The sequence below is a fragment of the Camelus dromedarius genome, chromosome 27 (genome assembly GCF_036321535.1).
Source record: "Camelus dromedarius isolate mCamDro1 chromosome 27, mCamDro1.pat, whole genome shotgun sequence".
Classification (NCBI taxonomy): Eukaryota; Metazoa; Chordata; class Mammalia; order Artiodactyla; family Camelidae; genus Camelus; species Camelus dromedarius.
Window position 1 is genome coordinate 26,019,808 of NC_087462.1, and position 115,825 is coordinate 26,135,632.

The 115,825-nt window shown below is 43.6% G+C and overlaps 1 protein-coding gene across 9 annotated transcripts; it reads left to right on the plus strand.

Moving 5' to 3' along the window:
• The first annotated feature begins 2,335 nt into the window (after positions 1-2,335).
• On the plus strand, positions 2,336-90,846 carry LOC116150816 (ankyrin repeat domain-containing protein 26). 9 transcript variants are annotated; one of them, XM_064480186.1, is made up of 33 exons: positions 2,341-2,571; positions 3,811-4,614; positions 11,044-11,180; positions 35,845-35,959; positions 36,122-36,295; positions 39,280-39,383; positions 40,687-40,824; positions 42,274-42,356; positions 44,435-44,587; positions 45,191-45,242; positions 45,623-45,692; positions 48,089-48,149; positions 48,237-48,424; positions 49,932-50,058; positions 50,471-50,532; positions 52,994-53,087; positions 55,537-55,565; positions 55,753-55,825; positions 59,434-59,507; positions 63,447-63,601; positions 64,094-64,264; positions 66,621-66,654; positions 66,936-67,077; positions 69,220-69,430; positions 70,625-70,805; positions 71,662-71,799; positions 73,238-73,750; positions 75,224-75,403; positions 81,707-82,069; positions 82,650-82,852; positions 84,443-84,674; positions 89,361-89,406; positions 90,564-90,846. In XM_064480186.1, exons 3-33 carry the CDS (start codon positions 11,065-11,067, stop codon positions 90,602-90,604), a joined length of 4,323 nt encoding a protein of 1,440 aa, XP_064336256.1. In that variant the 5' UTR covers positions 2,341-2,571; positions 3,811-4,614; positions 11,044-11,064; the 3' UTR covers positions 90,605-90,846. The 9 variants fall into 9 exon arrangements, 8 of the variants coding, with proteins under 8 accessions (XP_064336263.1, XP_064336258.1, XP_064336260.1 ...); XM_064480187.1 differs by having other exon boundaries at positions 59,437-59,507; XM_064480189.1 differs by having other exon boundaries at positions 2,342-2,571; positions 75,224-75,376.
• The last annotated feature ends 24,979 nt before the right edge of the window (positions 90,847-115,825 follow it).

Here is a 115,825-nt window from a genome sequence, read left to right on the forward strand (position 1 = left end):
AGGGCACTTGGGTTGCTCCCACCTTTTGACTCTTGTGAATAATGCTGCTATGAACATGAGTGTGCAAATATCTTTTTGAGTCCCTGCTTTCAGTTCTTCTGGGTATACACTGAGAAGTGGGATTGCTGGATTAAGTGGTAGTTCTATTTTTAATTTTTTAAGGAACCACCATATCATTTTCCATGATGGTATATCATTTTACATTCTCGCCAGCAGTGCACAAAGGGTTGCAAGGCTCTACGTCTTCACTGACACTTGTCATAGTCTGTTTTCTTGATAGTGCTCAGCCTAGTGGGTGTGCGGTAGCATCTCAGTGTAGTTTTGATAGGCATTTGCCTAATGATTAGTGATGCTGAGCATCTTTTCTTGGCCTTATTGGCCATCTGTATGTCTTCTTTGGAGAAGTGTCCATTAAAATCCTTTGCCCACTTTTGAATTGGATTGTTTTCCTATGACTTGATGTTTTCAAATAGCCCTCCTGAGGTTCAGAGAATCACTTGGTAGGTGATTTTTAGATTGTCTTACCCTTTTAACACACTGACACATTTCTTGGACTCCTTAGCCCACACATTTCTTCAAATACCTTTACCGTAATTCTGTGTAGATTATTTGTTTTTGGAACTTCCATAAATGCTTGGTTGGCTTTTTGATATTTAGTTCAGCTAAACCTTAATTACTATTTTTGTACTGTCAGTACGTGTTCAGCCAATTTGGCTGTTAGGTTTGTTGCATTTATTGCATTTTTATTTTTCAATTTATTGTTATGAAAGTAATTTCTGCAGACATTACATGAAAGATTGAGGGAAAAGTAGGAAGAATGCTTCCCCAAGATCACTGTAGTGATTTGTGGGTGATATATGTCTGGAGAAGTCAGTTCGTTGAATTCCAGTGAAGTTAAATTTCTCAGTAATAGTCTCGTAATTACCACTTAGTGTCAGATCCAATTCTGACTGTATACTTAGAGTTCTGGAGTATTTGCTAATTACAGGGCACTGTCCTAGTTCCTAAGGGTTACACGCAGATGGCTAAAACAGTCGTCACCCAAAGAACTGCAGTCTCTTGAAGGAGACAGATAATGTAAATTAAAACTTGTAATGCAGGTAGAATTGTGTTTTACAAAAGAGGTACAGTGAGAGTGGCAAAGGATGTGGGAAATTAGGGAATTATTTGTAACTGATGGATCAGAGGTACTTTCATGGAAGATGTGATGTTGAAACTAAGACTGGAATGATGAATAGGAATTTGAGAAGAAGCAGCAAGGGAAATGTCCTGTAGGTTGAGGGGGAACATGATCGTGAAAGCTCCTGGCTGGTCCCCTCGGGGAGCAGGAGATGACCCAGCGATACAGGAGTGGGAGGTGAGAAGGTGTAGCAGAATGTTTCCTGTGTTTACTTAGGGTCAGAGGTTGGCTGACATTCTGCTTTTAAAAAAATAGGCGTCTTCGATGGCTTTTGTGAGACCGATGTGTTTGGCTTTGTGTTGACGAGAGCTCTCGTGTTGGTATAAAAGGGAATGAGGAGGCAGGATTTGGACAGTGTAACGAAGGGGCGGCTGTGGGAGTGCAGTCGAGGTGTGGAAGGGCCCCCGGGGTGAAAGGAGTGGGCGTATGAGAACTCGGTGGTAGAAATAACAGCATGAACAGTTTGAATGTGCGGGTGAGGGGCAGACAGGAAGGCGTCACCGATGGCGGAGATTTATAAACGGGCTGACTTAAAGTGTTAACCTGTTAATATGTTATGTGTGCTTCTCTATTTTCTTAGTAGGAAAGTAGTATTCTACTTAATCTTTTCAGAGACTAATCGGGGATTTTTTAAAACTTCTGTTGTTTCTCTGTTGTTTCTTTCTATGACATTCTTTTCTGTACTACTTTTTTTTCTTTTATCATAGCTTAATTGGTATTTCTTCTTTACTCACTAGAAACTTTCAGTTTATGAATTTTTATTGAGGTTCCACAAGCTAATGTGTACTGGTGTCATTGTCATTTTGCTCTAAATATTTTGTGTATAGTTATACTTGTCAATTTCTGGTGTATACTATTATTGTTTATATGTTCATGTTACCTTTTGTGTCGTGGATACACATAATTCAGGTGCATAACAACTTTTAAAATAAAAAAGTGGAAAAAAATGAATGACCCTGGTTCAGTAGTGTCCCAAATGGGCCACTCCAAGACTGGAAAGTCAGATGTTTGCACATGATACTGTAAAGTAGCGTACTACTAGGGTTTGAATTCATTATTTGTTAAGTTTTTTTTCCCATCTTACTAGGATCTTCAGACGCCAGGAACAGGATTTGTGAAGGTTTATCTTTTATTTCCTAGATTACCTTAGAAGCATCAACTTTATGAAGTCACTGCCTTTCTATTAGAAAAGAAAGATGTTCATGGTGCCTTCTTAACCAGGAGGCCCCCCACGCCCAGCTCCTGCTGTGCCTAGAAGACCTGTCAGGAAGGACGCCAGGAGGGGGCTGCAGAACAGTGACCGACCTTGGGTCACTGCTGGGCCCAGGCAGCAAGAAGCAATGAGTCCCTGTGGGCAGGAGGCCGGCATGTGCACGGACAGCAGAGCAGAGGTGCTGGCACCAGGAGGCCGGGCGGGCACTGGGGTGCAGACTTCAGTCTCCCCTCTCCACCCAGTGGCCTAGCTCTCCGTGGGGCGATGGCCGGCCAGGGGCTTTAGGAAGAGTGGGAAAACTGAAGTTAGAGGCAGAAGGAACTTCCAGGGTTCACGTGGGGGCGAGTCCAGGGTGGGCGGTGCTGGCTTCCTGAGGCCAGGACAGCTCTGCTGCGTCCCCGCTCACCCGGGCCAGGAGCGCCCCCTCCCCCGGGTGTGAGCGGTTGGCACACGGCCAGCACCCTCTCCGTGAGCAGGGCAGGTCATCCCAGGGTCACGAGATTGGGGTCAGTCTGTGAGTTCAGGGGTGGGTACTCCCGCCTCCTCACTGTGACCCTGTCTGAGCCTCAGTTTCTTCACCTTGAAATGGGGGAAGGGTAACAGTGCCAGCCTGGCCAAGGCAGGAGGCAGTGGTGGGTCCAGGCTTTAGCTCCAGGAGAGTCTGGAGGGGTTAAGGGAGGAAGGGAGCTTCCTAGCAGGAGTGCAGGTGGGAGACTGAAGGGGCACCTGAGGGGCCATGTGACAGGCAGCGGGGTGGGTGGGGCAGAGAGGAGGCGGTTGGATGTCCAAGTTACAGCCAGAGACTGAGGTCTGACCCCACCCTCATCCTCCAAAGAATAGGTCACTCTTGATGTGAGGAGGCAGAGGTGGGAGGGGTCTCTGCACTGACATGGGCTCAGGTCCAGAGAGCGGGGCTGCAGGGAGGCTGGGAGATGCCTGGAATGACCTTTCTCCTCTGCCCCACTGTCCTGCATCCCCTCTGGCTGGGTTTGTAGATCATTCCCTGAAAGGTGGGGTTGGGGAGGGGTAAGGTCAGAGAGGCCACGGAGGCCCAGAATGGTAATGGCCACCATGGGGCTTGCAGGCAGGCCCAGAGCCCATGGGGCCGTGCCAGTCTGTCCATCCAGATGGACACAGCTGAGGCTACTGTTGCCTGTGGCCCAGGTCTGGGCTGCCCCACTGCTCCCACCCAGGCCTAGGTGGGAGAGGGCATGCCAGGCCCCTGGCTTCCTGTCACCCCCTGCCCTTGCAGGTGAACACACTGGCAGATGGCAGACAGGTGCACAGAGCAGGTGCTTGAGAGCAGGGCCAGAGCCTGTGTCAGGGCCCCAAGCTCGGGGTGGGCACTGCCCCCAGCATGCCCGAGTCCCAGCTTCCCCACGGGGCTCACAGTCCCCTCTTCTGGTTTCTCTTCCAGCCGCTGCTGGCAGCCCCAGGCCGGCGTCCGGGCCCCGGATATTAGGAGTCACTGCTGCCCCCTTGGTCATCTGAAGCCCTCTCCTCCTCCTGCCTCGGCTCAGAGTCTTTGGGACGTAGCCCCAGCCTTGCCTCTGCATCCTGGCATGCCAAGGCCTGGCCCGTGCCTTCCTGCCCAGCCCGCGGAACCCCGGCAGCCCCTCCAGCTAGGCGCGGCCCCGGGTGCCCTTTGGATTTTCCATCCACTGCTGTTGCTGCTTCTGGGGGCACCAGGCTTGTGTGTCCTCGGGGGGCAGACGTGGTTCCTGGGGCTGAGCCGTGTCCCATGCTGATGCAGGGCAGGTTCTTCAGGTACTTCTTAGAGGCTGCTGAGTTCCCTTCCAGCACCTCACGCTGCTCCTGGATGCTGCGCAACCCAGACCCGTGCCAGCACAAGCTCTACATGAGGGTGGCCAAGGCACCGCCTGCAGCAGCCCCGCCCGCATCCACACCTACCAGTTCGACTCCTTCCTGGAGTCCGTGCGCACCTACCTGGGCAGGGAGAGCTGTGATGAGGTGCTGAGGCTCTTTGACCCTTTGGGGCCCCTGGCCTTCCTGCAGGCCAGCAGGCAGTTCCTGCAGATGAAGGGACAGCAGCCTCCCCAAGACAGTGACTGCAGGCCCTAGAGTGTGGCCCTCCCACCCCAACAACGACCTCTCCGTGGAGCACCTGGTCACGGGCAACTGCAGCTGCAGCGACGTGGCTGGTGGCCCTGAGAACTGCCTCACCAGCCTGATCCAGGACCGGGGCGGGGATGCGCCCCAGGTGAGTGACCGGTGGGGAGAGGCCCAGGGGGCAGCCCTCTGGGCAGAGGGCAAGGGGGAGAGGGTGTCCTCTTCAGGCGTGCCCTGGCCACCCGTCCCTGAGGGCTCCCTCGGGGAAGCCAGTTGCACTGTGAGAATAGGGACCTGGGGTGTCTGCCTTAGGCCCCCAGGGCCAGGCATGGTGTGGCACACTGGGAGGTGCTTGCTGAGTGTGCAGGGAAGGATGGTCTGGTTTCTCCTGGGATAAGGGAGTGTTTCATTTCCGGCTGGGCGAAGGTCCCTCCTCTTCTGCAGGTAGGACGATTCTGATGGGCCAGCAGGCTGCCGTGGCCTGTGGCCAGGGTCTGCAGGGGCCTCCTGGGACTTGGGAGAAAAAATGAGAGTGGGCCGTCGGGAAGTGTGGTCAGGAGATGTCCTTTGGGGTTTGTACGTGTTGTGGCTGCACAAATCCTTACCGAGCAGCTAGTTCCTCAGTGCTTGCGAAGTGTTCTGGTGCCAGGGACGAGGTGCAGTGAAGGGGCGCAAGGAAAGCCCTTTGTGTCCTGGAGCTGCCTTCTGGGTCAGGGGAGGGGGAAGGTGTTAACAGCCAAACACAAGAAGCAGGGGTCAGGTGAAGGGTGGGAGTGTCCCTGCTGTGTGTCATCCGGAGTCAGTGGCTGTCTTGTTCAGGGGGCCGTGTTCAAGATGCTGGAAGAGGTGTGGGCAAGCCCTGTGGGTGTCGGAGGCAAAGGCGGGGGTACCTGTGTGCTGGGCGGGTCCCAGCAAGGAGGGGCTGGGGCACAGTCTGCCTTTTTAGCAGTTTGGTTTCCTTGGTGAGAAGGCCACCCCTACAGGAGGGCATGAGCAGTGGGCTGGGACCCCGGCCGGGCCTCCATGGCAGCAGGGCAGGTGGGGAGCCCCCCTTTGCAGAAAGCCCAGGATGTTGCAGGAGGCTGGAGCCTTAGCCAGGGCAGGGAGGGCAGCAGGTGCCAGGCTAGGCTTGGGCGTTCATGCTTACTGGCCGTCACAGGGCCAGGTGACATGGTCCAGGGCCCTTGGCCTCTCCTGAGCCAGTGGCACTGATGGGTTCCAAAGAATAGCCTCTGTAGAGGCACAGAATAAGCTAAGTGGGGTTACAAAGGAAGCTGGTTATCCTGGACCTGTTTCTATTGATGGCCCAGGCCGAGGACCCCCAGATTAGAAAGGTCTGTGAAGCAGCAAGGTGCCGGAGAGGATCAGGAGAGGAGGGAAGAGGTGGCCAGAGCCCTGGGAAGGGGGTGCAGGTGTGGCATCCAGGACACATCAGAAAATCCCCGTCTCCCGTCAGGGATCAGGGCCCCCAGGGCTGTTCAGGCTGGGCAAGGTGGAGGTCACTGTGACCTTGGCTGGGGCAGCTCCCCCTCCTTCCCCAAGGCTGGCGTGCTGGCGGGAGTGGTCCTCAGCGGGTAGGGAGGAGGTGAATGGAACAGACTATAGACGGCTCTTTCGAGGAGCAGAGATGCAGGGCAGTGGTTGGTTTTGGAGGTGGGAGGGTGCAGGAGGACCAGGTGGGCAGTGGCCTGGCTGTGCATCTTATGTGGCAACACTCCATTGGTCACCTGCTCCCTGAGGCTCGGTATCTTTGCCAGCAAAATGCCACCTGCTTTGTGGAGTGCTGGGTCACAGTGGACATGATGGCCCTGGGGCCTGGCCCACACTGGAGCTGGTCTGTGTTAGCATGAGGGCAGGGAGTGTGCTGAGGAGAGACCGGATAGACCCAGCGGTGCAGAGCTCTCTGGAGAAGATCAAGGAGGCAGGGCTGGTGTGATATGTGTGCTGTTGGTGCTGCAGAAAGCCGGCCCAGTCGGGAGGAAGGAGCAGGGTCTGAGGGGTAGGGGTGGAGCTGGTGAACTTGTGGATGCAAAGGATGTGAGTATGGAGGAAGGAGGTGGGTGGACCACTCCCAGATTCCTGGCTGGCACTGAGGTCGTCAGCCAAGGTGGTGAAGCAGTGGGAGGAATGTGCTGGGGAGGAAGATTCAGATGTCAGAGTGGGCTTGGATGTGAGAGGCCCATGGGTGGGAATGTCATTGGAGGACGGAACTCTGGGACCTAGTGCCCCAGGATAGGACCAGGTCAGGTTCAAATCCCCGCCTGACACACACACACAGTGAGTGTCCCTGGGCCCAACCCATCAGCTCCTCCATCCCCTCAGACCCCTCGTCTTTAAAACTGAGAGTAAAAACATCTTTTTCCTTGTTTGTCATGAGGAATGAGAACTGGGGTGAAAGTGTTTCTAAGCAATGTTACTGATGAAAAGTCACCTGTATCTTTGTATCTTTGTTCATTATCTGGTAGGGAATCTTGAGGGCTGGGGCAGGGAGAGGGAGGTTAGGAGATGGGGTTGGGTACCATGGCCGTGCGCAGAGATTCTGAGAATGGGAATGCTGGGGAGTGGTGCTGGAAGGGGGCGGGCAGAACTGCACCTGTGTGTGTGTGTGCACGTACTTGTGCTCCTGCATCCATGTGTGTGTACGTGCGCTGTGTGTTGTGCGAGCATGTCTGTCTTCGTGCATCCATGTTTACAAGTACTGTGTGTGCATGTACACGGCATGTGTGTGTGTATTCACATGTGCATTGCCAGCATATATCGTGTGTGCAAGGGGTGTGTTTGCGTGTGTGCAGTGCATGGGGCACGTGTGTGCACATGGTCATGCCTGCCCCCTTCCAGCATGTCGGTATGTGCACGTGTGCATTGGGTTCTTCTGTGCATGTGTGTGAGCGTGGGAGGTACTCGTGTCCACCGTGTATGAGTGTGTGTGTAGGCTGATTTCAGTAGTTGTGACAAAGCGCGTGTCAAAGCTGTGTGGCAGGGCTGGGGGTCTTGGGGGAAGATGGCTCGCAGGGCCCGAGGGCTGGGGCTGCCACAGTGTGAAGTGGGGAGCTCGGCTGCAGGACAGGACACGGTCACCCAGGCCCAGGGTCAGCTCAGACCCCCATGCGTGTGCCCGAGACTCCGAAGGCCTTGATGCTCTGAGACCTTGGGAATGAAAATCATCTCGGTGGTGGTGACAGCAGCCGTGTCTGTGTCTCCTTTGTGCAGGAAACACCACTTGTTAACCAGTTTACTCCTCCCAGCAGCCAGGTGGCCACCTGCGCAGGGCCTTTGCATGGGCTGTTCCCCACTCTGGAACACTCTTCCCCACGTGCCCACGGGGCCCCTTCCCTCAGCTTGCTCGTGCCTTGGCCGCCCTGAGCCCCTGACCATGCTGCTTCAAGTGGCAGCAGCCCCAGCCACACTCTCACTGTATCCCGTGTCTTTTTCTCTTCCCACATGGCATCGCCTGTGAATACTGGATAATTCCCGTGTCCTTCTTCTCTGTTCTTCCACGATGTACCCCCCAACAGGGCAGGGAAGTTTGCCCTGCTGGCTGATGAAACCTGGTACACAGCAGGCCCTGCATTAATACTTATGTAGTGCAATGAGGCACAGAGGTTAAACAGCAGTCAAGGTCACACAGCTTGTAAGGGGGAGACAGAGGTAAGAGTCAGCTCTTGTCAGCTGGTGGTCCCACCCACCTGGGGTGTCTCTTGCCCAGCACTCTACTGGGAGAGTATATGTGTGTGTGTGTGTGTGTGTGTGTGTGTGTGTGTGTGTGTGTGTGTACAAATGTGTGTCAGGGTGGGTTGGCATGCAGACTAGAGAGGTCCAGCAGTCATTCAGAAGACACACAGCTGAGCTAGGCAGGTGCTCGTCCCAGTTCTTGCTGTCTGATCCTGTGCCAGGGAGCTTCGCCCCTCACACTGCCGAGGGGAGGCTGTGTCACCTGTGTCCCTCCATCCCCAGCCAAGCTGGGAGTCAGCAAGAGGCCCAGGCCAACACGTGGCCTCTTTTTAGCCCTGCCACCACCCGGCCTGTCCAGATGCCACGTGGCCACATCACATATCTGTCTGGCAAGTGTTTCTCTGGCCAGAGCAACTGTCCCCTCTCCTCCACCTCCACCCCTACCTGGGGGCCCCTGTGCAGCTGCCCTCCTGCTCCCCCGGCGTCTCAGTTCTGCGTCCCTCTCCCTCTTATGGTAGTCTTTTGTGCATTTTCCTACCCCTGGCCAGATGGGCCAAGTCAGGACCCATGGGTGCTGGGGTGGGTGGGACTGGGGACTTGGTGGGGGAATTAAGAGAGCCGTCCTGTCACCTGTGGTCCTCATTTGGACATCCATGCAAGGGGCTGAGGAGGAACTCCCATGCCCCAGGACAAGCCATAACTTCAGAGGCCTTGGACCACGCCCTGGATGCCTGGGGAACCAGCCTGGTGGGCTAGGGCCGGGCAGGAATGGACAGGGGCTGACCCACTGCCTCTGCTGCCCCACCTGCTGGGCTGGGGAAGAGCTCTGCCCAGGGAGCAGGAAGGCCTAGCAGGATGCGGGTCTCTCCCAGGGCCCTCATCCCGGCCCACTGGGGCCACAGGGACCAGAGAGGCCACAGCCTCCATTCTGGGGCACCAGGGTGGAAGGAGGCTGGGAGCCCTCTCACAATGTGCCATCTCTCCTGGGTGGCCAAGGCTGCCTGGCCACCATTAATTGGCTCTATTCATCCTGTAATGAGATGGAAATGAGGCTTCCAGACAGAGGGGGCATTGAGCCAGCGAAGAATGGCTGCTTCCTTCTGGGCCTGGAGGGCAGCCCACCCCCAAGCCTTGCCCACTCCTCTCCTGCCCCGTCATAGCCCACCCAGCCCAGGAGCACTGTGCCCACTCAGCAACTCCCCCGGTTGTAGATGCATCGGTCTGAATAACATTTGTCGGGTCAACTGTGAGTGGGACACACGTTAATGACACAACGATAACAGAAATAGAAGCCACCACTCGCTGAATGCCCCTCCGTGTTGGGAGCGTGGCCAAGGTCAGGGGGCAATCTGTGACTTGGATCAGGGCTCAGTACGAGATGGGGAGCAGCCACCACTCGCTGAGTGTACCTCCGTGATAGAAGCGCAGCCAAGTTCGGGGTGCAGTCTGTGACCTGGATCAGGGCTTGTCTGTGATGGGAGCCAGGCACCCTGTGTCCAGTATCAAAAGTCAGTCTGTGATGCAGATCAAGGCTCAGTGTGTGACCAGGGTCATGTCTAGGCCTCGGGGTCAGTCTGTCCTCTGAGCTGGTGGCCCCCTGCCTGGCCTCTCCTGATCTGACTCCTCTCCATACACCGTTACAGTGGTTCCCGTTTATACTGAGGGCGATGGAGAGCGTACAGCAGACACTGGAAGGACATGGAAGTAAGAAGGCAGAAAGATTTAGTTTTTTCATGATGCGTTTTGCTTTTCAGTATAAAGGCCATATAGGCCTGTTAAAGAAAATTTGGGACATTAATAATGATGGAAGAAAAATGTAACGATTGCCCATAGTTTACCACCCAACCCTCATCAGTTAATATTTTAGTGTATGAAATAAAAAATGTATAGTGACATTCTTCTGAAATGATAACTTCAGGATTTATAAGTGTGTATACAGTTATCAGTATTCTCTGTCACTGACAGAAGTTCATGAGCTTTACTTTCTGCTTGATAAATTTGTGTGAAGCAGTATTTTGTCAGTGGCTTTCAGTGTCAGTTGTTGAAATCTATTGGTCACATTACCTGATAGCACATTTCTCTATTTGCTGGTGAAGTACTTTTTGGTGTTGAAAATCTGTGCTTTCATTTGCTGTTAACATGTTGAGAAACCAGTTCAGAGTGGTTTTATAGTTCTTTGCAGTATTGTTTAAAGGGTTTGGTGCATACCTCTAAATTTTTTTTGGCTTAAAAATACACGTGCTGATGGCTAAAAGAAAGCAATTGTGGATGACTTCTTTTGGCAAAAGATCAGTAGTCTAGAAAAGTGATGTTACTGGCTAAACTGGAGTTTGGGGTTAATACATGGATTTAATTTGCATGTCTTTCTAAGTCCCTATTTGGGTAGTTAATTGAGAACTGAGTGTATCTTTAATTTCTCCCTGTTTGCCTTTTCCTTTAATCAGACGACATTCAGTCTCTGTCTATTGAATGAGAAGAAATGAATGATTGAAACTGGCTAACCTAGCTGCCCGGATTAGATGGGCATCCTCGGTGTTGTCAGTTCTCATTTAGAGGTGGAGATGATAGAATCCTCTTGTCTCTCTCTCCATGACCTGTGCTGGAAAGCTGAAGCTTCTTTTCTGATTTCTTGCCCTTGTCCCTTGTCCTTTTATGGCCAACCCAGTACTGCTGCCTTTACTAGCTTGTTTTTATTGGCACCAACTTAGCTTCCTTAGAGACCAAGGCCCTAATTGGCTAAGTTTGGCTAAATTTGTATTTGGAGAGTTTTCATCTGTTTTGTGTGTAGATAATCCAAAGTTTAAGGAAGTCAGTATTTCTCCTACTACAGAGCAGAAGTTTGGGATAAGTGATAGCTTGACATGTGTAAATAGACATAAGAAATCTGTGTTGCCTTTTCTTTTCTCAGTGGTGAGAGGACTGGCCAGAAATGTCCAAGTGTACAATCCACCAAACAGCGGGCACGTTGGCTGGACCCCGCCCCTGGCCGGTGCGGCAGCGCCGCGTGTGTGCGCTCCCCTGGCTGGCACGAGGCCCCCGGAACCTGTAAGTACTGTTGTCGGCTCAGAGCTGGCAGAAGGATTTTGTAGATTTTACGGCACCTCCTGCTGTGGTTGTGGCGCAGGGCAGTAGATGAGTTGGTGTGGCCCTGGGTCACGTGCACCCTCATTTCCTGATGAACTTAGTCTCGTTTGTGTCGTGCTTGGCAGCCAGTGAGAACGCAGGCCACAAACATGCCCGTGTACAATGCTTAAGTGATTGCTTTTGATGAAGTAAATCATAAGGGTATGAACTGTAGGGTTAGTAAGCAAAAATGAATTTGGGGAAAATGTACATTAGCTGTATATGAGTTAAAAAAAACCCAGTAGTAAATCCAAATCATTCACAGACCTTGTCAATATGGGCTTTCATTGTAACACACACGTCTGTGTTAGGAACCTACCTGAAAGTTTGCCTTCATTGGCTCTTAACAGATTGCCAGTCTACCTTAGTACCATTCCATTTTCTAAGTAGATTAATAATACAGAGAGCAGAAATTACTGATTTGAGTAGGAAGAGTATCAGAACATCTGAGGGAAAGTAAACTTACAAGACTTTACAAAAAGAAGCAGGGACCATGAACAAAGATAAACACAACTTGAGCCTGTCCGAATGTTGATTTGCATCCTGTGTGTGGCAGGACGTGTTCAGACAACACCGCTCTTACCCACTGCCTGGAGTAGCTATTTTAATAGAGAAATCTCTCCCCGAGAAGTGTATCTTAGGTGTACATGGCGCTAACACTTGGGATGCTTTGGGGTCACTATCATAAGCCCTGGATGTTGTATGTGAGAACCTTCCCCAGGAACCTAAATGGGAGGTTGTTGAAGTTGCTAAGGGTCAGGTGTGAGCTCACCCTTAATGGAGAGGGAATTTATGAGGGTAAATTACATCTAACGCTGTGGCCTGGGTAGATCTCACGAGGTAGTGCAGAGGTTGACTTCTGCTGTGTCTGGGCTCAGCCCTTTACTATAAGCATTATAGTACTGGCTAATAAAAGGCTCGGTAAGCATTTGGGTTGTCGTCAGACAGAATTTGTCAGGTCCTCCCCTCTAGATTGTGGTGCCAGGAAACACCCACATGGGGCACTTGGAGCAGCTGATTTCAGACGCACCCTATTCCAGGGACATCATTGCCCTCCACTCAGATGGAAGGGGAGTCCCAGCCCCACCCAGGGCCAAACGCATGAGGCTGAAATCCTTTCCACCCAGTTCCCTTGTGACTCAGTGAGGAAGGCTGGACAGATGGGTGGTGAGGGAGGGGTGCTGAAAGCTGCCTCCACCTTGCGCAGGTGAGGGGAGGCCTGGCGCCTACTTATGCCCGGGTTCCCCATGTTCACATTCAGGTTGAAGGCCCTGTGGGCTGAGTGAGTGTCACTGGGCCATTTTCTCATCAGGAACCTTTCTTAAGGAAGTTTCTTCCCTTCTCCTGCCCTGTGGTGGGTCTTCTCACCAACTGGGCACTTTTGAAATGTGAGGACTTGGCCTCTCTGTTTCATTCAACAGGAAGTGGTCAGAGTAGCTGAAATCCCTTTCTCTCCCAGTCTGTACATTTAGTTTCAAACCTAGTCTCTGTCCCTGAAAGATCAGCATGTAACCAAAGCTCTGAATGGAGCACTTTTTTTTTAGCACTTTTTTTTTTGTTGAATTATGGTCAGTTTAAAACTTTGTGTCAATTTCCAGTGTAGAGCACAGTTTTTCACTTACACATGAACATACATATATTCATTGTCACATTGTTTTTTGTTCTGAGCTACCATAAGATTTTGTATATATTTCCCTGTGCTATACAGTATAATCTTGTTTATCTGTCCTGCATATGCCTGTCAGTATCTGCAAATTTAGAACTCCCAGTCAGTCCCTTCCCACCACCCACCCCCTTGGCAACGACAAGTTTGTATTCTATCTCTATGAGTCTGAGTCTGTTACTGTTTTGTATTTATATACATATAAATTTTTTTAAGATTCCACACACGAGTGATCTCATATGGTATTTTTCTTTCTCTTTCTGGCTTACTTCCCCAAGGGAGAGAAGGCAAGAAGAGAGGGGAGGCCCAGGAGAGGACAGGCCCAGGTGCAGGCAGGCCATGTGAGGGGAGGCCAAGGAGATAGTGGGCAGGACCAGGATAGGGAAGGACCAGGAGAGAGCAGGCCTGGGGTGGGCAGACAAACCCGAGGGCAGACCTAGGTGAGCGAAGGAACAGGAGAGGGGAGGCCCAGGTGAGGGCACACCCAGGAGAGAGCCAACCCAGGAGAAATCCTGTTCAACTTCCAAGAGATGACGTTGAGAGGAAACGGGTATTTGAGTCTGGAATACAGGAGGGAGGTCTGGATTGGAAATAGCAGGTTGGAAGGTTTCAACCTGTAGAGAATACATAAAGCCCTAAGGCTGATGGGGGCGGCAGCAGAAAGTGGGAGAGGCCAGGAGACTGAGCCTCAGGGGTGCTGTGTGCCAGCATTCAGGGGCTGGGGCTGAGAAGACCGGCCAGGGCCGTGGGAGGAAACCAGAGCAGCCTGAGAGCCGGGAAGCCCCGTGAGGAAAGGGCTTGAGGAAGTCGGGGAGAGCAGCGGTGGGAAGCGTGGCTGCCGGGCCGTGCGAGGAGAGGACTGAGAGCTCCCCGTGGAGTCAGCACCTGGTGGGTGGTGGGGGACCCTGTCGCGAGCAGTTGCAGTGAGTGGACACGCTTGCTTGGACGGAAGAGGAGAGGAATCGGAGGAAGCGAATGGGAAGAGCTCCTTTGCAGGGGCAGGAGGCGTGTGTGCCGGAGAGCAGAGAGATGGGGCCGCAGCTGGAGGGTGAACGCACCTTTCTTTTTTAAGATGAGGGAAATGACAGTGTACGCTAATAGAGAAGATAGGTTAAAAGGGTGAGTTAGTAACGCCACATTCACTTAGGCCGGGGGAGTTGCAGGTGTGGGCCCAGAAGTGCCCCTGAGAGAGTCAGCTTCAAAACACTTTGCCAGGTCCAGTCCACTCAAGACCAGCTCCCAGGAGTGTCAGCCACTTAGGAACTCTACCGCCCCCTGCAGTTTTGATCCTGGCAGGGCCAGAAGCCATAATTAGCCAGCTGAGGGAGGAAGGATGGAGGTAGGCAGGAAGGAGAGGCCTGTCCTGCCTTCCACCCCTCCTGCAAGTCGTCAGCCAGCAGCCTGGCCTCGCTGAGTAACTGACGTGGTGTTACACGTTATCCATAGTTACGTGATTAAAACGTTCTCAAATGTTATAGCATGCTCCCAAATAGATCTTTGATTGATTAAAGATTTACTTGGTGGAAATAAAAGCAAACAGTAAAATCAAGCGAGGAAAGCACGTAAACGTAAGGCTGAGCCACAGAGCAGGGTCAGCAGACATGCGGAAACCCGTTTTCATTTCACCTGGAGAGCGTGTATTGGTCTCTCAAGTTTGTGCTTAATGATACGTATTGCCACAGTCTCTGAAACCGTGAAAGCCGCTTTCTGCTGTTTGCATCCGCTGAATTCCCTGGAGACTGGCTGGGGCCCAGAGGGATGTGGAAGGGAATGAACTGAGGGATAAGGCGATGTAGAGATTCTTGGTGGGGAGCTCTGTGCGGGACTAGGCCTTCAGCATCCTGTGGTTCCACCCCACTGTAACCACAGTTGCATACAAACGTGACTTTGCCAGGGGCAGGCCTCACTTCAGGAAATGTCCTGAAACACTTAGCCACCTAGCACCAGCATTTGAAGGGAACCCAAGATGGCCCACAAGCAACTGCAGAGGTTTGAAACGCCTTAGGCTCCCATGTGCTCACTGGGCACACTGGGCCTCCGGGCCTCTGTGTGCACTCACAGGGACACCGGCTCTGGAGGGACAGTTGAGGGACAGTTGAGGGTCCGAGCTGTTGCTAGGCTACGACTGTTCCGAACCAAACATTCCGCGCCGCTGAGCTTCGCAGCCAAGGTGTGGCAGCGAGACCTCTGTGGCTCTTCTGTAGCGCCAGCGCTGAGATCGGGAGGCGGCAAGAGGCCAGGAGGGAAGTGAGCGGTGTCGGAAGGCGATAAGCCAGATGAAGAAGGGACTCGTTAAGTTAGCGAGATGGGTGGGCTTCACCACCCATCAGAGGGAGCCCAGGGATCGTGAGAACCCCGTGCCTGGGTATTACGTCCACAGCGGTGAGCTGAAGGAGTTCCACAGAGCCGCGTATTTAGGTTACAGGCATAAAGTGCAGGAGTTGCTGTCACGCAAGAAAAATGTCGTAGACAGCAGAGACAGGAGGAACAGGTAACAGGGGCGGGGCGGGGCGGGGCGGGGCCTGGGAGGAGCCGCCAACTATGGTTGTAAGACGTGAATTTTAAATTGCCTTCCCACGGCAGAGATGTTGAAGTGTGAGACAGTGAGCGTGTTAGAATCATTGAAGTACAGTGTTCTCTCTCGTCCTTGCAGCCACAAAGCAGATAGACTATCATTTTACTTAATTGAAATGTTGTCTTTGGAAAAGAGTAACGGTAACAATAATAATATTACCTAACAATTACTGAGCTGTTAGTTTGTGCAAGGAACTGCCAGACACTTTGCATAGCTTTTCATTTAAGCATCACAGTGGCGTCCTGTAAGATAACTACTACTACTTCATGCCCATTTTGTTGATGAGGAAATTGAGGCAAGGCAGAGGGGAGGCCCAGGGGAGGGCAGGCCCAGGAAAAGGCAGGACCAGGTGAGCGCGGGAACAGGAGAGGGCAGGCCCAGGAGAGGGCCGGCCCAGGAGAAGTCCTATTCAACTTCCAGGAGATGACGTTGAGAGGAAACGGGTATTTGAGTCTGGAATACAGGAGGGAGGTCTGGATTGGAAATAGCAGGTTGGAAGGTTTCAACCTGTAGAGAATACATAAAGCCCTAAGGCTGATGGGGGCGGCAGCAGAAAGTGGGAGAGGCCAGGAGACTGAGCCTCAGGGGTGCTGTGTGCCAGCATTCAGGGGCTGGGGCTGAGAAGACCGGCCAGGGCCGTGGGAGGAAACCAGAGCAGCCTGAGAGCCGGGAAGCCCCGTGAGGAAAGGGCTTGAGGAAGTCGGGGAGAGCAGCGGTGGGAAGCGTGGCTGCCGGGCCGTGCGAGGAGAGGACTGAGAGCTCCCCGTGGAGTCAGCGCCTGGTGGGTGGTGGGGGACCCTGTCGTGAGCAGTTGCAGTGAGTGGACACGCTTGCTTGGACGGAAGAGGAGAGGAATCGGAGGAAGCGAATGGGAAGAGCTCCTTTGCAGGGGCAGGAGGCGTGTGTGCCGGAGAGCAGAGAGATGGGGCCGCAGCTGGAGGGTGAACGCACCTTTCTTTTTTAAGATGAGGGAAATGACAGTGTACGCTAATAGAGAAGATAGGTTAAAAGGGTGAGTTAGTAACGCCACATTCACTTAGGCCGGGGGAGTTGCAGGTGTGGGCCCAGAAGTGCCCCTGAGAGAGTCAGCTTCAAAACACTTTGCCAGGTCCAGTCCACTCAAGACCAGCTCCCAGGAGTGTCAGCCACTTAGGAACTCTACCGCCCCCTGCAGTTTTGATCCTGGCAGGGCCAGAAGCCATAATTAGCCAGCTGAGGGAGGAAGGATGGAGGTAGGCAGGAAGAAGAGGCCTGTCCTGCCTTCCACCCCTCCTGCAGGTCGTCAGCCAGCAGCCTGGCCTCGCTGAGTAACTGACGTGGTGTTACACGTTATCCATAGTTACGTGATTAAAACGTTCTCAAATGTTATAGCATGCTCCCAAATAGATCTTTGATTGATTAAAGATTTACTTGGTGGAAATAAAAGCAAACAGTAAAATCAAGCGAGGAAAGCACGTAAACGTAAGGCTGAGCCACAGAGCAGGGTCAGCAGACATGCGGAAACCCGTTTTCATTTCACCTGGAGAGCGTGTATTGGTCTCTCAAGTTTGTGCTTAATGATACGTATTGCCACAGTCTCTGAAACCGTGAAAGCCGCTTTCTGCTGTTTGCATCCGCTGAATTCCCTGGAGACTGGCTGGGGCCCAGAGGGATGTGGAAGGGAATGAACTGAGGGATAAGGCGATGTAGAGATTCTTGGTGGGGAGCTCTGTGCGGGACTAGGCCTTCAGCATCCTGTGGTTCCACCCCACTGTAACCACAGTTGCATACAAACGTGACTTTGCCAGGGGCAGGCCTCACTTCAGGAAATGTCCTGAAACACTTAGCCACCTAGCCACCAGCATTTGAAGGGAACCCAAGATGGCCCACAAGCAACTGCAGAGATTTGAAACGCCTTAGGCTCCCATGTGCTCACTGGGCACACTGGGCCTCCGGGCCTCTGTGTGCACTCACAGGGACACCGGCTCTGGAGGGACAGTTGAGGGACAGTTGAGGGTCCGAGCTGTTGCTAGGCTACGACTGTTCCGAACCAAACATTCCGCGCCGCTGCTGAGCTTCGCAGCCAAGGTGTGGCAGCGAGACCTCTGTGGCTCTTCTGTAGCGCCAGCGCTGAGATCGGGAGGCGGCAAGAGGCCAGGAGGGAAGTGAGCGGTGTCGGAAGGCGATAAGCCAGATGAAGAAGGGACTCGTTAAGTTAGCGAGATGGGTGGGCTTCACCACCCATCAGAGGGAGCCCAGGGATCGTGAGAACCCCGTGCCTGGGTATTACGTCCACAGCGGTGAGCTGAAGGAGTTCCACAGAGCCGCGTATTTAGGTTACAGGCATAAAGTGCAGGAGTTGCTGTCACGCAAGAAAAATGTCGTAGACAGCAGAGACAGGAGGAACAGGTAACAGGGGCGGGGCGGGGCGGGGCGGGGCCTGGGAGGAGCCGCCAACTATGGTTGTAAGACGTGAATTTTAAATTGCCTTCCCACGGCAGAGATGTTGAAGTGTGAGACAGTGAGCGTGTTAGAATCATTGAAGTACAGTGTTCTCTCTCGTCCTTGCAGCCACAAAGCAGATAGACTATCATTTTACTTAATTGAAATGTTGTCTTTGGAAAAGAGTAACGGTAACAATAATAATATTACCTAACAATTACTGAGCTGTTAGTTTGTGCAAGGAACTGCCAGACACTTTGCATAGCTTTTCATTTAAGCATCACAGTGGCGTCCTGTAAGATAACTACTACTACTTCATGCCCATTTTGTTGATGAGGAAATTGAGGCAAGGCAGAGGGGAGGCCCAGGGGAGGGCAGGCCCAGGAAAAGGCAGGACCAGGTGAGCGCGGGAACAGGAGAGGGCAGGCCCAGGAGAGGGCCGGCCCAGGAGAAGTCCTATTCAACTTCCAGGAGATGACGTTGAGAGGAAACGGGTATTTGAGTCTGGAATACAGGAGGGAGGTCTGGATTGGAAATAGCAGGTTGGAAGGTTTCAACCTGTAGAGAATACATAAAGCCCTAAGGCTGATGGGGGCGGCAGCAGAAAGTGGGAGAGGCCAGGAGACTGAGCCTCAGGGGTGCTGTGTGCCAGCATTCAGGGGCTGGGGCTGAGAAGACCGGCCAGGGCCGTGGGAGGAAACCAGAGCAGCCTGAGAGCCGGGAAGCCCCGTGAGGAAAGGGCTTGAGGAAGTCGGGGAGAGCAGCGGTGGGAAGCGTGGCTGCCGGGCCGTGCGAGGAGAGGACTGAGAGCTCCCCGTGGAGTCAGCGCCTGGTGGGTGGTGGGGGACCCTGTCGTGAGCAGTTGCAGTGAGTGGACACGCTTGCTTGGACGGAAGAGGAGAGGAATCGGAGGAAGCGAATGGGAAGAGCTCCTTTGCAGGGGCAGGAGGCGTGTGTGCCGGAGAGCAGAGAGATGGGGCCGCAGCTGGAGGGTGAACGCACCTTTCTTTTTTAAGATGAGGGAAATGACAGTGTACGCTAATAGAGAAGATAGGTTAAAAGGGTGAGTTAGTAACGCCACATTCACTTAGGCCGGGGGAGTTGCAGGTGTGGGCCCAGAAGTGCCCCTGAGAGAGTCAGCTTCAAAACACTTTGCCAGGTCCAGTCCACTCAAGACCAGCTCCCAGGAGTGTCAGCCACTTAGGAACTCTACCGCCCCCTGCAGTTTTGATCCTGGCAGGGCCAGAAGCCATAATTAGCCAGCTGAGGGAGGAAGGATGGAGGTAGGCAGGAAGAAGAGGCCTGTCCTGCCTTCCACCCCTCCTGCAGGTCGTCAGCCAGCAGCCTGGCCTCGCTGAGTAACTGACGTGGTGTTACACGTTATCCATAGTTACGTGATTAAAACGTTCTCAAATGTTATAGCATGCTCCCAAATAGATCTTTGATTGATTAAAGATTTACTTGGTGGAAATAAAAGCAAACAGTAAAATCAAGCGAGGAAAGCACGTAAACGTAAGGCTGAGCCACAGAGCAGGGTCAGCAGACATGCGGAAACCCGTTTTCATTTCACCTGGAGAGCGTGTATTGGTCTCTCAAGTTTGTGCTTAATGATACGTATTGCCACAGTCTCTGAAACCGTGAAAGCCGCTTTCTGCTGTTTGCATCCGCTGAATTCCCTGGAGACTGGCTGGGGCCCAGAGGGATGTGGAAGGGAATGAACTGAGGGATAAGGCGATGTAGAGATTCTTGGTGGGGAGCTCTGTGCGGGACTAGGCCTTCAGCATCCTGTGGTTCCACCCCACTGTAACCACAGTTGCATACAAACGTGACTTTGCCAGGGGCAGGCCTCACTTCAGGAAATGTCCTGAAACACTTAGCCACCTAGCCACCAGCATTTGAAGGGAACCCAAGATGGCCCACAAGCAACTGCAGAGATTTGAAACGCCTTAGGCTCCCATGTGCTCACTGGGCACACTGGGCCTCCGGGCCTCTGTGTGCACTCACAGGGACACCGGCTCTGGAGGGACAGTTGAGGGACAGTTGAGGGTCCGAGCTGTTGCTAGGCTACGACTGTTCCGAACCAAACATTCCGCGCCGCTGCTGAGCTTCGCAGCCAAGGTGTGGCAGCGAGACCTCTGTGGCTCTTCTGTAGCGCCAGCGCTGAGATCGGGAGGCGGCAAGAGGCCAGGAGGGAAGTGAGCGGTGTCGGAAGGCGATAAGCCAGATGAAGAAGGGACTCGTTAAGTTAGCGAGATGGGTGGGCTTCACCACCCATCAGAGGGAGCCCAGGGATCGTGAGAACCCCGTGCCTGGGTATTACGTCCACAGCGGTGAGCTGAAGGAGTTCCACAGAGCCGCGTATTTAGGTTACAGGCATAAAGTGCAGGAGTTGCTGTCACGCAAGAAAAATGTCGTAGACAGCAGAGACAGGAGGAACAGGTAACAGGGGCGGGGCGGGGCGGGGCGGGGCCTGGGAGGAGCCGCCAACTATGGTTGTAAGACGTGAATTTTAAATTGCCTTCCCACGGCAGAGATGTTGAAGTGTGAGACAGTGAGCGTGTTAGAATCATTGAAGTACAGTGTTCTCTCTCGTCCTTGCAGCCACAAAGCAGATAGACTATCATTTTACTTAATTGAAATGTTGTCTTTGGAAAAGAGTAACGGTAACAATAATAATATTACCTAACAATTACTGAGCTGTTAGTTTGTGCAAGGAACTGCCAGACACTTTGCATAGCTTTTCATTTAAGCATCACAGTGGCGTCCTGTAAGATAACTACTACTACTTCATGCCCATTTTGTTGATGAGGAAATTGAGGCAAGGCAGAGGGGAGGCCCAGGGGAGGGCAGGCCCAGGAAAAGGCAGGACCAGGTGAGCGCGGGAACAGGAGAGGGCAGGCCCAGGAGAGGGCCGGCCCAGGAGAAGTCCTATTCAACTTCCAGGAGATGACGTTGAGAGGAAACGGGTATTTGAGTCTGGAATACAGGAGGGAGGTCTGGATTGGAAATAGCAGGTTGGAAGGTTTCAACCTGTAGAGAATACATAAAGCCCTAAGGCTGATGGGGGCGGCAGCAGAAAGTGGGAGAGGCCAGGAGACTGAGCCTCAGGGGTGCTGTGTGCCAGCATTCAGGGGCTGGGGCTGAGAAGACCGGCCAGGGCCGTGGGAGGAAACCAGAGCAGCCTGAGAGCCGGGAAGCCCCGTGAGGAAAGGGCTTGAGGAAGTCGGGGAGAGCAGCGGTGGGAAGCGTGGCTGCCGGGCCGTGCGAGGAGAGGACTGAGAGCTCCCCGTGGAGTCAGCGCCTGGTGGGTGGTGGGGGACCCTGTCGTGAGCAGTTGCAGTGAGTGGACACGCTTGCTTGGACGGAAGAGGAGAGGAATCGGAGGAAGCGAATGGGAAGAGCTCCTTTGCAGGGGCAGGAGGCGTGTGTGCCGGAGAGCAGAGAGATGGGGCCGCAGCTGGAGGGTGAACGCACCTTTCTTTTTTAAGATGAGGGAAATGACAGTGTACGCTAATAGAGAAGATAGGTTAAAAGGGTGAGTTAGTAACGCCACATTCACTTAGGCCGGGGGAGTTGCAGGTGTGGGCCCAGAAGTGCCCCTGAGAGAGTCAGCTTCAAAACACTTTGCCAGGTCCAGTCCACTCAAGACCAGCTCCCAGGAGTGTCAGCCACTTAGGAACTCTACCGCCCCCTGCAGTTTTGATCCTGGCAGGGCCAGAAGCCATAATTAGCCAGCTGAGGGAGGAAGGATGGAGGTAGGCAGGAAGAAGAGGCCTGTCCTGCCTTCCACCCCTCCTGCAGGTCGTCAGCCAGCAGCCTGGCCTCGCTGAGTAACTGACGTGGTGTTACACGTTATCCATAGTTACGTGATTAAAACGTTCTCAAATGTTATAGCATGCTCCCAAATAGATCTTTGATTGATTAAAGATTTACTTGGTGGAAATAAAAGCAAACAGTAAAATCAAGCGAGGAAAGCACGTAAACGTAAGGCTGAGCCACAGAGCAGGGTCAGCAGACATGCGGAAACCCGTTTTCATTTCACCTGGAGAGCGTGTATTGGTCTCTCAAGTTTGTGCTTAATGATACGTATTGCCACAGTCTCTGAAACCGTGAAAGCCGCTTTCTGCTGTTTGCATCCGCTGAATTCCCTGGAGACTGGCTGGGGCCCAGAGGGATGTGGAAGGGAATGAACTGAGGGATAAGGCGATGTAGAGATTCTTGGTGGGGAGCTCTGTGCGGGACTAGGCCTTCAGCATCCTGTGGTTCCACCCCACTGTAACCACAGTTGCATACAAACGTGACTTTGCCAGGGGCAGGCCTCACTTCAGGAAATGTCCTGAAACACTTAGCCACCTAGCCACCAGCATTTGAAGGGAACCCAAGATGGCCCACAAGCAACTGCAGAGATTTGAAACGCCTTAGGCTCCCATGTGCTCACTGGGCACACTGGGCCTCCGGGCCTCTGTGTGCACTCACAGGGACACCGGCTCTGGAGGGACAGTTGAGGGACAGTTGAGGGTCCGAGCTGTTGCTAGGCTACGACTGTTCCGAACCAAACATTCCGCGCCGCTGCTGAGCTTCGCAGCCAAGGTGTGGCAGCGAGACCTCTGTGGCTCTTCTGTAGCGCCAGCGCTGAGATCGGGAGGCGGCAAGAGGCCAGGAGGGAAGTGAGCGGTGTCGGAAGGCGATAAGCCAGATGAAGAAGGGACTCGTTAAGTTAGCGAGATGGGTGGGCTTCACCACCCATCAGAGGGAGCCCAGGGATCGTGAGAACCCCGTGCCTGGGTATTACGTCCACAGCGGTGAGCTGAAGGAGTTCCACAGAGCCGCGTATTTAGGTTACAGGCATAAAGTGCAGGAGTTGCTGTCACGCAAGAAAAATGTCGTAGACAGCAGAGACAGGAGGAACAGGTAACAGGGGCGGGGCGGGGCGGGGCGGGGCCTGGGAGGAGCCGCCAACTATGGTTGTAAGACGTGAATTTTAAATTGCCTTCCCACGGCAGAGATGTTGAAGTGTGAGACAGTGAGCGTGTTAGAATCATTGAAGTACAGTGTTCTCTCTCGTCCTTGCAGCCACAAAGCAGATAGACTATCATTTTACTTAATTGAAATGTTGTCTTTGGAAAAGAGTAACGGTAACAATAATAATATTACCTAACAATTACTGAGCTGTTAGTTTGTGCAAGGAACTGCCAGACACTTTGCATAGCTTTTCATTTAAGCATCACAGTGGCGTCCTGTAAGATAACTACTACTACTTCATGCCCATTTTGTTGATGAGGAAATTGAGGCAAGGCAGAGGGGAGGCCCAGGGGAGGGCAGGCCCAGGAAAAGGCAGGACCAGGTGAGCGCGGGAACAGGAGAGGGCAGGCCCAGGAGAGGGCCGGCCCAGGAGAAGTCCTATTCAACTTCCAGGAGATGACGTTGAGAGGAAACGGGTATTTGAGTCTGGAATACAGGAGGGAGGTCTGGATTGGAAATAGCAGGTTGGAAGGTTTCAACCTGTAGAGAATACATAAAGCCCTAAGGCTGATGGGGGCGGCAGCAGAAAGTGGGAGAGGCCAGGAGACTGAGCCTCAGGGGTGCTGTGTGCCAGCATTCAGGGGCTGGGGCTGAGAAGACCGGCCAGGGCCGTGGGAGGAAACCAGAGCAGCCTGAGAGCCGGGAAGCCCCGTGAGGAAAGGGCTTGAGGAAGTCGGGGAGAGCAGCGGTGGGAAGCGTGGCTGCCGGGCCGTGCGAGGAGAGGACTGAGAGCTCCCCGTGGAGTCAGCGCCTGGTGGGTGGTGGGGGACCCTGTCGCGAGCAGTTGCAGTGAGTGGACACGCTTGCTTGGACGGAAGAGGAGAGGAATCGGAGGAAGCGAATGGGAAGAGCTCCTTTGCAGGGGCAGGAGGCGTGTGTGCCGGAGAGCAGAGAGATGGGGCCGCAGCTGGAGGGTGAACGCACCTTTCTTTTTTAAGATGAGGGAAATGACAGTGTACGCTAATAGAGAAGATAGGTTAAAAGGGTGAGTTAGTAACGCCACATTCACTTAGGCCGGGGGAGTTGCAGGTGTGGGCCCAGAAGTGCCCCTGAGAGAGTCAGCTTCAAAACACTTTGCCAGGTCCAGTCCACTCAAGACCAGCTCCCAGGAGTGTCAGCCACTTAGGAACTCTACCGCCCCCTGCAGTTTTGATCCTGGCAGGGCCAGAAGCCATAATTAGCCAGCTGAGGGAGGAAGGATGGAGGTAGGCAGGAAGGAGAGGCCTGTCCTGCCTTCCACCCCTCCTGCAAGTCGTCAGCCAGCAGCCTGGCCTCGCTGAGTAACTGACGTGGTGTTACACGTTATCCATAGTTACGTGATTAAAACGTTCTCAAATGTTATAGCATGCTCCCAAATAGATCTTTGATTGATTAAAGATTTACTTGGTGGAAATAAAAGCAAACAGTAAAATCAAGCGAGGAAAGCACGTAAACGTAAGGCTGAGCCACAGAGCAGGGTCAGCAGACATGCGGAAACCCGTTTTCATTTCACCTGGAGAGCGTGTATTGGTCTCTCAAGTTTGTGCTTAATGATACGTATTGCCACAGTCTCTGAAACCGTGAAAGCCGCTTTCTGCTGTTTGCATCCGCTGAATTCCCTGGAGACTGGCTGGGGCCCAGAGGGATGTGGAAGGGAATGAACTGAGGGATAAGGCGATGTAGAGATTCTTGGTGGGGAGCTCTGTGCGGGACTAGGCCTTCAGCATCCTGTGGTTCCACCCCACTGTAACCACAGTTGCATACAAACGTGACTTTGCCAGGGGCAGGCCTCACTTCAGGAAATGTCCTGAAACACTTAGCCACCTAGCACCAGCATTTGAAGGGAACCCAAGATGGCCCACAAGCAACTGCAGAGGTTTGAAACGCCTTAGGCTCCCATGTGCTCACTGGGCACACTGGGCCTCCGGGCCTCTGTGTGCACTCACAGGGACACCGGCTCTGGAGGGACAGTTGAGGGACAGTTGAGGGTCCGAGCTGTTGCTAGGCTACGACTGTTCCGAACCAAACATTCCGCGCCGCTGAGCTTCGCAGCCAAGGTGTGGCAGCGAGACCTCTGTGGCTCTTCTGTAGCGCCAGCGCTGAGATCGGGAGGCGGCAAGAGGCCAGGAGGGAAGTGAGCGGTGTCGGAAGGCGATAAGCCAGATGAAGAAGGGACTCGTTAAGTTAGCGAGATGGGTGGGCTTCACCACCCATCAGAGGGAGCCCAGGGATCGTGAGAACCCCGTGCCTGGGTATTACGTCCACAGCGGTGAGCTGAAGGAGTTCCACAGAGCCGCGTATTTAGGTTACAGGCATAAAGTGCAGGAGTTGCTGTCACGCAAGAAAAATGTCGTAGACAGCAGAGACAGGAGGAACAGGTAACAGGGGCGGGGCGGGGCGGGGCGGGGCCTGGGAGGAGCCGCCAACTATGGTTGTAAGACGTGAATTTTAAATTGCCTTCCCACGGCAGAGATGTTGAAGTGTGAGACAGTGAGCGTGTTAGAATCATTGAAGTACAGTGTTCTCTCTCGTCCTTGCAGCCACAAAGCAGATAGACTATCATTTTACTTAATTGAAATGTTGTCTTTGGAAAAGAGTAACGGTAACAATAATAATATTACCTAACAATTACTGAGCTGTTAGTTTGTGCAAGGAACTGCCAGACACTTTGCATAGCTTTTCATTTAAGCATCACAGTGGCGTCCTGTAAGATAACTACTACTACTTCATGCCCATTTTGTTGATGAGGAAATTGAGGCAAGGCAGAGGGGAGGCCCAGGGGAGGGCAGGCCCAGGAAAAGGCAGGACCAGGTGAGCGCGGGAACAGGAGAGGGCAGGCCCAGGAGAGGGCCGGCCCAGGAGAAGTCCTATTCAACTTCCAGGAGATGACGTTGAGAGGAAACGGGTATTTGAGTCTGGAATACAGGAGGGAGGTCTGGATTGGAAATAGCAGGTTGGAAGGTTTCAACCTGTAGAGAATACATAAAGCCCTAAGGCTGATGGGGGCGGCAGCAGAAAGTGGGAGAGGCCAGGAGACTGAGCCTCAGGGGTGCTGTGTGCCAGCATTCAGGGGCTGGGGCTGAGAAGACCGGCCAGGGCCGTGGGAGGAAACCAGAGCAGCCTGAGAGCCGGGAAGCCCCGTGAGGAAAGGGCTTGAGGAAGTCGGGGAGAGCAGCGGTGGGAAGCGTGGCTGCCGGGCCGTGCGAGGAGAGGACTGAGAGCTCCCCGTGGAGTCAGCGCCTGGTGGGTGGTGGGGGACCCTGTCGTGAGCAGTTGCAGTGAGTGGACACGCTTGCTTGGACGGAAGAGGAGAGGAATCGGAGGAAGCGAATGGGAAGAGCTCCTTTGCAGGGGCAGGAGGCGTGTGTGCCGGAGAGCAGAGAGATGGGGCCGCAGCTGGAGGGTGAACGCACCTTTCTTTTTTAAGATGAGGGAAATGACAGTGTACGCTAATAGAGAAGATAGGTTAAAAGGGTGAGTTAGTAACGCCACATTCACTTAGGCCGGGGGAGTTGCAGGTGTGGGCCCAGAAGTGCCCCTGAGAGAGTCAGCTTCAAAACACTTTGCCAGGTCCAGTCCACTCAAGACCAGCTCCCAGGAGTGTCAGCCACTTAGGAACTCTACCGCCCCCTGCAGTTTTGATCCTGGCAGGGCCAGAAGCCATAATTAGCCAGCTGAGGGAGGAAGGATGGAGGTAGGCAGGAAGAAGAGGCCTGTCCTGCCTTCCACCCCTCCTGCAGGTCGTCAGCCAGCAGCCTGGCCTCGCTGAGTAACTGACGTGGTGTTACACGTTATCCATAGTTACGTGATTAAAACGTTCTCAAATGTTATAGCATGCTCCCAAATAGATCTTTGATTGATTAAAGATTTACTTGGTGGAAATAAAAGCAAACAGTAAAATCAAGCGAGGAAAGCACGTAAACGTAAGGCTGAGCCACAGAGCAGGGTCAGCAGACATGCGGAAACCCGTTTTCATTTCACCTGGAGAGCGTGTATTGGTCTCTCAAGTTTGTGCTTAATGATACGTATTGCCACAGTCTCTGAAACCGTGAAAGCCGCTTTCTGCTGTTTGCATCCGCTGAATTCCCTGGAGACTGGCTGGGGCCCAGAGGGATGTGGAAGGGAATGAACTGAGGGATAAGGCGATGTAGAGATTCTTGGTGGGGAGCTCTGTGCGGGACTAGGCCTTCAGCATCCTGTGGTTCCACCCCACTGTAACCACAGTTGCATACAAACGTGACTTTGCCAGGGGCAGGCCTCACTTCAGGAAATGTCCTGAAACACTTAGCCACCTAGCCACCAGCATTTGAAGGGAACCCAAGATGGCCCACAAGCAACTGCAGAGATTTGAAACGCCTTAGGCTCCCATGTGCTCACTGGGCACACTGGGCCTCCGGGCCTCTGTGTGCACTCACAGGGACACCGGCTCTGGAGGGACAGTTGAGGGACAGTTGAGGGTCCGAGCTGTTGCTAGGCTACGACTGTTCCGAACCAAACATTCCGCGCCGCTGCTGAGCTTCGCAGCCAAGGTGTGGCAGCGAGACCTCTGTGGCTCTTCTGTAGCGCCAGCGCTGAGATCGGGAGGCGGCAAGAGGCCAGGAGGGAAGTGAGCGGTGTCGGAAGGCGATAAGCCAGATGAAGAAGGGACTCGTTAAGTTAGCGAGATGGGTGGGCTTCACCACCCATCAGAGGGAGCCCAGGGATCGTGAGAACCCCGTGCCTGGGTATTACGTCCACAGCGGTGAGCTGAAGGAGTTCCACAGAGCCGCGTATTTAGGTTACAGGCATAAAGTGCAGGAGTTGCTGTCACGCAAGAAAAATGTCGTAGACAGCAGAGACAGGAGGAACAGGTAACAGGGGCGGGGCGGGGCGGGGCCTGGGAGGAGCCGCCAACTATGGTTGTAAGACGTGAATTTTAAATTGCCTTCCCACGGCAGAGATGTTGAAGTGTGAGACAGTGAGCGTGTTAGAATCATTGAAGTACAGTGTTCTCTCTCGTCCTTGCAGCCACAAAGCAGATAGACTATCATTTTACTTAATTGAAATGTTGTCTTTGGAAAAGAGTAACGGTAACAATAATAATATTACCTAACAATTACTGAGCTGTTAGTTTGTGCAAGGAACTGCCAGACACTTTGCATAGCTTTTCATTTAAGCATCACAGTGGCGTCCTGTAAGATAACTACTACTACTTCATGCCCATTTTGTTGATGAGGAAATTGAGGCAAGGCAGAGGGGAGGCCCAGGGGAGGGCAGGCCCAGGAAAAGGCAGGACCAGGTGAGCGCGGGAACAGGAGAGGGCAGGCCCAGGAGAGGGCCGGCCCAGGAGAAGTCCTATTCAACTTCCAGGAGATGACGTTGAGAGGAAACGGGTATTTGAGTCTGGAATACAGGAGGGAGGTCTGGATTGGAAATAGCAGGTTGGAAGGTTTCAACCTGTAGAGAATACATAAAGCCCTAAGGCTGATGGGGGCGGCAGCAGAAAGTGGGAGAGGCCAGGAGACTGAGCCTCAGGGGTGCTGTGTGCCAGCATTCAGGGGCTGGGGCTGAGAAGACCGGCCAGGGCCGTGGGAGGAAACCAGAGCAGCCTGAGAGCCGGGAAGCCCCGTGAGGAAAGGGCTTGAGGAAGTCGGGGAGAGCAGCGGTGGGAAGCGTGGCTGCCGGGCCGTGCGAGGAGAGGACTGAGAGCTCCCCGTGGAGTCAGCGCCTGGTGGGTGGTGGGGGACCCTGTCGTGAGCAGTTGCAGTGAGTGGACACGCTTGCTTGGACGGAAGAGGAGAGGAATCGGAGGAAGCGAATGGGAAGAGCTCCTTTGCAGGGGCAGGAGGCGTGTGTGCCGGAGAGCAGAGAGATGGGGCCGCAGCTGGAGGGTGAACGCACCTTTCTTTTTTAAGATGAGGGAAATGACAGTGTACGCTAATAGAGAAGATAGGTTAAAAGGGTGAGTTAGTAACGCCACATTCACTTAGGCCGGGGGAGTTGCAGGTGTGGGCCCAGAAGTGCCCCTGAGAGAGTCAGCTTCAAAACACTTTGCCAGGTCCAGTCCACTCAAGACCAGCTCCCAGGAGTGTCAGCCACTTAGGAACTCTACCGCCCCCTGCAGTTTTGATCCTGGCAGGGCCAGAAGCCATAATTAGCCAGCTGAGGGAGGAAGGATGGAGGTAGGCAGGAAGAAGAGGCCTGTCCTGCCTTCCACCCCTCCTGCAGGTCGTCAGCCAGCAGCCTGGCCTCGCTGAGTAACTGACGTGGTGTTACACGTTATCCATAGTTACGTGATTAAAACGTTCTCAAATGTTATAGCATGCTCCCAAATAGATCTTTGATTGATTAAAGATTTACTTGGTGGAAATAAAAGCAAACAGTAAAATCAAGCGAGGAAAGCACGTAAACGTAAGGCTGAGCCACAGAGCAGGGTCAGCAGACATGCGGAAACCCGTTTTCATTTCACCTGGAGAGCGTGTATTGGTCTCTCAAGTTTGTGCTTAATGATACGTATTGCCACAGTCTCTGAAACCGTGAAAGCCGCTTTCTGCTGTTTGCATCCGCTGAATTCCCTGGAGACTGGCTGGGGCCCAGAGGGATGTGGAAGGGAATGAACTGAGGGATAAGGCGATGTAGAGATTCTTGGTGGGGAGCTCTGTGCGGGACTAGGCCTTCAGCATCCTGTGGTTCCACCCCACTGTAACCACAGTTGCATACAAACGTGACTTTGCCAGGGGCAGGCCTCACTTCAGGAAATGTCCTGAAACACTTAGCCACCTAGCCACCAGCATTTGAAGGGAACCCAAGATGGCCCACAAGCAACTGCAGAGATTTGAAACGCCTTAGGCTCCCATGTGCTCACTGGGCACACTGGGCCTCCGGGCCTCTGTGTGCACTCACAGGGACACCGGCTCTGGAGGGACAGTTGAGGGACAGTTGAGGGTCCGAGCTGTTGCTAGGCTACGACTGTTCCGAACCAAACATTCCGCGCCGCTGCTGAGCTTCGCAGCCAAGGTGTGGCAGCGAGACCTCTGTGGCTCTTCTGTAGCGCCAGCGCTGAGATCGGGAGGCGGCAAGAGGCCAGGAGGGAAGTGAGCGGTGTCGGAAGGCGATAAGCCAGATGAAGAAGGGACTCGTTAAGTTAGCGAGATGGGTGGGCTTCACCACCCATCAGAGGGAGCCCAGGGATCGTGAGAACCCCGTGCCTGGGTATTACGTCCACAGCGGTGAGCTGAAGGAGTTCCACAGAGCCGCGTATTTAGGTTACAGGCATAAAGTGCAGGAGTTGCTGTCACGCAAGAAAAATGTCGTAGACAGCAGAGACAGGAGGAACAGGTAACAGGGGCGGGGCGGGGCGGGGCCTGGGAGGAGCCGCCAACTATGGTTGTAAGACGTGAATTTTAAATTGCCTTCCCACGGCAGAGATGTTGAAGTGTGAGACAGTGAGCGTGTTAGAATCATTGAAGTACAGTGTTCTCTCTCGTCCTTGCAGCCACAAAGCAGATAGACTATCATTTTACTTAATTGAAATGTTGTCTTTGGAAAAGAGTAACGGTAACAATAATAATATTACCTAACAATTACTGAGCTGTTAGTTTGTGCAAGGAACTGCCAGACACTTTGCATAGCTTTTCATTTAAGCATCACAGTGGCGTCCTGTAAGATAACTACTACTACTTCATGCCCATTTTGTTGATGAGGAAATTGAGGCAAGGCAGAGGGGAGGCCCAGGGGAGGGCAGGCCCAGGAAAAGGCAGGACCAGGTGAGCGCGGGAACAGGAGAGGGCAGGCCCAGGAGAGGGCCGGCCCAGGAGAAGTCCTATTCAACTTCCAGGAGATGACGTTGAGAGGAAACGGGTATTTGAGTCTGGAATACAGGAGGGAGGTCTGGATTGGAAATAGCAGGTTGGAAGGTTTCAACCTGTAGAGAATACATAAAGCCCTAAGGCTGATGGGGGCGGCAGCAGAAAGTGGGAGAGGCCAGGAGACTGAGCCTCAGGGGTGCTGTGTGCCAGCATTCAGGGGCTGGGGCTGAGAAGACCGGCCAGGGCCGTGGGAGGAAACCAGAGCAGCCTGAGAGCCGGGAAGCCCCGTGAGGAAAGGGCTTGAGGAAGTCGGGGAGAGCAGCGGTGGGAAGCGTGGCTGCCGGGCCGTGCGAGGAGAGGACTGAGAGCTCCCCGTGGAGTCAGCGCCTGGTGGGTGGTGGGGGACCCTGTCGTGAGCAGTTGCAGTGAGTGGACACGCTTGCTTGGACGGAAGAGGAGAGGAATCGGAGGAAGCGAATGGGAAGAGCTCCTTTGCAGGGGCAGGAGGCGTGTGTGCCGGAGAGCAGAGAGATGGGGCCGCAGCTGGAGGGTGAACGCACCTTTCTTTTTTAAGATGAGGGAAATGACAGTGTACGCTAATAGAGAAGATAGGTTAAAAGGGTGAGTTAGTAACGCCACATTCACTTAGGCCGGGGGAGTTGCAGGTGTGGGCCCAGAAGTGCCCCTGAGAGAGTCAGCTTCAAAACACTTTGCCAGGTCCAGTCCACTCAAGACCAGCTCCCAGGAGTGTCAGCCACTTAGGAACTCTACCGCCCCCTGCAGTTTTGATCCTGGCAGGGCCAGAAGCCATAATTAGCCAGCTGAGGGAGGAAGGATGGAGGTAGGCAGGAAGAAGAGGCCTGTCCTGCCTTCCACCCCTCCTGCAGGTCGTCAGCCAGCAGCCTGGCCTCGCTGAGTAACTGACGTGGTGTTACACGTTATCCATAGTTACGTGATTAAAACGTTCTCAAATGTTATAGCATGCTCCCAAATAGATCTTTGATTGATTAAAGATTTACTTGGTGGAAATAAAAGCAAACAGTAAAATCAAGCGAGGAAAGCACGTAAACGTAAGGCTGAGCCACAGAGCAGGGTCAGCAGACATGCGGAAACCCGTTTTCATTTCACCTGGAGAGCGTGTATTGGTCTCTCAAGTTTGTGCTTAATGATACGTATTGCCACAGTCTCTGAAACCGTGAAAGCCGCTTTCTGCTGTTTGCATCCGCTGAATTCCCTGGAGACTGGCTGGGGCCCAGAGGGATGTGGAAGGGAATGAACTGAGGGATAAGGCGATGTAGAGATTCTTGGTGGGGAGCTCTGTGCGGGACTAGGCCTTCAGCATCCTGTGGTTCCACCCCACTGTAACCACAGTTGCATACAAACGTGACTTTGCCAGGGGCAGGCCTCACTTCAGGAAATGTCCTGAAACACTTAGCCACCTAGCCACCAGCATTTGAAGGGAACCCAAGATGGCCCACAAGCAACTGCAGAGATTTGAAACGCCTTAGGCTCCCATGTGCTCACTGGGCACACTGGGCCTCCGGGCCTCTGTGTGCACTCACAGGGACACCGGCTCTGGAGGGACAGTTGAGGGACAGTTGAGGGTCCGAGCTGTTGCTAGGCTACGACTGTTCCGAACCAAACATTCCGCGCCGCTGCTGAGCTTCGCAGCCAAGGTGTGGCAGCGAGACCTCTGTGGCTCTTCTGTAGCGCCAGCGCTGAGATCGGGAGGCGGCAAGAGGCCAGGAGGGAAGTGAGCGGTGTCGGAAGGCGATAAGCCAGATGAAGAAGGGACTCGTTAAGTTAGCGAGATGGGTGGGCTTCACCACCCATCAGAGGGAGCCCAGGGATCGTGAGAACCCCGTGCCTGGGTATTACGTCCACAGCGGTGAGCTGAAGGAGTTCCACAGAGCCGCGTATTTAGGTTACAGGCATAAAGTGCAGGAGTTGCTGTCACGCAAGAAAAATGTCGTAGACAGCAGAGACAGGAGGAACAGGTAACAGGGGCGGGGCGGGGCGGGGCCTGGGAGGAGCCGCCAACTATGGTTGTAAGACGTGAATTTTAAATTGCCTTCCCACGGCAGAGATGTTGAAGTGTGAGACAGTGAGCGTGTTAGAATCATTGAAGTACAGTGTTCTCTCTCGTCCTTGCAGCCACAAAGCAGATAGACTATCATTTTACTTAATTGAAATGTTGTCTTTGGAAAAGAGTAACGGTAACAATAATAATATTACCTAACAATTACTGAGCTGTTAGTTTGTGCAAGGAACTGCCAGACACTTTGCATAGCTTTTCATTTAAGCATCACAGTGGCGTCCTGTAAGATAACTACTACTACTTCATGCCCATTTTGTTGATGAGGAAATTGAGGCAAGGCAGAGGGGAGGCCCAGGGGAGGGCAGGCCCAGGAAAAGGCAGGACCAGGTGAGCGCGGGAACAGGAGAGGGCAGGCCCAGGAGAGGGCCGGCCCAGGAGAAGTCCTATTCAACTTCCAGGAGATGACGTTGAGAGGAAACGGGTATTTGAGTCTGGAATACAGGAGGGAGGTCTGGATTGGAAATAGCAGGTTGGAAGGTTTCAACCTGTAGAGAATACATAAAGCCCTAAGGCTGATGGGGGCGGCAGCAGAAAGTGGGAGAGGCCAGGAGACTGAGCCTCAGGGGTGCTGTGTGCCAGCATTCAGGGGCTGGGGCTGAGAAGACCGGCCAGGGCCGTGGGAGGAAACCAGAGCAGCCTGAGAGCCGGGAAGCCCCGTGAGGAAAGGGCTTGAGGAAGTCGGGGAGAGCAGCGGTGGGAAGCGTGGCTGCCGGGCCGTGCGAGGAGAGGACTGAGAGCTCCCCGTGGAGTCAGCGCCTGGTGGGTGGTGGGGGACCCTGTCGTGAGCAGTTGCAGTGAGTGGACACGCTTGCTTGGACGGAAGAGGAGAGGAATCGGAGGAAGCGAATGGGAAGAGCTCCTTTGCAGGGGCAGGAGGCGTGTGTGCCGGAGAGCAGAGAGATGGGGCCGCAGCTGGAGGGTGAACGCACCTTTCTTTTTTAAGATGAGGGAAATGACAGTGTACGCTAATAGAGAAGATAGGTTAAAAGGGTGAGTTAGTAACGCCACATTCACTTAGGCCGGGGGAGTTGCAGGTGTGGGCCCAGAAGTGCCCCTGAGAGAGTCAGCTTCAAAACACTTTGCCAGGTCCAGTCCACTCAAGACCAGCTCCCAGGAGTGTCAGCCACTTAGGAACTCTACCGCCCCCTGCAGTTTTGATCCTGGCAGGGCCAGAAGCCATAATTAGCCAGCTGAGGGAGGAAGGATGGAGGTAGGCAGGAAGAAGAGGCCTGTCCTGCCTTCCACCCCTCCTGCAGGTCGTCAGCCAGCAGCCTGGCCTCGCTGAGTAACTGACGTGGTGTTACACGTTATCCATAGTTACGTGATTAAAACGTTCTCAAATGTTATAGCATGCTCCCAAATAGATCTTTGATTGATTAAAGATTTACTTGGTGGAAATAAAAGCAAACAGTAAAATCAAGCGAGGAAAGCACGTAAACGTAAGGCTGAGCCACAGAGCAGGGTCAGCAGACATGCGGAAACCCGTTTTCATTTCACCTGGAGAGCGTGTATTGGTCTCTCAAGTTTGTGCTTAATGATACGTATTGCCACAGTCTCTGAAACCGTGAAAGCCGCTTTCTGCTGTTTGCATCCGCTGAATTCCCTGGAGACTGGCTGGGGCCCAGAGGGATGTGGAAGGGAATGAACTGAGGGATAAGGCGATGTAGAGATTCTTGGTGGGGAGCTCTGTGCGGGACTAGGCCTTCAGCATCCTGTGGTTCCACCCCACTGTAACCACAGTTGCATACAAACGTGACTTTGCCAGGGGCAGGCCTCACTTCAGGAAATGTCCTGAAACACTTAGCCACCTAGCCACCAGCATTTGAAGGGAACCCAAGATGGCCCACAAGCAACTGCAGAGATTTGAAACGCCTTAGGCTCCCATGTGCTCACTGGGCACACTGGGCCTCCGGGCCTCTGTGTGCACTCACAGGGACACCGGCTCTGGAGGGACAGTTGAGGGACAGTTGAGGGTCCGAGCTGTTGCTAGGCTACGACTGTTCCGAACCAAACATTCCGCGCCGCTGCTGAGCTTCGCAGCCAAGGTGTGGCAGCGAGACCTCTGTGGCTCTTCTGTAGCGCCAGCGCTGAGATCGGGAGGCGGCAAGAGGCCAGGAGGGAAGTGAGCGGTGTCGGAAGGCGATAAGCCAGATGAAGAAGGGACTCGTTAAGTTAGCGAGATGGGTGGGCTTCACCACCCATCAGAGGGAGCCCAGGGATCGTGAGAACCCCGTGCCTGGGTATTACGTCCACAGCGGTGAGCTGAAGGAGTTCCACAGAGCCGCGTATTTAGGTTACAGGCATAAAGTGCAGGAGTTGCTGTCACGCAAGAAAAATGTCGTAGACAGCAGAGACAGGAGGAACAGGTAACAGGGGCGGGGCGGGGCGGGGCCTGGGAGGAGCCGCCAACTATGGTTGTAAGACGTGAATTTTAAATTGCCTTCCCACGGCAGAGATGTTGAAGTGTGAGACAGTGAGCGTGTTAGAATCATTGAAGTACAGTGTTCTCTCTCGTCCTTGCAGCCACAAAGCAGATAGACTATCATTTTACTTAATTGAAATGTTGTCTTTGGAAAAGAGTAACGGTAACAATAATAATATTACCTAACAATTACTGAGCTGTTAGTTTGTGCAAGGAACTGCCAGACACTTTGCATAGCTTTTCATTTAAGCATCACAGTGGCGTCCTGTAAGATAACTACTACTACTTCATGCCCATTTTGTTGATGAGGAAATTGAGACACAGACAGGGTAAGTGAGAGCTAATAAGTGACTGTTAAAGTGAAAGTCAGACCCAAGTTGAGCTTCATCTCAACAGCATGCCCTTTCTATTCAGACAGGTAGTTCTTCCATTAATGTGGTGAGTAACAAGGGATAAAAAATGGTGTTCTTTCCCCATAGAAAGAACTAAGATAAGAAGACTAAGTGTTAGTTTTAAAGGTATAGGAATCGCATGCTGTTGAATGTTTAGCATTACGTGAGTAACTGTACCTTTGAACTAGTACGCTCTAATTTCCTAAAACGTCCTCTCATGTTCTCAGGACTGCCCTACACTTAGCCTGCAGCAGCGGCAAGTCATCAGTGGTGACTCTCCTCATAGAGTGGAAGTGTGATCTGAATGCTCGTGATGAGGAAGGCAAGACAGCTCTCATGAAGGTGTGTAGCAGCCAACCATGTCCACATGAGATGGATTCGATGTATTTACTTAGAATAAAAATGAATTTAATTGTTTTAAATATAACGAACTGCTGGGACTTGAGAAATGTTAACTTGGAATGCCGAGCACTTACAGTCTGTTTCTTGGCTTGATACCAACAGGCTGTAGAATGCCAGGAAGAAGTATGTGTCACTATCATGCTGAAACGCGGTGCTGACCCAAATCTTAAGGACAACTGTCAAAACACTGCTCTGCATTACGCTGTCTTGGCTGAAAATACATCAATTGCAACAAAGCTGCTCCGCTATAATGCAGATATTGAGGCGATAAACAAGGTATAGCTCAACTGACTTTATTTACAAGATATTTGAAATATAGGGTCTTTTCTAGCTACAGGTGTTTTATTTATAGTAATATGTATACTGATTACATCAGGCCCTGTTATCATGGAAACAACTCCAAAACCAAGGCCAGGGGCTAGATGTAGTGCCCACAGAAAGGGCAGAGCTCTGTCTCCCAGCTGCACTTCTACCCCAGAAGGAACAACTTCCCATTAGGAAGTGTCTGGGAGTGGGTGGTAGGCTCAGAGCCTACAGAAGGTGAAGGCTTGCGGGGAGTGAAGTGATGGCAAGGGCTGGCTGCCTGCCTGGGGATGGGTGGGAGGAGGAAGGAACCCAGTACCCAGCAGGGGGAGCTGGGTGACTGCACCTGGGCGGGGGAGGCGGCAAACCGCAGGCCCTGAGCACCCCAGGATCCCAGGTTCTAGAATCTGGACAAGTGAGGGCAGGTCATGTTTGACAGCCAGCAGGGGCATTCACTTGTGCTGGTGGCCACATGGCCCTCCATGTACACCTTCACCTTGGGGTCTTCCATGTTCAGCCTGGTGTGGCTCCCCTGCGGGGCTGTGGCTGTAGGTGGGGAGCAAGTGATGACAAAGCTGGTCCTCCTGCTTTTTCTCCTGGCTCTCCCCTGAAGATTTTGATTGAATAAATCTACTCAGGTCTGGACACAAGTGTTTAGAAATACTTCCCTGAGATTCTGATACAACCCTTGGTTAAGGACTGTTGAATGGATACGTGTAATACGTGTAAATTCACAGATCTCAAAAATAAGACATTACTGGAAGCGCAGGGGTTTGATAGATGCTGCTTCTTTCAGTGCTCTCTTTTCCAGTCGTGTTAGCCTGACTTTTATCCGTCTTTCCCTCTGTGATTGAGGAGTTTACTGACAATATTACTGGCAATATCTATTGCCTTGAAGAATAGCTCCTTTTCCCTTCTAACCGCTGATCATTCAGTGGCACTCAGACAGTCTTAGAAACTTTGTTGTGGTGAGGGATTCAATAAGTAGAGTCGGACCCTTCAAAGATTTTGCACCTTTTGTTCCCATGCAGGTCATTAGGTCAACAGGGTTTTTCTGATTGCAGTAATAGGAAATCATGAACCTTCTTTTGGTTAAAGCTGTGTGACAGACTCTTGCAATACATCTGTTAGATTCACTGAGCCCTAGCATAATCAAGATGACAGTTTTTTTAAAATTAACGTCTAGTTGATTTACAGTGTTGTGACAGTTTCTGGTGTACAGCAAAGTGATTCTATTATATATATATATATATCCAGTTATATATATGTATATTCTTATTTAGTTATATATATTCTTACTCAGTCATATATATATACATATATATATTCATATTTTTTCCATTATGGTTTATTACAGGATATTGAGTATAGTTCCTTGTAGTATATACAGTAGGACCTTGTTCATCTATTTTATATATAGTAGTTTCTTTCTGCTAGTCCAAAACTGCTAATTTATTCTTCTCCCACCCCCTTTCCCCTTTGGTAACCATCAGTTTGTTTTCTATGTCTGTGAGTCTATTTCTGTTTTATAAATAAGTTCATTTGTATCATATTTTAGAGTCCACATATCAAGTGATATCCTGTGGGATCTGTCTTTCACTTTCTGACTTACCTCACTCAGTATGATAATCTCTAGTTCCTTCCATGTTGCTGCAAATGGCATTATTCCTTTTTTATGGCTGAGTTGTTTTCCATTATATATAAGTATACCATGGAAGATGGCAGTTTTAAACATCAAGACCCATGACATTAGTAACAAATTGGAATTGTTTTAATAATTTAGTTTTGGCCGTCTTATGAACTAATTATCCACTTGATTAACAATCAGGGAGAATTAGATACAGGTAGATTGTAGTTTTAGTAGGCATTGGAAAAATTCTTGAAGTGGGCCTTATGAGTGTTAATCACAATTTTTAGTACATGTTGGGGCCAAGTGTTTTTGTGTGTAAGACATATGATTCTAAAGAAAGGCAAGGTTTTACATACAAATACTTGATTTATACCCAACTGTTTGGAAACACAGCAAACATAAAAACACAAGTGGGCTATAGACTAAACGTGGCCCTGGTTATGTTCAGTTTGCCTCCACACACTGAGTCAACATTTAAAATTTAGGAGACTTGTGCCAAAATCTGCACTTCAGAACTTCTCCTAAAGAATCAAATCTGGTCCCCCTTGAGCCCAGGCTCCTGTGCGGTCTGCCCTGCAGAGGTGGCCCCTTCTCGGTGGGGCGTGTGTTCTCCGGTTTGCTGTCCTCACCTGGGACCTTCACTTACTCGGGCCACCTATGTTGCCTCTGTAAGCATTTGAATTTACAATTCCTGTTGTATATTTTGATAAATATTTCAAGATTTTAAAAGCAGTCTATATTAATTTATAGTCCACTTCATATTTTATAATAATCCCTTAAGAGTGAGATGGAATTTTTCAAATTAGAATTTATAAGTTGGTTTAAGAAAAACTTTTTCTTTACATGCAAATAATCATATACCTATTGGAATGTCTGCAAGCTTTATGAGATTAGTCATAGTTGTAACTGGATAGGTTATGCATGTTGCAAACAGTATGGTATCTTTCTCCTCAGCGTGGCTCCTTAGAAGTGTAGTTGATTCAGTAGCTGAATGTCTCTCTCTGGAGCAGTGTTTAGAGTGTCGGGAGTAAGTAGTTGAGCAGTAAGGTAACTAGAGAATGCCTGACACATGCTGCAATAGAAGCGCAGGTTCTTGGAACCAGCAAATGTCTGAAGTGAGTTTCAGAGAGTGACTTCACAGGGAAGCTTTCGAGGAAGTCAAGGAGGAACCTTTTAAAGAGAAGGGGCACAGAGGGGCAAGGAGGAAGGGGCTACTTGTTATTTACTTTATAGTATATGTTTAAGTTCAGAGACTTAAGTTTTTAAATTCAGTTTTGAAATTTATATGTAATTTTGTACATTATCAACTATTTTTACTATTTTACAGTATAACTTCACACCATTTTTACTCGCCATCAGGGAGAACAAAGAAATGGTCAGATTTTTGATTGAGAACGGGGCAAATATACATGCAGTTGACAAGGCGGAAAGGTACAATAGTGTGTTCTCTCTCTCTCTGTCTTTTTTTTTTTAAATCTTAATTCTTAAGTAGTAACAGCCAATCAGAAAGATTAACTTAATAAGAAGAGGATTAACTTGGAATCAACACATCATCAGTTAGGTAGAAAAGCAATTATTCTGCCTGGGTGTCACAAAGAATGGTATGTAGCAGGATTCATCTTCCTTTATGATAGTGACTGATGTCATTTGCATCCTGATTTTTTTGGTCATATGATCTTACAATAGTTCAGGGATTTCATTTTAGTTTTATTAGTATGGACTCTAATTTTAATTTAACTTATGAGACAGTGTTGAATTTCTTCACTCTTTTATAATTTTTTTAACCTCTAGTTGGTATATATTTGTTTCTTAAAAGATGCATATTAAACAGAGAGGAGTTTGTTTTGTCTTTTGGATGATTCTGCTTTAAATTACTTCCTTTGAAGGATACTGATGTTATTAGGTTATCACTAAGTGAGTATCACTAAGAGTAACTATGACCAGATACTGTGGGCTCATCAGTTTTTATCCTTTTTCACTTCTAGTACATTTTGATGTTTTTCTTTTTAATTGATAATGGTAGAAGGAAGAAAAATAGCTCTAATTATTGAATAAACATTCCCTTTAAAGAAGACAATTCATTGGTGGATGATAAAGAGGAAGGAGCTGGGCTTTAGAGTCAGATGAGGTTGAATTCCCAGCTCTCCTGCTGGTCAGGTGTGTTACCTGGGGGACATGATTTATTATCAACAAATATACTTCCTGACACGTAAAGGAGGGTCGTAGTACATCCTTCAAGGGCGGTTGTGCTTAAGAAAGACCATGCGTAGACTGTTCAGGTTAGTGCCGGGCACATGCTTCTCAGCGTGGTTAACTGCAGCCGTGACTATTTTTATTGCCGTTTTTATTCATGTTACTGTTTTCGGCCTGCAAACAGCTTCTCCTTACCTGACCTCTAGCTGATTTTAAAGTATTATATTTTAGACTAGGGAAGAAAAGGGGAATCCTTTATTTAAATCTTTACCTGCTGCAGATAAGTGACCTCAGCATCCTTTCTTGTCCATCAGAGGACTTGAATTTAGCCACTTCTACTGTGTGCTACCCAAGTAGGACAGGAGGCTTCTTTTTTGTCCCTCCGTTTTGGCCTTGGAGGTGATTTGCAAAGATGAGCACTCGAGCATGTAAATGGTCAGTTCTCCAGGGGTGGGCAGGATATTAACTTGGTAAAACAGATCAGATTAACTGTTTAAGTTAAGCTAACTAAGTTCCTAAGGGTGAAGCTGTCTCTTTTTAGATCAGCGCTCATGCTTGCTGTGTTTCATGACTCACCGGACATAGTCAGGCTGCTTCTTCAGAAGCGTGTTAATGCCGATTCTCGAGATTTACACGGAATGTCTGCTGAAAGATATGCTTGTCGTAATGGTTTTAAACAGTAAGTGTTTACATTAAAATGCCAGTTATCTCTAAACTGAGGTTGAAAATGACCTAACTGTTCCTTGTTACGTGACAGGTGAGAGTTCCTAGTTGGGAGCAGGCACTTTGGGGATGGCAGTGAGACCCTCCCCATCACCAGCTGGAAACCAGCAAAAGGCCAGACTAGTGAGATGGAGCAGTGGGCACAGGGTTCTTTATCTCAGGGTTTGTAAGACCTTTATCCTTAGGGTCCTACTGGTCTCCATTTCATCCCAGTGTAACCCCTATGCATGGGGTACAAATAATGTCACATATCTGATTTTTCTAACTAGTTATTTGGGTCTTGAAATGTTTAGTAGAGCAGAAAATCCTGTATTTTCCTTTGGGGACTTTCTTCTATAATCTTCCTCTTGAATTTTCCAAGAACCGAAGGGATTCCCTAAGAGCACAGTGACAATCCTCTCCCACAAGGCATTGGGGCAGGGCGAGGGCATTCTAATCGTTCTCTTGTTTCCCTTGATTCTGTTGCTGCAGTGTTGGTACTAAAACTGGTTTTAACAGGATCTCCTCGGCAGCTGGGTCTGGGGTCTGGATGTTGCTCTCTAAAGACCTTTAATAAAATTGTAAGAGAAGAAAAGGAAAAAGAAACTGGTCCTGCAGTCGGGTCATGACTGACCTCTGCTCCCGGGATGCCTGTGCTGATCCAGTTTCTGCGGTCTTCGTGGCGATGGACACGTAAACTTCAGCGTGACAGCTTGTTTAGTTCTCATACATATGCTTGTATGAGGTCATATATTTATAAATAAATGTAGCTACAAGTTATATAGTAGCTGAGGTGCCCTGAATTATAAAGCACGAAGGACAGCTAATCACTGTAATTTGTAACATTTTCTGAAAACTGCCGCATTTAAATGTTACACCTATGAAAAAAACACACATTGGGTTTTATTTGGGATTCTCAAATAGTTCCAGCATTAAAGTTCAAGAACAAATTATTCCATTCTTCCTCTATTTCTCTGAGCATCTGGGGGATACATTATCTCACTAAATCTTCATAATACTCTTATGAGTATTAATAACTAACTGCCTGACAGTAAGATCCCAGTTTTATAAAGGAAGCTTTGAGCTGAAGAGAAGCACTTTTTCCAGGAACAAATAGCTGTTGGTTATAGAGCTGGGACTTCTGAGTTCGAGATACTTTCCGTATGTCAGGCTTGCTCTAGTTAACTTACTGAGCTGTACTGCCCTCAGTTTATGACTACTTCACCTTACCTTTTTTTCCTTTTTAACTATACATCCTAAATTTAAAAGTGTAGATTGTACAAATTTGAAGTATATGGGACAATTGAAGTTTTGATATTACCTCTGATACTGTCTGAAATGATCTAAGAATTTAATATACTTGGCAATTGTTTTTCATATTAGTATTCAAGTAGTAATATTTATTTATCACATTTTTTATACATAGCCTTTACCAACTGATTGTCGACTACAGAGACGGAAAGATACCAACTACTCCCCCTCAAAACAGCGACCTAGGACAGAGTTCTGGTAATAAGTTACTCTTGTTGGGCCCACCATAGATACGGAAGTAAGAGTGAGGAAGTTTTGATAATGAAAGAGCAGTGAAAAAAGCCAGTGTGTAAATTTCATGTGTGTTTTTATTTTTTTCATTAATTTTTTCTTAATGGCTAGTATTCAGAATTACTTAAGAAGTTAATTGTAGGTAATTAAAATCTGAGACAGTATTGTCTGAAAAGAAATTCATTTATTTAATCATGGCCCCTGAAATCCCATATCTTTGTGTAAATAAGAAAAATAGGTTTTTAACTTTGTTGTACGTTTCCTGTAACATTATAACAAGTTGGCCTTGTTACAGAACTGGATCTTTAATTTTTACAGCAAATGGATCACAGCAGGTAAATGAATGCTAGTTATTGAATAGTGATTAGCCTCACTAAAAAGTGATTGTCTTTAAAACTGGGAGCTCAGCAATACCTTCCTGGTGCTGTAAACAAATGGCCAACAATTAGAGCTGCACAGCTGGGCCAGTGTGCAGCATACTAATAAGAGATTGTTTTTTAAAGATACCTAGTGATAGGGCAGAAGTCAGAAAAGCAGTGCCTTGTTGAGAAGCACTGGTTACTTTTCACATCATTACACCACCAAGGTCTCTCTCTCTCACCAATTTCATTCCTCAGAAGTGCAAACAGAATGAGATATGTTGACTTCATGAGTCAGATGTTTTCTTCTTTTTGGGGGATACTTGTCATGAAACTGTATTTTGTTAGAACAAGATTTTCTATTGCCATTAGTTAAAGGATTGTTATATACATACTCAAATAGCACAACTCAGGACTCAACAAATTGTAAAAAAGAGCACAGAAGTGCTTCACATAAAAAAAAAAAAAAAAAAAAAAAAAGACTGTGTTGCCTAGATGTGACCCCTAGCGTGCTGTTCAGTATGAACTGTATGAGGGCACCTTTAACTTTGTAGACCTTGATCAAGCAAAGAACTTCTGCTGTAAGAAATACAAAGATGGAAAAGAAAGAGTTTTGGTCTTCAAGGTGCTCATAACACAGTAGAGTTGTCCAATGGTTAATGCCTGTATATTTTTTAAACAGGATTTTCAAAGAAAACATTCTTATCTGTTAATTCACCCACTCAACAGATGACTATCAAGTGTCTTTTAGGTACTAAGCACCACTCTGACGTTGCAGAATGCAAACAGATCAAAAGCACAGCTCCTGGCCTCCGGGAGCTTGTTACTGTCATCCTCATTTTTATGATTTACTCTACTTTATTCTGTGCTTACTGTGTCCCAGAGCCCATGAGGACTTTGTAACTGTCTTTACGTATTTTTTATTGGTATTTGATATGTACCAAATACTTTTAAGTCGATGTTGAGGAAAGAAGTTTTTTAAAAGTGGGTAGGATGTCAGGTTAGCCACGCAGAGTGAGTAGAAGTTTGCCAGGGAAGGAGGCAGAAGGGCAGTGTTTGGTGGGTGGAACATCTTTGAAGATTACATTTGGCAGAGAGGACAGCGGTGCAAAGGCTAAGATGTGCCAGTGAACTTTGCAGGATCTATGAGTTTCATTTTGTTGGTGCAGGAAGGATGCTGTAGGAATGGTTGGGAACGAGGTGACTACCTAGCTCAGGCGCGCTTCTGAAAGCCTTTCTAGTACTATAGAAAGGAGTAGGTCTGCTGTAGACCTTGGGAAATCTGTCAGAATGCTTTTAACTGCAAATAATAATAGGAGACCTAAGTAACAGTGGCTACAGCAACAGGAGTCAGGATTGTTTAGAAGGTTCGGTGATGTCATCAGGATCCCAGATGATGTCCCTCTTTCAGCTGTGAGGCTGCCGGTGTTTGATGTCGCCTTTCCTGGTCTGCTGATTAGCAGCAGCTCCAAGCATCATAGTCTCACATGACCGTATCCGCAGGCGAGGAGGGCTGCTTCTCTGCATGTTTTCTGTTAACTAGTAAGAAAACAGAGAAGCTTCCAGTAGACTTCCCCTAGCATCTTATTGGCTGGGCTACATCGCATGCTCATTCCTAAAGCAGCCACTGGGAAAGGAAATGCAGTTACTGTGATGACTGTAGAATAATCATTTCTCTTTTTGCAGCTAAGGAGAGCTTACCTTCTTCGCATGCTGGGGCAGAAAATATCCAAGAAAAGTTGCAATTGTCCAGCAAGGACAACGAAGAAGAAACGGTTGTCAAGTTGGGAACCAGAAATGGCAGCTACATGGATTCACTGAAGAATGTTGAGCAGAAGAGTAAGATTTGATTTGAGTCTTAGGGTTTCCTGTTATGGCATAAAGCAGGGATGCACAAGCTTTTTCTACAAAGGGCCAGAGAGTCAGTATTTTAGGCCATGTGTCTGTCATGTCTACTCGTGTCTGCCATTGCAGTGTGAAAGCAGCCCTAGACCATATGTGAGCGAATAGGGATGACTGTGCTCAGATAACAGGAGGTTGACAAAGCCAAATGGCAGGGTGGGTTTGTCCAGTGGGTATCGTGCAGAAATACCATGCTGTGTGAGCTGGACGTTGTCAGTTTATGATACTGATTCTACTAACGATTATCATTCTTTTGTGAGTCTCATAAAGTTTGGTTGGGATTTTGGTCCTTGTAAACAGCAGTTCACTTGAAGATCTCAAATTTGGATAAACACCCTTTTTTTGATAAATATAAAGGAGGGGAAGTGGTTTTTATGCATTAATTACCTACCAGGAGTATACTCAGTATTCACTCAAGTGTGTAGTCTCCAGGTGTGGTCCCAAAGGAATGCTTTTTAACAGAACATTGGTCTTATGCTTTTAATATTCTGTATTTTCCTATTGCTGATATAAACTCTATTTTACTTTCTTCTTTAATAGAGATTTTAGTGACTAAGTTTGCACCGAGGTTTGAAGACATCTCTGTAAGCCGGTAGGATTTTATGGATTTTTAAAAATTACATGTTGACTAAGGGAACACAGAGAAAAGAAACAAGGCTTGTTGAGTGTCCTCCTTCTCTGGGTTAGACACCATATTATATACTTCACATTTGTTACCTCATACAGTCACCACAACAGCTTTGCAGAGTAGCTGTGCTGTTATAGCTTACTTCTACTTAATTAGGCAACTAGTTTAAGGAGGTTGACTAGTTGACCCATGATTCCATGGTTAACAAGTAGTTGATCTGTGACTTAACCATCAGGCAGCCTGGCTCCCAAATCTGCTTTCTCATCCCTCAGCATAGACTTGTGTGACTTGTTTGTTTAAAGAAATGAACTCACTCATTTTTGATGTGTATTTTTGCTCCAAAGTATTTCACCCAAACATGATGTTGATGATTCACGGCCTCCATCAGATGGTAACTTAGATCTTGCTCCCAAGGTAAAGTGTTTTCTTGTGAAATTAATTTTTCTGCTCTGAATTTAGTTTTGTGTAGTATTTACTCTTAAAATTTAGCAGTGTTCTGCCTATCATTGTTTTATGTTTGTATTAGAAAGTTGGTCAGAGTACTTACTGTGATCATCATGGACTCTTCCTGGGGCCTTTCAGTTACGAAACTACATAGCATGTATCTTTTTTTTTTCCCCTTGGACACTTTTTATTTTGGTATCAGAGAGTTGTGAGGAAAGAGGTGTTTTGTTTGTTTGTTTGTTTTTACTTTATTTCTATCTCTGGTTCTGCATTAAGACTAAAATAATAGTTGGAATTATAGAAGTTTAGAAATTAAAATTCTGTTCCTCAAAATCCATATTATAAAGAGATTCCTCTGTGTTTTCTAAACTATCCCATTACGAGTATATTCATAACTCTGCATCTAATTGAAGAATACATGTTTTCCCTAAAATAACAGCCAGCCAGCCAGCTCTAAAAGTAGACTCTTAATAACAACCATGTGGTGAAACCTACTTCAGAACTCTTTTGTATTATAGTTTTAAAAAGTATATCCAGTCCTCGTGTCCCATTCTAAAATTTCAAGTTTCAGACATTTTGTAGTATAGTTATTTACATATTCACTTTATAGCCCCTGCATCAGTATACACCGCTGGAGATTAGGGAACGTAATTGTGCATTTCCTGGAGCACCTAGAATAAGGTCTTAAATGTAAGAAGCATTTTAGTATTTTTTGAATGTGAATGCATGAAGAGACATGGAATTCTGCATCATGCTGCAGGTAATATAACATGCACACTCTATCATAATGAAATCTATTTGATGATACAGGTAATATAATATGCATACTATGTCATAGTGAAATCTATTTGAATTCTAAAAACATGACTTAAATTTCTATTCCCTTTGTTTAGGTTGTAAATTCAGTTGTTATGAGAGGAAATATGTCATAAATGCCGAGGAAATAGATAAGAAGTATATGATAAATAGGAAAAGGTTACAGTCTGTTTTTCAGTATCCACCAACTGTGAGCTTAGAATTTGAGATGAAAACTTTTTAACCTTCTTTTAGCCCCCTCTCATGTTCCATTAAATATATCTTTTCAAGCTATATATTATTCTTAGAATCCTGATTACCAGTTCTTTGTCTAGGTGGAAAGCTGATGTGTTAGGAACTTTCTAAAATCTATTTTTCTCTCTCTCTAGTAATAATTTGCAGCGTTCAGGTAGTGAGAGACGACCATGTTCAACTGAGTGGCTTAGAGTGACAAGATTTAACTCTTACTTATAGTGGTATTTACAAACAGTTGTAGAGTAATACAGGTCAGCGTTATTGGGGATACACTATGAACAAAGGCCTTTGTTTTATATATCATATATTTTGATATTTTTATAAAATTTGCTGAAGAATAATATATATATACTTGCATATATAACTTACATATTTTTATATGTATAATAAAAAGGTAAAACAGAGGCTTTCACTCATCGTATGTCCCTAACAATACTGATACATCACTGATCTATTATATATAAATGCTGAAATATATATATTTCTCCACATGCCTTGTTATACTTACATTTTGCTTTTTTTCTTGCCTTAAGTTTGTACTTGACTAGTCATGTCTCATTTTTTCTTTTCTTCCTCCTCCCCACTTTTTTTTTAATGGTTTGCCCCAAACCTAATATTTCTTTGCAGAAAACACTTCTTCAGTGTGTGTTCTTTCAGTCCATCTCACTCTGCCTCTGTGAACATATTTAGTGACAGCTTTCTGTTTACTATGTGTGTGGCTTTCACTCATGAGTCATTGCCCCTCATAATTACTTTTGTTCTTATTCCTCTTAGAAGTAGCTGAATTTGAACAATCATTTGTCTTTAGCTTTTTGGTGAATGGAATAGAAGTAGCTTATACTGTTTGCTGTTCTAACTCATCCAAATAAGATACTGCTAAAAAGTGAACTCTCATATTTCCCCCATGAGAGATCATTCACACATATATAAATCATGCAAGCACATTTCAAAATATAACAATTACTTTAAATTTCTTAATGTTAGTTTTTTCAATAGGAGTCTAAACTATCAGGCATAAGTTTTTGTTCTAGATCATTTTGGTCAAGAAAGTCATCTAATGGATACCATAGTGTTTGTATAATAATCAATGAGGGGTAAAGAAAGTAACATTTTGGGACCCCTGAGGTCATCTCTCATAATCCTCACCCCATGAGAAGATGTAGGTTGGTAAATGACAGACCCAGGACTTGAATCCATGTCTGAATGACTCCAAAGCCAGTGCTCTTTGTGTTAGATCATGTAGGAATGGGGAATGTTATAATTACTTTATTCAATTTCATATTTGTTGTTCTTAAAGCTGTTACTTTCTTCTCCAGAAAGTCCGGCATCCAAGATCCGCAAAGCCAATTCAGGCCTGGGGAGAACCCATGATAAACAGTAAGTTATTTGAAGACTGTCTTTCTGTGTTTTCACTGATTAGAAATTATAGATAATTTCATCTGCCATACCTTGTTTTCACTACAGCAGAGGCAAAAGATGGTGTTTTGAAACCAGGAACTGGCACCTTCTTTGAGGACGATAATTCTAATAGTGAAAATGAAGATGCGGTTAGAACTGTTTCTCAACCATCAACTGAAGTTTCAGGCTTTTCTCACCCTGCCTTCCCAGCACCGGAACCTCTCACGTCTTCAGCAGTCCTTGGTGTTACAGAGGTAAGTCGTTTTGTTTTTAACTTTTCCTTCCTGTGCTTTTTCACTTACCATCCCCCTGATTCTCATGGGGATGAAAAGGATCCTACACAGAAATGGAAGTCCTCAAGATCACAATAGAAATATCACAATATCACAGTGTGATAACAAGAGAGGTACACGTGCAGGACTGAGATTTGTAAAGGTTGGTGGCAATAAACAGTTCTCAAGTATGCCCTTAAGAAAAGAAATAAGAAAGCAACTGGAAAGAGCAGCTTGGATGAATATGAAGATGGGCAGGGGTACAAAGGGGAAGGATTCATCTAATAAGGACAAGATGAATATAAAGATAAGTGAGTGTCAAAATGAGAGAGATGATTATACAGACACAGCAGAAATAGTGGGGTTAAGTGAGAGCAGGAACTCCATAGTACAAATTATGAGAGAAATCATCTCAAATTCAAATTAAGAGAAGGAAAAGTCAGGTCATGGAAAAAAGTGCTCAGACTCTTCTGAAGGACATGTAGCTGATTTTATGAACAACAGAAAGAAAATTTGATCCTCACCTTTTGTCTTTTTGGTTATAGAAGTTTGTTTTTTAATTCAAATGTAGTTGATGTACAGTACTGTATGAGTTACAAGTGTGCAGTAAAGTGATTTGGTTATAAATATATGTATATATCTAATTCTTTTTCTTTCTTTTCCATTATAGTTTTTTGTGAGATATTGAATATAGTTCCCTAGGGAAGTTAGTTTTTTTTTTTTTTTAACATTTTTTATTGATTTATAATCATTTTACAATCTTGTGTCAAGTTCCAGTGTTCAGCACAATTTTTCAGTCATTCATGGACATATACACACTCATTGTTACATTTTTTTCTCTGTGAGTTATCATAACATTTTGTGTATATTTCCCTGTGCTATACAGTGTAATCTTGTTTATCTATTCTACAATTTTGAAATCCCAGGAAGTTAGTTTTAACTTCGTTATTTCTTTTTTTAGGTAGCCTCACATTTAAATTAATGAAGTGATGTCTTATATTTAATCCAGCAAATTTTGTCTCTCCATTCCGTCCCCAGTAACTGAGTTCTAGTTTTCCATGTGGCTTCTCATGCTGTTTCACACCTCGACCTTTGGCTCCGGCTGCCCTGTTTAGAATCCCCTTCGCATCTGCTCTTTGCACTGGGTCTGTCTTTTAAGACACAGTCTGGTCTTCCCAGCGTTCCCGGAGCTATTGACACGCAGCAAGTCTCTTCTCTCCTTTGTGCCCTTACTGTGTCTGTTCACTGCAGGTGTAGAGCTGTTGAATGATACTTGTCTGTGTTGATTCATTTTCATGTGTCTCTGCCTCCCCTAGAATATAAAGCAGAATCTCTTTTATGTATATTGCCAGCTTCTCCCAGGATAATGCCTATGATTTGATGGATACAGTAAATATATGTTGTCTTCCTGACTGATTGAATGACCAAGTGTAGGAATATGACGTTTTCTCAAGTTGGGTTTTTGTTACATTTTGTTTTGTTTTTATAGGAAGAGGCAACAAAGCCAAAAACTGGGGGAAAAGAGAACGGCACTCGGACTATTAACAGTGTTCTAAAGGAGCAAGCAGATCATAGCAAATTGATTTCTACTGATGGAGCACACAAAAGTGACAGAGGTGGGAAGTCAGTGAGCATCTATGGGGTTTCTTCTCTGCTTAAAAGCTAGTATGGTTGGAGGGGGGAGGGGATAGCTCAGTGGGAGAGCACACGTTTAGCATGCACGAGGTCCTGGGTTCAATTCCCGGTACCTCCATTAAAAAAAAAAAAAAAAAAAAAGTGTAAAAAATCTGAAGTGTGTAGATTCAAATCTGATATCCATTTCTTCTGAAGTGTTTTTCTTTTGCCATCTTCCTTCATAAATATCCCAACTATGACCAAGTTTTCTTCCAGAAAATGCTTCAACCCTCTGAAATTCTTTCCTGCCACTTTGATTTATTGACATATTCATGAATCAAGATAGACTTACATATATTTAAACGTCCCAGTGGTATGTGTTCTCATTAATGTATCTGTGACTGCATTTTGTAGATGCAACACCAGCATTAAGATTCAAAGAAAAGAAAGATGCAGAATCATCCTGGGTTTTTGAGGTACTGTCTTCTATTATTATTATTTTCAAATATAAGCATTGCGTGATGTTGAAACATAAATGGAGGGATGTTTTGACTTCACTTTCTCACTTTTACATTTGCCCAGCAAAATTTTTTCCTCATTTTAACCCACACTTAGTAAAGTCGTTGTGCTACATGTCATACCACTGCAGAGTGCGCTTCTGTTAATTTTCCAGACTCACCTAATGAAGCTGGTGTATGTAGTGCAAAAGCCAAGGCTTAGAAGTCATAGGGAATCGGTTTGGGTTCTGAAGTTACATTTTCTAAAAACTAAAGAAAATAATTCTTGGTCAGCCTGTGACCAGATGTTTGTTTCTTTGTTATAAATGAATGTGTATAACTCTTAGATTCAGAGAGAAACAGGTTGTACTAAAAAAAAAAAAAAACAAACCCACAAAAAAAACGGTGTTTTTGTTTGTTCGTTTGTTTAACCACTTTGGCCTTGAAAAGACAGTGCCTGCGGCTTGAAAGTATTATTATATTTGGATTGTCAAGTAGATCTGCAGTGAACGTTTCAGGAGAAGAAAAGCATGGGGAATAGTAATAAATATGTGGGGTTAAAATACCAGCAGTTTGGTTTCGTGATGTTTTACTGAGGACGGCCCATTTTGGGTAGGGAAAATAGCGTGCACTGAGTACCTTTATGGTGACCGAACTTGAAGGAAGCTAAGTACAGGGTAGTGATGACCTATTGCAAGGTGATAGCCGTGGAAAGAGGTCAGAAGAGCCTGAACTCTTGGATCTCGGCAGGTCCTGTACTTGAAGTCAGCAGACGTGGTAGCACCCTGGTTCGGACCCACTGTGGGATCTTGGAAACACTTGTCTGACTTGTTTGAATGTCAGTGAGCTCGTTCAAAATCATGGTACTGATGCCTACCTCTCAGGTTATGTGTCATGAACAAAAATGTGGTAACAAATGTGAAAACACATTGTCAACTGTAAAGGGTGCTATAGAAATGTAAGAATGATCACAGCGGCCACTAGTGACCTACTGAAATGTTGAGGACACCTTTTTAAAATCTGAAGGACAATAAAATGGGAAAGTTAGAGCAGGCACGGGGATTTCTCATTTGGCGTATGTTGAGTGTCGGTAGACTATTATCGGAGATCTCCGATAGGTATGTAGTGCTTTGGTACTTGACGCCTTCTGGGGATTTTAGATGTTTTGACCTTAAATAAATTCCTGTTCCTGAACACCAACTAGCACCAGGCAGTTAGACACTGAATGTAGCAGTTGAGGCTGTAGTGGCAGGAACAGAAGAACAACAGGAACCCTGTATCAGGGACAGTAAGTCCTTCACACAAGGAACGTGGAGAGCGTTAGGTTAGACAACAGTGGGGGAGTTTGTAGTTAGGACGGGGGTGGAGGAAGGGTGGAATTTAGGTAGTTAGAAAAGAGCTGAGTGTGACCAAAGCTGCCAGGTGACGGACAGGAAGGAGCCAGTCACACGAAGGTCCAGGGGAGGGATGTTCCAGACAGAGAGAACAGCGGGTCCCGTCTGCTCATCACTGTGCTCCAGCGTCTTGGAGTGGCCAGGAAGCAGCAAGTGGGTAACTGTCCTTAGAATCACTGTTGTTGTGTGTAGAGAAGAGAATGTGCATGATAAGGGCCTGGCACGTGCAGATGGTCACTAAACAGTGTTCTTATTCTTCGCTAAGTGAAGTAAAGCTTATGGTAGTTCTTTGAAGAGCTGCATAGCTACATTTAAAATTTTTCTGCTGTTAATTTAAACATAAATGTTTTTCTTTCTACTTTGGCACTTTATTCAAGTATTTTTCCTATCAAAAGTTTTATCAAATTAATAGATACTGCTAAGCCTTTGTTTACTGAAATGTAGCAGTTTGCACAGTGTTCTGTTAATACTCAGCATGACAGACTCCAAGGCTTCTTTTCATGCCAAGTATGTTATTTTAATGCTAAAAAGCATATCTGTCCTAAGAAACATTTTAAATTTATAGCACGTATACTTATTAAAGAATATATTTAAATATGTATATTTTTAATTTTACTTTTTATTGAAGTGTGGTCAGTTTGTACTGCAAAGCAATTCAGTTATACATATAAAAATATGTATTTTTTTCTAAATGTCCTCTTCATTTGTCAAGGAATGCAAAATGGAATTCGGTGTTTTGAAGTTAATTCTTTGTTGAAATCTGCATGTAAGTCAGTATTTTGTCTGTGAAAATATTTGCTCTGGCTTTCCATGCTCAGTTTACAGAGTCAAAAGCCAACTGAAGATAAAAGATAGACTTGACCTAGAGTGTATATGAAATTTTCTATTTAAATGTTTGGGTTTCCAGGATATGCTTATTTTATTTTTAAGTCTAGTTGCTTTTAAAGTAGGAAATTAAAATAATAATAATAAGGAAACACAGGTATTTTCTTAGAAAGGGATCAGGAAATCTTTATGCAACTCATTATTAATATTAATTTTAACAGAGTATCTCCGAGATTCAACTACCGAACTATGTTGAACATTTATCTGGAACTGCAGGTCTAGGAGAAAAAAATACATTAAATGGACAAGTAGAAAGTAAGCACTGTATTTTATAAAAAAGTCATTTCACAGAATGTTGATTTAAGACATGGATTTGGATCTATTCTCTCAGCCAAAGAAAATCACCTGCTGAACATATAGTGAGTAAAAGAGGAGAAAAGGAAGTGAATTGTATATCTTATCAGGTGTCAGCAACAGATTAAACTAGAATGCTGTTTAAGGAGCTCAGTTGTTAAGCTTGCTTTCAAGATGCTCTGTGACCTGAGGAGAGACAGGAAATCAGGAGGAGGGAAGGGGAGGGAGCAAAGAATGAGAGAGGTAGAGAGGAGGGGAGTAAATGAAGGAAAAGGAGGGCGGTTCCCTGGCAGGAGGTGGTAATGTACAATAGTTCTTTGGAAGAAGAAAGAGAAGAGTGTTTGAAATGAGATGGGTATGAAGTGAGCTTAGCTTCTTCCAGCACCAAAGCTTGTCCAGGAAGCACAGCAGAATGTTCCAGTCCCCCATCCCCCTGACCGTTAGAAAGGCAGTGAGGACTGCGTTACCTGATCACACAGAACTGGGTGTGCCTGCCGTGGGTGAGCACAGGCGTGTGTGGTCAGCTGTCAGTGTCTGGACTTTCGTGTCATGCAGCGTGTTGCTGCCTTATAGGATGGTGTCTCGTAGGCCAACAGAAGAGAGTGGGAAAGAGGAAGAGAGCAGGGTGCGTTCCGGAGAGGTCAGGGGAGCTGGAGCCTGGTAAAGAGTCCACTGGAAAGTCTGCAAGTCCTGTTGCAGCTTTTGGGGAAGTGTTACAGTGAGACACGTGAGGCTGGATTTCAGAAGGATCAGTTAAGTTCCAGTGCTGCAGAAGCAGACTCGGTATAGACCGGAGTTGCTCACATTTTAATCAGTCACCTGGGGACCCAGTGAAAAGTGCACATTCTGAGCAGTGGGTCTGCGTTTCTAACAAGCTCTCAGGTGATGCCCTTGTTGCTGGTCTTCAGCTCACGCTCAGAGGGTAGACTTGTGTTCAGGGGAATCTGGAAGAAGAGCCACTGGGGAGTTAAAGACATAACAGCATCAAGGAAAAGCACGATTTTGTTTTTCTTTCTGAGCACGTTCATAGCCAGAGGGAGGCAAAGAGTTGAAGTAGAAATTAGAGGTGTAAGCTACTGCTGCTAAGCAGAGAGGGAAAAGAAGTGGTGGGGATCGTCCATCAAAAGAATAGAAAAGGGGAAGAATTAAGACCACAGATCTAGAGGTACCTTTGAAGAGGAAAGTGAAAGGAAGGAAGAATAAAAGGCCGCAGGTAGGTGATTTTGGAATTGAGGAGGAAACTTGAGAGAACTCCTTTTCGATGGCATCAGTATATTTTGCTTCAGTGCAAGGTTAGATCATTGCCACTCCAGAGAATACTGGAATCAGGAGGGGGCCTAGAATTGGGGTAAACCACAGCCACTCCTCCTATCAGGCTTCAAAGATACATGTTGTATTGGTATTTGTTATTCAAGTGAGATTAATTTGAATATGAAGCATTGGCTGTGTGTGTGTGTTTTTTTTTTAATGATACCTAATTTTTTGATAAGATAGCTGTTTCACAAAAATCCTTGTAAGCATTAGCCTGACTTACCAAACCAAACTAATTTTGGAAACAAAGAAATTAATAGGGTTCATTCCATAAATGCTAAAGTTGTTATTTTCAGTAAATACTACACAGGTTTTGAAATATAAAAGACTTTTAATGTCTAATAGTTCTGTGGCAGTTAAATTTTTTTTTTTTTGATCACCAGATTTCAATATTGAAAACTCAGTATACACTCTTTCTTGCATGAGTGGATCAAGAAACTTTAATGGCTAGAGGATCCAAGAAATGTACGCAGACCAGTAGCCCATGTGGGTATGGGACAAAATGAATATTTTTATGAACCATTATTCTACAAGTGTGTATCCAAGCTGATCAATTCATATCACTTTCTCTGATGAGAAGTGAATTGCACATTCAAATGAACTGCCATCACAACTGTGGACTTCCTAAATCGCAGGACAGATTGAAGAGCGTGATAAGTACTTGTAGACTAATGGTGTCAGTCGCATGAAAGTCGTGCTGCTGCATTTTACCGTCAGCTTTCACATTTGTCTTCTTGGAGCCGTGACTTCTTCCTCTGCTTAAAGATCAGTTTTCTCCTCCTCAGGCAGCGTGTTCACATTTGTACATGTGCATGCTTCTATTTTATAGTCATTTGAAACATAATCGTACTTTTGAGATCTTAACTGCATGTTTTGTTAAACATTTGTTAAAATTCCTGCTCTTTATTCAGTATCTATAATGGATTCATATTTCTGTCTTGTTGCTGTCCTAACTGCCCCTGAAAAACAAAACACTGAAACCTAACGTGTCCATTTCCAAAGCAAGCATGAGGATTGCGCTCAGTACTAACTCTGTGTGAATGGATAGTTGGTTTTCATATTTACATATAATTGATTATGTGTCCCTTTTGGCTTTTAGATTCTACTGAAAAATATCCTCACTTGAAGGTAAAAACTTTTATACTTTTATCTTGAATTTTTTTTTTTTTAATGAGGGTACTTGGAATTTAGCCTAGGACCTCATGCACTGCTAAGCAGGCACTCTGCCACTGAGCTAGACCCTCCCCCCTTGAATTATTACTACAGATTGTATCAAATGTACATTATTAATCAGTTTGTTTCAAAAACCATTCAGCCTGCAGTTGGAGTGAAAGATTCTGTTCCTAATAAAACAAGAGAAATGAAGAATTTACAAACATTCAAATCAGGTAAATTTTGCAATACAAATTTAACTCTGAAATGAAGTACAGTCTTCTTATTCCTAATTCCTTTTACTTTTTCAAATTTAATTGAAAGATGACATATGTAAGGCAGATGTTATTATCAGTATCCATGTTTGAAAAATATATATAAGCATAAGAAATAGATTTTTAAAATGTCAGCTTTGACTCGGATGTTTCTGTTGATGTTGGGAGACACTGAAGTGCTCAGCTTGGAGTCCCTATACTTCTCAGCGATTCTGAGAGATTATTAGGTTCTAAGATTTTTCCAGAGTTTTAAAATGCTTAATTGAATTCTGACCTTTACGCAGGGTAAAGCTTCACTTGCTAACATGTCAGTCGTATTTCACTTTAATTATTTCATCTAGTGCTATCACATTGACGATATTTATTGATTTCTGTATTTATTTATTAATGGAGGTCCTAGGGATTGAACCCAGAACCTTGTGCATGCTAAGCATGTGCTCTACCACTGATCTATTTCCCTAGCCCAAAGATCTTAAGCCAACTGGATGTTTTGATTAGCAGAGTGTGTGTGTGTGTGTGTGTGTGTGTGTGTGTGTGTGTGTGTGGTGTCTTTATTAAAACTGATGGAAGTAATTAGTTGTACCTTAATATTGGGTAGACACGATCTTTTAAAACAATAATCCTAAAAGTTTTGGGGTTTAGGATATTTTTTATAGTATTGAAAATTACTGTGAATTCTGAAGAACTTTTAAGTGGGTTGTATCTATTGATGTTTATTTACTATATTAGAAAATGAAACTGAAAGATTGAAAAAACAAGCACACACAAACATTCCATTAGCCATTAGAGCTATGATGTTATCACATGTCATGTATCTGGAAACCTCCACTGCTCACTTAACGGAGAATGAGAATGAAAATAGCATTCAGTATTATTGTGAAATTAGTTTTGACCTCCTGGACTCCCTAGATGGAGGGAACTTGGGGCTTCAGGGCTTCTCAGATGACACTTGAGAACTGCTGTTTTAAACAGGGTTCATGGATGTGAAATGATAAAGGGGCCCTTGTGATGAAGTGGGCTTTAAAGTTCACTTCTACATTTCTTGCCTTTTTTTCCTTAACTTGTCTTAAAAAGTTTAAATCTGACAACTTAATTCCCTAAAAAAAGGGAAACATTTGTCTCATGGCACTCTGTACTCTTTGGATCTAGTTTGTACCTAGACTTACTCTATTTTTATATGGAAAAAATTAGTCACTCAAGGCTATCCTTAAATTTATGATGTTTATCCAAGGCTTAAGGTAAGAATTCTGAAGATATTGGTACATTGAGGAAAGACTGTCTCATTGTAATTTAAGTAGTACCATTCAGTAAAAGTTTTCTTAAAGCCCACATCTCTAGGGCACAGTAGTGTCATGCATATTTAAATATCCAGTAAATGGCTGGTTAGACATACATTTTGTTAATGAAAAAATTCATATGTTGAAGAATCATAATTATTTATAAAGCTCTTACGGAATATAGACTGTTTTATAGAGAGTGATGAGTGAATCCAAATAAGTAATACTAGAAAATTAAAAGTAGAAAAAAGACAGTGGTTCCCTATATGAACAGCAGTGACATGTAAAGTGCAACCAGCTGGGAAGGAGCAGTGTGTTTGGGGGAGAGGAGGGCGTGGGGCTGCGGGCGGACGTGGGGCTGCTGCTCTGGAAAAAGAATTCATACAAGTTAGTCAAGTTTGTATTGTTATTCACATTCCAATAAGTGGAAACTTTGCTTTCATATTCTTCAGACTGGGATTTTACTAGTTTGAGCCTCAATAATGAGGCTGGTCAAAGAGCCAAGCATTTGAAAGTTGATAAATGTCCTCTGGTATCACAATCAGTGGGCACAAACCAGTCAGCACCCACAGAACTGAGGCAGACGGCCCTAGTAGATAAAGGCCGGATGAATATTGGAGCCGTGTCTCTGTCGGGGAATGCAGCGCTCCGTGGCCTGTGTGAATCACAGCTGCCAGAGAACAGAAGCAGCAAAGAAGGAATAAAACAGCGTAGGGAACTAGCCATAGTCTACCTGTGCGTGGCTTTACCATACTCTGACTTTGCAGAAATCACTTTGTGGCATGATCTCCTTTGTGTTTACTCCTTTTGTGCAACCTACAACCAGACAGTATCTTTTGGCATGACATTTACATTCATTCTCTGACCAAAGCAACATATTAAACAGCAAAGAGAATTAGGTGAAAGTAAGTTGGTTCAGACTAGTATTTAGCACACTCCTGAGAGTGGGTAGGAGAGTGATGTCTAGAGCTTTGTGACTAGTTGGGAAACCTAGGTGGACATCCAAAGATTCCCTTCTGAAAATACGGTTTCTTAGCTTTATTTTTATCTAGCTCTGAATTTATAAATATTTGTTACAGCTATATTCCGTGTAACTGAAAAAACACCTCTGCAACTAAATATCGAAATATTTCTAGTATATTCTCTGACTTTCTGTATTTTAGAACTGCCTGTCCCAGCGGTAGCAGCAGACATTGGGAGTTTGCTACACAGGACGTCGTTCTTAACCGTGTCCACATAGTATATCAGCTTGTTTTTTTTATTTCTAATGGATTGATAGGTCGAAAAGGATATTGGTTTTTAAGGAGTGCTTTATCACTTAAAAATATTATATGGAATACCAATTCTAATTTTTCTAGGATACCCAGTCTGTTGATTAACTACATCTAACATGTGTTCTACTTTATATACCAATTAATTTAGTGCCTTAATCAGTGATACAATCAGAGCTGTAGTAGTAAGTCATACAATAGTTTCTCTGCTCCTGTTGTTTTATCTTTTCTTTCCTCACCTGTAGAATTAATGTCGTATTTACAAAAGATTCTCAGTTATCTCCTGTAGTAGTGACTGCAAGCTATAAATCTAAGTTTTTCTAATAAATACTGTTTATACAAAGATACTTTTAAGAGTTTGTCCTCTACAGCATAGGAGCAAAGAGGACAGACATGTAAAGAAATAGCTTACAGTTCAGCTGGTGAAGATACACTAGAAAAATCTGTGAAGTACCAACGTAGCTCCGAGGTAGGAGATCCCTGTGTCTCCATGGAAAGACAGCTGCAATCAAGGAGGACTTCACAGAGCAGGCTGAGTCTTCAAAGAGGAAAAGGAATTTGTCAGAACAATAGAGGGAAACATTTCAGATTAAGGAAAGATAAAAGCATAAAAAGTAACACTAATTTTGGAAGCCATGAATAACATTGCTCTTGAAGCTTGGTATGTTGTTAAAAAGTACTGTTAGGAGAGTAGAGTCTATTGTGCCTTTGTATATTTCTACTGTATTTTTAAATTTTGTTTTATTTCTCTTTGTTTTGTTCATGTCTGGTGAATCAACTTGTGAGTGAAACTTTGAGATGTTTTTATGCCTTTAATCTGGTAACATCTAGTATTTCCCAAAGAGTTTGTTGAAGTTTTAGATAATTAGAAGTATTTCTTAAAGAAGTAAATATCCAGCTAAAGATTAAGCTTAATTTAAACTGTCAATTGATGAAATGTTTTTTATGTTTTTATAAAGATGATGTGTTTTATTTAGCTGTTCTAAGTAGTGAATTTTAACTAAGCATATTCGTTTTTCAGCAGGCCTAGACTTCCAAAGGGCATCTGAGGAAGAGCAAGAAAGACTTGATGGGAGTGAAAATAGCCACTCACAGGTAAGTAAAAATATAAATTTAAATTTGTTTAATACTGTTTTCTGTGCTTCAGTAACACAGTTCAAAAGAAATTGCCTTTCAAACTAGACTTTTAGAGTCAATAAGTAATTACTTAGAATGCTATTAAAAACGTAATATTATCTAATTATTGTTAGGATCTATAATAATTTATAGTTAAACTTTATTGGAATTGAGGCAAAAAACCTTCCTGAATATTGTTTACTTCTTCCTTTTTTATAGCTTCCTCACATGATAAAGAAGGTGATATCAAATATTAAATCATGTGATTAAGCAGTTGAAATTGTAAATATAGCAGTGATGGCCACTGAGTTAGTTTCACGTAAGGAACAGTCATTCCCAGTGGTCCAAAATTAGCAGTTTCAAATTGCAAGTCATTAATGCCAAGATGAAAGATTTCTTCTGTCTTGTGATCTCTATGTAATCGATTTCAGAATCCACAATCAGGGAGAGAATAGGGGTCATAGAGTCAACCCAACTGCCTAGTAAGAGAATCAAACCTTCCAGGACTGGACCTTTGCTGTTAGGGAACAAACAAAACCTTTCTAATTTATTTCATTTCAGGGTAGGAAATCAGTAAATATTATTAAAAATTCTTTTATTCACTCTTCACTAGTGAATGTTAGAGTGTAATATAACTCGGTGGATGCGGAGAATACATATTGAGATAGATCACTATCATAGTATATCGTTTGCATTAAAATTCAGGAATTTGTTCCTCTTTCTGATTGATGTTAGTTGGTTTTGGCACCTAATAACGTACAGTTTGCTTATTCTCCAGTTATTAGTCCATTAAAAAAAATCTTTACATGCACTGGAGGGGCTCACTATTTAAGGTATGAGAGGTGAAGTATTTTTTAGTGAGGAGATCTTTGTAATGTTAAAAATTAATCTCCTCTAATTCTTGGTAGATTTACCATGTGTGAATTGTTTAGTTCAAACAGACAGTGACAAAGTTAGGTTTCTGAGTTCCTGTTTTTCTGTTTCAAGGCTAAGGCAAGTTCTGTTTCACTTCTTAGTTTGTGAGTAGCCAAACATGGATTAAGAAGTTTGTTAAATTTTAAGTATTTTCTAGTTTTTCTTTATCCATACTTGACTACTTAAGGATAAATGTGTTTTACAAGCATGTACTGTGAAATAAAAGAAATCTGAAGATGAAATCAAGGAGATTAATCTTTCACTTGTGCATCTGCAAAAAATGCCTAGAGAACCAGAAATGAATAAGGAACATGACAGAAAGGACGTACCTGTATCTTCAAAACATTCTTGTGTAGAGAAGCATGAGGACATGTGGGTCAAACAAGGCAAATTCGACTGGAAAAGTAATTCAGAATTTATCAGAAAGAAGTCAAATCAGAAAATCAGTAAAATCCATGAAAAAGGCAAAATTACTTTTCATCGTAAGGTAGAGTCACTACATGACAACTCTGAACTACATGGTGACTTAAAGGAACTACCTTCCAGTGTGACAGATAATATATTTGATCATGAGGAAAAGGATGCACCTGGAGCCTCTGTCTCTGTAGGAGTCCAGGCAGTCTCTGAACACAAAGAGCCCAGTCTTGAAGATGTTTTTCCATCTTATTCCAAGTCTGAGTCAACAGAGTATGGTTGCCAGTCATTTTCAAAACTTTATTTCAATGAAAATAAGTTAGATGAAAATGATAAGCCAGACACAGAACATGTTTTTCACAAAAATGAGGAGAATTTTTATAATGACAGAGAAAATGAAGTAAGGAACCGAGTTCCATACCAAGAATTTGATCCAAAAAGAATACAAAAAAGGCACCAAAATACTCACTGGAAATCAGACATTGGACATGCACCTCAGGTAAATGATCCAAAAAGCCTTTTTGGTTTGTGGCTTGCCCGCTCGGTGAGATGAAACACATGATTCAAGTAAAAAGTCACGATATGTCTGCTGTTTCAAATACTTACAAGATAAACCAAACCAGCTCCAGAAGCCACTGCTTGCAGATAACTGTGGTGCTAATAACTCTAAAATCATGGACCCTGAATTAGGAAATGTGAGTTCTTCTCCATCAAATGGTAACAGAACACCCAAAGTATATCTAAAAGTTACACTAAGATATGCAAAGGTTTAAGAATGAGGTAGGCATGTTACAAGTAGAATTCCTGGCTTTGGAAAAAGAAAATTCAGCTTCAGAAAGAGGTGGAAGTTCCTTTGCTGCTACTCTGTTTTTTCTCTTTATCAATAATCTCTTCCATTCTGATCCATATTTGATCTGATTTTCCGCTTATGAAAATAGCCTATGTATAAAACGGGGTCATCTAGATATGTAATCGTGTAGAAACAGACCGTTTCTGCCATCTAAATAACAGGAACTCAGGGAAGTATTTTCCTGGGTTTTGTTCCTTAATCACCCTAAGTGTCTGTACCAGTCTTTCATATGAAGTGGGAAAGTAATTCAGCTGTGTGCCACGTGACCTTCTGAGCTGGAATAAACGCGAGTGAAATGGCTTAGGAAATATAATAAGCTCAGGGGTTTTGTGAGTTTTTTTGTTTTGTTTTGTTTTAATCTATTGGCTTAAATGTGAGTTGCGCTTCCATAGAATGGGGAGGAAGCAGTGACTGAGAGAAAGGATATAAGCACAAGCTCACTAAACTGAGCTGTTTATTGTGCGTTAGTGAGTGCGGGCTTATCTGTCTTACTGATCACTGAACACTTAGAATTCCATCATGGCCACTTTGAGATATTCTTAAGAATACATGTGCTCCCACATATTCTTGAATCACCACTTTCGGGTGTTTCTGTTGAGTCAGACACTTACATTATATTATTTAATAAAATGTAGTAAGTTTTGACATGTATGATTGTATGATCTAGGTAGTATGAACTCTCAGCAAAAGAAATTCAGTACTTATCTCCAAAGGGGAAAACTTGAGTTTTGAGATGCACTGAATGATTTTTTTTACTTGTAGTAATAGACTTTTAAAATGTGTGTGTTTGTTCTTTTGTGTGAGGTCAAAGAGTGTTAAAGATAGAAATCTGAAGGTGTTCTCCTTTAATAGAAAAAGGAGATGAGCCCTGCCCCCAACTTTGCCAAAGACACACTTTTAACTTATCTGATCAATTTGATGAATTTACTTGGTAGCTCATTAGATTCAGTGTTACAGAATTGTATCATCTCTTTTGACACTGTAAAATGCTGGGGAATACTGCTTTAGGGAATTTGGACAAATCACTTAACCTTTCTTGGTTGTGTTCCCATTATCAGTAAACACTGGGGCTAAAGTAGATCATTCATTACTCCTATGCCATCTAGCTATAAAATGGTCATGGTTATTGAATGTGAAATTGGGAAGCATTATTCCTTTTGCAGAATTCCACACTTACTGGCAATTCATCAGTTTCACTCTGCTCCTTTCGGTAAACGTGGGTTTGGTAAACTTGGGTTTATGTATTTTATTAAACACCACTTTTTTGATACCCCAGGATCCAAATGAAACAAGAATTATAAAAAGTAGTGGGGAAAGGGTAGCTTTAGCACAGAAAGAAGAATGTTTCCTTTCTGTTACTGAAGCACCAAGGTGTGAAATCTCCTAAATCTGGCTGTTTAATGCAAAATCTAGGTGGTAAAGACAGAAGAGGACAAATTTCATGCCTCTGTCTTTTTATTTCTTTGTCTCTGCCAGTCACATGGGGAGGAGTGGATGTAAGAGCACAACACTCAGAAAGTCCTTTTTGAAATTTTGGAAATTGTTTGTTTTCCTCAAAGAGAAAGAAGCAGAATTTACAAACATTTCAATGACTTGAAATGATAAAATTAAAATAAGCACAAAAATATTTTAATCATTGAAACCAGGGCAAACTCTGAGTCAAATGATAAAATGAGTGAAAAAAAGTCTTTATAATGAATGAAGTAGTAACTACCCTTTGTATCAAACTTTCACTAAAGGTTGAAGTAGAAGAGAGCGGGAACAAAAGTAGTGAACTGAAAGGATCAGAAACCATGTGTGATGGCAGTTATTACAAAGGATTCACTCGGCAGAGGAAGAGGGGAAAAACTGATGATCAGCAGTTTCCTGCTCTGCACAAAGGAAATTCTGATAGGTAAGCCTAGATCAGTATTCAACAGTAGGTAAGTATTATTTCCCTAGATATTGTTCAGAATTTCTTCCCAGACTCATCTCTCTACTTGCTTCCATGTATTTTGTACTCTTCCTTCCAGGTTCCCAGGACACACCTAAATGCCATGTGCCTAATCTTTGTGCTCACATTCTAATCTCTTAAGTAGAATAATTTCCTCCTGTCTCTTTTGCTCATGACCTCCTGTTTATTTCCCCTCTTCTGTAAAGCCTTCCTTATGCTCACTTTACTTTCCGCATGTCAGCTCTTGCGTATCACATTGTATCATAATTGTGTATCTGTCTTTGAAGGAAGAATTTGTGTTTCCTTGCCTATGGTTGGCACTTGATAACCATTTTGTGAACTAATAAATGATTGAAGATGGGTAAGAGTTGGAATTTTACAAAAATTGTTGTTTCTTAATTTATCAGTAGAATTAGTTTTTAAAAATTGGCTTTTTTATGGATTGTTTTGCAGTAGCTGTCCTGGCTCGTATATGACAGAAGTAAAGAAGAATGAAAGTGAAAAACGGACATTAAAAGCACCTGTGACTTCACGTGTATTTGCGAAGACTGCCTCGCTGGCTGGTGGTCTCCTACACGTGAATGACAACAGCAATTTAAGTGAAAGAGATCAAGGTTGTGGCAGGTAAAATCTACAAATTCTTTATTTCTAGGTGAAGACGTATTAGCAGTGGTTACCTTCTCTGGAAATAGAACAGCAGCATATGGTGCAAAGGCCAAGGCAAGAGAATTCTCAACTGTGTCGGAGGAACTCTGCCGAAAGGCTAAGATGAGGACAAGTGCCTTTGACCGGAAGTAGTTTCAATAATACGTCCCCATGGAAGCCGGGCTGCAGTGAGTCAGTGTGAACAGCCCCTCAGAGAACATTCACTGGGAAGGCAGGAGAGGACTGGGTGATAACTGAAGGGGAACGTGGGGCTCGTGGGAGTTCCCTTTCTTTTTTTAATGAGATGGTAGTCTGTAGAGCATGTCTGTGTGCTGTTGGATATGATTCCATAGAAGACGTGCTTTTCAATTTAACTTTGTTTGCGTTTCTGATATTAGAAAGTGTATTGATTGTACTATGTTATCTTTAAGATATTGTAGTAAACTTCTAGTCATGTATAGTTTTGTTGTAAGGGCTTATTCATTAGTTCTGAAGTGTAATATTCTTACCCAATTGAATATGCAGATAATGACTTTAAAGTTACACCATCGTCCATAAATTTTTAAAAATTGTATACTCATAATAACTATACAAACACTTAGGCCATACTGAATAGGGTTTAATCATTCCTTGATGATTCTAAATTTTATAGTGTCCTTGACAGTATCATCATGAGTGGCTATGGCTTTGTGTGCTATTGTAAAATACCAGATTATACTAACTTAATATTTGTTTAGATTCTAGGAAGAAGGGGAAGATTTTGTTTATATACAATAGAGTAATAAACTATTAACTATCACAGATGATTACTTTTGGATCACTAAGTTCTAAATTAAAAAAGCTATCATGCTCCATAAGGACATCTCAAATGCATGAACAAACAGCTGAATGGATAATGAATGCCTGCTGATTAATTTCTTCAGCAAAAGCAAATCTTTATTAAAAGTAGATTTCCAGTATTGCCTAGGTCTAAAGTCTTTTTATTTTTAAAAAATAGGTGTTAAGATTCAGAAATTATTATTGTTATTATTTTAACATTTTTTTGAGTCATAGTCGTTTTGCAGTGTTGTGTCAAATTCCAGTGTAGAGCACAATTTTTCAGTTACACGTGAACATACATATATTCATTGTCACAGTTTTTTTGCTGTGAGCTACCATAAGATCTTATATATCTTTCCCTGTGCTATACAGTATAATCTTGTTTATCTATTCTACATTTTGAAATCCCAGTCTGTCCCTTCCCACCCTCTGCCCCCTTGGCAACCACAAGTTTGTATTCTATGTCTATAAGTCTGTTTCTGTTTTATATTTATGTTTTGTTTTGTTTTTGTTTTTAGATTCCACATATGAGTGATCTCATGTTTTTTTTTTTTCTTTCTCTTTCTGGCTTTCTTCACTTAGAATGACATTCTCCAGGAGCATGCATGTTGCTGCAAATGGCGTTAGGTTGTCGGTTTTTATGGCTGAATAGTATTCCATTGCATAAATATACCGCATCTTCTTTATCCAGTCCTCTGTTGATGGACATTTAGGCTATTTCCATGTCTTGGCTATTGTATATAGTGCTGCTATGAACATTGGGGTGCAGGTGTCATTTTGAAGTAGGGTTCCTTCTGGACATACGCCCCAGAGATTATTTATAATTATACCTAGACATAGAATAATAATAGAGATTCATTTACTACATTAGTTAAAAATACTTAAAAATAAATATTACTTTCTTAGCATATTGTGAAATGCAAGTATTGAAGTCAGATTGCCTGGGTTGGAATTCTGGGAAGACATAGGGGCTTCGACAAGTGACTTAGCCTTTCTGTGCCTCATTTTCTTCCTGGGTAAAGTACCTAATGTATTACCTACCTCCCAGGATTGTTGTGAGGATTAAAATGTTTTTAAGACATGTAAAATGCTGATAATAATGCATAGCGGTTGCATACTATGTCCTCAAAAAAGCTGTTATGGTTATTGGAAAAGGGTTTCCTTCATATAAGGACTTAAGTAATACTTTCCAAATAGGTTTTATTGCCATAAAAGCCAGTTTTTATTGAAAAAGACAACAACAAGAAAATCCTGGTATATTTTTTCCTGTCAAATAATACAAGTAATGTTATGTTCTTCCTTTTCCTTTGCTTGTCCGCTTGATCTAAATTTAATACTTTGTTCATAATATAATTGATGTACTTTCTTTGTCCTTTAATGTTACTGTTTCATTTAATCCCTTGTATTGAAAACTATCAGTGCAAAGATTTTATATAAAAAATAATAGATGTACATATTTCTTGTACTTTCAATATTTAGTATTTGGCTTAAATGAATTGCTTTTTTCTTTTTTCAGATCTTCAAAGAAAACGTCTACTAAAATGCACAAGGTATAGTAAAATATTAATTATAAAAATATTTTCCTGTGGTAAAAAAAAAACTTATAAAAGAAAGAGTGGGAAAACAAAATCTTCCTTTGTTGTAGAGACATTTACTTAAAAATAATTTAGAAACACTATAGATTAAGTTAGCCTTTTGACAAAAATCAGTTCTTTCGAGAAGTGTCTGTGTTTTTGCTCTCATAAAAAGATGGATATTTATCACCTCTGTACACTGAGCATATTTTATAACTATGTTGGAGACACTGTGAAATAGCATTATTTATTTGTAGGTCAAAGAGCAGATGAATTCTGTGGATGACCTCGATGACTTAACTCTGTCACCGGAAACAGCTTCCGAGGACTGCGAGTCGCTTTTCCCTAATTATAAGAATACCCTGAAGCTACTCGAACAACTTGGCCCGGAGAGTAAAGGTAGGACCCCCGTGTGACTACAAAGCCTTTTTAAGTGTCTCGCAGTAACGTGTGCACACCCAGTACTGCCCAGGGAGCACGGATACGTTACAGTCCGCTGCGTCTCAGAAACCTGCCTTGTGTTAAGCAGAATCAGACGTGTTGTGGGCTGCCAGCCAGGGGCTGTGACCGTTTCCACTCACTGTACTTTCTGTTGGCTCTGCTGCTCCTACGCCTTCACCCAAGGTCAGGTTATCACTGCTTCCCTCCTAGAACACTGAAATCACCTCAGGACTTTCTTCTATGCTGTCCGCCTCCTGGGACCTTGGTCTACACCGCAACCATGATTACTAGATAGTTTTTAAAATTCAGATCTTTGTTACCCCCTTGCTTAAAATACAGCTCCTGCTTCTCACAGCTCCATGGTTAAAGGCCAGGGTCCTCTGGCTTCATTTTGTTTCATTTTATTACCCTTTTTTCCACATGAATTTTAGAATCAGCTTGTCAATGTAGGAAAAAAGAAAAAAATGTCTGCTAGTGTCCTGGAGATTAGATGTAGATTATGTTGAATCTCTAGATTAATTTGGGGAGAATTGACTTCTTAACAATACGGAATTTTTAACCCCGAACAAAGTTTATTTCTCCGTTTATATTGGTCTTCCTTGATTTTCTCAGTAATAGTTTAGAATTTTTAGTGTCTGGGTCTTTCGGTCCTTTATGAGTTTACCTGTATTTCTTATTTTTCAGTGTGGTTATAAGTAGTATATCTTTATTTATTTGTTTTAAAATAATATATCTTAGATTTTAGTTTCTGATGATAGAAATACAGCTGATTTCTGTATGCTGACTCTGTGCCCTCCAACCTGGCTGAACCCATTGATTAGTTCTAGTAGCCTTTTTATGGATTCTCTCAGATTTTCTACGTAACCAAAGGTGGTCAAGCTCTTTCTTCTTTAAACTACTGTCTTATTAAAGATAGTTCACGTTTAAGACTTGCAGCCAATAACTACATTCTCTGTCACAGCTAATCATCTCTGTCACTGTTGCAACAAGAGTAGCCATAGACAATACACAAGTTAATGGACGTGGCTGTATTTCAGTAAAACTTTATTTACCAAAGCAAGCAACCCGGCCCACAGGTTGGAGTCAGCTGACTCGCACCATGTAATCACATTCCCCGCTGATTAGCAGACAGTTTTACCTCTTCATTTCCCATCCAGATGTCTTTTGGTTCTTCATTTTGCCTGATTGCACTGGCTCCAGTACAGTGCTGAATAGGAGTAAGAGAAGCCATTCCTGTCCGGTTCCTCACCTTCTGGGAAGAGCATTCCGTTTCTCACCATTGCGTATGGTGTCAGCTGTAGGCTTAGCACGGATCTTTGTCATAGTGAAGACGTTCCCTTGGTTCCTAGTTTGCTGGAAGTTTTTATCAGGAATAGACATTGAGGTTTGGCAAGTGCCTTTTTTTATCCACTGACATGATCATATGGTTTCTTTTTTAGTTTGTTAACATGATGAATAACATTGATTTTTACGTGTTAAAACAGCCCTGCATTCTTGGGATACACCCCACTTGGTCACGACGAATTTTCCTGTATTGTTGGATTTAATTCGCTAATGTTTTGTTTAGAATTTTTACTTCCATTTTCATGACATTAGTTTTCTTTCTTGTAATATCTTTGTCTGGTTTTGGATTCAGGGTAATGTTAGTTTTATAGAATGAGGACATAATTCTTCCTCTTCGTTTTTTGAGGAGAATTTGTGTAGAATTGGTATGAAATTTTCCTAAAATATTTGGTAGAATTCACCAGTGTTACCATTGGGACTGGAATTTTCTTTGTAGTAAGGTCTTTAAATAGGACTTTTGGTTTTTAAGATACAGGACTTTTTAGCTTATTTGTTCTTTCTTAATTGAGCTTTTGTAATTTCTCTCTTTCAAGGAATTTTACCCACTTCATCTGAATTGTCAAATTTATTTGCATAATGTTCATAATATTACTTTGTCATTCTTTTAATATCTGCAGAGCTTAGAAGAATGTCCTCCACGTTATAGATGCTCAATATCCATTTGTTCAATGTATGGATGAATGAATGTGAAAATGCAGTTCTTTATACACAAAAATTATTTATATATTTTGTTTCTATGTTTTCTTCCTAATGCAGATTCTGATAGGTTATTGAAAATTCAGGATCCAGTTCATTCATTCAGATCAACAGAACTGAAAGAATCTGACTGTGCACTACTTAGAGGAAAAATTAAAGAAATGGAAAATAAGGTGAACTGGCTACAAACAGAGCTGCTGAAAACAAGAGAAGCAAAATCACAGTTAAAACTTCAAAATGTGGAGTGGGAACGAGAGCTCTGCAGCATGAGGTAGTGAATTTCTTGTTTTTAAAGAAATATTTGAACTCTTTATATTTACTTTAGTACTGTAGGTATGTAGGAGAAGTCTTAAAATTGCTAACTTAACCTTTTGGGGTTTTACAGGGGAGAAAATTTCATTAACATTGTGGAATATGAGACTCTTGGAAATAACAGCTATATATGTGTATATATATATGTATATATATTATATATATTATATATTTCCTCATTCTATATTTCTTTAAAAAAAGATCTTTGATCTTTATCTCTAAATTGTCTTCCAGAAAGTTCATATTATTTACATTCCCACTTGCAGAATTATGAAATGACCATTTTTCTCAAGGCAGAAACTTTAAAAAAAATTTATGCAGTTTGATTTTTAACATATGAATGGATGGACTAAAAAGTAAAGTGGAAAGTGATTACTGGTTAGTTTATTCAGCATCTCTCTCATACAGAGATCAGATTAGTTCAAAGGTCTATGCTGAAAGCATGGATTACTCTTTATTTTTTAATTACTTAATATGGATCCTGCCTTGTACCAAAAGGGATTTAAAAATGATTTACTAAATAAATAATATTCAACAAGGTAAGTTCAAAGTGTTGCAAAAGAAGAAACATAAAGTGTAGGGCATCAGGGAGTAGACTCCCCAGCCTCCCCTTGGATTATGCTAATTAGCGGGTCTGTGTTCTGGAAAAGACGTCTGCGGATGTTACCTTCCTCTGGAGGTCATTTAGGAGTCCCTGTAATACTTCATGAAGTTGAAATTTTATCTCTCATGAACTTACAAACCTGTTTCTAAATAGCAACTTCTCTTTTCATTAGTAACTAAATTCTCTGTCCTAATGAAGGAGTAATTTATGACTATGTGGGGGAAAAAAGGGTAATTTTCAATTCAAACCTTACTGAATAATTGCAAAATTTCTTTCCTACACTATTGTCGAGAGTTACTCTTGACTGAAACTATATCTATATCTATATCTGTATCTATATCTATATCTATATCTATCTATAGATATATGTCTATCTTTATGAAGAGATTGATGTGAGGAATTTAAAATGTGAGACTTAGAAATGAAAAAATAATTGAGAAGATAGAAATTCCATTAGGGTAATAAATCAGCATGTGAAGAACGAGATCATAAAATGAACTTTTTATTTTCTAACAAAATAAATTTTAAGGTAAGCATATTTCACTGCAGATTCACGTTAGAACAAGAAACAAAGAAGAAAAATGCTTATACATTATATGAAAACACTAAGGATGACTTGAAAAGAAAAGAGAAACAATACAATGAGCAAGTTTACCTGAAACAACGACTTGAAAGCACTGCCCGAGCAGTAGAATGCAAACTGAAGAGCATAAGGAATAAACCAAATCAGGTAAATTAGTCTTATGTGAAAATTTCATAGCTCTAACACTGTTTCGTCAATATTATTTATAATATTCTTTTGAATTAATCTATATTTTCATTTAAAACAAATAAAAGTTATCTCATCCTGAATATGAACTATGACATTTAGAGCTTAACTTACTAATTTCTTGGTGCTCTTGGCATCTAATAGATGCTCTGTGTCTTTTCTGAATGAAGGAATGGAAGTTAAATTGAGCTTAATCATTAACATAAGGATTGACGGTTTTGGTCCATTCAACAAAGTAACAAGTCTAATTCAAATCCGTGTGTTAATTTTGGCTACTTGAAGTTAAAATCCAGGCTAAATTGCCTTGTGACTGTGATAGAATTGGTTAAATGCCTTATAAAGAAATTTTCTTTCACTGGGATTTCAAAATTTCTAGATACTGACAGGCATATGCAGAATAGATAAACAAGATTATACTGTATAGCACAGGGAAATATATACAAGATCTTATGGTAGCTCACGACAAAAAAAAGTCACAATGGATATATATATGTTCATGTACAACTGAAAAATTGTGCTCTACACTGGAATTTGACACAACGTTGTAAAATGACTATAACAATTTAAAATGTTAAAAAAAAAAAAAACCTTTTTCTTTCATGATACTACATCCCTTGTGTTTTTGCTCTGTGATAAATTTAGCTGTCATATATATTAGAATTTGAGTTATTTATGTGCGTTAAAGATCCCAGTGCTTAAAAAGGCTACTTCTTTTTAACAGTTTTAAAAAAAAATTTTTTTAAAGATTCCCCTCCTAAGCTTTTTTTGACTTTTTTTCATGGTATAAAACCCAAAACCTAATGAAATACGTCTCCAGGTTTTAGAAGAGCAAAATGACGCTCAGAGACAACTTTCTCGAGAGCAGAATGCCAGAGTAATACAAGATGAAATCCTGGCCCATCATCTTTCCCAACAAAAGGAGGCAGAAAAGGCTAATAAGAAAATGAATGCTAAGGTATTTTCTTTAGTCATCTTCAAACATGTGTGTGTATGAATTGGTATACTTACATAGTTTAAAAACCAATACTGTAGGTACAGAAAGTATAGAGGGTTTTAAAAGCCTATATATGTAAATATATTTTCTGGGGGGTTCATTTCTGGTCCATTGGATAAAGCAATACTTTGAATTCAAATCCACTTGCCGGCAACAGTGACGTAGTGACATTCACAATGGCCTCATCCAAGGAGAGGCTGTTCATATTTCCCATAGGAATCGATGAACTCTCCATTATCTCAAAACTGTTGCTACTAACGGCAGGCATTCTAGTTTCTGGCAGTGATCTCACTCCTTTGATAGACGATTGGAGAGGTTACTTTATCATTTCCACTGATGGTAAGGAGGAAAAAGTATAGCCAGTTCAGAAACCGTAGTTTGGGTGTCATTCTCCTACGTGTGATAAAAAGTAACGCTCTGCTCCATGTGGTATCCGATTTCAGTACAGGGAGCTTTCGAATATAGTGATAGATATGCTGCAATCTATACTTAGTGATAATTTATTGATCAGTATTTTATTTTTAATAAAACAGTTCACTGTATTTCCCTGCTATTTTACATCCATTACTGTTATAAACACCATGAAGAAGAAAAACAATTATTGCAGAAGCAAATAGTCTCCTGATTTTCTAAGAAGAGCTCTGTAAATTTGACCTTTACCTTTAGTGTGTTCACCATTAGGGAAGTAGAAGGCTTCTCTTGTGTTTATGTATTTATCCTAGAGAAGTAGCTTTGGTTTGGTGTAAGAGTCGTAGACTCAGAAGCCCCGGGGAAAACCCTGCAGCTTGCTTGTGTTTTTAACCCTTTATTCCAGATTTGTCACAGCTAAATGAGTTAACTGATGTTTGTAGACATGCTTAGTACAGTGCTTAGATTTATCATTTATCCGTAGATGTCATTCTTATAACTCACTCTAAAAATGTTAGAGAGAATATTTATGGAATATTCTCAGGAAGAAAATTTTTTGGAAATTTAACCTGTCCAAATATATACAGAGCTAAGGCTCTTACTTTGGGGGTAGCTGTAAAGGTTAGATGTCAGGTATAATTTTTAAGTGTAGTCAGATTTATTCATTTTCTATTAAGCCTTCTGGGTTTGTTGTATTTCAAAGAAAGAAGGGCCTTTCTGATTCTGAGCTTCTTAAACATCCTTTTGTGGTTTCTTTTTTACTTTCATGGATTCACTGTCTTTAATTAAATGTTTGAACTTTTGGGGATTTCTGCTTGTTCAAAGTTTGAGATTTGTATCCACCTTAAGTTTTCCCAGTTGGATACCCAGTTATTGCAAACTTTCTGTTGCATAAACTTAAGAGATTAGTCTTTCACTTCAAAGGAAATTATGATATGTCAGTGTGTTGAGTACAGTTCAAAGAGTAAGAGATGAGGGGTTTCACTTACAGGACACAATGGATTTTGAGCTGTCTGACCCAAAAGATAGCAGCGAGGTGCTTCCTCAGCAACTTCCTGAAGCTGAAAGTCAATTCCGTGGCCCAGAAATTGAGCTCCATCCCAGGAGAGATGCTCTTAGACCAACGACGTTGGTATTAGAGTGTGTGCATAGAGACCGAGGCCAAGCCCAGTGTTCAAACAAGGAAACTGAAGCCTTGTCTCAAAGCAAACAAGAGGAAGTCAACAAATACATTGGAAAGCAGGCATTCCTGAAGGAGACAATATGTAAACTACAAAGTGAAAACATGTTGCTTCGACAGCAACTGGAAGTTGCTCAAAATGAAGCCAGAAGTGAAAAGACAATACTTAATATCCCAGAGCTGTTTCCGGATCACATGGGAAAACTTGAAGCCATGAGCAGACGAGTTCTGATGCTGGAGGAAGGAAACAAGGAATTAATTGATGAATCCAAATGTTTAAAGGACAGACTGTATCAGTATGAAACGGACAGAGCAGAAATGGAAGTAAGTACCCAGAAAGGGAACTAATTTTCAGACTTCCTCAAAGAAAATTCAAAGCAGTATCTGATGAAAGCTGAATGTTGAAACTAGTTGAACATAAAAAATGTGTGGGCTATAAATATATACACTGTAAAGCAGCCTAAAAGCATATCTTGTATCCAGCGAACAAAAATTAGACCTGAGAGGTGCTTTACTTTGAGTAAAGATGCCGTGTCACCTGAAATTCTAGGAGACTAAGCTAGCTATAAGTTGTTGACAGATACAGGCAGGTCTTAGTAATTTACTCTTACAGTGCCCAAATGATTTTAATCTTCCTGTCACCACATTTTAGTATCATGATGAAGCAGATAAATGAAATGCTCAGACCTAAAATGAGTATTTTGAAATTAAGATTCAGTTGTGTGAACAAAAAAAAGTAAAAGAAAAAAGAGAGAGAGAGAGAGAGAAAAGATTCAATTGTGTGGATTACCTGGACAGTCAAATCCAGATTTCCCAGATGAACTGATGTGTAAATGCTGTATGTTGCAGTACTTTTCGTTCAGTAGCTTTTCATGTATTTTTAGTTGATATAATTTTATTTTTATTCATGTCAATTGGAATTAAATTTAGAAATATTTCCATCTCAAGTTATGTATTGTTATGACCTCGCCACTCCTTAAAGGCATCTACTTTTCATTCAGTCATAATTTGGGACACATGTAAATTTTAGCAAAACTGTGTTTGACTTAGTCTCCTCTGTTCTATTTACAATTTACTTTGAATATTTTTTCAAATAATTTGCTCACAATTCTCATTTCAAGGCTCAGTTACTGTCATTTGGATCTAAGTTTGTCCAGTACAGAGGAACTGGAGCGCTCTGTGATGTACGAGTTTGGCATTGGGGTCCCATTTTCAGACTGAGGAGGAGCAGCCAGAGTCCTGAGTGGCAGGAAGGGAGTGAGTGGGAGGGGTGGGGGGAGCCGTAGGAGCTGCAGTCCAGGAGGCAGGGGAGGCCAGGTTGTCTCAGGTCCCCAAAGGCCATTGGAATAACCTCGTTTTTATTGTGAGATAGGAGTCTATTGGAAGGATTTAAACACCAGATTGAATATGTGAAGAACTCTGAACTTAAGCCTCTAATGAGAAAGAGGGAGAATGTTCCACAGTGTGGAACTTAACCACCACTCATCCCACCTACACGCCCCTTTCTGTTTGAGACTTCAGTGGGGGTAAACCTTGGCCATTTCCTGGGAGGGGCAGGGAATGGCTGATGGGGCTGCATCCATTGTCTAAGTTAACTTACTGTCGGTAAGGCAGGAGGGTCATGCCTTCTGTGTCTTAAATGAAGTTCAATAAACAGGAATGTGTACCTATGAGGAAAAGAAGGTGAATTGATGTCTGTGGGGATATTTCTCAAAGTCCATATGTTGGAGTTACATATTATTAATGTAGTTTTATGATAAGGTGACTTAAAAATCAGTAACAGAGTTATCTTTTTAGGCCTGTATGAGACAGCTTCAGCAAGAGCTGACTGACACCCGAAAGAAAGCGTCCATGTTGGAAGCTTCCCTGGAGGTGACGGCACATCATCAGACTGATGTAGAAGCTGAGACACAGGAGTCAGAGAGGAAATCACGTCAAACTGCGAACCCAGTACGTGTGAAATTCAGCACGTTGGCCGTGAGTGTGCAGTGCAGAGTGTTGCAGGACACTAGCTTTTCAGGGACAGCTTTCTTTTGTATCTTCATTGTAATTACAGTTATTATCTTTATAATGCAGTTGTTTCTTAAACTTTGACTTTCATCCTACCATTTCTTTATATATTTTTTCTTACAATATTTACTCTTAGAGAAGTTGAAAATTATACATCTTTCCTCACAGAAGTTAACTTGTTTTTCCTATTAAACAGTATTGTTTAGTGATCTCTCACCACAATGAGGCAAGCTAGATAAAATCAGAGGACAGTGTTTCATGGCATGTTCCAGAAAATTGTCATGTCTCTTCTTCACTTTTGTGAATGGGTATAGAATCTGTGTGTATTCATATCATGGATTTCAGAGTAACTTGTGCAGAAAGGTCATTGTAAAAACCAGTTGAAGTTAGGCATTGCCTTCATTTTCTCTTCATTTTACGTATGTTGTCAAAGCATGGAGAAGTTCAGACCATGTCTGTACACCGAAAATAGAGAATTAAGAAAATTGTCTAGATCCTGCCTTTGGATTTTTTTTTAACTTTATTGAGATATAATTCACATATTATAGGGGGGATTGCATAACTCAAGTGGTAGAGTGCATGCTTAGCATACACAAGGTCCTGGGTTCAATCCCCTGTACCTCCTCTAAAAATAAATAAGTAAAACCTAATTGCTTCCCTCCACCAAAACAAATAAATTCACATATCGTATAAGTCACTCATTTAGGATGCATAGTTAGTATCTCCTGGTGTATCCAGAGATGTGCAGCTGTCCCCACAGTCAATTTTAGAACATTCCCATCACCCCGAAAAGAAAGCCTGCATCCCTTGGCCATCACCTCCAGCCCCCCGCCCCCCTCAGCCCCAGGCAACCACCAGTCTGACTTCTGTCTCTATAGATGTGCCTGTTCTGGCTGTTTCACATGAGTGGAATCACATGCTGTGTGGTCCTTCATGATCAGCTTTTTTCATTAGACAAAACGTCTTCAAGGTTCATCCACGTTACAGCGCTTGTCAGTATTTCCATTTCCGTTTATTGTTGAACATTGCTCGGTTGTGGGGCTAAACCGTTTATCCATCCATCAGTTGATGGGCCTTTGGGTTGCCTCTGCTTTTTGGCTCTTGCTAATAATGCTGCTGTGAACATTTCCATCCAAGTTTTGGCGTAAACATGTTTTCATTTCTTTGGGGAATAGACTTAAGGGTGGAAATGCTGTCGTATGGGTCATATGGTAACTGTGTGTAACCTTTTGAGGAACTGCCATACTGTTTCCCAGGGTGGCTGCACCATTTAACATTTTTATCCAGAGTGTGTAATTCTCCCAGTTTCTATGCATCCCTGTCAACACTGGTCATTAGCTCTCCTGGTGGGTGTGAACTGGCATCTCATTGTGGTTTTGATTTGCATTTTTCTGATGACTGAGAATGTTGGGGGTCTTTTCATGCGCTTACCCATTTGTGTATCTTCTTTGAAGACCTGCCTGTCCAGGTTTTTGCCCATTTTAAAATTGGATTGTCTTTTTATGATTGAATTGTAAGAGTTCTTTTTGTATCCTGGGTGTAAGTCTTTGATCAGATATAGGATTTTCAAGTATTTTCTCCTGTTCTGAAGCTTGCCTTCTTACCTTCTTGATGGTGTCTTTTCAAGAGCAGAAGTTTTTAACATTGATGAAGCTCAGTTAATCTATTTCTGTCTTTTACTGTCCTACCTAAGAAACAAGTGCCAGATCCAGTCATGAAGACACACACACCTGTGTTTTCTTCTAAGAATTTTGTAGTTTCAGCTCTTTCATTTTGAGTTAGTTTTATATGTATTGTATGAGGTAGAGGTCGAATTTTGATCTTTTGCCTGTGGATATCCAGTTGTCCCAGTACCACTTGTTAAAAAGACTATTATTGTCCCGTTCAGTTATTTGACACTCGTATTGAAAATCAATTGACCGTAAATGTGAGGGTTTCTTTTAGGTTCTCAGTGGTGATGCATTGATCTATGTCTGTCCTATGCCAGTACCAAGTCAGATGTTATGAGAACTCTTTCCGAGTCATCTTGCATATTACCAGTTGTTTTACATAGTAATAAAAAGTCAGTGTCGTGGAATGTCTGTAACTCTACTTCTGTGGAGATCTGCTGCTTCCTGAAGGGGCCTGTGGCCAGCTTATGCCTTGCTGACTCTGTGACATGAGAGAAAGTAGGCTTGCAAAGATAAAGTCCATCCTTCCCCCCCCCATTGAGATCCTTTAGTTTCTCGCCCAATGCCTCCCACTTCACTCGTTTCCATCAAATCATGGTCACGGGATCTGCTGACTCGGTCTGCAATATACTTCATTATGTTGCACTCATTATAATTCATAGACTCATCCATAGATTTCACTATCTAGAGGAAAGAGATTAAGCCTGGAGAAGATTAATTCAACCTTCCTCTTTGGAAGCCTCTCTAATCCATCATCTCGCGGTTCACCATGAAGTCCTCTTTTGGCCTGGTTCCTGTGTGTAATACTGGTGCCGATCTTGTCCTTGGTGTAGATCCTGCATTCTCAGCTCCCTGTGTCTACCTCCTTTTACTTAAAAAGAGAGATGCCTAGCTGTATTCTATAGCTTTATGCATAATTAATGAAATAAATATTTCATCCCATGCAAGGAAAGTTTTTCAAGAGTACAGTAGCTGTTACAAGTTAGATAATATTCAATCAGTTTATCAGAAACAGGTAACAGATTAGTAATTTGAATTTCAAAAGCTCAAAGCCAATCTGTGTGATATGGAGAAGCATTGTGCTACAACATAAAGGTGAGACAGTCTTACCTTCCCTTACCAACAAGCTTTGAAGTAAGGTAAAGGAAAAATTGTATTTAATTTAAATACTGCCAAAGGACACTACATTTATGGTTCCATAATATTTTATTTTCTCTCTGAGGAAAGGGAAATGTAGAGTGAGTGCTAGATTAATAAGTTCTCAAAGCTGCCTGTCTCTTAGAATTTCAGTCAATTGAAATGAGGTAAAAAGGCTGATTTTGGTAAACTGACTATTTCTAGTTGTTTTTCAATTATTAGACTTCAAATCCTGTGTCCCCTTGCTTACCAGTCTTCCTTATCCTCAAAGTCGAGGGGAAATTGTGAAATACATGCCTATGTGTAAGAAACTGTAATTGGAGGGAACTCCGAAGTACCTTCCTTCTCACTAGTTCTGAGGTCTTTCTTTATCTGCTTCTCATCAGCACTTTGTCATTGATAAGTTAATCTCAGCGTGTGTTACATTCCAGTTTATAGGAGACCAATTTCTACTATACTCAAGTTACATTTCTTACAATCGTTTTTCATCCACTTTTCTGTTTATCTGTTTTTGCCTAACAAGCTCCCCAAAGTTCAGTGGCTTTAAATAAGCATTTATTCTGTTCACAACCTACACTTAGGAATAGTGTGGCCAAGACAGCTGGCCTCTATTCCTCTCGGCTTCAGGTGGGGCAGCTCGAAGGCGGGCGGCTGGAATCACTCGAAGTTTCATCCATTGATGTCTGATGGTTGATGTTGGCGGTGGACTGTGGCTTTGGTGGGGCGGGCAGGTGGACCACCTCCCCTGGAACACCTAAGCTGTCTCTGTGGCCTGAGCGTGCCCACCTGAGACTGGGTTCCAGGGTTAAGAGCGAGGCAGAAGCTGAACTGCCTTTTCAAACCTGCCCTGCAGTTCACTCGGTGCCCCTCTCACCGTTTCCTGTTCTTTAGGAGCAGGGCACTTAAGGTTGGCCCATAGTCTACCTTTTTTATGGAATTAATGTTGAAAATTTATGGAGACATTCAAAAACAAGCATAATCTACTCACTAGCCACAATGTTTTCTTACTGCTTCCATACGAGAAATCCACTTATCCCCACTCAGTCCCTGAGCAGGTCTCGGTCGCTGTGGTGTTAGGCTCAGGCTCCAGCCCAAGGTCTTACTTTCCCATCTTCACCAGGTCCAGGTGGGGCTGAGGTTCCTGGGCGTGGTTTCTGGAGTACAGCCCCTTGGGTACACTCCTCTCAGTGCTGGGGCTTGAGGATAAGGAGACACGGGTTACTTACCGCCACACACCAAAGATTCTGCTGAACTGCTAAGGACTCACTCACAGATGGAAGATGGGAGGCACACTGGTCTGCAGCAGTTCTGAAGTGCAGCCTGATGCTGCCGGCTCTTTGATTAGGACTTAGTCCTAACCCTGGGAGGGGTTCTCCTTCGCTGCCCTCTCTGAGCTCTTTGTTCTGTCCCTTTCATGAGCAGTGACCCGTGTTTGCAGCTGAGTAGTTCTCTCAAGCCAGCTGCCTCCTTGTAGACCATCTAAGAAAAACCCAAAGGCCTCTTCCTGTTTTGCACTGTCTTTGTCTCTTTCAGTCCAAGCTGGCAAGCAGTGTTTTTGGTACCACAGTTCTTCAAAACTTTGAGTTTCCTGTGAATTTTATTGGGTTGATGCCATTGGAAAAGCTACTCTCACGTCTTTTTGAGATAAACTCTTCACCTTGGGCTTCCTGTGAAGCTGTTGTGGGACCATGCCTTTGAAATTCTTATGCTTTTAAGATCTTTAAAGGAATTTGAGGCAGCACCTTAAGTCTTTTCAAGGTCTTAACAAAGTCTTGGCTTCATCTTTAGTCTGTTTTCCTGGCAGCACCCTAGATTTGATGTTAGCCCGGAAGCCATTTCTCTGCTTACCGATTATGTGACAATTGGGCATGTGGAGATGCTTTAAATGGGATACAGATATTTGAACCCGGTGAGTCCTGGTTCCTTTATATTTAATAACCTGTATGTTTTGGCATATCTCATCAATTTTACTTTCAGCTGTTCGGTAGCAAGAGTCCCGTTTCCTCCGGTTTTAGCGTCATTTTCTTCCCTGGCCTAGAAGCCGTCACTCTCAGCCCTTCAAGGGCCCTCAGGCTTCCACTAACAGCCTCGTGGACACTTTGGATTTTCACTCTTAGTCTTCTCTACATCTGTTCAGGTTTCACCTACCTCCAGGTTCAAAGGCATCCCCACATTTTGCGTTCTTTTTTAATGGCTGTGCCCCATTTTTAATATCTGTGCCAGTTATTTATTGCTAATGATTTATATAATAAACTGCCTCAAAACCTGCTGACTCAAAACAGCATTTGCTTGGTTCACAAGTCTGTGTTTAGACAAGGCTCAGTGGGGCCAGCTTGTTTCTTCTCCACTTGGCATCAAGCGGGCACTAGAATAATCTAAAGGCTTGTTCATGCTCATATCTGGAAGTTGGAGCTGGCTTTGGTTAAGGACATCCCCTGGGGTCATCAGCTGGGACAGCTGCGTGTACAAAGACTCAGTAGGTGGCCTGGGCTTCACAACGTGGTGGCTGGGTTCTAAGGGTGAGCGTCCCTATGGAGTGAAAGTCAGAAGCCATTTAGCCTTAGAAATCACACAGCAGTGTCCCCACACTCTGTCCCCTAGAAACCAGTTGACTGAGGCCAGTACATACTTCAGGGGAGGGAATTTCACAGGGGAAGTGTCAAGGAATTTGTAGAGATGTTTTACAACCACCACCTCCGCCTATCTTGTCTTACCAAATAATCCTTCTATCTGAAGGAAAGTAGTTCTTCCCAAGTCAGTGTCACTGAAATTCCAGCAAGTTTTTCTGTTTGTTTTTGTTGAGTATGTTCTCTTGTTTTGTGGAGAGCCACAAAGGATTACAAGAATTAAGGCTTTTTTGTTTATTTGTTTAGAAAAATACATGGATCACCTTACTAAACCACTACACTAGGAGATGGATTTCTCCTTAACTCTGTGAATCATTCATTGCTCCTTGGAATGCAATTCAAACAAGCATAAAATATTTGTGGTTCAGAGAAAGGCTTATGGCATTAGAACCCATATTTGCAAGACGTATTAGTTGCAGTCTTTTTTTCAAAGTCTTGTTTTGGGAGGCACTTATTCAGCCCTAAGTAACTCAGTATGATCTCCCTAAAACTTTAAAAAGCATGGAGAGTTAAGACTTGGGGGAGGAAGGGGTAAGAGACTTTCTACTAAGAGGTGCCTTATAGTCATTTTATGTAGGAAAGACATGAAACAATTACAGAAAAGAGTGTGAACTCAAGTACAAATGTATAACAAAGGTGATGACAGTAAACAGTATATTTTTGTGACTCTTGGTGGTTTGAACTTTTTTCTTGATTTTCTGAGTAATCTGAGTTTCTCCATTCCACAAGGCAGATACCATTTTATTGTAACTGAATTTATTTCAACCTTTGATGCTGGGTTAGAGTTAGGCTGTTCTCAGTCTGCTAACCTCATTACCAATTTTATCTTCATGCAGAATGCTGATCTTCCAGCAAAAGTGAAATCTGCATCTTCAGTACTTCTCCATCTGAGTGCAGAAACTCAACGTTTTCTAAAGGAGTTATTTATGAAAGAATTGCAAAAGAAATCTGACACACTGGAGGAGGAGAAAAAGCAGTTGGAAGAAGAAGTAGTGCACCTCAGGCGTCACCTGGAAATGAACGCAGTGGAACGCAGTCCAGTGGAGCAGTACAAACGGGAGACGGAGGAGCGAGCAAGATGGGATGTAGTGGAAATACTGAAAGAACTCAGTCAAGTCATGCAGTACAGACAGGAGACTGAAGAAGAAGCAAGGCAGCATATTGCAGAAAAATTGAAAGAAATCAGCCAGTTTTTACAGGTGAAGCATTGATCTGTAGCGTGCTCTAACTCACTTCGCTGAGAATGACAGTTTGGATGTGTACATTTTACGTGTTTCCTCTACTTCCCATATAGCAGTTTGTTTTGTGGATTTCTGGAAGGAAGGCCGCATTTGTTACTCCCTTTAAATAATTCAGTTTCCATCATTACTATCACTAAATTGATCTTTCAGAACAACTCTCACTAGACAATCATTTTTAAGACCAATTGGTGTAAGTCAAGACCACTAGGAGGAAAAGCACATATTGTGATGTAAATACTATGCCACATTCTTGGATTACTTCTAGGTTGTATTGTTCAATTTTTAAAAGTTTAGATTGATCCTATTATTCTTTGAACTATCACATTACATGAGTACTAATATAAGAGTGATTCAACTTTAACTTCATAATTCAGATTTAATTCACTTGACATCGATGATAAGTATTTGAAAGCTCAGCTTTTTTTTCACACTTAAAATTGCTCTCTGAATCACTGACTCAAAACTAAAGGGAACAAATATACTGTAATTCCTCAGGTTGTAAGTATTTTTAAAATTGTATCCTTTTAATTTACTGTAGGCCCAAGCAGCATCTCAAGAAGACTTAAGAGAGTATAAACGTGCTTCAGTAAGTCAAATGGAACACAGAGTTAAAGTTCTGGAAACGGAACTGAAAAGTAAGACTTTTCAGTTTGATTCTAATGAAAAAGAATTGGAAGAATACAGGCAGCTGTACCTGGAAGAGCTAAAAAATAGAGTGTCATTGGCAAATCAGCTAAACTCGTAAGTCAAAACGTAGAATTATAGAAAATAATTTAGGTCATTAACTTGCCTCTAAGGCATAATTTTTATTGAGCCAGGTTCGTGAGGTGAGTAGCAAGTGAAAGCTGACTAGACAGTGTAATTTTGGGAAATGGTTTAGTAAATGAGCTCTTTAAAATGTCAGTCCAGGGCAGTTTGCATCTCCCTGGCTTTTGTTGCTTTTACATGACTTTATTTTTTATACTTGCATATATTTAACCTGGTCTAGTCTTTAAGCTAGGGGTTTTGCAAACTTTGTAATTTAGACAGCTATATTATCACAAAATTTCTAGTTAGAATTCCCATAAATAGAAATGTTAATGAGTTTAAAATTAACTGTGTTTTGGAAGAGTACAACTTAAACCCAAGGGGCCCCATTCTGGTTTTTGGTGAATTTACTTTCTTGATTGTGATACTTGGTGTCACCGCTCGTGGGCACCCTGAGACGAAGTACTGTATCCTTCTAAGTTTGTCTCCACTATGTGAAGGCATGCTTGGGGAACGGGGAAATTCACATCGGGGTGAAGGGCAGTATAGTGGTTCACAAAGTGGCTAAAAAGTATATGGTGGCCTGCCCGAGGGGATGTGTGGAAGACAGAAAGGGCAGGTCCCACCTCCGGTGCCTGAGTAGCAGTGTTATGAGCTACAGGTCTCCGCGCAGTCCAAAAGTAGAGCGTTCCTATGAAAGTTGTCGGTGTAAAGCAAAGAGGCAGTTACCTTAGGACACGTCTTGCTGGTGGAAGCGTAAAATAAATATGCATAAAGCACAGGCGCTCACAGACACAGTCCAAAGCCGTGGCGGCGTGATGCCGGGACAATGAGTGTGGTTCCGGGGAAGGAGCTCGGTGGGGCCCCTCTCGCTGCTCGGGGTGCTCACTGCCCCACTGATGGCTCGGGCTAAAACAAGCACCCAGTGCTATGCTGGCTTTTTGCTTTTTTTTTTTTTTTTTTTTTTTATGGCAGTGAAAATCCGCTTGAGGTTTTTTTTCTGGTTGTGGAAAACAGGTGCTGATGTAGGCCTCTGGTAAAAGCGAAGTAACAAAGTGAGCTTTGGGACATTGGGGGACACTTGAAATTGCCCCCGGCACTGTCATTGTTCTTTCCCACCATCGACTCTGCCGCCTGCTGCCCCCCAGAGGTGGTGGCTCTACACTGTTCCTCAGTGCCGCATGCTTAATTTCTCCCAGGTAATGCGTGAAATGTGTATATAAGGGGGGTGAAAGCAAATGCTTGAAAATGGCTTTGAGGGATGGTTTATTTTTTATTTCTGAACTGGTTTCCTGAGGGTGAGTATGTCTAGGTGCAGCCAGTGCAGAAGGCAGCGGGGATCCTCTGTGGGGGCGTCTCCATCTCTGACTCCCCACTTTGAAGTACTTGTTAGTTAAGGCCCATACGTCCTTCTTTAGGACAGTTTTAAACTGTAATTGTTTACAGTAGGTCTGTGCTGACGTATTTTTTGGTGTCAAAACAGTTTAATGGGACAATCTGTTTACTGTTATAGCAACTTTAGAAATACACATCACTTAGGAAAAAAACGAAATGAATGAAATCTGTGCTTTGCGATCCTCGCAGCGCTAATGAGAGGCTGGCAGCAGTGAGCACTGAGCTTCAGCTGGAGAAACAGCACAAGAGTTCTTTCCTCGGCTCTGTTCCCGCACGGCCTGTTGACAGACCGCCTTCTGCTGAAAGTTCTAGTACTGCTGAAAGTTCTAGTACTAGCGTGGAGCCCAAAAGGAGTCTCACTCAAAGAAGGAACTTACGGAATTTTTCACACCCTACAACTAGCATGAGCGCTCTGTTCAAGGTTAGTTATGTTATCTTCTTTCTCTTGGGTTTCAGATTTCTGATATAATTCTTGTTTTTAATTTGATGAAATTGAGTTTTTTATTTGACTTACGCACACTAAGTAAAAGCCATAATTAATTGTGCAAATGAAAGAGACAAATTTTATTTTTTAAAGTCCCAGGACTTGTAATTTTCAAGAGATACCTGTCATTAACTTTATTCAATAAACGCAACTAAAGTGACAAAATTTTAAATTTCTTAAAAAGCTCCATTTTAAATTCTACTTTAGAAATTAAGTGTTATTGCCTAATAACTAGAGATACACTTTCCAATGTTTGGCTTAGTTTCTGATTGATTTCGGTTTGGCATTGGTTCATAGTCATTTTCAAGTTTTGCTGCACCCCAGTTTTTCTACCCCTAAGCATAAGTAAATGATTGGCATCGAGATACTTAACCACATACGGATGTTTTTTATTTAAAGGAATCCAAGGTAAATTCTTTTTATGAATTCAATAAACTTGTAACACTAAAAACATTAAGTTCTGTTTTTAAGTTTAAAATTTTTATCATTTTCTTCTGTAAGAGTACATTCTTAATTGCTATTTTACTTACAGCATTGTTATTTTAATTGTTATGAAATGTCTTACTGAGCGATTGTAGAACATTTCTTAATATGTAGTCAAGTAAAGCAAATATTTAAATATTTAAAATGAAGTCCACTTATGTCTCTGTCTTGCCCTCACCTGCAGGAATACCGAGGTGGCCATGGTAGGGAGTCTTTAAATTACAACCAGTTTTCATTGTGTATCGTTAAAATAGCCATTGAAATCGGTGCGTGTGGGTTTATGGTTTGATGGTGTTTTCATGATCTTGATGCAGAGAAGGGTAGCACGGGCCCTTGTTGAGTGAGGTCTCAACCTGCTTTTTCTCACTTGGCTTCATGTCATAATAAATCAAAGAAGAAAAAAGCTCAGGATTCATAGACAGTGTTGTGGGTAAATTGAGTCTAAGTACTTCAGAGTCATGAAACCGGACTGCGTGGTGTTAAAAAGAAAAATGCATGCTTAACACTTCCGTCAGTGGCTAAGCATGATGCAAACTCGAAATGTTTTCATTAGTTGTCACCAAAAAATCACGAGTGTGTCACTTTAGAGGATGATGGTGAAAGAGTGTGAGTGCAAAAGCAGTGCAAGAGAGATCTCCTGAGGACAGGTGTTTCCTTTAATGTTTTTGGAGGAAAGAGGTGTCTATGTTTTAGTACTTCTAGGTCCACAGGAAAATAATTTAGTTTAAACTCAGTGTTGTAGTTCCAAGGTACACGTAGTTCTTCTGTGGGGCCGTGGGGCCGAATCATGCTAGGTTTAGCAGGGAGATTAACAAGCCCCGCTCTGTCCGGGTGCAGAGACGCGTCTCCCTCAGCACTACCGGGCGCCTCACAGGAGGTATTGTACAGTTACTGCTTACAGGTTTCTTAGACTCAGAGAAAGAAGGTGCCTTCTAGAATTGCTAGGGATATAATTATTTCTGCTGGGAAAACATAAAGTAATGCTATGAGAGCTGTGCACATACTGTTTAAAATGACAGGAAGGGATGGATTTTTGCATGGGGCTTAACCAAACAACAGACTTCCACAGCTTTTCAGCTATGGTTCTAGAAAGCAAAATGTCAAAAATGGCATTGGGATTGAATGTAACATTCTCCTTTATTTGCAAGGCTTAAACACTTTGGACTGTTCTTACTGTGAAGTTCCAGCTTACTCCGCATTTTTTTCTAACTTGACAGAAGTATTGCTGTACGTCTGTGATTTTAGTCGTGCTGGTGGTCGAAGCAAGTTTTTTCCAGTTCATAACACTTGGGTTTATTGCCTCTCTTACTGCTGCATGAAGTACAGCTTTGTCCCTTGACATTGTTGTAGTGGTAGCAGATGGACCCCATATCTGCTTTGCTAGTTTGTACCCTCAGATTTCACATTCTAGTTTATTTCTGGGATGTTTTGTCCTACATGTCAGAAGCAATTTTACAGTTTTACTCAATTGTGTTATTTAATTATATTACTATAAAATATAAAAAGTTAAAATTAGCCTGAGCAGATACATCACTGTTAGATTTTCTTGCACATAGAATTTTTTTTCTGAGAACTGAAAACTTAAAAATTGATTCCAGACAGTATTATGACAGACAAAATTTCTCTGTTTTAAAGACTTTTTTTTGTTCAAGAGTTTTTAAGTGTTGGTGTGCCTAACATGAAGCATGGCCACAATAGTTAATAAATGTCCTTCAAATCTATTTTAAATAGGAAGACTAAATTTTACACTCACTGATTTTGGACTTTTGGTGTATTACTGACACTTTCAAACATTTTCTAATGATTCATTTAACTACTTTTTAAATTTCTCAAATGTCCATTCAGTTCAGCAGCCCCTTTTCTAAATGGGATTATACCAGTGCACCAGAGCTAGAACGATTAATATTCCTAAGACTTTAACTTTTTACATGACACAGCACTGCATCTCAGCAGAATCTGGTCACGTTTCTTTTAAAAGTAGGCTTCCAAGGCAGGGCACATCCACTCTGAATTTTAATTCTAATCAAACTATCACAGTAGTTAAGCTCACTTCTCATAAAGCAGAGGCAGAGTTCAGTAACCTTGTTTCTTGTATCAGCTCTCTGCTCTGTGGAATCCCTCCTGCCCTCATTTCATTTTGTCTGAATGGACAAATGAGGAAGCGTGTTATCTTCTGAAAGCCAGTCACTCAGCTTCTTCCAGTTCTTTTTCTTTCATTCACTTTTTTCTCTGTAGTGAATTTTTTAGCTCCTTGATCAACAAATTCTTTCTCATTTCTTTGGTCTGCAACAAAATACATGTATTTAACAGTTACAAACTGACAAGTGTCATTTCCTTCATTAACCTATTTACAACAGTATGATGAATCAGAGTGGTTAAATGACTTGATTTTATTGCATTTCTGGAATTGTACTTATTTTTATAACACTTAAAATAAGAATAATACCAAGTTTTAACTTAAAAGTATCAATAACCTGAAAATATATTCACTTTGGAAATGAACACGTGTGTATACGTGTGTGGCAAGTCTGTTTTTATCAGATTGATCTCGGAAAGAGAGGGCAGCATTATCTTCCAGCCTGTGACCTCAGTTTTGACCTCAATCCTGCAGTGTCCCCAGTGGGACCTTCCATTTCTATGGGACATAGTCTGCAAACCGCCAGTTACGAGAGTATCCTCCTAATTAAAAATCATTAGAATTAAAACTTGCTGATACATTGTCTTCCTGTGTATAATTTTCTCACCTTACTGTGTTTTTGTTAAATGGAAAAGTTTAAGTAAAACTGCAGGTGCCTTCTCCTTATTAATGTTGGACTTCAGACCACTTCCACCATCTGGACCTAGAAATAAGCATAAAGGTCCCAGAAGTACGTGTTTAGGAAAATAGCTTTGCAGAGGAAAAGAGTAATCTTACATTCAACTCATGTAAAAGTGTGATCTACATTTTGCATAGTGTTTATTAGTGGTTATATGAAATTATTTCAGTCAAGGCTTCTCCCTTCATCTGCTAGGTGTTTTTCACTTCACAGGACCCGCCTGGCACTGTTGTCATGTTGTTGATGGCATAAGGCCTCTCTAGAGTGCTCTTGTCAGACAGTGTTACGGAAAACAGTCTCTGAAAATACTGGCAAACGGTAGCCCCAAATTTTGTCTTTGCACCTAACTTTTACAGAAGCCTCGGCTCTCGTGTCGCTGTTATCACCACAGTGTTTATTGTGTCTGGTGTACTATTTTAGACCCTGTTTAGTGAGCGGGTGACTTTTATAAGAAAGGTTTTTAAAAGAACACTCTAGATGGGGACACTTGTAGTTTGAAGTGTCCCCACACATTTCATAATTAAATACGTAACTAATTAAGTCAAGTTTCAAAAAGTTGGCCCTAGTGTCTAGAATGGAAACAAAGTTACAGTTAAAGAATTAGGTATTGTTTTCCTTGTTTCTAGCTCTAGGAAGTTGTGAATGAGAAACCAACTTTGAAAACTGGCGCTAGCCTCTCCTTTTGTTTTCTTCAAGCAGACTTTCTGACGTAAATATTTTAGCCATCTACAGAGAGCAAAATACATTTGCTTAACTTGTTTGCCAGTAGAATTTTCACTTGACATTAACAGGACCCCTTTCTTCATTTTATGTATCTACAATTCTGTGCTAAAAAACATTAGCATAGAACAGACCTTAAAATGTTAGTTTTCTAAAAGTGCAGGAATGGAAAGCTCATTTTAAGGAAAAATCCATTAAAGTTAAAAAAAACTAAACTTTTACAAAGGGCAGTTTTTCTAAGAACCGCAGAGCAATGCATTCAGTGTGAAACATGACTTGAACTGTTGAAACTCTTTGTGCCAATAAGATCGGGCATCGCCCTCTGAAGATTATGTGTATCCGACAGGGCAGTGTTTACTGTGCTCTTCGTCAGGGGAATTTAAATAGCCTTACAGATATGTGTTCTCTATTATCTAAAATCAAAGTAAGTAGGAATTTATTTTATTTTATTCATGTGATTATTTTTCTATTTAAGCAATCCCCAAGTTAAGTGAAGTTTCTAAAAGTATTATTTAAAGGCCACATTTCATAAGCTCGCTGTCATTCCTATGATAGTGTTTCTTGTTTCACTAAAACATTAAAAATAATATTTGACTTATTTCAGACACAGAGGAAGCTGATAAACAGTATCTCTAGAGAATTAAAAGAAGGTATGTTGCCAACATTTCTGAATTAAATTTAGACGTTGATTTCTGAAATACACTGTAAACAGTAAATGGCACCACTTTCTATTGCTTGAATAACAGATACCATGTTAAATCTTTTTCTTACACGTAGCTAATGAAAAATGTGAAAGCGTAATTTCATTCATAATGATAAATATGCTTATTCCTCATTTATACATCATGATCCATATCTTTAAAAAAAACTCAAGAAGTCTGTGTTCTCTATTTCTGGCTGTGCCCTTCCTCTCCTGCTGTCCCCGTGGGCCTGTCACCTGCACACGGACCTGTTCTCAGAAAGCATGGAGGTCATCAGCTTCTCGAGTTTCTGGTAGTGACTGAGGCCAAAAACCCAGACTCAAGCAATCTCGGTTCATGTAGCTGTCACCTGGTGGATGAATTTCCTGTCATTCACTTTGTCACTGGTTAACTTTTTGCCCTCAGGAAAAATCCCAAATTCCTTAGCTTGGAAGAAAAACACCCACATCGATTTGGCTCTTGCCAAACCCTTCAGCCGTATCTCTTTCCTCCCCTGCCCTGCCCCTGTGCTCCAGCGGCTGGGCAGACTGCGTCCAGCTCCGCGGGCGCCCCTCCTGCCTCTGCTCTGTGTGTTTGCTTCTTGCCTCTCCCTCCCACACTTTCTCCTCCTCCTTCGGGTATCAACTTGACACGTCAAGGCCACCAAAGAGGGGACAGTATTGACACAAACCTGGACGCCCCTTCTGAGTGTTCCAACTCTGCCCTCTTTTATACCTGTCATGGCATTTATGTCTCTGTACCGAAACTGCCTGTTCATCTATTTTGCCAGCTTACGGTACAAGATCTTTCAGGGTGGGCTCTGTCATCTTCTTCTTGCGGTTCCAGTGCTTGTCACAGTGCCTTAGCACGTGGTTGCTGAGTAAATGAATGAAAAGTGAGAAAACCAGGCGCTCTGATCCTTAGCCACAAGAGCAGTTAATTCAATGTGCAGCCCTGGGCAAAGTCTAGAGTAGTAATCTTGTGTTTTGTGTTGTAATCGTATGTAGGTAGTTTTCATTCTTCTTAAAACTTAGAAAAGTCTCAGCTTTCCTTAAAAAATAAGCTGACATTTAGTTACCTATGAAGTATTTTAAGTGAAGAATCTAATTCTTTCGTTTTCTTTCCAGCTACTACTGAACTTCAATCTAAGTCCTACGGACTCTCGTAGGCTTGATGGACGAGTCAAGTCTAAGTGAAGATCTGGTTTCAAAAGCACGTCAAGTACATGTGGAGATTTTGAAGAAAAAGTGTACGATCTACAAGATAAATAGTAAACATTTTACCTGCTGGGCTGTTTGCCTAACATTTTTGTTAGTTCCCGTTAAGTAAGATACTGACAATGTTTATTAAAGGAAAATATCCTTATACTGTATGTGCATGATTAAAGTTTATGAAGTGTTTCAAACCACATTTTTCTGCATCTCATTGACTTTTAAGCAGATTTTGGGAATAAAACCCAGCACTTTGGAGTATTATATACTCAAACTGAGCCCGGGTGCCAGCTGTTTAAACAGCACCCAACCACCCACCAAACTTGTCGTTGATGTTGAGCAGTGTTGATAGCTTTTTTGAATTTTCCAGTGTTAATCACTGTCTATAGACCTAAAGATTTAGACAGACAGTGTTTGGATCTGCTGTGGCTGTTTCAATGTTCTGATGGATCCCAACAATCGTTACGGTGCCATCAGACTTTCTGCATGTTACCTTAAACACTGATTCACAGATGTTTCCTCATGGAGAAATGAAATCTGCCTCAGGCTTTTCATTTTCTCTTATTTATTTACTTACTTTTTGGAAACGGTCTTAGAGACAAGTTCTGAGCACCAGACGCAAACGGACGTTGTCACAAACCTGTCATCTCTCCCGTACATTCTCCTAAGGCGTCATTTCTCTTTCCTAAAGGCACTCCTTCTACCATAAGTGCCCTTGCTCTCCCCTCTCACCAAGAAGTCATTTGTTTCTCAGAAAATGCCTTTCTCCTTTTCCTGTCAAGTGTTAGATTGTATGTAAGCCCCCACTTCTAGCCACCCCTTCAAATCCCGTTGCTTTGTGAACTCTTGCATGTGTTCATACGTGATTTTTTTCTCACAGTAATCTGCTTTAGTCAATTTAATTTGCAGGTTCCCAGTCACTGAATGTAAGACGGTAAAGGAAATACTCTCCTTCTCAACAATTTCCAGGAGCTAAAACTTTAATAACTCCTTCTTAGATCCTTTATTCCAGATCCTTTATTCCCTTTTCTGTCCTTTCAGTGCACTTACTTGGCAAAACTCCCAACTACGCAACAGACTGATTCTCATTCTTCCTCCTTAACGTTCCCCCAGGCATCTAAGTGCTGCTGAAGAAAGTCACGCACTGCCCAGCAGTCCTACTCCTTTTATTTAATTAATTTGCATCTTCTTCCTTCTCAGTGATGATTTCAAATTCCCCTCTGTAAACACCTCCCTGTTTCTTCCCTCTCACTTGAACCAGTCCTACTTCTGACGACAAACTTCTGAGAGATTTGCTTGCTTCCCCACCAGCAGTCTGTCCCCACCCACTCTGGTGTGTCTTCCCCTTCCTCCATTCCCACGCAGCGAGTCACTGATGACTCCCACGTCTAAAGCAAAGTGACACCTTTCCAGCCCTTGTCTAACTGACCTCATCCCTCCGGGCGTTCCATGTGACCGACCTCTGTAACCGAACGCTGCCTGCAGCAAGATGACTTTGAAGGTGAGGGCTGCAGCCTTCTTGGTGAGCTCACTCCGTTTACCCTGGCTGTCTCCCATGGGTAAAGACAGGAAGTACACGTTACTCAATTTTTGTTTACTTTTCTCGCGTTAGTCTGCCTCACGTCAGGTTAATCCTTAGACCAGCCAGATGAGCCTAGAAGGGTGGAGGAACGCTCCCCGCCCCCACCCCAGCACAAACCTGAGCACAGGTAGCTGTGCTCAGTTCCAGCTGGCGTGGGCGCTGCCGCGCCTGCAGGGAAGAGATCGATGGCAAACTCCGCTGTTCCTACAGCACTAGCCAGTGAGCTGAAGCTCACCTGCGTGTCTTCCAGGCTGAGGTGGGGTCACTGCTCCCGGCAGCAGAAGACTGCCTTTGTGAAAGGAAAATAAAAGATGGAGTCTGCGTTGCTCGAGAGGGCTCACTAAGAAGGTGTGACTTACACACATCTCAGCCCACGTAGGGTCTGGCCCTGTGAGCATTTATCGCCCTAATGAAGTCATCCAGAACACCTGCCAGAAGCTTAAGATACTTAACTAAGCCCCTAACCTGGAATAACCTGTGATTCCTGGGGGGGTCACTTGGCTCCCATGGCCCCACCTCGCTGCCCTGTGGGTCAGCAGGAGCCAGGTGGTGTGATGGGAGGGCTGAGTGGCCATGGGACTGTGGGAGGGGCAGAGTGATCAGGCCCAAAAGGACAGGGACATGGAGCAGCAGCCTTGGAGGGCCCCACCCCGAGGTCCTGGTGGGACCTGAGCCTGAGCTTTCAGCTCTGAAGCTTGGAGCTCAGCAGGGTGGGTCGGCCCAGGCAGGGCTGTGGGGGTCCCAGGGTGACTGTTAGGAGAACCACCTGCTATCCTTGGGAGACCAGGGCTTGGGGTCTAGCTGGCCACCCCTCTCCAGGTGACCTCTGGGGCCTCAGTGGTCCCGTCTGCGAAGCAGGGATAACATGTCTTAAGTTGGAGGGTGGCTGTGAGAACTACGTGGAAAACGGGTGCAGAATGCTGCAAATGGATCTGGCGCAAAGTGCCCAGTAAACACTTGTGGGAATGACCCCTCTCGGGGGCTGGTAGCCTTTGGAGACCCCGCGGAGCCGTGCGTGCTCTCCTTCTCCATCTGTGCATGACAGCCACCACATCTCAGGAGGGCATGCAGGGAGCCGGCCACCCTCCTGCCCCCAGGATGGCTCAGCAGATATTTGCTTCAGGAACCAGAGAACTTCTGGACTGTTTTAGGGTGATGACGCAAACGCATCCCCACTGCACTTGGGGTGAGGGAGCCAGTGACTTCGGAGCTGCAGGAGGTGCAAGGCTGCTGTATCCCTTTGCGCTCACGGCAGGCACTTGAGAAAAGGAGAAAAGGGGGCTCTAAGGTCAGGGGCTTGTCCGGGTCACGCTGCAGGATTTGACCCCAGGCCGTGTCCCTGCACACCCAGCCTTCCTGGCCGGCAGGGAGCCTTCTGCAAGAGATGGATGCTGTTTTAGATGCGATCGCCAATTTCCTCCTCGTTCAGTTGCCACGGAAACAGTCATGGTGCCCCCACAGAGGCGGGAGTGAAGGCGAAGCCTGCCCCCCAGGCCCTGGTCATCTCTGCTGGTGAGAGGGGGTGGGTGGTGTGGGGCCGGGCCTTGAAATTTCCGTGGCATCCTGGTGTCGAGTGCCCGCCTCCCTCCATCACATTTACCCCGACCTCTTCCTCCACAGAGAAGAACAACAGCCGTTGGAGGAGTATTTCAAGGGGATTCCCGTGGAAACGGAGAGTAGGCAGCTCCTCTGCGCTCCTGTGTAGTGGGAGTTGCCGGGGCTGCATGTCCCCCACTGAAGGGCGAGGGGGCCTCTACCGGGACATTTTCTGCACCTCATGGGCCTCGGGCTGGGGGTCACGGGCTCCCCACACCACGTTCTCCTTGGCCAGCGAGTGTAAGCCCGACGGCACTGCCCACCAAGGCCCCCAAGGCTCCTGTATACGAAACCCAGGCTGGCTCCTGGGGACCTCTGGAGCCGGCCCTCGCCTGCAGCTCCCTTTCCTCCGGCAGGTCTTGAGCTGCAGCCAGCGCAGCTCTCCAGCATTCTCTTGGCAGGGCCTCGGTGCTTTCAGCCCGTTAATCAGCCGTTGCCTGGATAAATCCACGCACCCCTTAGTTTTCTCCTGCGGCCCTGGTGCATCCGTCCACTCACTCCTTTATCCAGCAGGTTTGTTTTCTCACCTGCAGAGCCTTTTGCTCAATGAGAGGGGGCTGACGTGGACTGTATAACCTCTCTGAGCCTCACCTTTCTCATCTGATAAATGGGAACATGGGCACCTGCCTTGCCTGCCTCACAGACGTCTGGTGAGGGCCAGTGAAAAGGTGGGGGTGCTGTGCAGGTGTCACCAGTATTTCCACGGCCACGGGGCTCATGGCTGGTGGACAAGTTTTCGTTGATCCTTACATCAGTTCCACAAGGTGGGTGGTGTTAGTTTCCATTTTACAAATGAGGAAACTGAGGCTCGGAAAGGTGGCGTGATCTTTGCTTACACCTGGGAAGAGGTAGAGCTGGAACTCAAGCCCAGGTCTGACTCCAACTCCAGTGCTCTTTGCAAAGGTCCAGTTGCCTCCCGGTGGGCTGGTTGCCAGGCCTGGCAGCGGGGGTGGGTTAACACCGCATTGAGGGGAAAATTAGTCTCAACTTGGGGATGCGGCTGGGGAAGGCATGTCCCCTGCTCTTCCGAGTCAAGTCATGCTTGGTGGGAGTGGGGGTGGGGTGGGGGAACTCTGTCCTTTTGGCCCGGGGTGGGGGCGGGGTTGGGTTTGGAGATGCGGCAGGGACTCCTCAGGATAGTCACCAACATTTTCCGGGCAATCCTCTGGGTCAAGCACTGTTCCGAGCAGTTTAGCTCAATCTTCAACATGTCCCGGAAGGGTAGGTCCGTCGTCACTGACTTGTCACAGGTGAGGAAGCTGAGGTGCAGAGAGGTCAGGGAATGTGCCCGGAGCTCCGCAGCCTGGAGGTGGCAGAACCCACGCCCAGGAAACACTGGCTCTCGGGGCCGGGGTGTGGTCCTCGGGGAGCATCTGGTGCCGTCCCCCCCGCTGGGCTTGAGCCCTCGTGGCCCCTCGGGGGTGGCAGGTCTGCTACTCCCGCTTCAGGTTCTGGGACACACGAGGGCTTCCCTGGGAACACCGCGTCAAGGTGAGAACGTCTGGAGCGAGCAGGAGCCTTCGTGCTCAGAAAGGCCTGCTGAGCCGCTTGGGTTGGTGACAGTTGCACATTTAGAGCTTCGTTTTTCTGAAACTTTACAATCTCACCAGTCTATTTACAAAGCTGTGCTTTTGTAGGAGATGAGCCGTCACCTCACTTGTTCTTTGAATATTTGATTAAACAGGTGAGCAGGCTGAACTTCCTCTGCCACGCTGTCTTTTTGCAAATTTAATTAAATCCCTCTAAATTGGTTCCAGTCAGCTTAAAGTGCATGGTTGCTGGTGCAGACGTGCAAGCGATCCCAATGTGTCATATCTCATCTAGGCAGTGAACACTGGAATATTCTGGAATTTTCTTAGGTGTTGCAGAGAGATTACTGGGAGTCACCCTGAAAAGGCCTGAGGAGAGGCTTTTGAAGCCACCAGGCCGTGGATGTGAAGGTACCGAGCAGGAGTGCTCCTTGCAGCCTCGCTCCCAGCCTAGTGGACGTTCTCTGGCTTATGCAGGGTCATCAGAATATGTCACAGCAGAAACTGCTGGGTGCAGACACCTGCCCGGCTAGTCCTCGCTCAGAAGCACAGAGACGTTTCTGTCTTTTTGCACCATGATTCTCCTTCCGTATGCAGCTTCCTTGCACTCAAAGAAGTGAAGAAACGAAGCCCTCACCCCACCCCCAGTTAGTAAAAACCTCTGAAACGCACAACCCCTGTCTTTTTATGGTCAGGTGTTTGGGTCCCAAACTCGGTCATTGGCAAAGGGCTGCAGGCAGCTCACATACGTGACCGGGGACGGTGGCTTGCGCTGCTGTCGTGTTGGGCTGAAGCAACCCCGGCCTCGTCACACTGCCTTCCAGCCTGCGTGGGCCGAGCGAGGCAGCCGGGCGCGATGCAGCCAGGAGCCATCTGTTTGCAGCCCTTGGGCCAGGTGGTCTGCAAGGACTGCGAGGGGTGGAGTGGGGAGGGAACACGCTTGCCCAGCCCCCAGCACCTTCCAGAGCCTCTTTGCAGCGCTACGCGCCGGGCGTGGCCGTGGTGTTTATACAGACCAGGAACAAGAGGCCCGGAGCGGCGGAGTCACCGGGGAAGGTCACGCAGCCAGGAAGTGGCAGCGTGGGGTTTGAACTCAGGACTTCCTGACCTTTTAGCTCCTGTTCTTGCCACCAGGCTGCTGAGGGTCACAGTCACTGTTCCAGCCACGTGTTGCGGTGACTTGCGGGAAATATCCACAAACAGGGGGTGACTCACGCGGGAGTAAGCTGGCTCCCCTCACCGTGCCTGACGACCCCGGGGTCCCTGGGTGTCCCTGGGCTCTTGCACGCCTGTTTGGACTACTTCCTGCAGCAGTGTCGGACAGCCCTCCGGGAGGGACGGTTTGGTCTGGAGGGCCACCTGTGTATGTCAGAGATACCTTTGCCCATAAAAACCTTTGCAATAAAATCAGTAGAAGATGGAGAAGCCAAATTCAGTTTTGAGAGATGGCACTGAATCTGTTAAGGCTGATCAGACAGGAGCAGGCACAGAATTAGTCCTGCAAGTGGCTGCTGGGGGGGACCTCATATCTCCTGAAAGTTTAGAAAGTTGGGGACGCCGTAGGGCTTTGTTCCCCAGGATGCCGGAGGTCACGGTGTGTGGAAATGGTTGAGGGATGATGGTAACCACGCAGGGAGGCTGACAAGCACAGGGATTCAGGGCGTGGGCTTCGGAGCCCAGCAGACTCAAGGCCAAGTTCTCCGAGCATGTCGCGGGGAGCCCTGGGCCCAGCCATGCGGCCAGCAGCCGCTACGCGCTCGGGGCAGCAGTGGGAGCTGGACTCTGGAGTCAGACGGAGCGTGCGCATCCACACGCCACTGCTCTCACAGCTTGTGGCCTGGGGTGAGCTGCTTAATCTCTCTGTGTCTCCATTTCTTCATCTGTAAAATGGAGACGATAAAACTGACTCAGGCCCTGGGGTTGTGGGAAGCGTCAATGAATTAATTCACGTGAAACAGTGAGTGCTCGGGCCGCAGCCAGTGGCGGCCCTGGTCATCGCCGTGGTCATGATCATAGTCACCGTGTCCTCTCTCCAGCTCACCCAGGCCGTGCTGTTTGTGGTGCACAGTGGGGCCTGACGCAGCCTGAACTAAATTGAACTGAATGGTCAGCAGAGCATCATGGCCCAGGGGCTGAAGCAGGTGAGTGGGGGGAGGCTTGGCTTCCTGGTGTGGGCTCCAGAGTGTCCGAGTGTGGTGATCTAAGAGCAGGCAGGAGCTGATGCCCCCCTCTCCCACCCTCACCCCAGGCAGGAGAATCATCTGCAGCCCGAGGCCTGGAGGGGAGCACAGGGCTTCTGCTGGCGGGGGCAGATGGCCGGGAGTGGCAGGCCAGGTGCTGGGAACCAGCGTGGGAGACGGCCTTTTAGACAGACTGGTGGCCTCCTTGCCCAGGGTCTGCCCAAGCCGCTGGTGGTTTCATTGCATGCCAAGATGCCACATGTCACACCCTTCTGAGTCAAATGAGAATGTGACAGCCTGGGCTCTGTGGCTCAAGGAACCAGATGCATCCGAGACTGAGGTGGTCATCTTGGCAAGCTTGGCAGTCAGTGTTTGGCTCAGATGGGCCTTGTGCTGTCTGACCAGGTAGGTGGTCAGTGGCTTCTGCCATGGCCTGTGAGATGTGCAGGGAGGCAGCAGGGTGGAGAGGGAGGGACCATGTTTGGCTGAGAGCTGCATGTACCAGGCATCTATTTCTGATGGTAGCGCTAAGAGGAGGGTCTGTGACCCCAAGTTACAGATGAAGATTTGTTTTAAGAGATTATTTATTTATTTATTTATTTATTTATTTATTTATTTATTTAAATGGGATTGAACCCAGGACCTTGTGCTGCTAAGCACGCGCACCACCACCGGGCTGTGCCCCTCTCCACCCCTCCCACCCCCGCAGGTGCAGACACTGGGACTCGGGGGCTGTGTCTGTGCACCGAGACGCATGGTGCCAGGTGCTGCCAGCATCTCATGTGGGTGGGGGCCCCGTCCCCTCTCTTTCCACGACATCACCCTTTATTACATACCCAGTTCACCCCCGACGTTCCTTTTCTCCACTTTGGGGTGGTAACGAGGGGAGCAGAGGCCCGGGCTGAGGGATGGAGGTTGAGACATGAGCGAGGGGCAGGGACCCAGGTGGGCTGGGTGGGTCACAGAGCTGCAGAGCTGAGGGTGGTGCCTGGACCATGAGCCAGGGGAGCACCCCTGGGAGGACTCTCTGGCAAGAGGTCACAGCCTGAATAAAGGCCAGGCAGTGAGAAGGTGAGTGGGGGGTACTGCAGGGCCTCCACTGAGCAGGAATGTAAGTGCAAGGTGGGAGTCGGGGTGCCGGTCATGGAAGCCTTGAAGGGCAGGCTGAGGAGCCTAGACCCTCCCTGCAGCCAGTGGGATCAGGCGGGGCTTTGAGCTGAGCGAGAGACCAGAGCTGGGTCGAGAAGGACCACTGTTGTGATCACTTTGGCATCGGTATAGAAAGGGGCTTGAAGATGAGGAGGTTGGAGGTGGGGTCTGTGGCCAAGGTCGTCCAGCCTCTGCCCATGTCCCTTCAGACCCCTGTACTGTGTTTATGCAAAGGACCCCAAAGTGTTTTCTCTTCCAGGAGCCTGCACCTGGCTCTCCCTCCCTTGCTACATCTTCAAAGCACCAACCTGAACTCTTATATGGTCCCTGTCAAGTAGACACTGTAACTTCAATTTTAAACTTGGAAAAGCTAAGACGGGAGTTTGGTGACTTTCACAAATTCACAGAACACATCACCATTGCACTTGTCAGGATACAGTGCACTTCATTCAATAACCTGATCTTGCCATTCATTCAATGAACTTAAAGTCACTAATCTTTGATCCTCCATCTTCCCATTTGCCAAAAAGTGAGTTATTCTAAAACCTAGTCAACAATGATCACTAAACTCTGCCTAAAGCTATACTATGGTTTTATTTATGCATCTAATTGATATATACCCAGCTTTGTAATGTGAAGTATTTTTAGGTGTCACATTTATGGTGTGAGAGTCTTACTACCTTTTCTTCTCAATTAGAATTTGATCTTAATCTCAGAGCTCTGAAATAAGAAATATTAAGACCAATTTGAATGCTAAAATTGTTTTTTGTTAAAATATTAAAAGTATTCATATAAATATTAACACAGTGATATATTTGGGCTCTTTTGGAAATAAATATGTATATTTGAGAACCCTTTCTAAAAAGAAACAAAAATGGTAGCTCTCAATGTGTTTTTATTTCACTTTTCATTAGTAATCACCTGGAATAAATATGACAGTAACTTCTCCTTGCAACTGAATAAAACATTATAGTTCTAAAATTGCTTTCACATATCTGTTTTTCTTGATCCTAACATCTTGACCCCTGTAAAGTAGGGATCACTTTTTTGTCTTATGACTGATTTACAGCTAAACAAAATAAGGCCCAGTGAGTGTAAATAAATGCAACATAATGTGAGTTCAGGACTTTTGTTTCAATGAACTTTCCCTCATAATATAAACAATATAATAATATCAACAACAATGAAAGAGAGCATTTACTAACCTTTGTATGATTTTTATACACGCCAGCTACAGTTCCAAGCGATGTGTGTGTGTGTATGATCTATTCTTACCAACTACTCTATGTGACAGGTGCTCAAGGAGCTCTGTTTTATAGAAGTGATTTAGGAATAGAAGGGTTACATACTGCCCAAAGTGGCACAGTTAATAAGTAACGGAGCTGAGATTTAAACTAAACCCTCAGGCCATCTGGTTCCCATCTATTTGCTCCTCTATAGTAGCATAAATAATTCTTATTCTTTCATTTAGTATTCAGTAATTTTTAAGTATGCAGGCATTGTTCTAGACTTGATATGAGAATCAGGTAATACCAGATTCTGTAGGAGATACAAAGACATAATCCTTTCCTTCAAAGACGTACAATCTCATAAAGGCCAGGCTACTTTCACAAGCTACTTTTAAATGAAATATGATCACAGGTTAGAATACATAATCAAATTAAATGACAACGATTATTTGGATAAACGGTTAATTGATCCAAAAGAAATGTATTTCTTGTGATCACAACAAGCAGCAGAAGACATGTAATGGACCTGGAAGTGAACAGATGTGCTAGAATGCTAGCTGAATACTGGCTCATTTTCCTTCTCTTTTTCACATAATAAAAGTTACTAACAGTTTGTTAAGACTAAAAGAATCATTAAAATTAATGTGAGAAGAATGTACAGTGTATACTATGCATGTTGACTGTGAAGTTACAGTTCACTATTTAGTTCAAGACAGATTGTTTGTAAGGAACATTCATACATTCAAAAATATCTAAGTGAGCATCAATATATGTCCAGCTGGTGCTATAGCGCATCTCTACATGGGAGTTTTCAATCCAGTTGAGGGACTCAGAAATAAATAAATTAACAAAAATAAGCAAAACATATAGTATAAGAGATGTGGATAACTTCTTTGGAGAAAAAAATAAAGTGGAAAAAAGGAAGGGGAGTACATGTACGTTGGGGTGACAATTTTAAATAAGAAAGCCTGGGATTTAGTATTCATTACTAAAACTTTGGTAAATACAGAAATATAAAATAATAAAATAAAATGATATATAACCTTACTAACACGGTGGCCATCATAAGCATTTTGCTGTGTATCTTTTCTGAATTTTTTAAAGATAAGTAGGAAGAAGCTTTACCTTTTATTTTTATAAAATAAAACATTTTATAAATGACTTTTTCATCTTAGTAGTATATTATAAATGCCTTTCTATGTTATTAGAATATTCTTCTAGAACAACAGTTCTTTAACAGCAAAAAGTAAGGAGCGTTTACCAGAATAAACTAGAGCTGGCTGTTCTGGGAGCAACCAGTGTGAAATGAGTTAAGATCTTGGTGGACACCTCTGAAAGTGTGTTTTGAAAATCCCACCAGGAGATCCTGATATCCAGCCAAACTTCTCACTCCCATTAGAAAGCCTCTTTCTAGAACATGTTTAGTTATTGCATTTCATTAAATGCACATGTGATAATCATTCTTCTACTGCTGTACATTCATGTTTTTTTAAGAGCAAAGGTGCGCTTACAGGGACTTTGAAACTGTATGTTGCAAATATTCCTAATTATTAATATTCTCAACATGACAATCAGAGAAAAGTTGTGAGGAGTTCTGTGCTTCTGTCACATACTTTCCAGCGGCTCCTCCATCAGTAGTTCTCTGGGTTTTTTGGATTTTTTTTTAATGTCTCTCACATCCCAGTACTAATTTTTAACCCTTTTGAATTAAACCTTTTTTAAAAATCATGTCAGCATCTAATTTGAATTTCTTTGACTACGGAATATTTTTCAGTGTATTGACCCTCTGTATTTCTTCTTTAAATGATTTACTTGCGTATGTGCTTTGGGAGCTTTCCTTTGTGCATTTTGCTTTTTAAAATGTTTAGATTTTCCATATACTAAAGATAATAATTCTCAGTAATACATGTCACCTAAAAGATTTCCTTAAGAGAAATATATTAATCCTCTCCATACCTTTGGGTAATATACATATAAGCTAAACTCATTCTAGTTCTCTGCCTTTTTAAAAAATATATAAATAATTTTTGTGACAGGCATTGCTAAAACTCAAATATATGGAAGTCAACAGAGTACGATGGAATGTGCTATTGGATAGCATTAATTCCTGTATTATTCTTATTCTAAAAAATAATTTAAAATAAATCCATATTAAAAATAAAATTATTTCATATTAGTACTAACTCACATTTCTCATTTTATTTTTCTGTATAATGCCAAGAATTCTATATTTTGAAAATTCCAATTGTAAATTACTTCCTTGACATTTCTTAAAATTCAAGCAAATCTTTTGGGCTGACCTTTTTCTCTCTGGGCTCCCCAGTAGTCCCCAACGTCCTACCTTAGTTAAGTGAAAAATACTAACAATGGCTGGAGATGGTTTTAAACAGAGAAAGTGCAAGGGCTTTCTTATGACCTTCTCTGTTCCAAGAACTCTGTTGTATCATGTATTCATGTATTCATTCATTCGTTGATTTTTTTCAGCAAGTACTTATCGAACATTCTGAAGCACACACTCTCCCATCCTTCGTCTCAAATGGGGTTAAAACAGGCTTGCTGTGAGAAAGGTATGATTTAATATAAACTGAGAACAACGAAACTCTTAAGATGGGATGCTTGGCTTGGAAGACTTCTTCACCACTTAGCTGAATCCCTCCTGCATCTTGGCTTTGAAGCTCACAGTGTATTTTCTTGGCCAGAATTACAAATGAGCTTTCTTTAAATGTATTTAAGAAAAAAACTGAGCACTGTGTCATTGCACAGCAAGATTCAACAGTATTCTAATTCTCTCTCTCACACACACACAAAACCGAATGAAACTATGCCCATACATCCTAACAAAAATACTTCAGTTCTAAAGTAAAGTGAAATAATGGAATCGGTGGCTAAGTATACAGGGTGATAGTTCTTTTCCAAGCTAATACAAGTTGCAGAGCACAAAACACGATCTTTTTTAGGAGATCTTTCTGTTACAAAATACAAGCCCATCATGAAATATGAAAGCCAAAGTTGCCTTCGGCCACATGAGATGTTCACTGATTGCTAAGATAATGTATTTAGCTTTGTCTCACTAAGGACAACCATTTTAGAAAGCCCATTCTTAGTTCAATAAACAGTAGCATTTTGCCCAGCATTCTGTGTTCAGCAAGGTCACTGAAGATAAATGGCATTAGCCTAAAGGTCAAAACTATACAGTTGTGCATAGTATGGCTCAAAGGTGACTCTACAGATACAGAAAGCCATCTCTATGGGTGCCAGGCTAGGGCAATGCTGTTGTTAGCTCCCAGTCTGTCCTCAGTGCTCTCTATCTCCTTGGAGATGAAATAAAACACATCGTCCCACAGCTTGACTTCAGTGAAGCATTGTGTTCCCAGAGCACAGCTAGACCCTTGGTGCTGCTCCCTGATACTTTTCCTCTCCTCTGGTTGTGTTCATTTACTATTCCTAGAGCCTTAGCCTCTGTGGACCTTTTCGCTTTCATAAGCCCTAACCTCAGCCTGTCCTTGCTCATTTGTCACATCAGCTTGGTTCTTCCCTTAGGTAACAGAATTCTTTCAACATTTACTGAGACATAATACATTCTAGGCACTGCACTAGACACAGGAGAAGCCAAGGTAAATAAAATGTCTCCCTCCCTCTCAAGAGGTGCTGGATGGAAAAGAGGGGAACTGTCACACGGATAGAATGTGCATTATGCACAAGACGTGATGCTCAGGGCTTAGTGTGAGTAACTTTATTATCCAAAATACTTGTTAGGTTGAGCTGAAGACCAATTCTTCCTATCTTCCTTTTCCCCATCCAGCTATTTGTGAACTTACACCTCCTGGTCACCCCTGCGCCTATTCATTTCTTTGAAGATGGTGAGAGGGAATGACTTCCCTGATTTGCTGGACCCAGTTTTAACACAGTGGCTTATGATTTAAACAGCATCAGCAACAGAGAAAGACAAGGACGGAAAGAAGGGAGGAAGGAAGGAAGGAAGGAAGGAAGGAAGGAAGGAAGGAAGGAAGGAAGGAAGGAAGGGGGAGGAAAAGGAAAGGGAAGGGACGAGAGAAAGACAGATAGACAGATGGACGGAGGGAGGGAGGAGAAAGACAATCCTGCTGGAAGTATGTAATATGGCGGAGAGTGTGGACCAATCAGTCAAGATGACTCACATAATTTTTAGCATCATCCTGAGGAATTAAATATTTATTGAATGACTATGTGCCAACAAATATTATGTGCATTATAAACACCTCACAGAAACTTTATAATCAGCCTATGACCTAGGCAAGATTATTCTTATTTTACATCTGAAAACACAAAGGACAACAGACTAACACTTAGGTCCTCTGTCCACCAACACATATTAAGGAAGTGCGCACCTGTGTCTACCGACTCCAAACCAATGATTCTTTTAGATTTTTAATTGGAGTTTTTGTAAACCTTGAAAACTTAAAGAGTCTCCAAGATACCAAAGGACAGTTGGAGCTGAAAGGAACTGACAAATCCTGAGAAGAACCTCACGGTATTTAAGGACACCATTTGGAGCATAAACATGGAGCTCCACTCCACTGTAGGACCCTCCTTCCACTCATGTGCTGGGCAGCAGCCCTGCTACATTGTATATATAGTGTTACATGTAATATTTGCTACACATAACATTATGTATACCAATATGTTTGTTCTTCAAGTAATATTCCCTGAACCAGTTCGTCATAAAATTATTTGTCTATCTCCTCCTCTCTCCATCCAAGCGGGAGCTGTCTAGGTTTGAAATTCGGGGTAACTCCTCCAACCCCAATCCTGTAGCTGTCATCAGCAAACCCGCAGGAACCGCAATGATCAGCCTGCCCTCTCTTCGCAGAGCTTGATAGCTCGCAGCGCGCCACCACTATGTCACCTCCAGGTGGAGCCCATGGCATATATGATTTAACTTCATCATTCAGAATCTTTAGGAGACTTGAAAAATAGATGGTAAATCATATAATAGTGGCTATTTAAAAAATTTTCTTTCAAAATCTTAGTATTTATCATCTCTAAAATCTGGTATCTCTCTCTGTTTTTATCAATTCAGGACTTTTTCTAAGCTGGGAAACAAAGACACAGTAAAGCTTCTAAGGGGAACAATTAGGGATCTTTAGGCACTAAAAATCCAAACCGTAGATACCTGAGAGCAAGAAATCTCTTAGGTTATCGGTTCTGCAATCTTCCGGGAGCAGTAACTGAGCCAACAGAGTCAGTTGCTCAAGAATAAAATGCCTGTGAATGTCCATTTCATACCTGTGCCCTGAAAACACAATTTGCTTTGAGTGGACGCTGCGGTTGTTTCCACTGAGGGGTAAATAATCTCTCCTCTCTGGAAACATGCATTTAATAAAGAAGAACCCCGCCTATGGCCGGACTAATGTGCCCCCCACACATCCACAGTCCTGTGGCTAATGAAAAGGTTGTCAGGCAGACAGAAATGTAGTTCACAGTCGCAATAGCTCGCACCATTACTTTTTACCTCAATAAGTAAAGTAAGTATTTATGCCTGAAAACTATTTAAAAGCCGACTTTTCAGATTCTGTATGCCTCTGACAGCATATAATGAGTAGTTTGTCATAGCAAGTAACAAATTTTATTATAGCTCTAATGCTGAAAATGCCATCTGTTTCCACAAACAGAACATGAACACAGGAAAGCAACCATTAATCTTAAAATACTCTTAAAAAATCCTCCTAATAAAGGGCTTCTAAAAGGCAGTTTAAATATTCAAGGCCTGTTGATCATGGGAGGCTCTGTGTGCCTGACACCTCGGTTTCCACTCACTGGTTGCTCAGAGCCCATCCATGTTTATTCTACAGATATCTTTTTTAAAAGGGCGCTTTCAAAACAGGAAACTGCCTAATTTGCTAGTAGGATAAACAAGATTCATTTGCAGTTTCATCTATAGTTTTGCAAATGCGGGGCAGTGAACAAAGGACCTGGGCCCAAGAATCATGGGATTTTTTTTTTCATCAAAATACTCATCCACTCTTGTATTTTTCAGACATTTATAGAACACACTTTATGTGTCAAATATTCTGCTCTGGAAGCTTAAAAATGAAAGGCATAGCCTCTTCCTCAAGCACAGTAAGTGGATATCCGCAGTGCAATAGGCAGGGTGGAAGGCAGACAGAGAAGTGCACGCTCTTGTCAAGAAGAAAATCAGCAAATATGTCTCCAAATATGTTGGCATGTGAAGAGCTTTAAATAATGGCTAGGCTTCAATGAGGCAAAAGAGAAGATAAGAATTATATTCAGTATTATCTAGCCTAATTTATACATTCCCTGCCATTTTAAATTGAGAATACAAAATCTAAGAAAAGTTAAGGGACTTAAACTAGGGTCATTCTGTGAGTCAACCTGCCACAGGCAAGAACTACCCCACTGAAAGCACCTGTGATTTCCGCACACAGATACATACACATCGATTACTAATTAACAATTATTACTACTAATAATTGTACTTTTATAATTATTTGTTTATAAGTTTTCTTGATCAAATAATTAAATTATTGGAGTTGTGATTCTATACTTTGGGGATTATTTTTATTTTATTTTTTAATTCTTAATTAGAATTAAGAATCCCACTTGGCTATGGCATAACATCAGGAAATGTTTCTATTTGTTTGTTATTTCAGAATTAAACAAATGAATAATTAGCCCATGGAATGGGAAAGTACGAACTTTTTAAGGACAGCATCCATTTGTACTGCATATTCTGGTTAAAGAGCGAAGGCATGAGGAGATGAATGCAAATAAAGGGTATGGGTTTCGCCAAGTCATAATCACATCAACCCTCCTGTAGCAGACGAATCCCTGAACTGCATACATGTACCTATATGTACTCGGAATTCTCTGAGGTGAGATTGATATGATGTTGGTAGTGAAGATGTAAAATATATAAAAGATGCATCCAGCGTATACAGGTATATTGTTAACAACTCGCTCCCGGGGCAAAATGCTCCAATTTGTAGCATTGCTCAATTTCATGATATAAGTACTCATAGGTGACTGATTTCAAGCCAACAACATGATATCACTGAACTGAATTCAGAACTGGAAAATGGTACACACAATTGGCTTTTTAAAGCCAATATAACTCTAATTTAGCGTACTAATGGAAACATCCAAAGTATGTTATCATAATTACTCAAGGCAAAAGGAGATTCAAATTGAACTTCAACAAATTTATAGGACGTCACAATTCAGAAAGCCTTAATTAAGCTCATTATCCTAACATAACTGTTCTCAAAATGTGTTCCACCAAACTTTGGGGGTCCCCAACTACCTTCCAATGGGTCATTCAGACCAAACTACTTCAATAACAATTTTGCAATGCTTTTTGCTTTTTACTATATAGACATTTGTAATAATGGTAATTTTTTTCTTTTTGACAGTGTCTTTTAAACTAAATTACATATATTACCTCATATACATAAAATAAAACTTTCCATTTGGAAATGGAATTCCACTTGAACACAGAGATGAATGTTACATATTGCAAGCACATTTCTCCCTTCATGGAATATTTAATTCAAAGAACTATCCCTCAAGATGTGAATTAGCTACATGATTCCTTTCAAGGACAAAATCTTGGCAGCAGATCCAAAGTGTCCAAATAACAGACAGGATCTATTCAGGATCAAGTCCTAAGCCAGACACACCTAATTTTGTTCTTTTCCTACCCAACCCTCACCAATTATATCAAAATTTTGAAACACTAAGTAATTCAGGTAGAAGATACCCGCACCACTCTCTGACAATACTTTACTGACATGAAATAAACTAAGAGAATCTGAAACAAGGGAAGCATGGCCAATAGAACATCCTCTGATGAACTTTATAAAGGAGCCGAGTTGTCCATTGACTTTCTTCACACATAATCGTGATTATGTGGAGGTTTCACTGAGTGGTGCTGCTCCTTTCTAGGTGCTGGACCACACTCTAGTAGCATTCTTAAACATCTGCTTTATAAATCTTAAATCTTTTAATTTGGATTGTAATGTCTAGGAACTTCATCATTTCCTGATCATTTACAGTTAGTAAAACAATTGGAGCTCGAACACAACTCAAGGCAGAGACACCAAAATGAATGATGAGTTTGTGTTCTTCAGTGCCAGTAATTTTTGGTAATTGACACTTTTATTCACAAAAGCTTTCTTTACCTGAAAGAATAACTTACAAACTATGGTTATTCACTTTGGGATAACTGGCAGAAATTTTCTCAAAAAATGTGCAAAGTGAGCCTGCCATTGCTATTAAAGTAAATAATGTTATTTGTTGCTAATGATAAAATTTGAACTTTCAAGAAAAAGTAGAATTTTAGAAAATTTGTGTATACCACCATGTACTTCACAGCTTCCCAATATTTCAAACTTTTGTGATGAGACTGGTGGTAAAATTACTTAAAGCAATCTTTATAAATTATAACATAATGTGTCAATATTTGGAAGATCAGTACAACTCAGGGTACCATTGTTTTCCAAATGACAAATGAGTACTGCTATAAAATAATAAAAAGGTAAAAGATCCATTCAAAATGCAAGATAGATTAATGCATTTTAATGCAACAGAGAACAAAAAATTTACTAATATGGAATCAGTTCCACATTGCAACTAATCTTTAAGAAATTTCTCCTGGTTCAATTTTTGTGTAGCATATAAGAGCACCCCACAGTTATCTGAGAAGACTATCAGTATTATTATATCCTTTCCAACTGCATATCTGGATGAGGTCAGATTTCTTTTTCATATTTTTCAACCAAAACAACACAAACCACAGTTTGAATGCAGAACAGCCATAGGAATTTAACTGTATTCTGTTCTGTTCTTCCAGTTTTGTTGAGATATAAGTGACATACAGCACTGTACGTGCGTATGTTTGACGTACATACTCCATGAAATGATGACCACAATTTGTTTAGTGAACATCATCATCTCATATAGAAACATTTAAAAATAAAAGTTTTTCCTTGGGGTGAAAACTCTTAAGATTTACTTTCTTAAAGACTTGCATATATATGTACAACAGCGCTATTTATAGTTATCATGTTGTACATCCCACCCCTAGTACTTATTTATCTTATAACTAGAAGTTTGTACCGTTGGACTAATTCAATCTGATTTCCCTTCCCCTCACTCCCCACGTAGTGACCTAATCTCTCTTTCTGTGAATTCATTTGTTTGTTCTTGAAGTATAACTGACCTACAATTCTATGTTAGTTCCTGGTACATAACATAATTATTTGATACTTATATACATTTCAAAATGATTACCATGATAAGTCTAGTTACATGTCACCAAAGATATTACATAATTATTGACTATACTCCCCACACTGTAAATGTCATATCCATGATTCCTTTATTGTATAACTGACTCTTAATCTCCAACGCTTATCTCTCCTCTTCCCCTACTCCCCTCCCCTCTGGCAACCATCTGCTTTTTCTGATATCTATGACTCTATGTTTAGTTATGCTTGTTCATTTGGTCTGTTTTTCAGATTACACATATAAGTGAAAACATATTTGTCATTCTCTGACTTATTTCACTTAGCATAATAACCTCTAGGTCCACCCAAGTTTTTGCAATTGGCAAGATTTCATTCTTCTTTTACGGCTGAGCAATATTCCATTGTATGTATATGTCACATCTTCTTTATCTATTCATCTATTAATGGGCACTTAGGTAGCTTCTGTATCTTGGCTATTGTAAACATTATGCTGCAGTGAACTTAGGGGTGCATTTATCTTTTGAGATTAGTGTTTTTGTTTTCTCCAGATAAGCACTCAGGAATGGAACTGCTGGATTGTATAGTAGGTCTATTTTGGGGGGTAGGGGGAGTTTCTACACTGTTTTCCATAGCGACTGTGCCAATTTACATTCCCATCAACAGTGTATGAGTGTCCCTTTTATTCCCACATCCTGGTCAACATTTGTTATTTGTTGTCTTTTTGGTAACAGCCGTTCTGACAGTTATGAGGTAATAGATCATTATGGCTTTGATTTGCATTTCCCTAATAATTAGTGATGTTGAACATCTTTTCAAGTGCCCGTTGCCATCTGTGTGTCTTCCTTTCAGTGGGCAGCCTTTTTTTTGTGTGTGTGTGTGAACAGTTTCCTTCCCTGTACAAAAGCTTTTTAGTTTGCTGTAGCCCTCATGTGTTAATTTTTGCCTATGTTGCTTTTGGCTGAGGAGACATGTCCAAAAAATTATTACTAAGATCAACGTCAAAGAGCATACTGCTTATGTTTTCTTTTAGAAGTTTTATGGCTTCAGGTCTTACTTTTAAGACTTTCATCCATTTTAGGTTTATTTTTGTATATGCTGTGAGAAAGTAACTGCTTTTTATTAAGTCACACGTTAGAACAAGTTATAAGATTATAGAACAATGCAACAATTTTTAGTATTTTTGTTTTGGAAAATATAATTATTTTTGTCAAAAATGAGTTATGTTAACATAACATGAGTTATGTTAACGTTTGCTACTTTCAAATGAAATATTAACTATTTTAAAGTTTTTCAGAGTTAATTACATATGTATATAATATATACATATATATAATCTGTACAAAACACTTTGTAGTTCTCAGTAATTTTTAAGAGTGTAAATGTGCCCTGAGACCAGAATGTTTGAGAATCATTGCTCTAACAAAAGAATACATCGAAAGTACCTGCCAAGGTTTGAATACACACACAGACACACCCACCCCATGAAAATAATTTTAGAAGCCTCACACGTGATTCAGATGACTAAAATGAACACTCTGGGTAAGAAATGTTTTTCTCAAGACATCTGGTGTTACAATTATGTGAACATGAATTTAAATCAGGGTTCCAAAGTCCAAAGTACACCCACCTTCCCCTCTTGGCAGCAACTGCCTTCCTATCTATCTATTAACTATGTCACATTTCTACCTCAGGCAAGTTATTAACTATTTTTAAACCTCAGCTTTCTCCTGTTTAAAATCTCCTGAAGAAACAGATAAAAATAGTATCATCTCCTATGGCTGGTGTAATGATTAAATGAAAAACTGTTTATCTTCTAACAAACATCAGTTGAACTATTTTTATTATTTTATCTTTTTACTGTCTTACTATCTTTTACTGTTGTTACAACTGTTTCTTGTAGGTGGTCCCATAGCTGCTTCATTTATTCACTACCCATGAAGGGGAACACAACCTTTCCAAGGCAGCATATTTCATCACTGTATGGAATTTTTTTAATTGTTTACCAATGCGCCTGTTAGCTTTCAATTTCCCTTAAAGCCAAAATTCTTTTCTGAAAAAAGCACATTAGAAACATGTAGGGCTCCTTACAAGGAGCCCTAGAATCATACAGACTTATTCTTGAACATTGGTTGTATCACTTACAGTTTATGTTGTTAATGGCAACCACTAAATTTTTCAGTCACTTTGTCTATAAAACGGGGATAATAATGGTTTTTTTCAGGGTCACACTGATACACAGAAGAAACAATATGTGTTAACCAATAATGATGCATGGCCATTCATTTAAGTACAATGTCTACTGTGGGGCTTATATTGAGAATTTCTTAGGAGCTAAATGGATAGCTGTAAAAGAGACATACGCATGCCTGACATTCATAAAATGCTGGGTCTAGTGGGGCCAACAGCATATTACATTAGCTGGAAGAATCCTATGTGTGTGTGCTTACAGCTTTCCAAGTGAGTGCCAATACTGGGAGAAATCACTTGTTCACCCTCTGCTTCCCATATTTTGCTAATACAGAGTGATAATCCATGTTTCTTTGCTTTCCTTGGCAATTGCTTTTATCAGCCACTATTCTCCTCCTGATAGTCTTGCTATCAATCACCTATACTGTGCAAAACATGTGACCAAGAGAAGAATTTGCTCTTGTATAGGAGAATTTTGCTTCCTGAAGCCCCAAACTGTTTTCCTGCTGTGGTACACAGGCCAAAGCCTTTGCAGCCAGATGTGCCAACGGTCCTTTCATTCAACATGCAAGCAATCAATCCAAAACCAGTTTTTAAATCCCAATTCTATCCCCAGGAGCTTGCTGCTGCGGGCATACACGGATATACCATGGCTTTAAAGATGTAATTGACAGATAGTGAAATATTGATACTATGTATAAACAAGGGCCTGAGTGCTTTGGTGGGAGGGTGGGGTCAGGACTTACCGACTCACTTTGCACAGAGAGAGTAAGTCACAGGACCGACAGGACCCCACCTCCCGGTTTTGGCCAGGTGATCCTGGAGAGCTAGAACTATTTCTATCTTCTCTGCAGTTAAGAAACAAAATGTGCTGTGTGTCTGTTTTATGCTAGTTTGTGGGACGTAAAGATGAGTTAGTAAATAACGTCACCTTAACAGAAACTATTTCTTGACACACAAAAAATCATAATGATATAAAATTATATAAACTAAAATAGCCACTAATAATTATTTTTGAAACCGCCGTATTCATTAGCTTCTGTGCTGTCTGTGGATACTTGCACACTACAGCTACTGAGTTGAATAGTTGCGATAGAGACCCTATGGACTGCAAATTCCAAACATAAAAAGTGTTTAGTATCTGGCCCTTTACAGGAAAAGTTTGCTGACCTTGCTTTAAAGAGACCAGGCAAATATTAAAATTTTCTTAAAACACTGACCTGATAAGAATTGTGATAATGATGATGCAGAGAAAGTGGAGCATCACGATCATGGTTTTGATCACTTTGATTTTTTTTTACCTGTTTCCGGGCATAGACCATTTCCTGGGTGGATCACTTCAGGAAAAAGCACATCCAGTCAGTTATATAGCCATTCCTATTAATTCTATTTCTGGACTCATAATTTTTCATCATTTATAGTCATTTCTGATGTTTTAAGATGCCATGTATTAGTTGGGCGAGTCTGGCAGACATGACTGTTCACCCAGCCATCACTCCACTTTCCCACCCTTCCTTTCTTACTTTGAGAGCACTGACTTGGTTCAAGTTTGAGCATTGTACAACCTCAAGTACAGATTAGGCTTAATCTTGCCTCAATTTCAGCTAATCAGCCTACTTCTATCTCCTTATCAAGAGATAGACTCAGGTATAGCATGTGACAATTCTACCCAAACGTATGTGAACTATCTCCTAGGAAGAAATATTTCCAAAAATGCTTGACTAACGTTCTCAAAACAAAAAGCAACTAAATCTAAACACTGTAATTTAATGAAATATGCCACTGCCCATGGTCCTACTCCAGGGTGCGGTGTAGAATTGAATGGAAAGGAAGAAGTTTAGATGAGCAAAAAGATAAATTGTTTAACACACTGCTCACGCATCGTGGGCTGGGTGCCCCTGAGGAAACAAAACCATTGCCCAGACTCTGGTGCTGTGGTGATCAACATGTAAAAGTGACAAATCTTTCTCAAATAGTATGAATGTTATAGACATCTGCATTTAAAAAAGTATAATTTCAGAGTACTATCAGAGATCCACTTTCTAGTTTCTGTTTGTACCCTAATTTGTGGTTCTGAAAATACACAAAAATTAGCATGGTATTCACAGTAGTTGTACACGGAAGCTGAAGATCACTGTGCAATATTAAACAATTCACCTATTACCCCAAAATGTGTATATATGCAAACCTATACAAACCATACCTGAAAAGCATGATTTTTATATTGGCAAATGAATTTTAATTGGATCCCAGAAGTGTGAAGACTTTTATTTTTATAGGTGTTAATAAATTTAAATTCTTAAAAATTAAATGAAAGCAGCATTATAATCATTTATATTTTAAAATGTTGTATCTTTATATGTTATTTTTATTTGGCCTTTTAATTTCACTAGATATTTCTGAAAGTTTATAAGATAATAACTTTTCATAAAATGCATATGAAAAGTAATTTTAATATTTTATTCTATCTAAATCTATATTTTATAATATTATAGTCACATTTGATATGCTGAATACAGTTACACTTTATTTTTCTTTTTTTTGTTTACTATGGAGATACGAAAGTATCGATTCATGTATACTTATCACTCAGTCTTAACAACCTTTCCCTATCAACCATCATTCATTCCCCAATATTATTTTGAAACAAATGCAAATCATATCCTTTCATCCATTAATATTTCACTTTGTATTACTAAACGATAAAAATCATCTTAATAGTGTTACATGAAAACATATTAACAGGAATTACTTCATATTATGAAATATCTGGCTAGTTTTCAAAATTCCGTGGACTCATAAATGTTAAAACTTATCATTTTCATAATTCTTTTGAATTGGGATCACAAGAAGTTCCACACATCATAATTGATAGGTATATCTTAATTTTCTGTCTCTCTCTTTGCTCGGGCCCTTCCTCACCCTCTGGACTCTCCTGTCTTCATCCGCTTAGTGTTGCAGAAGCTGACACGGCCCTGCAGTGTTTTGCACAGCTTAGATCAGCACTGTTCGACACAATTTTCTGATGGTAGAAATGCTCTAGGCTCCTCAATAGTGTAGACACTAGCTGCATATGGCTATTGAATTCGGGAAAGAAATGTGGACAGTGTGACCCAGGAGTTGAAATAGGTCTGCTTTGTTTTAATGCTTAACGTTAAGTTTAAGTGGCTGCACGTGCTAGTGCCGTGTGGCCGCCAGCCCCACTGGGTAGCACAGCGCTAGACTCTGTTGACTGCAAGCTGTCGCGTAACTGAATAAATTTCTCTGGGCTTTGTAATGTCTGTAAATTGGTGGTTGGGTCCAAACCAGAGGCTTAATCAGGTTTTTGCTTTTTCCTTTGTTTGTTTACAAGAATTCTTCACAGACGGCCTTATGGTCTTCCTTTCAGAGGTACGTCTTCCTCTTTATGACTTTAGCCGGCAGTCTTTGTGTTTATTATTTTAGCTGGCTTGGATGGTCAAAATTTAGGTGTCTTAGTTCACTAGAGGTTGCAAAATGGCAATATTCTAATTATGCCATTTTTGCTTTATTGAATACATCTACACAGAAATTAATGGCAGGATAAATTGTGATTCTTTCCCTTTACTTACTGGTTTTGAAAAAGTTTTTTGGATCCCTAACATCTTCCATAAACATTATTTCAGTATAATTTAAATTCGTGCATTTGTTAACATTTAATATGTTTTCTTCCACTACAGTTATCATTCTTGGGGTTGTTTATAATTCCTGATATTTGGTGAGGGAGAGTCTTTTCTAGTTGGCTCCTGAGACCTTTTGAGTTACTCTTAGTAATATTTGATAGCTTATATTTTTTTAAACCCTTTAGATCATTACTATCATACTACATTATCATTTAGATCATTAGTATTTGTAAAGCACAAATTAAGTGAAAATTTCTATTATAACAATACTATCATATCTATTTCATTTCTAATTCAAACATTATTAGCCCCAAAAGGATATCTAGGTGTGTGCAAAAATAACTTTATTCAGATGTCCCTCATATTGAGTTAGCTTTTGGTTATATATATATGTGTGTGTGTGTGTGTGTGTGTGTGTGTGTGTATATGTATACACATATATATATAATTTTATTATTTTGAAATTGTACTGTCAAGAAAAATAATATCTAATGCAACATCTAGTTGTTCGGTTATGAACTTAATTATTTAGAGATAATAACCTTCATTTCTACCTTTATTCCAAAAGTCAAGAAATATCAGGGGTGAGCATCTTGACTGCATAACTTAAAATCAAGCACAAATAAATGCTACATTGAAAGAAGCTTTTACATAATATTCATCACAACTTTTGATATAAGTAAAATTTGTAATCTTGATTTTGGGAGTGAACTTGAGTCTCAGAGATATTAAAAGACTTTTCCAAGACAAATTACTAGTAAATGGTCAAATCAAGACTAGAATTCAGATTTTAAATTCAACTGTCTTTCCACTACACCAAGAATAGGGTTTCGATATTTT

What these genes read in the sequence shown, in the direction of transcription:
- LOC116150816 (XM_064480186.1), top strand. Translation starts at nt 11,065, where the DNA reads ATGTCCAAGTGTACAATCCACCAAACAGCGGGCACGTTGGCTGGACCC. An exon ending in AATCATCCTGGGTTTTTGAG is followed by an intron (nt 50,533 to 52,993) that starts GTACTGTCTTCT and finishes TAATTTTAACAG; the next exon opens with AGTATCTCCGAGATTCAACT. An exon ending in CGGACAGAGCAGAAATGGAA is followed by an intron (nt 73,751 to 75,223) that starts GTAAGTACCCAG and finishes TTATCTTTTTAG; the next exon opens with GCCTGTATGAGACAGCTTCA.